The sequence below is a fragment of the Paramormyrops kingsleyae genome, chromosome 16, assembly GCF_048594095.1.
Source record: "Paramormyrops kingsleyae isolate MSU_618 chromosome 16, PKINGS_0.4, whole genome shotgun sequence".
Lineage (NCBI taxonomy): Eukaryota > Metazoa > Chordata > Actinopteri > Osteoglossiformes > Mormyridae > Paramormyrops > Paramormyrops kingsleyae.
This window is the reverse complement of record NC_132812.1, coordinates 24,869,473-25,011,607: the sequence shown is the minus strand read 5'-3', so window position 1 is coordinate 25,011,607 and position 142,135 is coordinate 24,869,473. Positions and strand designations below refer to the sequence as shown.

The window sequence follows — 142,135 nt, the reverse complement described above, 5'->3', positions numbered from 1 at the left end:
GATGATATTCCACTTCCGCACAGGGCAGGTCAGATTAAAAGGACACCCCACTTTGATATTTCACTCTTTTGCTTTTTCACATTGAATCCCAAACTACTTTATACTCATGTATTGTTAGAATAATAGGCTGTTGGCACACAATTCATCCTTTGTAATGTCTAATCACTACGTTACAAAAAACATGCTATGTGTAAACTTCAACAGCTGGAGGACCTTTGCCAGTGCGAGATTGCTGCCACGAAACTGCTAATTAACCAAGTTATATCTGGCAATGTCTCTGCAGTCTTTTGCCAACCAGAGTTTTTCAAAGGTATTGTCTGTGGTTTGTGCACGTCACTGACATTTCACATCCCAGGGCCTGAGGGCATCGCTATGAGTATGGACATATCCCTCCAGATGATGTGGCAGTACTGTGCGTGTCTAAGGGGTTTTCTGGGCCAATTTGTTCTGTGCTAGGGCTGTTCCGATATCAGATTTTCATAACATGATTATCGTGGCTAAAAGAAATCACGATAATATTATCTTGGTATCTATAGGGCGGTGGCAATATAATCGTGATCATATGATGCGCGTGCAATAATCACCAGGGGCTAGCCATTGCGTACGCACAAAACGGTCCTGAAAAAGGCGTATGCAACTTCCCATGCAAACATTGCGATCTATAGAACCAAACCTGACGGTAGAATTTGCGTACCCTTACAGAAACACTGCCACATGCATATGAATATTTATTCTACAATCTGGCTTCAATTCACCATTTCCATCAGGATCACAAATTGTCTCTGAGTGGGATCATTGGGATCCTACCCTCACCTATAGTCATGAGCTATGGGTAGTGACCGAAAGAACGAGATCACGAATACAAGCGGCCGAAATGAGTTTCCTCCGCAGGGTGGCTGCGCTCTCCCTTAGAGAGAGGGTGAGGAGCTCGGTCATTCGGGAGGGACTCAGAGTAGAGCCGCTGCTCCTCCGCATCGAGAGGAGCCAGATGAGGTGGCTCGGGCATCTGCTTAGGATGCCTCCTGGACGCCTCCCTGGTGAGGAGTTCTGGGCATGTCCCACTGGGAGGAGGCCCCGGGAAGACCCAGGGCACGCTGGAGAGTCTATGTCTCTCGGCTGCCTTTGGAACGCCTCGGGATTCCCCCAGAGGAGCTGGATGACGTGGCCGGGGAGAGGGAAGTCTGGGTCTCCCTGCTTAGACTGCTGCCCCTGCGACCCAACCTCGGATAAGCGTTGGAGGATGGATGGATGGATGAATATTTAGGAAATATATCCTGTCCCCAGGTTACGATGGGGTTACATTCCGATAAACCAATCATAAGGCAAAAATGTATGTTAATACAGTACACCTAACAAACATAATAGCCTAGCCTACCTTTAAAAATGCTTTGAACACAATATTTAACAAATCGGACATCTAAGAATGTGTCGCCAAGTTACGATAAACCTATAAGGCAAAAATATTGTAAAAATGCATTTTAATACAATACACCAAACATTATAGCCTTGCCTACCTTACAAACATGCTTTGAACACTTACATTAGCCTACAATTGGGTAAAATAAACAAATCCTATTTTATAAAATGTTGAATGTCATTTAAGTTATCGAATAACATACTGAAAGTGAAAAACATTTACTCATCGTAAAGTCAAAATGACAGACCATCGTGCCACCGGGGAGTATCTAGTGTTGATAAAAACACTAGAAATTGACAACCAGATTGAATACTTGACAGATTCTTTCGATCAGAGGAATCATTAGCACCAGTTCTTGCTAAATGTGACCACTGTAGTTTGCTGTAAATGTAAACAGTATTTATTGTAAGAGGATTTTATTGCACAATTCCCTTATGAATCATTTGAAAGGGAAACACTACAGCACATACACTGAAAAAAATTACTAGACACAAATCAATGTGTAATAGAGTGTCTTTCACTTTGATGTAACAAGTGAAGATAGGAATTGCAGGTACTCAGTTGGTTTGTCCCAAGCTGTAGCACTGGTTTAAAAATTAAGCACTGGTGGAAACCAGTGCCAAGGTTTAATACGCTCACCTACTGTTAATGTGAACCAGTTGCTGATACTGGATGGGTGTTCTGCATTTCATTTATCAGTAGCACTGTATGACCCCCTAGTCCCTACCATTGTTGAAATCAATCCTATAACCTTCTATTCAGAAGAATCACTTCCATGTTACAAAGGTGATGCCAAACCAGGCTGTGGTGCTAGAGATCACCACATTGAAGGGAGGCCATCAGCCACTCCCAGAACAGACTGAGGGAATCAGCATTCACTTCTGACTAGCCTTGTCTGTTGGTTCCCTGATCCCCATACAGGGGGAACCTTCCCTGAAATGGCTTCCTTGGTGAAGGAACCACCAACACCTTCCACCTAAGGGTATGGCTTTCCCACAGGGTCCCTTTCCAGTCATGAAATCCACAGGCAGCAAGCAGTGGGAATTCCTAGGCAGTCCAGAAGTGTACTTGGGAGCCAAGAAATAAAGCAGACAACTGCACCATCTCAAATACTACTAGTGCTTTATTCAGTCACAAGACAGTGCCCTTGGTCTCCAGCACAGCTGCCACAGAGTGAAGCAGCACAGATCACGGCAGGCAAGTTAATTGGCTCCTTCCATCCTGGTACCATGCACAGCGTTGTACATTAGGGCAGTAGGTACCTATCCCTTCAGCATATACAGCTGTCCAGGCTGACTACCCATGGGAGGACCCTGTTGGATAGCAATGGGACCCAGAACACCTGTGCCTTGAGCACCTGCAGGGGCAAGAAGGGTGCCTCAGTCACACCGACACAAGCCACCAGAGCATCTTCTGAGCAGAGCCAAGCATACCTGCTACACCTGCAGGTCCACAGCTGGTGTCACAGCAGCCACACACCTGGTCATTCCCATCCACAGACATCCACCTGCAATGGGGAATAGCAATTGTTTAGCAGCTCAACTCATCCAGCATCATAATGCTGCAGCCACTGACCTGTTAGCAGCAAGAGAGAAGGAACAAGCCTTGTGTTGGGAATCCACAGGCACAGAAGCCACTGTTGCTCTCAGGCTGCAAGTAATGAACATCTAGGGGACAACAAAAGCATGCTAGCTGCCAGTTCATTTAAGCATGGAAATCCTGCATGAGTGCCTGTACTCACTGAGCTCCTGCCATCTTGAGAGAACCTGAAAGCATCCAGCTGAAGCTGCAGCTTGTCATCCTGCTTTCTGGGCAGGAACTGGGAGCGGGATCCTGTCACCTTGGCATCAGTCAGGCACCTGAAGGCCAGGCATGTCAAGCAGCATTGCCCAAGTGGCCTCATACACAACCATACAATGTTACTCACCCAGAGTTCTGCACAAAGGCATAGCTAGGGACAGAGGACACATCAGGGACCAAGGTGGCCACACAGCTGTCCACAAAGACACGCAGGGGCTGACTGTTGCCCACAAGGACAGCGGCTTCGATGTTCAGGACACTTCCCAGGAAGTACACATTGGAGGCCCTCTCATTCTGCCATGCATCTGTACAGAGGGCACATGTACTTGAGGACAAGCCCACAGAGCAAAGCCAGAAATGCTGCATGAATCCCTCACCTACCATCCATCAGCCTCAATGAGAAATTCAGTTGTGCCTCAGCTGCCATTGTGGCATAGTAGGGGATCCAGGTTGGCACCAGGGCATTGCTGCTCACATTCTGTTTCCTAAGGAGCAAGCATGATTTAGAGATCAGTGGTCATTGTTGACAAACTGAAGAAATGCGTCATCTGCATTTAACCCATATGCAACATCGTGACATGCAGGGGCAGCTAATTCCACACCCGGGGAGTAGTGCTTGGGGCAGTACCTTGCTCAGGGTAACTCAGTGGTGCCTTGCTGGTCAGGGACTCAAACCTGCAATCTTTGTTACAAGTGCACTTCCCAAATCATTAAGCCACCACTACCCACTTGGGTCAGTCACTAGAATTAATGGCTCCTATGGCTAGGAAGCACCAAAGCTTATGGGGCATCCTCACCTCAAGTAGTGACACTCAATGCCAACCACAGCACCATTGGTCCTCACAATGGGGAGGCCATTAATACCCCTGGGTGTGTAGATCAATGCAAAGCTGTAGACCAGGGCATCAGCAGTCATCTGGAGAAGAGCAACATGATTAGCACTAGCATAGCTAACACAGTAAACATCAGAAGGAAGCCCTCATACCGTCAGTGTACTTCCACAGGCCTGCAGCGCAGATAGAAACCTCACTGTGCCAGAAGCATCCTGTCCAATGGGTGCACAGCCACCAAAGGTGATGTCTGATGCATTGATCAGCTGGCCAATAGCTAGAAGGTCTTGTTGCACATCCACCATAACTGAATCCTCCCCACACACAACCCTCACACTGTCAGGGTTCACTTGCATTCCAGTCACAGATTTAACCAGAGCAGGAGCCACTTGCTTGCTCAGATAGCCAGTCGCCGCCACCTGGGGAGCCCCTACGCCAACCTGATAGCCGGTCGCAGCCACCTTGGAGGCACCTACGCCAACCTGATAGCCCGTGGCCGCCACCTGGGGAGCCCCTACGCCAACCTGATAGCCGGTCGAAGCCACCTGGGGAGCACCTACGCCAACCTGATAGCCGGTCGCCAACACCTTGGGACTACCTGCGCCAACCTGATAGCCGGTCGAAGCCACCTTGGGACCACCTACGCCAACCTGATAGCCGGTCGAAGCCACCTGTGGAGCACCTACGCCAACCTGATAGCCGGTCGAAGCTACCTGGGGGGCCCCTACGCCAACCTGGAAGCCGGTCGAAGCCACCTTGGGACCACCTGCGCCAACCTGATAGCCGGTCGAAGCCACCTGTGGAGCACCTACGCCAACCTGATAGCCGGTCGAAGCCACCTGTGGAGCACCTACGCCAACCTGATAGCCGGTCGCAGCCACCTTGGAGGCACCTACGCCAACCTGATAGCCGGTGGCCGCCACCTGGGGAGCCCCTACGCCAACCTGATAGCCGGTCGAAGCCACCTGGGGAGCACCTACGCCAACCTGATAGCCGGTCGCCAACACCTTGGAACTACCTGCGCCAACCTGATAGCCGGTCGAAGCCACCTTGGGACTACCTGCGCCAACCTGGAAGCCAGTCGAAGCCACCTGGGGAGCAACTACGCCAACCTGATAGCCGGTCGAAGCCACCTGGGGAGCAACTACGCCAACCTGATAGCCGGTCGAAGCTACCTGGGGGGCCCCTACGCCAACCTGGAAGCCGGTCGAAGCCACCTTGGGACCACCTGCGCCAACCTGATAGCCGGTCGAAGCCACCTGTGGAGCACCTACGCCAACCTGATAGCCGGTCGAAGCCACCTGGGGACCACCTACACCAACCTGGAAGCCGGTCGAAGCCACCTTGGGACCACCTACGCCAACCTGATAGCCGGTCGCCAACACCTTGGGACCACCTGCGCCAACCTGATAGCCGGTCGAAGCCACCTGTGGAGCACCTACGCCAACCTGATAGCCGGTCGCCAACACCTTGGGACTACCTGCGTCAACCTGATAGCCGGTCGAAGCTACCTGGGGAACCCCTACGCCAACCTGGAAGCCGGTCGAAGCCGCCTTGGGACCACCTACGCCAACCTGATAACTGGCTGCCACCACCTGGGGAGCCCCTAATCCATTCTGATAACCTGCTGGCACCTGAGGAGTCTTCACTTGAGCTTTACAGCTGCAATCTAATAAAAGAAGCAATACTATAACCCTTTCATGCACTGCCATTGTTTCAAAGCTGGGAGTAAAGCACACTGTTGTGTCTGGTTTGCTTGCAGACTATTTTATAGTTGCTGAAATCCTCTACACCTGCCAGGCCTGTTCTGATTCGTCAGTATGGAATCCTCACCATTCAGCGTTAATCAAACGCTGCATGGGCTCTAACGACAGAAACACATCTCTCTACCAATAGTTACTTTTTTCCCAGCAGTTATCAGTTTGGTGCTCTCATGCTGTAATCCCCCACAGCACAAATACAGTGAGATTTTAGTGATGTTTTTTGGCTTAAATCATTATGACTTCCTGACACATGACTGCATATGGTTAACATTTGTGTGTGGGACATATAATCGCTGTCTGATGCAAAAAATCTATCTCCCAAAATACATTATTTCAGGAGCAAAAAACACTTTCTCAGAAACAACTTTGCACAACTTCAATGGACGTATCTGGATTGTTGTCACACATCAAGTCGTAGTGTAGTACTTTATTGACCCTAAAAAAATTCCAAAAAGGCTACAGCAGCACACACAAAGGTGAGATCAAACGGTACATAAACCATAGAAAAAGACACTATACTAAAGATGCAATACAAAATTGCAATGTACAGTGTGAAGTATTTAAAAAAATATCACTAGAGGGCTGGTGACTGAGTGAGGTTCGGGGTCATGGGGGACACTTATTGTAGCGTCTGATGGCCGCTGGGAGAAAAGACAGATAGCGCTCGCTGGAACAGCACAGCTGTGTCAGCCTGTTGCAGAACGTACTTCTCTGAGCAGGGTGTGATGGAGAGGGTGTGAGGCATTGTCCAGTACGGAGCAGATCTAATTGTTTTCCTTCGGGTAGTTGTTTCAAAGGAGTCCAGGTGGATTCCCAGACCAGAGACAGCCTTCTTAATGAGTTTATTGAGCTTGAGTCCCTTCTTGTAGCATTGTTGCCCCATCACACCACAGCATAGACCCAATGTTAAGCTGCAGCTGGTTTTTATTGCATCACTCAAAGCCCTTCACCAGGTTCCTATATTCCCCTTATTGACCTTCTCTGATACAATCAACTATGGGTGTCACCAGAACATTTCTGCAAGTGTCAGTCACAGGGTTGTTAAGTCAGCTGTATCAGGGTGAACAGGAAGGGAGACAAGACCGTCCCCGGGGCTCCCCAGTGCTGCTCACAACAATGTTAGAGACAAAGCCAAGGAGTCTCAAACTGCAGTCTGCCCATCATGTTTTCCCACATTCCAGAAGAAAGTGGACATGTCTGTCAGGAACTCTGAAGTATCTGTCAAGAGGGCAAGGCATGGTGCAGACAAGAAAAGTGGATGATCCACTGGTCGCTCCACAGGAACACAGGAGTTTATTAACAGAATAAGAAAAAACTGGGAATACAACAAAACAAACAGACCACAAGGAATCAAAACTAAAAAGGGGTACAAAGTAACTAACAATATCTGCAAAGGTGAGACTGGTTACACAGAAACCAGAAAGTCAACAAGAACACAATCAATGACTCCACAGAGAAGAGGGCAGGATCAGGTACTTTTATACAGAGGGTTAACAAGGAAACACAGGACAGGTGAGAACAACCGGGAGGCTTGAGGGAAACAGCACACAGGTGAATCTAATAAACTTAATCATGAAACAAACTAGGAAACAGCTTGTAACACTTGGGGAATATCAGACAGGTAAAACACAACCATGGGCACAAAGCAAAAAACCTAAACAGGGAAGTATTCCATGAAGCAGGATTAAGGGAAAGTCTAACTTATTTCAACAAGTCTGGCTCATTTAAGTGGGAATTCCGTTCCATCAACATGTCTTAAATGATTCCCTGCTGAGCTTCCATAACTTAGGCAAGTGAACAAGTCTGTTCCGGACCAGGGGCCTCATGTATAAACGGTGCGCACGCATGAAACGGAACCTAAAAGATGCGTACGCCTCTTTCTACGCAAACGTTGTGATCTATAGAAACAAACTTGACGGCAGAATGTGCGCATACTGTATGTACGTGAACTCTGACCCATGCGTGCAAACATTTTCGAGAAAAAAATATGACAGCAGGTGAGCAAAAACGTGAGTGGCATCAATACATAAATAATAATTCCTTGTGCTAGTGAGTCATACACCATACATTTAATTTCACTTATTCAGTCACATATTTATAATAGTGAATAAATATATAAGTAAAATATATCATCGAACTGGATGTGCTGGCATTGTTGAAGATTACACCAATGGCAGAATTAGAAGGGAACGGGTGTTCAGGGACCATGAAGATTTTCGGCCCATGATGATGACTGGCTCATAAGCCAATTTAGGTTACCTAGATGTGTGCTTTTGGAGCTATGTGCTGAACTGGGTCCAATGTTAGAGAGACCAACCCGACGGAACCGCGCAATCCCAGTACAAATACAGGTACTGACAACCCTGGGGTACCTTGCAACTGGCTGTTACTCGAGGGAATTAGCCGACAGACATATGTTATAATTAACAATAAAACTGTGCATTTGTTCTAAAGCTTGTTTAGGAAATACAATAATAATCTAATTGTGTTTAATTGTATTGTAGGTCTGGGATATCACAACCATCACTAAGTTCAATAATACCTGTCGTTTTGGATGGGATTATTAAAATGACTAGTATTACCACCATGCCACTGTACTAAGTATTTAGTCTGTCTGCAATTCATTGCCAAGCCAACTCCCTGCCTGTATTTATGGCCACAGTATTGCCTTTTTAGCGATAACATCTTTGCATTTTTCATACAGCTCCATCAACAGCGTTTGTTCTGCTGCGGAAAAAAAACACCGCTCTCGTTTTACACGCTTTCCGTCTCATTTGGTCGATCTATCGTTCATCCATTCATCTGGGCTTCTAAAGTATCTCGGGTGTGTGCACTAAGTGAGACTAAGCAAGTCTGTCTTGTATGAGCCTTAATTAAAGCTGAACTGCGTTAGTGGAACGACATGGGGCTAAGTTTAGAGATGGTGTGAGTTTGAGTCTGACTTTTTTTGGGAAAGTCTGGTTTTCTTTAGCGACTTTCATGGAATACCCCCCTGAATAAGTCACAAAACTCAGGAACTAGAAAAACTGATACAAATGAAACACTAGGGAAGAAAATCTACAATGTTACATTTATATAATTCCTTGGTAAGACCCCACCTAGAATTTTGTGTGCAGGTTTGGTCATCATACCTTAAGAAGGACATTGCTGCCTTAGGAAAGGTGCAACAGAGGGCTACGAGAATGATTCCTGGTCTTATGAGAGGTTAGCTGAGCTGAATCTGTTTAACCTTGAGCAAAGGAGACTAAGGGGGGATATGATTCAGGTCTGTAAGATTCTAACGGGTCTGGATGCTGTTCAGCCAAATGGCTATTTCAATATTAGTTTAAATACTAGAACTCGTGGCCATAAGTGGAAATTAGCGGGAGAACATTTCAAAACAAATTGGAGGAAGCACTTCTTTACACAGCATGTAGTTAGAGTATGGAATAGTCTTCCTGCTAGTGTAGCGGAAGCTAAAACCCTGGGTTCCTTTAAATCAGAGCTAGATAAGATTAACAACTCTGAGCTATTAGTTAAGTTCTCCCCAAACGAGCTTGATGGGCCGAATGGCCCCTTCTCATTTGTAAATTTTATATTCTTAAGGGAGACTTCATGCTTGCAGCTTGTCAAATAACTCCCATGTCCATGAACATTACTACTGCAATGTAACTTCAAACATTTTCCTCAGCTGCATAGCAAGCATTGAGCTTAACTGAGAAAGACAAAAACTAACCAATAATACTGGCCTGACCCCAACCTAAAAAGTTTTAGTTCTGATATGGAAATGTTAGAAAGGTCCTTACAAACAAATGCTCTTAGTTATATTAATCAAATAAATTATTTCTTTAAAGTAATGCTGGGATTTGAGTATTGTATAATTATTCTTATATTTTGTAATTTAAGTTTAACTGACTAATGGCAGTTACACAGCACGCTCAGCTCATTGAGTCATGCGGCAGTCTGGGGAGCAGGGTAAACCACTACAGACTGACAACAGGGAGGACAGGATGGCCAGTGACATCTGCTGGCCAAACGAGGCAGCAGCATGAAAGGCTGGGACAGATGGGTGCAAACCTGACATGTACATATGCATGAGACAAAGCACTAGTCCTATGCTGTTGAAAGCACTTCAGGAATCAAAACACGATACAGTGATGCCAGTCTTGTCCAGGACGCAATAAACAGTGAATGAATTTATAGTGCATTAATCACATTACATTCTCAAAGCGCTTTGCAGCATCCCCAACCAAAACCCCCAGTGAGTAAGCCATAGGTGACAGGGGCAAGGAAAAACTCCCTAGAAGGAAGAAACCTTGGGAGGGACCAGACTCAAAGGGAGAGACACCACATCCACTCCAATGTGAGGCACTATGCCAATGTCAATCTACAAAGTAATTTCACTTTGAATTTTCAATTAATCATGTCAGTCATCTTACACACTACACTGGTAGAATTAGATATCCATATAATGCAACTGCCAAGTACCAAAAAAATCCCCCCCCCCCCATTAGTAAATTGATCAGATAGAAAATGGGAATCACATTTTAAATCCTATTGTCCCAAGACAAAGTTCAAGAACAGATCTGTCCCTACCAATGGTGAGTACCATGTGTTGGGCCAGGAGGCAGGTCTGGGCCACTTCAGTCTGTACTGATGTTGGAAGGAAACCTACAACCTTGCTGTTGTCCCAGGATAGTTTAGAATTTAAGGTGGTCATACTGAGTTCGGCAAGTGAAAGTGGTAGCCAAGAAATAAGCAGACAACTGCACCATTTCAAATACCACTAGTGCTTTATTCAGTCACAAGACAGTGCCCTTGGTCTCCAGCACAGCTGCAACCAGAGGGAAGCAACACCATAAGTAGCAGAACATGCCAGGCAAGGTGTGGCTCCTCTCAGCCTGGTACCATGCACAGCTTGGTACATTAGGGCAGTAGGTACCTATCCCTTCAGCATATACAGCTGTCCAGGCTGACTACCCATGGGAGGACCCTGTTGGATAGCAATGGGACCCAGAACACCTGTGCCTTGAGCACCTGCAGGGGCAAGAAGGGTGCCTCAGTCACACCGACATAAGCCACCAGAGCATCTTCTGAGCAGAGCCAAGCATACCTGCTACACCTGCAGGTCCACAGCTGGTGTCACAGCAGCCACACACCTGGTCATTCCCATCCACAGACATCCACCTGCAATGGGGAATAGCAATTGTTTAGCAGCTCAACTCAGCCAGCATCATAATGCTGCAGCCACTGACCTGTTAGCAGCAAGAGAGAAGGAACAAGCCTTGTGTTGGGAATCCACAGGCACAGAAGCCACTGTTGCTCTCAGGCTGCAAGTAATGAACATCTAGGGGACAACAAAAGCATGCTAGCTGCCAGTTCATTTAAGCATGGAAATCCTGCATGAGTGCCTGTACTCACCGAGCTCCTGCCATCTTGAGAGAACCTGAAAGCATCCAGCTGAAGCTGCAGCTTGTCATCCTGCTTTCTGGGCAGGAACTGGGAGCGGGATCCTGTCACCTTGGCATCAGTCAGGCACCTGAAGGCCAGGCATGTCAAGCAGCATTGCCCAAGTGGCCTCATACACAACCATACAATGTTACTCACCCAGAGTTCTGCACAAAGGCATAGCTAGGGACAGAGGACACATCAGGGACCAAGGTGGCCACACAGCTGTCCACAAAGACACGCAGGGGCTGACTGTTGCCCACAAGGACAGAGGCTTCAATGTTCAGGACACTTCCCAGGAAGTACACATTGGAGGCCCTCTCATTCTGCCATGCATCTGTACAGAGGGCACATGCACTTGAGGACAAGCCCACAGAGCAAAGCCAAATACTGTATGCTGCATGAATCCCTTGCTTACCATCCATCAGCCTCAGTGAGAAGCTCAGTTGTGCCTCAGCAGCCATTGTGGCATAGTAGGGGATCCAGGTTGGCACCAGGGCATTGCTGCTCACATTCTGTTTCCTAAGGAGCAAGCATGATTTAGAGATCAGTGGTCATTGACACCAAAGAAATGGTCCTCTGCATTTAACCCATATGTATCATGACATGCAGGGGGCAGCTAGTTCAGCACCCAGGGAGTAGTGCCTTCCTGGTCAGGGACTCAAACCTGCAATCAGTTACAAGTGATTTTCCCTAACCATTAAGCCACCACTACCCATTTGGTACAGTCACTAGAATGAATGGCTCCTATGGCTAGGAAGCACCAAAGCATATGGGGCATCCTCACCTCAAATAGTGACACTCAATGCCAACCATAGCACCATTGGTCCTCACAATGGGGAGGCCATTAATACCCCTGGGTGTGTAGACCAATGCAAAACTGTAGACCAGGGCATCAGCAGTCATCTGGAGAAGATGGACATGATTAGCACTAGCATAGCCAACACAGCAACCGGCAGAAGGAAGCCCTCATACCATCAGTGTACTTCCACAGGCCTGCAGTGCAGATTGAAACCTCACTGTGCCAGAAGCATCCTGCCCAATGGGTGCGCAGCCACCGAAGGTGATGTCTGATGCATTGATTGGCTGACCATTACCAAGGAGGATTGGTTGCACAAGCACCACAACAGAATCCTCCCCACATACAACACTCACACTATCAGGGCTCACTTGCATTCCAGTCACAGATTTAACCAGAGCAGGAGCCACTTGCTTGCCCAGATAGCCGGTCGCCGCCACCTGGGGAGCCCCTACGCCAACCTGATAGCCGGTCGCCGCCACCTTGCGACCACCTACGCCAACCTGATAGCCGGTCGCCAACACCTTGGGACCACCTGCGCCAACCTGATAGCCGGTCGAAGCCACCTGGGGACCACCTACACCAACCTGGAAGCCGGTCGAAGCCACCTTGGGACCACCTACGCCAACCTGGAAGCCGGTCGAAGCCACCTTGGGACCACCTATGCCAACCTGATAGCCGGTCGCCGACACCTGTGGAGCACCTACGCCAACCTGATAGCCGGTCGACAACACCTTGGGACTACCTGCGCCAACCTGATAGCCGGTCGAAGCCACCTGGGGACCACCTACGCCAACCTGATAGCCGGTCGAAGCCACCTGGGGACCACCTACGCCAACCTGGAAGCCGGTCGAAGCCACCTGGGGAGCAACTACGCCAACCTGATAGCCGATCGAAGCTACCTGGGGAGCCCCTACGCCAACCTGGAAGCCGGTCGAAGCCACCTTGGGACCACCTACGCCAACCTGATAGCCGGTCGAAGCTACCTGGGGAGCCCCTACGCCAACCTGGAAGCCGGTCAAAGCCACCTTGGGACCACCTACGCCAACCTGATAGCCGGTCGCCGACACCTTGGGACCACCTGCGCCAACCTGATAGCCGGTCGAAGCCACCTGTGGAGCACCTACGCCAACCTGATAGCCGGTCGCCAACACCTTGGGACTACCTGCGCCAACCTGATAGCCGGTCGAAGCCACCTGGGGACCACCTACGCCAACCTGGAAGCCGGTCGAAGCCACCTGGGGAGCAACTACGCCAACCTGATAGCCGGTCGAAGCTACCTGGGGAGCCCCTACGCCAACCTGGAAGCCGGTCGAAGCCACCTTGGGACCACCTACGCCAACCTGATAACTGGCTGCCACCACCTGGGGAGCCCCTAATCCATTCTGATAACCTGCTGGCACCTGAGGGGTCTTCACTTGAAATCCAGGCTTCAGTTGAGCTTTACAGCTACAACCTAATAAAAGAAGCAGTACTATAACCCTCTCATGCACTGCCATTGTTTCAGAGCTGGGAGCAAAGCACACTGATTTGGCTGCTTTGCTTGCAGACTATATTGTAGTTGCTGAAATCCTCTACACCTGCCAGGCCTGTTCTGATTCGTCAGTATGGAATCCTCACCATGCAAGGTTAATCAAACACTGCTTGGGCTCTAACGACTGAAATACATTTTTCTACCAACAGTTACTTTTTTCCCAGCAGTTATAAGTTTGGTGCTCTCATGCTGTAATAGCCCACAGCACACATACACTGAGATTTTAGTGATGTTTTTTGGCTTTAAATCATTATGACTTCCTGACACATGACTGCACATGACCAACAATTATATTTGGTACATATTGTAATGTGGGCATGTCTACAACCCCAGACCCCGCCGCCTTTATTATTATTTTCCATAATCCTATTTCATTCTGACTGGTCAGCAGGGTCGTTGTTAATTGTTAATTCGAGCGTAAGGAGAGGAAAAGCGTCTCTCATCACTTCAGAGGGAGTGCTGAAGTATGAGCCCACCTGCTATGTTAGGAGGTTCCTCTAGGGGCGCTACTGATTACACGTATCTTCCAAACCTCACAACGAAAATGTTCCCTGTAGTCGGTGCATCGATAATGAATGAAGCGATGACTTATTGAGGGTTATGGCGCCGAGTGTTGGGTAGATGATAAAGCGTGTTACATTTAGTGAATATCTACGTACATTTCCGAATGTTGCGTTATGGCGAAGCACCATGGACGCGCGTGAAAGGCCGGTATTCGAGCATTTACGTTTATATTTGAGTGTTTGTTCGTGTTGCCCACTATCTCATAGTGATTGCAAGGTGTTCACAATGTAATTTATCCTTGAAAATGGGATTAGATCTCTGTGATCGGTTCAGTTTAGGGTATATACTGAGTTATATGAGCAAGAAGAGTATACTGTATTCTGCAGTTTCATATTGTTTTCTTTTGTAAATCTTGTGAGCCGCGGGAGTGAATCTACAGCAGCGATGTAAATGATCTACAAGCTAATATAGTAAAACCCATATTGTGTTATTTCCATACATTGCAGACGCTGCATCCTTATTTAAATGAGTTGCACCAGCGTGGACTGACGTGCCGTACTTCTGGTCCATAACAGGATTGTCCCTGTCCTATTAAAATACCTGTCTCCCCAAAATCCATTTTTTCTGGTATGTGACAAAACACATGACTTTATAGATTAAACCTAAAACAAGGAAATGATCGAGCACCCTTTGCATGATATATTGAAATGTATCTTTATACAGCCAGCCGTCAATGAACGGTTTAATGTTTTTAATGGACTTAACGTGGGCTGTTGTCAGTGAAGCAGGTACAGTATATGTTAGTGTCAATAAAACACAGGCTAATCTCACGTTATATTCCCAGTTAGCAATCATGCTACTTAGCTAGTTCTCTAGATATCAACGTTAAGTTGCTAAAATTAGTCAAGTAATCCATGAAAACGACAATCATAAACACAGTTGTTTACTATAACAAACAAATACTAGTTTGTTATAAAAAGTACATGACTTAATAAAAACATGTTTTCATTAGTCAATTAGATGTCATGTGCTATCAGTACACGGAGAATGAGCGTATACCATCTATAATAAAAAGTCTCAATCGTCAAAAAGTGAACATACGCAGTTTTCATCAGACAGCGATGATATTCCACTTCCGCACAGGGCAGGTCAGATTAAAAGGACACCCCACTTTGAAATTTAACTCTTTTGCTTTTTCACATTGAATCCCAAACTACTTTATACTCATGTATTGTTAGAATAATAGGCTGTTGGCACACAATTCATCCTTTGTAATGTCTAATCACTACGTTACAAAAAACATGCTATGTGTAAACTTCAACAGCTGGAGGACCTTTGCCAGTGCGAGATTGCTGCCATGAAACTGCTAATTAACCAAGTTATATCTGGCAATGTCTCTGCAGTCTTTTGCCAACCAGAGTTTTTCAAAGGTATTGTCCGTGGTTTGTGCACGTCACTGACATTTCACATCCCAGGGCCTGAGGGCATCGCTATGAGTATGGACATATCCCTCCACATAATGTGGGAGTACTGTACGTGTTTAAGGGGGATTCTGGGCCAATTTGTTCTGTGCTAGGGCTGTCCCGATATCAGATTTTCATAACATGATTATCGTGGCTAAAAAATCATGATAATATCATCTTGGTATCTATAGGGCGGTGGCAATATAATCGTGATCATATGATGCGCGTGCAATAATCACCAGGGGCTAGCCATTGCGTACGCACAAAACGGTCCTGAAAAAGGCGTATGCAACTTCCCATGCAAACATTGCGATCTATAGAACCAAACCTGACGGTAGAATTTGCGTACCCTTACAGAAACACTGCCCCATACATATGAATATTTTAGAGAAAATTTGTGATCCTGATGGAAATGGTGAATTGAAGCCAGATTGTAGAATAAATGTGAGTGGGATCATTGGGATCCTACCCGCACCTATAGTCATGAGCTATGGGTAGTGACCGAAAGAACGAGATCACGAATACAAGCGGCCGAAATGAGTTTCCTCCGCAGGGTGGCTGCGCTCTCCCTTAGAGAGAGGGTGAGGAGCTCGGTCATTCGGGAGGGACTCAGAGTAGAGCCGCTGCTCCTCCGCATCGAGAGGAGCCAGATGAGGTGGCTCGGGCATCTGCTTAGGATGCCTCCTGGACGCCTCCCTGGTGAGGAGTTCTGGGCATGTCCCACTGGGAGGAGGCCCCGGGAAGACCCAGGGCACGCTGGAGAGTCTATGTCTCTCGGCTGCCTTTGGAACGCCTCGGGATTCCCCCAGAGGAGCTGGATGAAGTGGCCGGGGAGAGGGAAGTCTGGGTCTCCCTGCTTAGACTGCTGCCCCTGCGACCCAACCTCGGATAAGCGTTGGAGGATGGATGGATGGATGGATGAATATTTAGGAAATATATCCTGTCCCCAGGTTACGATGGGGTTACATTCCGATAAACCAATCATAAGGCAAAAATGTATGTTAATACAGTACACCTAACAAACATAATAGCCTAGCCTACCTTTAAAAATGCTTTGAACACAATATTTAACAAATCGGACATCTAAGAATGTGTCGCCAGGTTACGATAAACCTATAAGGCAAAAATATTGTAAAAATGCATTTTAATACAATACACCAAACATTATAGCCTTGCCTACCTTACAAACATGCTTTGAACACTTACATTAGCCTACAATTGGGTAAAATAAACAAATCCTATTTTATAAAATGTTGAATGTCATTTAAGTTATTGAATAACATACTGAAAGTGAAAAACATTTACTCATCGTAAAGTCAAAATAAGACAGACCATCGTGCCACCGGGGAGTATCTGTAGTGTTGATAAAAACACTAAAATTGACAACCAGATTGAATACTTAATGACAGATTCTTTCGATCAGAGGAATCATTAGCACCAGTTCTTGCTAAATGTGACCACTGTAGTTTGCTGTAAATGTAAACAGTATTTATTGTAAGGATTTTATTGCACAATTCCCTTATGAATCATTTGAAAGAGAAACACTACAGCACATACACTGAAAAAAATTACTAGACACAAATCAATGTGTAATAGAGTGTCTTTCACTTTGATGTAAGAAGTGAAGATAGGAATTGCAGGTACTGTACATTTAATTCTTAGTGCATTGTCAGTGCACTCCACTTCATATTCAGTTGGTTTGTTCCAAGCTGTAGCACTGGTTTAAAAATTAAGCACTGGTGGAAACCAGTGATAAGGTTAATACCCTCACCTACTGTTAGTGTGAACCAGTTGCTGATACTGGATGGGTATTCTGCGTTTCATTTATCAGTAGCACTGTATGACCCCTAGTCCCTACCATTGAAATCAATCCTATAACCTTCTATTCAGAAGAAGCACTTGCATGTTACAAAGGTGATGCCAAACCAGGCTGTGGTGCTAGAGATCACCACATTGAAGGGAGGCCATCAGCCACTCCCCAGAACAGACTGAGGGAATCAGCATTCACTTCTGACTAGCCTTGTCTGTTGGTTCCCTGATCCCCATACAGGGGGAACCTTCCCTGAAATGGCTTCCTTGGTGAAGGAACCACCAACACCTTCCACCTAAGGGTATGGCTTTCCCACAGGGTCCCTTTCCAGTCATGAAATCCACAGGCAGCAAGCAGTGGGAATTCCTAGGCAGTCCAGAAGTGTACTTGGGAGCCAAGAAATAAAGCAGACAACTGCACCATTTCAAATACTACTAGTGCTTTATTCAGTCACAAGACAGTGCCCTTGGTCTCCAGCACAGATCACAGCAGGCAAGTTAATTGGCTCCTTCCATCCTGGTACCATGCACAGCTTTGTACATTAGGGCAGTAGGTACCTATCCCTTCAGCATATACAGCTGTCCAGGCTGACTACCCATGGGAGGACCCTGTTGGATAGCAATGGGACCCAGAACACCTGTGCCTTGAGCACCTGCAGGGGCAAGAAGGGTGCCTCAGTCACACCAACACAAGCCACCAGAGCATCTTCAGGGCAGAGCCAAGCATACCTGCTACACCTGCAGGTCCACAGCTGGTGTCACAGCAGCCACACACCTGGTCATTCCCATCCACAGACATCCACCTGCAATGGGGAATAGCAATTGTTTAGCAGCTCAACTCATCCAGCATCATAATGCTGCAGCCACTGACCTGTTAGCAGCAAGAGAGAAGGAACAAGCCTTGTGTTGGGAATCCACAGGCACAGAAGCCACTGTTGCTCTCAGGCTGCAAGTAATGAACATCTAGGGGACAACAAAAGCATGCTAGCTGCCAGTTCATTTAAGCATGGAAATCCTGCATGAGTGCCTGTACTCACTGAGCTCCTGCCATCTTGAGAGAACCTAAAAGCATCCAGCTGAAGCTGCAGCTTGTCATCCTGCTTTCTGGGCAGGAACTGGGAGCGGGATCCTGTCACCTTGGCATCAGTCAGGCACCTGAAGGCCAGGCATGTCAAGCAGCATTGCCCAAGTGGCCTCATACACAACCATACAATGTTACTCACCCAGAGTTCTGCACAAAGGCATAGCTAGGGACAGAGGACACATCAGGGACCAAGGTGGCCACACAGCTGTCCACAAAGACACGCAGGGGCTGACTGTTGCCCACAAGGACAGAGGCTTCAATGTTCAGGACATTTCCCAGGAAGTACACATTGGAGGCCCTCTCATTCTGCCATGCATCTGTACAGAGGGCACAAGCACTTGAGGACAAGCCCACAGAGCAAAGCCAAATACTGTATGCTGCATGAATCCATTGCCTACCATCCATCAGCCTCAGTGAGAAGCTCAGTTGTGCCTCAGCAGCCATTGTGGCATAGTAGGGGATCCAGGTTGGCACCAGGGCATTGCTGCTCACATTTTGTTTCCTAAGGAGCAAGCATGATTTAGAGATCAGTGGTTATTGACACCAAAGAAATGGTCCTCTGCATTTAACCCATATGTATCATGACATGCAGGGGGCAGCTAGTTCAGCACCCAGGGAGTAGTGCCTTCCTGGTCAGGGACTCAAACCTGCAATCAGTTACAAGTGATTTTCCCTAACCATTAAGCCACCACTACCCATTTGGTACAGTCACTAGAATGAATGGCTCCTATGGCTAGGAAGCACCAAAGCATATGGGGCATCCTCACCTCAAATAGTGACACTCAATGCCAACCATAGCACCATTGGTCCTCACAATGGGGAGGCCATTAATACCCCTGGGTGTGTAGACCAATGCAAAGCTGTAGACCAGGGCATCAGCAGTCATCTGGAGAAGAGCAACATGATTAGCACTAGCATAGCCAACACAGCAACCATCAGAAGGAAGCCCTCATACCGTCAGTGTACTTCCACAGGCCTGCAGTGCAGATTGAAACCTCACTGTGCCAGAAGCATCCTGCCCAATGGGTGCACAGCCACCAAAGGTGATGTCTGATGCATTGATTGGCTGATCATTACCAAGGAGGATTGGTTGCACAAGCACCACAACAGAATCCTCCCCACATACAACACTCACACCATCAGGGTTCACTTGCATTCCAGTCACAGATTTAACCAGAGCAGGAGCAACTTGCCTAGTCAGAATGAGCCCGCTCTGGAAGCCCGCCGACTGCGGAGCCCCTAGTCCGCTCTGGAAGCCCGCCGACTGCGGAGCCCCGAGCCCGCTCTGGAAGCCCGCCGACTGCGGAGCCCCGAGCCCGCTCTGGAAGCCCGCCGACTGCGGAGCCCCTAGTCCGCTCTGGAAGCCCGCCGACTGCGGAGCCCCTAGTCCGCTCTGGAAGCCCGCCGACTGCGGAGCCCCTAGTCCGCTCTGGAAGCCCGCCGACTGCGGAGCCTCTAGTTCGCTCTGGAAGCCCGCCGACTGCGGAGCCCCGAGCCCGCTCTGGAAGCCCGCCGACTGCGGAGCCCCGAGCCCGCTCTGGAAGCCAGCCACCTGCGGAGCCCCGAGCCCGCTCTGGAAGCCAGCCACCTGCGGAGCCCCTTGCTTAGCCAGATAGCCAGCTAGTAGCTGGGCAGTCTTCGCCGGAAACCCTATCTTCTGTTGAGCTTCACAGCTGCAACCTAATAAAAGAAGCAGCACTAACACACCCCCATGCACTGCCATTGTCCTGAAGCTGGTAGCAAAGCACACCATACTGACTGTGCAGCTAGGAGACTGTTTTATATCATGCTGACATCATCTGCACCCCCCAGGCCTGTTTTGATTCGTCAGTATGGAATCCTCACCATGCAGGGTTAATCAAACACTGCTTGGGCTCTAACGATTGAAACTCATCTCTCTACAGTTACTTTTCTAACTGCAGTCATCAGTTTGTTGCTCTCATGCTGTAATTCCCCAGAGGACACATACAGAGACATTTTAGTGGTGTTTTTTGGCTTAAATCATTTTGACTTCCTGACACGACAGCATGTGGCTAATATGTGGGACCTATCGTCACACGATGCAAAATACCTATCTCCCCAAATCCATTATTTCAGTAGCGTGAAAAAACACTTTTTCTTAGAAACAACATTGCACAACTTCAAACCTGAAAAAACTTATTGACACCGTAAGTAAATCTCTCGACGAGGTTAACATCCTCACGACGGACAGACACACTACTGATGACTGTGCCTAGAAAGTCATTAAAGGCCGAGATCTTGGTATTTATCCAGGACACCCGCAATCCCAGACACTCAGACTCCTCGCTCAGTCTCTTGAGAACCCTGATCAGAGCCTCCATTGACACTGCAAAGATCACAGCATCGTCGGCACAGTCAAGATCGGTAAATCTTTCTTTACCAACAGATGCCCCACAACTGCTGGACCCCACGACCCTGAGTAGGAGCAGGAACACACCCCTGGGGAACCACAGAATCAACTGGGAAGAACGCAGAGGTTCTCCCTTCACTCTGCACAGCACTCACAGTATCATTGTTCAGGCCGACCATGACGTCCAGCAAAGTCTCAGGATGTCCCACAGGGCAACTTGATCAACTGAATCAAAATGACAAAGGTGGCAAGGAACCTTTGCCGATATTCACGCTTGTGCTCGATGAGAACCCTCAGTGCCAGGATGTGGTCGATGGTAGACTTCTTAGGCATAAAACCTGACTGCCCCGGTCGCTGCCTGGCAAGCATTTGATCATGGATCCTTTTAAGGATGACCCTGGCAAGGACCTTACCCAGCACTGACAGCAGTGTTATTCCTCTGTAATTTCCACAATCCAGGTGATCAGCCTTTCCTTTGCAGATAGGGACTACAAGTCCCATTTTTCAGTCGGCTGAGATGCCTGACTCCTAAATGGAAGCAAAGATTGGCTGCAATGCCAGGAGGACAGCCTTACCAGCCTGGAGAAGTTCGCCCTGCATAGCACAGATCCCTGTGGCCTTCCCTAACCCCCAGCTGATTCACCACACGTGCAATCTCAGTGAGATTGGGTGGTTCACAGTTGATTGGAGGATCAGCTTTGAGAACCGTGGACCCAGAAATGTCCAACGTCCTAGGTGGAGGATCAACCACTCAAAGTAGCCATCCCAGCGGGTCACAACTGCAGTGTCATCCGTAAGGACCATTCCATCACCTGCCCTGATTAGTGTGGACGAAGCCTAAACAAGAAATTAGAGTGAGTTAATTTAAAAAAATAAAAAAAAACTGTAAAATGTACAGAAGCCCTGAAGGGCAAAACAAACCAATAAATATGAAAACACGCCAGCAAATACAAAAATCTTACAGTAAATTTGAAAGCACACCGCCAAAAACAAAATCACAACAGCAAATATGAAAACATGGCAGCAAATACAATAACACTACAGCAAATATGGAAACACACCAGCAAATACAAAATCACGACAGCAAATACTAAAACATGTCAGCAAATGCGAAAACACACCAGCAAATATGAAAACACTACATCATTAGTGACACTGAAAATGGAAAAGGTATGTACCAATTGATCATCACGTGCTTGTTAATGATTGGACAGCCAACCTGTCAATTGGCTGACAATCATAACTATAGTTAATCCAAAGATACATCTGTAGGTACCATATGCAAGCAAAAGATACAAAGAGAAAACTAATATCATTAGATGTGACTATGCGCACTGAAATTGAAAGAGTTTGATGGATGTGAGCCTGCCGCTCTGTGTCCCAGCATGCCCAACGTGTAATTGCATATATAGTCCTTGTTGTGTTGTATAGCTGTAGCTATGATTTAGCTGCATTGCCTATTGTCACACATTTGTTACCCGTGTCTTATGTTCATCTTGTACAACCCTTGAATGTCCTTAGGTGTGTATAACTCTCCCACTGTGTGTGTACCTTACAGTTCGGCATCTGACTTCCTTGTGTTTCTGCTATGGTGTTAGATGATTCGGTGCTTGTTGAGTGCCTGTTGTAGTCCTGTTACGGACTGCAAATAAAGAACGTGTTCAATCCTGGCAAGAAAGTCTCCTTGTCCTTTGTTACTCATGAGATGCCTCAGTGCCCCCAGTGTTACAGTATTATCATTATCTTAATTAATACTTTGTTCTGGGTTGTAACGTTAACGTTTATAGGTAAATTGCAGATCAATTTATTTGGTTCAATGTTGATTAATTTGCTGTTGTGTTCTCATAATAGCTCACTAGGTCAACCACTGCCATGTCTGTTACTCCCGGTAGAACCCGTTTCCTTGCCAAGAAAGATGGGGAAGTTCAAACTTTTGGGTGTAGCCTACTGTTTGCACATTTGTTTGCACTTTTATCAATGGTCTTTGCACTTTGCCTAACCTGCACATACTTAAGTGTGCTGGATATTGAGTATTGTTCCACTCCCCACATCACACTGTCCCATCTCTTATTGCACTGTTTATACTGTTTTGTCTTGTTGCCCCCCATGCACCTGTTCCCTCCCCTGTAACTGTGGCACAAGAATTTAACTTTCACAAAGTTCTATGATGCATGTAAATAAAGTGATTGCGATTTAAGAGATTTCTCATTGACTCATATTTAAAGGCACAGTATGGAACGAACCTCCAACTGTCACTAGGAATGAAGGTTTGGTTTGTCAGTACACGCGGCTTTATTTCAAGTTCCAGAAAATTCTCACTTAAATAGAACAACAGACTGACATTTAAGGTATGGCATATTCTCGCTATTTTGTTAACTGGAATTTCTTTCTCTCCATTTTCTATGTTTAACATTTCCAAGGGTATAGTATTGTAGCACCGGTGAATAATGGAGCCCAGTAAGCACAATTGTTATTAGTGTATTTTTGTATTTGCGTTGTGTTTTTGTATTTGCTGGTGTGTTTTGCCCTTCAGGACTTCTAAAAAAAATCATCATCAGAGCATTGCATAAAGAAATGTTTTCAAAATTGTATTTTGTTTCTTAATGCTGGCAATCCAAGTAATACTTGGAGGGCATTAAGGTCAAATACATCTGCCCCTCCTAACAGAACAACTGGCTCCAGTCTGCCCCCCCAGTTACAATGGTCTAGAACTGTCACTGAGTCTCTCGTTCTCGTTCTGGACGAGGGACCCTCGGTCATGGCTGAAGTACACCATCTACTGGTGTAATATATGGCCTACATGTGCAGTGACTTTAAATATGCTGCAGCTGGATTTTTGGACTTGGTATCTCACTATGTGATGAACTGTTACATTTGCGTTTTTAACAAACAAGAATAACTAAGGTACATTGTTGAAGCAATGTGCTGTTTTTGACATAATGGAACATAAATGTTTCAGATCTATTTCACTCAAACAGTGCCACTGAAGTTGGCGTTGAGTTGGGGAAGAAATATTTTAGGTGAACTAAATCCCCAAAAAGAGTAATTTCTCCCACCCTTAAATTTAAATGCCATTTTTTAAAAAAAATTTGCTTAGCAAATTTTATATAAAATTTAAAGAACAGCATAAATATACAACCAGATGTGTTACATAATCAGAAACTAACAGCACATGCACCAAGATAACAGTATACAAAAGGAGCATTTTTATTACAAGGGAGGTAAAACAGCATGACATAAGAATACAGTTCTATTTGGTTTTAATTAAATTTAAATACCTTTCGCGATTTTTAAAGGATTCGTAACGTCTAGATCACGTGATCGTCACGTTTCACCTGTCGCATGCTGACATATACACTCACCTAAAGGATTATTAGGAACACCTGTTCAATTTCTCATTAATGCAATTATCTAATCAACCAATCACATGGCAGTTGCTTCAATGCATTTAGGGGTGTGGTCCTGGTCAAGACAATCTCCTGAACTCCAAACTGAATGTCAGAATGGGAAAGAAAGGTGATTTAAGCAATTTTGAGCGTGGCATGGTTGTTGGTGCCAGACGGGCCGGTCTGAGTATTTCACAATCTGCTCAGTTACTGGGATTTTCACGCACAACCATTTCTAGGGTTTACAAAGAATGGTGTGCAAAGGGAAAAACATCCAGCATGCGGCAGTCCTGTGGGTGAAAATGCCTTGTTGATGCTAGAGGTCAGAGGAGAATGGGCCGACTGATTCAAGCTGATAGAAGAGCAACTTTGACTGAAATAACCACTCATTACAACCGAGGTATGCAGCAAAGCATTTGTGAAGCCACAACACGCACAACCTTGAGGCGGATGGGCTACAACAGCAGAAGACCCCACCGGGTACCACTCATCTCCACTACAAATAGGAAAAAGAGGCTACAATTTGCACGAGCTCACCAAAATTGGACAGTTGAAGACTGGAAAAATGTTGCCTGGTCTGATGAGTCTCGATTTCTGTTGAGACATTCAAATGGTAGAGTCAGAATTTGGCGTAAACAGAATGAGAACATGGATCCATCATGCCTTGTTACCACTGTGCAGGCTGGTGGTGGTGTAATGGTGTGGGGGATGTTTTCTTGGCACACTTTAGGCCCCTTAGTGCCAATTGGGCATCGTTTAAATGCCACGGCCTACCTGAGCATTGTTTCTGACCATGTCCATCCCTTTATGACCACCATGTACCCATCCTCAGATGGCTACTTCCAGCAGGATAATGCACCATGTCACAAAGCTCGAATCATTTCAAATTGGTTTCTTGAACATGACAATGAGTTCACTGTACTAAAATGGCCCCCACAGTCACCAGATCTCAACCCAATAGAGCATCTTTGGGATGTGGTGGAACGGGAGCTTCGTGCCCTGGATGTGCATCCCACAGATCTCCATCAACTGCAAGATGCTATCCTATCAATATGGGCCAACATTTCTAAAGAATGCTTTCAGCACCTTGTTGAATCAATGCCACGTAGAATTAAGGCAGTTCTGAAGGCGAAAGGGGGTCAAACACCGTTTTAGTATGGTGTTCCTAATAATCCTTTAGGTGAGTGTATATGGTCATGGAAAAAAAATTAAGAGACCACTCTATATTTTAAAACAAATTTGCATTTTAAATCCTGGCTTAATCGTGGTCCTGCTGGCAGAAGGATACCTGCTTCCAGGTTCAGAATTTCTAAGACAGCAGTACACAAGAATAAGGTGAAGCTGGAGACACTGGGAATGACCAAAAACCAGCCAGGTAGAACTAGAAGGCGGAAGAAATTTTCTAATGCCAGAGATGACCATTAACTTGTGCAACAGTCTCTCATGAAACGGAGAATGATATCAAGTGACTTTCAAAAGGAATGGGACACATTAAGTGCAGGTGTGAAGTGCACTGCTAGGATACAGTCAACAAAACAGCCTTCCTGCAACGAGGCATAACTGAACCCACCCGGGGAGCGAATTTTCGTTTTAGGGTGGTTTGGGAAAACTCATTTATATTCATAAGAGAAGCTATCTTATTGGCCGGTGGACGTGCTCCCGTCGACCTGTGCTACCTTAATGTTCCTATAAAGCTACAGTACCTGATTGGCCAGTAAACTCAGTTTAAAGCATTCATTGGCCAATCAGATAGCGTTTATCTTGTGAATATTAATAAGCTTTCCCGACCAACCCTGTAAAAGAGAATGTCGCCGGAGAGGGGAGCCATGTTCGCCTTGTACTGTGTGTTACACCGGGTCATAATGCATAGTTACTTATACAAGCGCCATTAAATAACATTTAGTATGAATGCGTTCGTGCGTCTTTTATTACGGTGAGGCAGTGGATAATTGCTGGGAATTATTCTTAAACAGTGACTATCATTATTTCATAAAGATAGCATGACGACGTATTTACGGTAGCGAAGTCATAGCGCAAAACGGAAAAGATTTCGCCACCTTTAAGGTATTTCCGTGGTATCTGTTTTGGGATGCGCGAGTCTCGCTGGTATTTGGCGATACGGAACCTATGGAGTTAATTTAGTGCCAAAAGTATCAATCAAAATTTTGAAAACCGCAAGCAAATCATTAAGTATCAGAATGAAAATTTGTATTCCAAATATCAAAAAAGTCAAATAAAATAATTTTATCCTTCTTCTTCTCTAATTTGTTTTGCTTTTGGAATGTTTTTCTTTGCTTTTGGAATTTTTTTTTTTTGCTTTTGGAATATTTTTCTTTGCTTTTGGATTTTTTTTTTGCTTTTGACTTTTGGCACTGTTTTAACGGGTGGGCGGGCCTTAGCAGCTTACACGTCTATTGGTCAGCTGGAATTTGGAGTGAACACGCCTTTAACCATCTGAGCACGCCCACTCCATGACGCATCAGAACATCGCAACATAGCGGGAAGCTCCGGAACCAGTTTACAGCATGGAATTGCGTCTTTGTAGTTGTATAATAGTGTACTTTTATTAGGTATTGGTGTATGCAACACATATTTCGCGTTCATAAAATGTCACCAACCCATCCAATTCAGTAACTTTCGCTATTCCACCAACGCGCTGACCAGGGAAGTTTCTAGCTAAAGCTTCTAGCTTCCAGCTGAAGTTTGCCTTGATCAGGGGAACCTGGGGGACAATGCACACCCCTTACATTTTCAGAATAACTTTCTCTCTAACAGGTATTAATTAGTGCGCTGTATCCATATTACATGTCATTGAGGCAACACACTAAAGCTTAATGCTAATGTATTAAATGTGACGAAACACATAATCAAGCAATTCAGCTGCGGTACATTTGCTTTGTCCCACGGTGCACTGCCTTAATCACACTTTACAACTTATTTATTGATTAATATGTGTTATCTCTATTATATACATGGGCGTCAGAAGCATTTTGAATGTGAGGGGGGGAGGGGGACGCACTGGCATAAAACTAATATTTTATGTTAAATGGGGGGGGGGGGGGGGGGGTCCAAACGAATAATTATGGAATGTGAGGGGGACACGTCCCCTTCAGATTTAATGGCGGCGACGCCCATGATTATATCGGGTATCGACCATATATAATATGGATATAGCGTACTAATTAATAACTTAGAAAGTTATTCTGAAAATGCAAGAGGTGTGCATTGTCCTCCAGAGTCCACTGATCAAGGCACACTTCATAGGACATGGCTGTCCCATTTTAAAATTGTTTCAGAGCTGTTAACCCCTTATAGTGTGTTGCTCCATTGCACTTTAAATGGATGCAATATAATAATTAGTAACTATTACAGACAAAAATAATCTGAAAATCCAAGGGGTGTGCATTGTTCCCTGTAGTCCACTGATCAAAGCACACTTCACTAGATGTGTGCCTGTCTTATCTAGTTTTAAAGTTATTAACCCATTCATGTATTATCCCATTGCACATTATACGGATACCTTCGAACATTCAAAAATTAATTAAAAATCGTATGTAAAGCAATCTGGGAAAGAAAGGGGTGTGCAACAGTCACCATGAGCCCAAAATGCTAAACCACCATGTCATTATAGCTGACAGGGCCTATTATCACACACATTATTAACACGATTTTGCACAAATCACGAAATGGTTTGAAGCGCAAAAATAATCGGTGTGCATCGTTGTCTGTGTACTGGACATCAAGATTCTGACATTAAAAACGCCCCACCTTACTTCCGTTAAATGTTATTAAAGCCTGAAAACTGAATATCGAATATGAAGCTAACTTAACTGCGGTGCCCCAGGTAAACTTGACTTAAACTCTCATCTTTTCAATAGCTAGAAACTTCCCTGGTCAGCGCGTTGGTGGAATAGCGAAAGTTACTGAATTGGATGGGTTGGTGACATTTTATGAACGCGAAATATGTGTTGCATACACCGATTCCTAATAAAAGTACACTATTATACAACTACAAAGATGCAATTCCATGCTGTAAACTGGCTCCGGAGCTTCCCGCTATGTTGCGATGTTCTGATGCGTCATGGAGTGGGCGTGCTCAGATGGTTAAAGGCGTGTTCACTCCAAATTCCAGCTGACCAATAGACGTGTAAGCTGCTAAGGCCCGCCCACCCGTTAAAACAGTGCCAAAAGTCAAAAGCAAAAATAAAATCCAAAAGCAAAAAAAAAATCCAAAAGCAAAGAAAAATATTCCAAAAGCAAAAAAAAAATTCCAAAAGCAAAGAAAAACATTCCAAAAGCAAAACAAATTAGAGAAGAAGAAGGGTAAATTATTTTATTTGACTTTTTTGATATTTGGAATACAAATTTTCATTCTGATACTTAATGATTTGCTTGCGGTTTTCAAAATTTTGATTGATACTTTTGGCACTAAATTAACTCCATAGGAACCATCCTGTGATTTTTAATATTTTTGTTCATTTAGTCTTAACCTTTAGGTTCTCGCTTCTGAATCAGTAAAACTAAAAGGACGTAGTCTCGTAGTTAAGTTGCCTTAGCTAATGAGGTTTCATGGGCAGTTAACCAAGTATACGATGCACGCCTAAGTTACGGGATAGAAATTCGGTCACTGGTGTTTGCAATTAAGTAGTCAGATGTGTTACTTTTAATTTGATTTGGCTCGTTTGTCCCATGTCGAGCGCTGCTTTCTCTAATCGAGATTAATCAGCCAGTCGGGCGTTTAATCAGGAGCCCTGGACGTATGGGAGCCAAGTAATTAGCCCAAATAATTACGTTATAGCACCGCATTATGATTCTGAGGGACAGATATTTCATCTTCATATTTTAAAATATTCTGGAGAAAGTGTTCTCGTGGTTATATTGTCATACGCAAGTACACCCTCCAGTCCTGCAGGGGGTGTTCTACCTGCGCAGCTCTGCAGGCCGTGCCTGTCATACATTTGTACTTGCTGTTAAGTGTTCCTTACACAACAACCTGAATCTTCCACTTATGAATGACTGCAGTTCTCTGCAGTGCCACCAAAATGGACCGAGTCAGCAGATCTACTATCCTGCTATAAATAGGACCTACTCTGCATGGGCTTCTAGGGCAGTGACAGGCGTGCTGGCCGTGAATGAGCCCAGCTGGTGAGGGCTGACTAATTATTAAGGAATTTGTGCTAGGTATTTCTCTAGAGAGCCTTATCTTGTGGTCTGTCCACAGAATAACCATTCATCAGCCAGTATCTCTTGCTTTTAAGGTTTGATGTTTTTTAAGCCACTAAAACTGCTGTTTTAGCCTCCGGTGCTTTGGAATGAACACAGCATCCTTACTGGGGAGCTTTGAACTGCTGCCTAGCCCAGCCATGACCTAACATCCATCAGTATTTAATTATTGAATGATCACCACCACTCCCCCTCACATGGCCTGAAACTAAATTGAAATTATGCTTTATTTGCTGTTCGTACAAGTATGCTGGGATGGTTCTTTTCACATCCCATATTGCTCTCCTTTGAGATTCACACATACAAACAAATGCATGCTTTTCTGGGGGTTAGGGGTCTTGCTCAAGGGCCCAATGGAGATGTGACGATGGGACTTGAATCAGTGACCTTCCAATCACAGACCCGGAAGCTTAAACCACTGAGCCATAAGCCACCCCCCATAGATGTCTCCAGAGGATAAATTAGCAAGCAGACAGTGCCTGTTAAGTGGAAGGGTATACATGGGAGAAATGAGGGTTTAAGCCCCATGGTGGGTGGGTTTACTGAGGTGTCAGTCAGCACCTAGGTCTGGCTGCCCCACCCCCCCAGAGCTTAGCCTCAGCCCTTATTTAACACACCTGATACAGATAATCAGGACCTAAAGTAATGTCTTAGTATTAGAGTCAGCTATGTTGAAGCTAATGTGGCTCTAATACTGAGATATTACTGAAGGGCCTGATTATCTGTATCAGGTGTGTTAGTTTAGGGCTGCACCTAAGCTCTGCAGGGGGGTAGATCCTCAGGAGCAGGGCTGGGAACTCCTGGCCTTGGTTAACACAGGGGGGGGGACTTCATGCATCAGCCAGGGGCAGCATGTGGCTTTGTGGGCTAAGCCTGAGTGCCTGTAATCAGAAGGTCACCGGTTTGAGCCTTGGCAGGTCTGTGGGTCCCTGAGCAAGGTCCTTAACCCAAGGCTCCCTGGGTACCCCAACAGGTGGCAGCCCTTCACAGCCAGCTAAATCTACAAAGAGCAAGTTGGGGGAGGTGTAAATACAATTTCCCCATGGGGATCAATAAAGTATCTATTATTATTATCATTCGCCCAGTGTGTGTGTTCTCTAGAGCAGACTTATACTTTCAATCCATCCATCCATTAATCCTATTCAGGGTTGCGGGGGGTCTGGAGCCTATCCTGGAGGTTACAGGAGCAAGGCAGGGAACAGCCCAGAATGGGGTGGCAACCCATCGCAGAGGCAACAAACCAATCACACATGCACACCTATGGGCAATTTGGTTACTCAATGTTTTTGGACTGGGGGGGGGGTGAATTTAATCTGCTTTCAGTTGAAGTAGAGTGAAGTACCATTGTTGTGGTGATTATTATTTGAGATTATACAGGTTCTTTGAGGTGTAGAGGGTTTGTCACGCATGTGTTTGGCATGTTCCCGGTGACACCTTCCTGCAGGACAGGAGAAAGGCAAAACCTGACCTGTGAGGGAGTGAGCTTTGGTTTATGTTCTAGACTGGGATCGAAATGTGGTGCCACACTCTGACCGCATGGTTACTGCCACTTCTGTGTGATCCCCAAGCTGGCTCTCAACTGCAATTGTGTCTCATGGAGAACAAGATGGGGCAAAGTGAAAAGAGAAGCTCCCCATGGGGAGTTAATAAAGTTTCTCTGCTCTGCTCTGCTCTCTCCATGCCTGTGTAGCTCTCTGTTAACTGGATGCACTGATATGTAGAACATATTTCCTCCTTTAACATTTTTGCATGTTCTTGGATGCTGTGTGAGTCGTACACAGATCTCCCATATATGCTGGGATCTTTTGCTTTTTATTTTTTTTGCATGCTAATATATTCAGTTTATTTTTATATAGCGCCTTTCACAACAAAGTTCTCACAAAGCGCTTTTTAGGGTTGCGTTGTGATACATACAACATAAGTAGAGGGAGATACAGAACGGGGGAAAAAAGGAAAGATAGAAAGTGAATATACACATTCTATGTTGGGTGGATAGTGATGTGACCCCCATCAAGAGGGGGTGGGTTTTTCAGAAGAGGAGTCTTAAATTGGAGTGACTTCTGCAGAGTGGCTCATAATATGACACGGGGCTGACGGAAACACTCTACTTGCTGATAAGGGACTGAAAATACCACGGTGAATGACTGATAAACTTGGTTAGTATCGACACAAGTCAAATTTTGCTTCTCTGTGAATAGCACAATTTTTTTGCCACACTGTGTGCATTTTGAAAGAGGAGGAGGGGGGAAAAAGGGGGGCTAGTCATGAAACTTTCAAGACTATAACTGTCATCCTGGAACACTCCCTCCCTCCCCCGTCCTCTTTGTAAACCCGAACAGGTTGTAATTACGGAGAATGCAAGGCCTATTCAGTGTGCTGCTATGTAAAGTGACTGAGTGGGCTGTGGTGTGTGTCCCTGAGCGCCTGCGTTAGGGACCCAGCCTGTAAGGGGTCTGATTAACAGAACAGAAGCCTTGTTAAATGATTTTTTGAATATAAAATGAAACATCTCGATTCTTGTTAAAGAAGCCATGTTTGTCATTATTTGAATTGTAACCAAGAAACCTGTTTATATAAATAATATACGTTTATGGATTATAAATTCAATTTTTTGTTGTTTTATAAGGATTTTTGGCACGGTAATTTATGAGAAATTGACATCGTTGATAGCGACGCCACATCTTTTATCCCTCTGCACACCCCGAGGAAGGATTTTTATATGCTCAAGAAACTGTGTGGGATAACTTGCACTTTTCAGAATGTTAATACCTTACAAAAACAACAAAGATAATAATAAATTATGTATTTCACTTGTGTTTGTGTCTCTGTTCTTATGAGTAATGAAGAATGTCCACCTATCTGATCCTCAACAACATACAGAGTCTAAATCTCTAATGAAGAGCATGTGTGTTCCTCCAGTGTTTGTGGGGGATTTTTTCCCACAGCCCAGAAACATGCGATTAGTTGAATAGTGTCCCTAAATTGCCCATAGCTGGTGTTCATGCATGTGCGTGTCTGCCCGGGCACTCCATATAAAGTTTCTCAGTGTTTTTCTTTTTTCCTGTGATGGGCTCCAGGCTCACCGCAATTACAGAGGAATGTATGTAATTATATAAGAATATTGAAACCGGAGACCTGGCAACCCGTCGTGTTACAATAATAAACTTTCACTGTGAAATTCCTGTGACTTTTGCGGAATGACGGCGGGTTTAAAAGTTCATAGCTAGTGGTGATACGGGAAGACACTTGTGCCGTTTACGCTCATTGAAGATTGAAGTTCAAAGGCTCAATGCGCAAAACTGCTTAGCGAGGATAGCGAGGTATCCGGGAGCCCTGGGTGACGGAAGCGTATACGCTTATTCCCTCACACCGTTATCTTACTGCCGCAGGGCTGCCACCTCAGTACTATGCGTGAAAATGTAGTATCTACAGCTCATTATTTGAACCTTGAAAACACTGTTTTTGCCTGCTCTTTGTAGATTATTGTGGTAAACAAAACCTCAGCCGTCCAAAGTATATTAACACTACTGATGAGATAATATGAGGACAAAACTACTGTTCTACAATGAAAAAAGAAATTCTTAATGACCCCTGATAGCCATTCTAATATACATCATAGACAGAGCAACATTGTACAAAATGCCGCTGCACCAGTGATACAGGAGTCTGTGTTTGTATTTCTGTAGTAGAGATCTAGAATATAGATATTTGGATCCGCCAGACAACACTCAATATATCTGGAAATTAATTTTCTTGTATGTTCAAAAGTTTTATCTGGACAATTTAAGATACTATTGTAACAGTAGTTTTTTAAGTACTAGAAATAAGTTATGAAATGACTACTATTTTTATTGTTTTTTCACAATTAATTCGAAGCAACACAGTTCTAATCCTCGAAAACTAGTGTTGAGTAAATAATGCTTGTTCCATTGGTCCAAAATGTGTTTTGTAAGCAGACCGGTGTCTCTAATTTTCCACTGGGTTAATGTGCATTGTGGCCTGGCATCCATCACGAAATGAAGCGCACTGATGCCTGTAGAGGTGTCTGCCTGTTCAGATCTGGTACATCAGGGCGTACCTGCAGGCATTACAGGTATTATGGCTGAGAATCAACAATGGGGTGCTTTGCTTTGATCAGAATCACATCCAAAGTCAGAGCCTCCCTTAGGTTTTCATCCTTGAACTCCCCTTACAAGCCTAGAAAAGAGCCCCTCTACACCCCCCCCTTATTATTTACATTCCATTTTATCCATCCATCCATTTTCTGTATTCAGGGTTGCAGGGGGGGTCCAGAGCCTATCCTGTAGGCTACAGGCACAAGGCAGGGAACAACCCAGGATGAGGTGCCAACCCATTGTAGGGGACACTCACACACTCATGCACAACTATAGCAATTTGGCAGCTCCAATTAACCTCAGCATGTTTTTGGACTGGGGTGGGGGGGGGGTGCTGGAGTACCTGGAGAAAACCCCATGATGACATGGGGAGAACATGCAAACTGCACACATGTGGAGCCATGGTGGAGGCTTGAACTCTGGTGCTAACGACTGTGTCACCATGCCATTCCCTTTATCAATGCCATCGTTGACTAATCCTGGGGTTTACGCCCTACTCTTCCTACAACGGTGATCTAGGGGGATAACGCCTGGGTCCGTCACCACTGATGACTGAACACACTGATCTTATGAGACTGAGTCCAGTTTTATTTACTTGCACTGACACTATCCTGGGATTGTGATTCCCTGTCAGTCCTCAATGGGTTTGCATCTTTGCTACTCCCACCTATTCTTATTATTATCGATGTGCTTTTGTTACAAAAACAGCAGGATCACCATTACAATAGCAGTGTAAGAGCTGAGTGTGTCTGCAGCAAGTGCCCGATAGACAAGCGAGCTGTCATCTGGGCAATGGTGGAGCAGGACTCTCCGGGGTTTGCCAGAAAAGCCCATGTTTTAGCAGCAGCATGGATTCACTCAGAACTTGCTTAAGATTGCTGCGACTGCAACGTTCCTCCCAAGGCCCGTAATGAGGCTCATGCGGAGCACAGCGGCATCAGAAAATGGAGACTGTGACTTTGTCCCATTCAACACACTTAAGGGCAAGCGCACTGAGATGCCACACACTTTGGTGATGTATGATGATGTAAGACGCAAAGTGCGCGAGTGTATGTGAAGAGCCCAAGTGCACAGGGATTTCTTGGAACCAATGGGGCACACTTGATATCTGAAGAGGTAAACAAGAGAAGCTTTGCTAGGGATGGTAAGATTTACTGATTCGCATTGGTGCATAAAAGTTCATGATGTGATTGACCCGATTGCAAAAGTGCACACCGGATACAACACCTTTGCATTGGTAAAATTCAATGTGTTAATATATCATTATTAGTAGAGGCCCTATGCCTTTATTATTCAGAAACGTGACTAATAATATTTAACCAATAGTTTTATATTTAGATTGATTACCTGACTGTAAACTGTTTCTGTAACTGTACCACATTGACTTGCATAGCATCATATTCTTCTGCATCACATCGCATTGTGTCACATCACCTTTTGTTTAATCAAATCACGTAAAATCGCATTGCATCACAATAGTGGTGAATCATATTTACCACATTAGTACTTGCTTCATATGTAATGTATTGGATCTTTGGCGATACATTTAGACGTGATCTCAGTGAAGGACATGCACACCCCCAACAGACTTTACAAATATGCTGTCATTTGTCTTGGTTGTGTTTGGGATTGTCCTTCACTCTACCCTAGGCTATGTAAACATTCGTTACGCAACTTTGCACACTTGCACTGGAACTTCTTTGGAGACATGATAAGACATGTTGAAAAACATTGAAAAATTATGTTTTATAATAAATAATTTTTTGAAAGTGCAATATGCGGACACTGCAAACTCACAGTCCAGCCTTGAACCCATGACCTTGGTATCCCTAATCCAGTTCTACCCACTGCTCTGCCATGTTTTTTTTTTTTCTGTTTATATATTATTAGTCAAAGTTATAGTAGTGGGATGACATTAAGGGAACATCAGGAAAACAGGACACTTCGAACGTTTCCATAACTTAATCGCGCATTGTGTTTGCGGTTCAAGAATAGACTTGACACAGTTGGCCTATACGGTGCTACGACTAGGTGCAAAGACTTACAATTCTTTCAGTTTAATGCAATTTTCGTTTTACTCCCGAACTCAAAGCAGTTTTCTACTATAAATTGCTCAGCAGGTCTTCAATTTCTGTTCATGACCTTATACTAAACGTGGACTGTATGCAAGCAAACTCGCCGCTGTGTTATATTCCGCGCGTATGTGTGTGTGTGTGTGGCTGATCCCGGCATAGTCTCGCGCCTGTCCTCCTTTTTCCCGGATTTTACCCGCATCCCTCTCCACAGCACGCGCTCTTCCGGAGGATGGTACGCTCCATATGAACGAGGTTTCCGCGCTTTGGGCGATTGGTCCAAATCAGACTAAACGGACAACCCCTGGATTAGGAATCTGAGGCGAGGCGGAGTCTGTGATCGAGAATATTGCAGTTTTAAAACAAACATTAAAAATGCAACGAGTAGCCATATTCGTTAATTTTTAAGATCCGATGCCTTGTCTTTTTCTTATTAATGGTTAATAGAACATAAGTTCCTGCATACGAATTGTGGTTGCCTTTGTTTCAAGCTCAGCTTCTGGAGCTTGTGGAGGCGATCGGGTGCATTGTGCCAAACGGATCACTGACGGCGCTGCAGGATGGTGAGCGGGTATTGCTGATAGATATGAGGCAATTATATTCAACGGTACGGTTCGGACGCTGGATGACTGAAGCGCGTTATGGACAGTGGGACTGCTTAGATGCTGAGTCCTAGGAAAGGTAAGTAATGGTTCCTCTTTGTTGTCACTGAGCATACACGGTGACATTCATGCGAAGTCTTCTGGGTCAGCGCGAGTGCCGTGAGCATCTAAGGTTATACATTCTGGATGTGCAGAAGAAGCCGGCACATACAGGAAACAATAATTTGCTTTTTAATTTGTTACGCCAAGGCAACCGCGAGTCAATGTTTATGCATGTCGTCAGTAAAGTGTTGATATAACTTGTATTGTGATAGATAGGCTTGTAGTTAGGGTCATATGATCTATTGTTTTTACTCCCTGTCGTTTTGACATCTCACTTGGAGTGGGTTAACGTGCACCCGCAGTGGTTTGGCTCTGACTTTTTTTGAGGCTGTACTTCTTTTTGGACGTGTGCGCTTCCACGAATGAAAATGTAAACAAGGCGAGCGGGATGCATGTCATACACAGCCTCGTGCCCGCACACATGCGTGCCATGTCACACACGAGCTCGTGCCTGTGAACTGGTCACGTGTGAGGGCGACTGTCCGCCGGCGTGTCTATACGCCCCCCCCCCCTGCTCACGTTTTACATGCGCTGCGTTTCAAAATCATTATAACCCCCAATACATTTATGTAGTCTTTGTTTAGTTACGTGTCTAGCCCGGTGGGTATTGCTGGGTTAATGGGTCTGCAAAGTGCCCCAAACACCGCCCAGGGGCATTAACACTTAAACCCTTATCTTCCGGTGGCGTGGGCATGCATGTCCCCGCGTTTCCCTTAATTTCTATTCCCTTTCAGCTCCGTGTAAACTCTTCCTTCCTTACTTCCGCGGCATTACAATACACAAAAGTCCCTACACGCGCTGTGCTCCTGGAATGAGAGCCTAAACAAATACACGGCTTGCAAGGGATGGGTCGGCTCAGGTCTCCCCAAGAGGTACTCGATATCATCTTATTTCACACAAAAAGGTTTACTGACGGCTTTATGCCGCTCCCGGGCACTAATCATAAGACAAAAAACACGCAGTCAGTACAGCATCACAGCACTGCCTCAGGCCCGTAAAATATCATATTCATGTCGTGCATGCAGGATGTTGTGTTTACTGCTGAATAGCCTGTCTGAAAACTGCAAAGAGCAACATTTATTTCAAGCATCCGCGGAAGGTTTACTTGCACCTTGCAGTAAAGGCTCACTGTCAGCCTGTGTAGGTATGTGACTTAAGCGCAGTGCTAGCAGTTACATGCAGGCAGACCTACACAGATCCTATACGGTTCTGGTACCGGTTCCTCGGTAATATTGACCGTGTGTGACTTCCAGAGAGGAGTTGCCTTTGTGCTCATTTCCGGCACATGGATTCCGACATGAATGCGGCGGGGGTGCGGGATTTGGGAGCTGAAAGGGAGCGCGCACGGGATCCGAGCCAGCTGGGGAGAGCTGCCGTGGTGGGGGGAGCTGGCGCTGTCCTCAAAGTCCTTAGCGTTCCGATGTAAACCTATAAAATTGCACATTTGGGTCCAAATTCAATCGTACCTGTTAAAGTTTGTCAAAAATTTAGCCGCTAACTTCTTATTCTAATGCTGGCTCAGGTCTGCTGTCCATTTTAACAACAAAGGACGAATTTTTGCGGTGCGTTGGCCATTGCAGAATTTGTGACTATTAGTAACCCAGGGCTTTTGAAAGAATAAGGGGAAGATGATGAAGTTGTTAGGGAAACTTAATTTACCGTGCAGCATGAACTGGGTTTGCTGGGAAATGGCATAGATACCGCTCTGAGCTTCCTAAAAAAAGATTTTGTGAACCCGGAGGCATAAAAAAAAAAAAATGTGTCACTGTGGCAAAAGGTATGACAGAATAAACAAAAAGTGCATATTCAGCATTTTGGTCCCGGAAAATCGATCCTCGACAAGGGACGCTGCTATCTGGCTCCGCTTCCGTGCGCAGTGAGGTCTGTAGCCTAGATTTTAAAATCCCCAGCAGCCGCTCTGTATTTAAAGGGGAACTCCACCCAAAAATAACATTAAGATCGTTTAGGAAATTATGTATTATGCACCTCAAGCAAGTTATTAGCTCACCCTCACATCAACATTTATATTCTGGTTTTCGCTGAATGTCTATGAAGACTTGTTTAGATTCTGATGTTTGATTTTGATATTAAAAGCCAGAGATTTTTCAACTGATTTCCTCTTTTCTTTTCCAGGTTTACCATGAATCTTTGGTAGAGTATCATGTTTAAAGGTGGAGACTAAGATTAGGCCTAACATTTTCATTTAGGATGTGTCGCCAGAGAGATAAAGGCAGGAAGAGGCAGAGAGAGACGGTGGGAGAAAGTCAATGCTAATCTCATCGATCCCCTGCATTACTGTCCATACTACCAGTTATGGGGCCTCTGATGTGGGTAGAGTAATGTTTCCCAGCATGCTTTTGCTCCCTCCGAGCCCTCTACCAGACAGTCCACATTTTTGCTCCCTCCCAGTTCCATACTGAGAGCTGGAGGGGAAGCAAAAATGAGGACTGTCTATGGGTCCCCAAGGACCAGATTGGGATACACTGGGCTTGAGCCTGAAGCAGAATTCAGAAGCCATCTCAGTGCCCTTCTTACATGCCCTGATTCCTTCTCGCTGGGGATGATGATTATTGACCATGGGATCCATATGCAGCCTCAGCAAAGCTTTAAAAACAGCATAATAGAACAGCCCCAAAGCAGTGATCCCTTTTAGTTTAAGTCTTGTTTTCCTCCAGAGCAAAACTGACATGCAGGTGTAAGTGGAGCGGTCTGTCTGAAAAACCCCAGCAGCTCTATGAGGCGTGATTGGCTCTCCACTCGAAGGCGGCCATTTCCAGGCATAAGAAACAAATCAAGCTCTAATCTATATGGCCCAGGGTGACATCACCTCCTGCAGAAGCTCCCGCACGCGCACACACTCAAGCGGAGTTGAGACTGCTGTGGTTTTTCGCTCCAGCAGACGTAACCCCCACGGTCGAGAATGCTCTGTGTTTGTGACTCTATCCGAGCTGATCTATGATGAAACTTGACCCTTATCGTACATATATAACATGACAGATAGGAGACACGGTGACATCACAGTGAGTACGAGAGAGATGGAGGTTCGGGGCTCGGACCTTCTGTGAATTTGTGCTCGCCAGTGAGGGGGACGATGGCAACTGTAGCAGACCTTGGAGGTCGTGTATTATTATTACCCAGCTTCTTAACACGATTGGTCACCCTCATCCTCCTCCTTATTACACATAATCTGTTATGCTATTTGCCATTTGCTGCTTTCCTGTAGCACTACATCTCCTTTAATGGCAAATTTTTCGCTTCTGCTTTTAATCCTTTGTATAAAAAACGACTGTAAATCACTGTGAAGTGCTTTTTGACAACTTACTTGTGAAAACACACACACAAAAAAAAAATCAAATCTGATTGATCGCTTAATAAGTACGCCCCATTAAGGACGGAGGTGCTGCTCAGTGCTTAATCACCGGGCCCGCATTTCCGGGACGATTCCGCCCGCGAGGCGCCGTCGTGTCCCTCTGCGGTTTGTCTGAACCAGATGTCTCTGCTCTCAGCCAGAACGTTTGATTTCCTGGAAAATGCTGAACTTAAATAATTGTGGGCGATAAGTAGGTAACGGTTAACGGAGGTGGCTGCTTTCAGAGTGCTTTAACGCTGGGACACCTGTAGAGTCCTTTTGTCTGAGCTCATTATCCATTGGCTAGGTTAATTAGTGCATATAATGAGCAGTAATGAATGACATGCTTGTTGCCGGGGTCTCCCGGTCCAATGGGTTCGAGCTGTTACCACGGGAAAACCCGGCCTGCTTCCGCTGTCTGGTGGGCTTTGTTTAAATGCCCCCTCCCCTCCGCTGTCTGATCCCGAGTTGACAGAAGGTCGCCAAATGTCCGCCCGCACCGTCCCGGATATCTCTGCCCCTACCATGCCAGGCAAGCACCGGGGCGCCGAGCGAGGGTGTGAATGTGCTGTCTGTCGCTCCCCGTCGGAAGCCCGCTGTCTCCGGCCCCCCCTGCCGTCGCCCCAGTTGGACGCGATCTCCAGGACCTGCCGGACATTCCAGGGATTCCCAGCTCGTAGCGGATGGTGGTGCGTTGCTTCCTTGTTTTCGCTCGTCGCCACGCGGATAGGTGTCTGCGCTTCAGATATGGACACGTGTCCTCGTTGTAGCCCCACCCCTTTGGCCTGTCCCTAGCCGGCATGGGGGAGGGGTCTGCTCGTCGCTACCATTCTCAGGGCGTGGGGGGGAGAGGTTCCCATTTGCTTCCCGTTTTGTGAATGCAGCACAGCTGGTTCACATTGGCCCAGGAGCGGAACAGTAGGGCCAGCTTGGCTGTGGGTGGGAGAATAGGGCCACTTAGAGAGAGCGTGTGACTGATTTGTTGTCCTTTTGTCCTATTTTGAAGTGCCATGGAGTAAACAAGCCGGCCGGTTAGGAGCAGTGCCCCCGCGAGCACGGTGTTTACAGGCAGTGCCCTGCCCCGGCTGTCTGCCTTTTCATTGGCTCATCACCCTTCTCGACGCCCCGCCTCTCATCGAGCGCCATGTTCCAGTCAATGTCACATCTCTGCAGCAGCCCTGGCCCCAGGGGCTCTAGCCATTGATCTGCTTGCGATGGAGGGATGGATGGATGGATGGATGGATAGATGGATGGATTTCTACTGCTATAATTAAAATGATGTTTTATTCTCTTCCAAATAGTGGTCTTAGCCCACTTAGTGGTTTAATCTCGTAAGACGGGAGTAAGCCACACCCACTCTCTTTGTCTCACTCCCTTTCTCCTGGCCCGTGTTCGGTGTTTGGCGACACGTCGCACCAAGCAGCTCCTCGCCCCACCCTCACTCTCTGCCGCCTTCGCTTACCGATCCTGCCCCTTACCCGCTGCTGGCATTGATGAGAGGGTCCCCAGAGCGGCTGAAGGATCCAGGAAGGGCAGTAAACAGCTCCAGACTGTCACTTTTGCAGGGACTCAGTAGGCAGAAAACGCTGCGGATGTATCCTTATTATTTTTTATTTTCCCAAGTGAACTGGGTCTTCTCATTATATGCCCAAAATAAGTCTAAAAAGCCATATTTAGAGTCCAAAGAAATCAACAGACTCATTGCGGGTAACCTCAGCCGCTGTCAGCATCTGCAGGGAATATTAAAGAAATAGCACAGCCGTTTGTGGTAGGTGTGAACGGCGTTTGTGGTAGGTGTGAACGGCGTTTGTGGTAGGTGTGAACGGCGTTTGTTGTAGGTGTGAATGGCGTTTGTGGTAGGTGTGAACGGCGTTTGTGGTAGGTGTGAACGGCGTTTGTGGTAGGTGTGAACAGCATTTGTGGTAGGTGTGAACGGTGAACAGTACATTCATTCGCATTAGAAATGTAGAAAGTTGTAAAGAGAGCGAATCCTGTGGCGGTGATAGAGGGGGAGCCAGAGTAGTGGGAAAGGAGGATAAAAGAAACGAATGAATGAAAAGAAAAAGAATGAATGTAATGAAAGAGCAAAGAGCTGGCATGAGTACCAGGATAATACTGCGTTTCTGCAGCCGTAGTTACGGTGCTATTTTATAAACAAGGACGTTCTGTTTTGGGATAATAGTCCATTGTCATAGGACAATATGTTATGTTGTATTGGTGATCTGTGCTTGCTGTCTAAATATCTGTAATAAGTATTTTTACGTATGTTTGCTCTCGGGGGGTGGGGGGGGGGGGTGGCAGGCATCTTCCGGTTCTTTAAGATTGTTTTTCCACAACCGGTGGGCTAGTCCACAAAGGGGCAGTCAGTGTTCTCAGATACCTGAGGGCCTGAGATGGATGCTGACTGTTGTGTTGGCGCGGTTGTGCTTGATGTAGCTGATGCAGTCGGTCCTGTGGAGGGCAGCGCCCATCGACCACATGGTCATGGAACACCAACGTGACCTCGGGGTCGACGGCCGTCTCCCTCCACGGGATCACAGGGGGCACGGCATCCGCTACGTCAAGATCATCTTCTTTCACTGTGTGGTCGATGGCCACCTCTCCCCATGGAACCCACCGGGAGCGCATCATCTAAGTCACGCTCCTTGATGACAAACCGTCACCACACCCGGAGGACCGGTGAGAGGCGTGACCGAGCCCCCGGCCAAGCAACGGGTGGCACGATCCCGTCGTGGCTCATTCCCACCCACGCCTGCCCCAACCCCCCCCCCCCACCCCGGCGGCCGCACATTGACGTGTCCCAAACAGACCGTCCTCATGCATACGGATGGATGTAACAGATTGTCGGGTGGGGGGGTGGGGGAGGGCAGCATGACTCTGCGTGTTCTGTGCTCTCCACGTCGGTCACGATGGTGGCGCTGCTTTCCGGTACGGCCTGTCGTGCTAGACGTGGGCCACGCTGACGGAGGAAAGACGTCAGCAACACCCCCCCCCCCCCCCACCTCTCCAGGCCAGAGGAACTTGCTGTAATGGGGCTGCGGGACTCTCAGCGCTCAGCGCTTCCCATTACACATGTAGTGACTGAAACAGCATGTATTCACGCTTGTGTGTGCGTGTTCGACATACGATTATTCGACAGAATAGCGTGTCTCGGGCCCGTTGATCTATTTGTGTCTTCTTTTGTCTGTTCGTGTGGTTGCTTCTGTGCTCTTTTTCATGTGATGGATTTAGAGCGAGAGAGAGAGAGAGAGAGAGTGTCTAAAAATGAACTGATAATGATGTTCCCGGACGGCTGAAAAGGCTATGTGTCAGTGACTCAGACACACCCCTGGGACCTGACAGTACGGCCTGTTTGTGCCCCGCCTGCGGAGGCTGAGCGACATAGGTGCGCCTTTAACAGCATCTCCCCCCCCGCCCCCCACACACACACACGACAGTGATGTCATGTCATGTCTCCCTGCTTCCGGGGTCCGCAGAGCGCCGCGGTAACATTCATAGCACAGACCTCCCACCGCCGTGTCCCTACCCCCCCACACCATGTGGTCTTGTGGCATTTTAAGCCAGGGCCACAAATCCAGGATAATCAGCAAACCTGCAATCCACTCCAGAGTCTGCATGTCGACCTGAATCTGGGAATATGGGCCAATTACGGGATGCGGACTCTGTCCAGCCCTGCTGCTAAGTGGAGAGATTTCACTGCTTCCTTCATTAGATATTTTAGCCAGTATTTTAGGTCTGCAAAGCCTCATGTCTTTGCGGGAAAAACAATTTCAGCGAATTACAGTTCCTGTTCAATACCCTGCAGGGGTATGAGGCCTAATGGTTTAATTTCTTGGTTGTGGTTTTATTTCTGGGAATATTGTTGCGTGTGTGAACACTACGCCCCAGCCCTCAGCAAGCAGAGTCTATCATTGCCAAACATAATTTTTTTTGAAGATTTAAAGTGGAATGATTGAGCTGAAGATGAAAGATTGAAAGCATTTACAGTTATACAGAGTTAAATTAGCCTATTTCTAGGAAGGTAATACAAATGCAAATGAACACTATTTGTTTTTACTTGGGTGTCCTTTAGATGTTTGACAGACGACCTTCTCCTGCTCCGTGTTTATTTGGGGGGGGGGGGCTGCAGGTGCTGGGTCATCCTGTCACTGTCTATTCTGCTCTCCCTGCGAATGGAGTTAGCCTCTGCTGACCTCTGACCTCCAGGCCCTCAGATTAAGTCTTCTGCTGGAACCTGTGAGGGGATTTTCGAATCCACAGTGGGTCATGGAGACCCTGAGGAACTGGACCTGCAACCAGAAGAAAATAGATCTGAACCTCACTGTCTAAACCCATAATATTGTAAGTGGCAGAAGATCTCATTTTACATAATTGTCCCCTGGAAAAAAAGATCCTTTCTCTGTGGTGCGACCTCCTGCTGATCTCGCTAAAATATTCATGCCGGAGATTCCCCTTCAACAACCGCTGCTCACTCACTCCCTGGCAGCAGGGGGCAGTGTTCCAGCCACGTTTCCATGGCAAAAGGGTAACCATAACCTAAGGAGGCTATGATTCAGAAAAATATGGGCAGGTGTGCATGGCGTGATGCCCAAAGGGCAGCGTGGGTCCGGCGTAGGTGGGGGCAGCAGGGATTTTCATGCTTGTCTGGGTCGTAGCAGGCGAACGCTGGTGTCTGCTAAAGCTGTGTATGTAATGTGCTCTGGCGCCGTGCGGGAGAGTGTCTGGACTCTCCGTCGGCTTAGGAGGTTCCCTCCAGTTATCTGTGCTACCTGATCGATAAGCCTGCACTCAGGCCCGACAGAGGCACAGCGAAAGATGGAGTGAGTGCCTCTCTAATCCCATTCCACACCTCCTCCCTGTCCGTTTCCCCTTCTGCCCTCCGCTCAGCCGCATCGCCGCCGATCTGAGTGCTAATTTCTTAGCTCTGTGCTCATGCTCACGCTCGCATTATTTTTTGTTTGTTTGTTTCTTTGAGGGATTTTCTGTTCAGGGTCAGACAGGCAAAGCCAGCCCTCGGTCGGGATTTTGTCCTCCAGGGAGGGGTTGTCCCGTGATTTATTGTTTTGCATTTTATTCAAATTTTTTTTTTTCTAAAGGGGAAATCGAGCCAGCTGCCATGGAGAGATAGAAAGCGAGAAGACCCGAGCAAAACACTGATTGGCTCTCAGCTTGTTGCTAGGGACTTCAGGCTGCTCTTTCATTGGCCCACATGACTGGGAGCTACCCAGAATCCACCATCCTTTAGTTGTTATGATGAGGTTCATGAAGTGAGAGGATGGAATAGCAGTATAACGAGTCTGTCCACTATTATTTTATAATGTTGTTCTTTGTTTTCGCACAACAGGTTAATATGATACCCTGATTCTATGTCAGTTCTGCTGTATTTCATACTATATTTACACATTCATTGATAAAAGTATTTAATAATTTTTATTACAACCACAAAATCAGGAATGAAAAGTAAGTTAATCTTTGCTTTAAAAATGATATACATTTTTGCACAAGTACGATGGTGATACTGTTGGTGTAAAGTTCTGGAGAAGGAGAAGGTACCACCTGGCCATGGGTGTTTCTGGTTCTGGTTCAGGTGTTTCTGGTTCTGGTTCAGGTCCGGGATAGGTTAGGGACGATGGGAATTGGGGTGTGGAAGAGGGCGTTTGGCATTACCCGCCCCCACAGTCCACCGGATCGTGCGCCGGCTGTGGACGTGCAGCGCTCGTGAATCCCTGTAGGGCCCTGGGGGCTGGAGCTGAGCATGTAGTGTCCTGCAAAGCCTCCTCAAGGTGCTGGGTTTACTCTGAGAGCTCTGGCTTATGGGTTATGGCACGTGTAAAGGGATGCAGTCTGTGTGTGGCTGCGGACTGATGCCCTTTAGCTGTAGTGTGTCATGTGACATGCCCCGGGTAACAGCCGGCTGGCTTGTCATTGGGGATGTCTCAGGAGCCCCCCCTCCCCCCCAGCCACGCATGAGAAACCCTAAGTCAGTGGTGTTCAGCAGCTTTGGAACTGCTTTGGGCATCTGGCCCTGAGCAGAGCGCTACCCCCCCCCCCCCCATTCCTGGGTCACATTACCCCTCACCGTCCGTCCCCTGTACCATTAAACAGCAGGACAAACACACCTTGTCTTCGCTGACACTGTCACTCCACATGGTGTCAACAGCTGTTGTTCCCTCTCAATTGCAGAACTAAAACCTGGAATGTGTGATGTGACAATAGCCCAGCCCGAACCAGATCCACCACCCCGGTGTAATGGAAGTGCGTGTGTGTGCATGTGTGTGTGTCTGTGTGTGTATCTGTGTCTGTGTGTCTCTGTGTCTGTGTCTGTATGTGTGTCTGTGTCTGTGTGTGTCTGTGCCTGTGTCTGTATGATTGTCTGGTCTAGAAGCCACTGACTTGTGTCAGTGGCTCAGAAGGGCTCTGAACGAAAGACGCAGCACTGATCTGTGAGGTTGGGCTCCCGGCTGATAATCAGCTGAGGGTCAGCTGGGCGGAGGAGTTTGACAGGGAACTGGGAGGCTGGAGTAGAGGGAGAAGGTGACGGAGCATGTTCGTAAAACTGCGGATCGAGGGATACGGAAAGAGAAAGGGAGAGAGGGCAGTGGGCAGAGTAGGAGAGCAAGAATGGCTCAGTCCACGGACCCCAAGAGATCAATTTTCTCCCCAGATGGCCAAATTCATCTTACCCTTCCCTCTCAGCTTTAACACAAGAGCAGCTCATTCCTGCCTGCCGCTGTGTGATTCTCGCCATCGTGGCTCGTCGTTTGTTCCGTTTGGATAAAATGTGGTTGCTGAGTGTCTGATGTTCTAGTGAAGTCACATTCTAAAGGCAGTGGTATAAGAACAAGCTGATCTGTTCTGGAAGCTTGGCCGGATACGTAGAGCTGTGAGTGGTGAGTCGTGTAGCTGGTGGGCTGTTGCACATTTTCTGTAGGGCCATAAAAACAAATAAGGAATGATGCATCCGCATGGGCGGGTCCTCTGGCTGGCCGCCAGCGCTGGCTTTCAGGAAGACGCCTCATTTCACGGTGATCAGTGAATTTCTCATTGCATGCAGTGACTTTACCGTCCTCTGACGAGTTCCTCTAGTCCTCAGTGCACGGCACTGCTAGCTTAGCTAGTTCTTCCTATTCCTGCAAGCAGAATGAGGTTGAGGCGTCGATGGGGGACATCGGTGAATTGGCTAAGGGAGTCAGTTGCAACCCAGAAGGTTACAGGTTTGAGACCCAGTTCAGCAAGCACAGCTGTGCAGAAAAATCAGAGTGTCTTCCAAGGTAGAGACTCTCTACAGTAATTGACATGGCACAAGGAACAGAGAGGGTCCACAACAATTGACATAAGGCAGGGAGGCTTTGTGGCAACTGATACAGGGTAGGGAGGCTCCACAGCGACTGATACAGGGCAGGGAGGCTCCACAGCGACTGATACAGGGCAGGGAGGCTCCACAGCGACTGATACAGGGCAGGGAGGCTCCACAGAGACTGATACAGGGCAGGGAGGCTCCACAGCGACTGATACAGGGCAGGGAGGCTCCACAGCGACTGATACAGGGCAGAGAAGCTACACAATGACTGATACAGGGCAGGGAGGCTCCACAGCGACTGATACAGGGCAGGGAGGCTCCACAGAGACTGATACAGGGCAGGGAGGCTCCACAGCGACTGATACAGGGCAGGGAGGCTCCACAGAGACTGATACAGGGCAGGGAGGCTCCACAGCGACTGATACAGGGCAGGGAGGCTCCACAGAGACTGATACAGGGCAGGGAGGCTCCACAGCGACTGATACAGGGCAGGGAGGCTCCACAGCGACTGATACAGGGCAGGGAGGCTCCACAGCGACTGATACAGGGCAGGGAGGCTCCACAGCGACTGATACAGGGCAGGGAGGCTCCACAGCGACTGATACAGGGCAGGGAGGCTCCACAGAGACTGATACAGGGCAGGGAGGCTCCACGGAGACTGATACAGGGCAGGGAGGCTCCACACATAGAAACACACCCATTACACATAGAAAACACACCCATTATGTACTGACACAATACAAACTGACCAGTGACAGACATCCAAAACACAAGATCCACTCAACTGAAACTGACTGTAGACTTTGCGATGTTTTGATCTGAATAGACTTTATGATGTTTTGATCTGATTTAAAAAATCTGGATATAAATTTGGAAAAAAAAAAAAACGCTAAAATTTGAAATGTGTGCATTGAAATAAATAGCAGTTCCAAGTGTTGATTAGTCAGTAACATTGTACTGTTTTGTTTAGGTCCACCCCTGTGGATGGGTCAGCTGGTGCCCCGACTGGTGTGCGCGGCTTGCTAAGTTGGCCCCCGCCGCCGTCATGGAGTCTACCATAACCCTAGCCTTCAAGCTGGCCCCCCCCGCCCGCGATGGCAGCCCCGAGCACCACAGCTGTGAGGAGAGGATGGAGCGCCGCTATGAGATCGTCCCCTCCGTTGTCTGCTCTATGTGCTGCCTCTTTGGCATCATCTACTGCTTTTTTGGTAACAGCTCCGGCCCCCGTTTGACCCCATTTATCGAGTCCTCTCAGGTCACTAGGGCCGGCGGCTGCCAATCCGGTGGCCGGCATTCAAATCCCGTAGCGTGGCTCGCACCTCGGATGCGCAGCGGGCTGAAGTGTGAGCGGGTTGACATGAGATTGCTGCTCTTGGTCCTGTGCCGCAATGTGACTAGTCGTTGCTTAGTAACTGCTGAGGTGGCCTTGGTGTATACAGTGCGCGGCTTCCACTGCACAATCACATCACCTACTGCTACCCAGGGTGGCTCTAGCAGGACAGAAATTTGAGCCAATGACTTACAGGGAAGATGGCATCCTATGATGGTGTCACGGTGAACGACACTGAGAACGACACATTCTCCTGCCAATAGTTGTGTATCTAGTAGTGATGGACAAAATGATGCTTCATGAACCATTTGCTATATTTTTGACCCCACTAGATGGTGCTCTTTGGTTACTTTGGGGCATGCTTTGTGCCCTTTTTGAATAGAGAGCATCTAGTGGCGTCAAAAAATAGTTCATGAAGTGTCATTTTGTTCATTACTACTAAGCACACAGCCACTTAAAAGTCAGTCTGATTATCCTATTCTGCCATACGCCCATTTCGGCGTGTCTGTTGGAATGGAACCCAGTTGGGGACTGGCTGTAATATATATAACTGATTGTCCCAGCGGACAGCACCACAGTACTTGACAGACTATTGACTGGCTGTGAACAGTCTGAACACTCTTCTAGACTGAGTTATTCGGGGGGTGGGATCACTAGACTGCCCCCCCCCCCCTCAATGAAAACCCTTTATTGCCTTTAGTGTGGCTGAGGCCTTGTCTCTGAGCCCATGGTTAACAATAAGCAGGGATTGACAAAACTGGTATGCAAGTACTCATTCGCTGTAAGGTTAAAAGGCGTGATAATTTCTCATCACAACAGTGCAAATGTGCATAAAATAAGTACGCATTTACACTGTTATGACCAGAAATGATTCTGCATTTTAACCTTTATACTGCAAATGTTATACTTGCGTACCAGTTATTTCAGTGCCTGATAATAAACTTCAGATGACTGCCAGTTACCCCCATAATGTGCGGTTGTCCATCTTTCCTAGGCGGACAAGATCGTCCATGTCAGGAAGGACACTATGAGCTGCTTCACTGACCAATCAACACAGAGCAAGAACTTTGTGCTGAAATGAAATCCAGGTCCTTTTAATCAAAATGGTAGTTTCCAAATCCTGTTCTAGCTCAAAGCGTCCTCCCTGACATGGATTATCTGGTCACCCTAATCTCTCTGTAAAGCTAAAAAAAATAAAAGTCAAACTTAGAACGAGGTTCTGTGTTGAGTACTGCCGTGTTGAGGGTCCTGCCTGAAGCCCTCGCCTTCGTCCACAGGCTACCGCTGTTTCAAGGCGGTGATGTTCCTCACGGGCCTGATGTTCGGCTCCATCGTCATCTTCATGCTGTGCTACAAGGAGCGGGTGCTGGACACGCAGCTGAGCGCGGAGGCCAGCGCGGGCATCGGCCTGGGCATCGGCGTGCTCTGCGGCCTGGTCACCATGCTGGTGCGCAGCGTCGGCCTCTTCATGGTGGGCCTGCTGCTGGGGCTGCTGGCGGCGGTGGCCGCGCTGCTGGCCATGGAGGAGTTCTACCACCCGCGCACCGTCTGGGTGCCGCTGGCCGTGCTCCTGGGCTCCGGCATGCTCTTCGCCGTGCTGACCCTGCAGTGGCAGCGCTGCTTCACCACGCTCTCCACGGCGGTGTTCGGCGCCGCCGTCATCACCGTCACCGTCGACTACTTTGCCGAGCTGTTCGTGCTGGTGCGCCACGTCTACGAGCGCATCAAGGTGGCGCCGCCGCGGCCCGTGTGCTGGTTCACCTGGGCGGTGCTGGGCGTGTGGCCTGTGCTCACTGTGCTGGGGGTGCTGGTCCAGTGGAAGGTCACGGCTGAGGGTTACTCTCACACTGAGGGTGAGTCTGCAGGGGCAGAATGGGAATTCTGGGAGGGGCTCGTCCCCAGTGACCTGTACTACGAAGCGGGGTTACTGGCTTATCGGGGTAACTTGTCGGATTTAGTGTGTGTACTAAAGTGTGTACTCTGTGCATTCCTGACTGTGTCCCTGTGTGTACCTGTGCATTCCTGACTGTGTCCCTGTGTGTACCTGTGCATTCCTGACTGTGTCCCTGTGTGTACCTGTACATTCCTGACTGTGTCCCTGTGTGTACCTGTACATTCCAGACTGTGTTCCTGACTGTGTCCCTGTGTGTACCTGTGCATTCATGACTGTGACCTTGTGTGTACTTGTACATTTGTGACTGTGTCCCTGTGTGTACTTGTACATTCCTGACTGTCCCCATGTGTACCTGTGCATTCCTGACTGTGACCTTGTGTGTACCTGTGCATTCCTGACTGTGTCCCTGTGTGTACCTGTGCATTCCTGACTGTCCCCATGTGTACCTGTGCATTCCTGACTGTGTCCTTGTGTGTACCTGTGCATTCCTGACTGTGTCCCTGTGTGTATCTGTGCATTCCTGACTGTGTCCCTGTGTGTACCTGTGCATTCCTGACTGTGTCCCCGTGTGTACCTGTGCATTCCTGACTGTGACCTTGTGTGTACCTGTGCATTCCTGACTGTGTCCCTGTGTGTACCTGTGCATTCCTGACTGTCCCCATGTGTACCTGTGCATTCCTGACTGTGACCTTGTGTGTACCTGTGCATACCTGACTGTGTCCCTGTGTGTACCTGTGCATTCCTGACTGTCCCCATGTGTACCTGTGCATTCCTGACTGTGACCTTGTGTGTACCTGTGCATTCCTGACTGTGACCTTGTGTGTACCTGTGCATTCATGACTGTGATCTTGTGTGTACTCTGTGCATTCCTGACTGTGTCCCTGTGTGTACCTGTGCATTCCTGACTGTGTCCCTGTGTGTACCTGTGCATTCCTGACTGTGTCCCTGTGTGTACCTGTGCATTCCTGACTGTGTCCCTGTGCCCCTCAGTGATTATCAGCCGCCAGCAGCGCCGCGTCCAGCTGATGCGGATCCGCCAGAAGGAGGAACGCAGGGAGGGCAGGAAGAAGAAGAAGAAGAAACAGGCGCAGCACTCGCAGCACGCACACCCGTCCAAGCCTCTGTACCCCGAGCCCCCCTACCGCAGGAAGCCCAACCCCATCCGCCGCTTCGACGGGGACGTCCTCTCTCCGGTCAGGCCTCACCTCACCTCCTCCCCCTCCTGCACAGTTCATTTAAAGAGACCCACAGAAATGCGGCTGCTTCTGTTTTGCACGATAAGCACTTGCACTCAGTGGGCAGGTTATTAGGCATCGTTCAAGATCCGCTCTGAGATCCGCTCTGAGATCCGCTCTGAGAGTAGATGCATTCAGAGGAGCCCTTCTGCGCCTCGCTGCTGTACTGAGCTGTTATTTTTGCGCGTGTGGCCTTCCTGTTAGCTTTAACGAGTCGGGCCACACTCCCCTGACCTCTTTCATTAACGGGGTGCTTTTGCTACCGCTGACTGGCTGTTTTTTGTTTTATTGCACCATCCTCTGTAAAATCGAGCCACTGTACTGTGTGAAAATGCCAGAATCGCTTAGCTCAGCTGTCTTGGCCTCTATTGCTCAGTTGTACACCGAGTCGCCCTCTTGACCCAGATCTAACCCATGCTGTGTGTGTTCAGTTACAGCCGCTCGAATAGCTGCTTGGTGCCTCAGGCAGTTTGTGTTAATGAGCTGATATACCTAACAAACAGCCCACTGAGTGTATTTGTTCTTTTTATTTATTGTAGTGAAATGATAATAAAGGCCTTCTCTTTCTTCCTCTCTCCCAATCTCTTCTTCTTTTTCCCCCCCATTCCTATTTCTCTCGCTCTCATCTACTTCTTTTATCTCTCCCTCCCTCTCTCACTTCCTCTCTCCATCTCTCTCTATCATGCTGTCTCCATCTCACTCCCTCTCTCCTCCTCTCGCTTTCTCTCCCACTCGTTCTCCCTCCCTTTCTTCCCCTCTCTTCCCCACTCTCTCTGCATCTCCATCTCTCCCTCTCGTTTCCTTTCTCCCCCCTTCCCCTCTCTTTCTCCCTCTCTCTCTTCCCCTCTCGCTTTCTCTCCCCATCTCTCTCCCTCCCTTTCTTCCCCTCTATTTGTCGTTTCCTCCCTCTCTTCCCCGCTCCCTTTCTCTCTGTCTTCATCTTTCTGTCTCTCTCTCCCTCTCTCCTTCTCCCACTCCATTATACACTCGCTCTTGGTGCCTGGACCCTCTCTCAGAGCTACATCCAGAGTTTCCGGGACAGGCAAGTAGACATACGGGAATATCCTCAAGGCAGACTGATCAGCGGGGCTCACACAAGCGTGGACATAGACTACGAGTGCGGCTCCACCGTGCCCCTCACTGCTGCGGCCGGGCCCTCCATGAGGGTGTAACATCGCCCTCTGCTGGAAAGGACTGGTCTCGTCTCATGGCTGTCACTGTCCCAACAGAATAGCTGAAGTGAAGACCACTGCAGAGTGCCCTGTTTCCCAGTCAGTCACCCAGGCTCCCCCAGTGTACAGCATCCTCCATGCTGATTGGCCGGCAGAGCCCTGCCTAAGAAGGATTCATATTGGTTTGTTACAACTTATTACATCACATTTTAGCATTTTTCTGGACCCCTCGTCCTTGTACTGGGTGCCTGGTTGATCACATTGAAAGGGGTTGGGCATTCGGGAATCGCTTGGCTGCCTTCAGCTGCAGAAATACTTGCGATGATCCCTGTATTTCTCAGATTAAGGTGCCACGCCCCCCTGTGGCCACTAGGTGGTGTAAACTGAAGACGAATCACTCGCAGCCCTGAACTTTGGCCTTCGCCATCACTGGGCATGCTCAGTTTCCACTGCGCAGCCTGGGTGCTTCCTGAGATGTAAACCAGGGACTGAACACCCCTGCGCTTATTTTCTCAGGATTCGCCTTAATGCAAGACACTTTACACACGATGTTCTAATGGCTTGCCATGCTCACAGGTTTCTCCATTCGTAACGGCCACTGGGACCGTCCAGAAGTGCCACACCTGTCTTCAGGTGAGCTCCAGTTAATCACATTAAAAAAAAAAAAAATGTCCTCATTTTCATTTGCCGAAATGGCTCGACGCACAAAACCATAACCTTAAAGTGCGTCCTTGTTTAGCGTCTCGGGACAGTGAAGTGATGGGAAAAGGGGATTATTCTGGGAATCTCCCAGAAGGAAATTATTTTGAGAATCTCCCCAGAAGGGAATCATGAATTATTTTGGCAGTCTCTCCAGAAGGGGATCATTTTGGGGAATCTCTTCAGAAGAGAATTATTTTTGGAATCTCTCTGCTGGGTGCTTGACCTCATCTGCAGTTAGTCTCAGGAATTTGTTCTGTAGTGGCCTGCCCACTTTTGGTGGGGACCAGGGGAGCGGGGGGGGGGGGGGGGGGGGGGGGAGGGGGGGTGTTGAGGCAGATGATGAAAAGCTGGAGTTTGATTCCCTTATCACTAGCCTGCGATTAAGGGAGGGAATTTACAAGAAAAAAAGTGCCATTGTCATCACAGGTTATTTTGGTGATGGGTGCTTGGGGGGGTGACTCCTTCCTTAAAATGGGAGGCAGTGAACATTTTCCTGTCAAAAAGGAGGGTGGAGGGAAGCAGAAGGTGGGGGCACCCCTGACCCCGGCTCCACAGACCTGAGCGAAAGATGCAGTCTTGCTTAGGATTTCTGCTTTACCAAGCCGTACTGCATGAGTGTGTCGTAGTCGTGTCTCCTGTCCATGTTTCGTGTGACAAAACGCCGGAGGGGTGCTTTGGGTGCTTTAAGCTGGGACTCTCTCACCCTCTGTATATTTTGTAAAGCAGCCCTGAGTTATTCATGAACACTGTTTCATTCTCTCCTGTAACTCTGTCCTCCAGTTGATTGACCTGCACTAATTTATTGACCAATTTGTCTGTCTGCACTTTTGTGATGATCTCTGAATGGTTGTTTTTCTCCATACTACTGAATTAATGTATTATTTATTTCCTTGAATAATTATGTGCATTTTCATTTGCGTTTCCTATTCCTAAGTTCTAATTTCCCGGCTTCCTGGGATCTGTGTGGTACAGGGGGGGGGGGGGGGGGCCTGGGCCTCTTCTCCCCCAAAGTACAGTGTTTGAAGCCTGTTGTGTTTGTCAGCTCCATGATGGGGGGGGCAGGAGTGTCTCTTTGGGGTCGGTGCCCCACTTTCTATTAAAGGGCAATTCAGGGTGGCTGATTGGGATGTTACCAACTGCTCTCGACAATCTGGATCTTATCATTGTGTCATTACTATTGTTATGATTATTGCTATTATTAGTAATATTATTTAGATGCCCTTCTCAAGGGCCATTCACATTTTGCAGTTTTTTAAATATCGGGTTTACAGTTCAGGTTTACTTTTTCTTAGTCATGATAAATAGGTGGACAGTTGGGATTGAAATCTACATCCTTCCGGTACCTCCTTAAACAGTCTACACTTCTGCCCTCTTTATTATTATTATTATTATTATTATTATTATTACTAGCATGTCTTGGTATGGACCTGAATGTGATAACAATGAGATTCAAACCCATCTTTAGTTCTGCGCTCTCGAATACTTGCTGGTTGCTAGTGGAGCACGTGTGGCTGTATGTCTGTGTGTATGGCTGCACGTGCGTGTGCATCAATGAATGTGTGCATTCGTACACAAGGGCTTGTGGATCTGTAAATAAATATATGCATTTGACAGCACACTGGCCCCCAGCTGGCATTTCCGTCGCCCCAGGAGTGTGGCGAATGCGTGTATGAATGTATGTCAATCTGATTTACTCCATTACCGTCTGTCACTCCCATGATGCCGTGCTTAAACACCATGTTTCAAAATGTACCACTAATATGTTTTCAATAAATAAATTGCTGACAAGGAGGTGGGATTTATTTACTTTTTTTGGGCAGAGTTCACTGCTGATTTATGTCGACCTTTAACATGTTTTGGACTAGAATCTCCGGCACTATCAGTCCACCTCAGAGACCAGAGCGACCTCACCGGCCCTCAAACACATACATTCAAGGACAGATAAATTTGGCTGCAGTGGTAATGAAATGCAAAAATCCCCTATTTAGACCTATTTCATAAACTGAGGTGTGACCTCATTATTTAGAGGAAATAAACAGGAGTATTTTGTCATCATTTTTCCAGTGTATCCTTGGCAACATTTGTGTCAGGTCCTTTAAATTTAGATTTCTTACCTGAAATGTTCTGTGATTATGGTGTTTATTGTTTGTCTTCGCACAGTCTGCTCCGCTGCTCCGCTGCTGCCCCTTTATTCTACAGATTGTTCATTTTTATGTGTCTGGCTTCATCCCATGACCTGCTCTGTGTCACTCAGCCTCCCCAAAGTAATTAGCCAGACCCCTGTGGGGCTGCACAAGCCCTCGGATGATTCTCTGATAGAACCCTTTAAAAACTGTGCCATTAATACGAGAAATGAACATCTCGGCATCTCACTGTGAAAAGAAGCCTTTGCGTTTCCATGGTAGCAGACGCACGACTGAGACGTTTCCTTAGGAACCACGTGTACCCAGCCGGAACGTGGCGGTTCATTTCCTGTTACATTCAGATTCTTAGCGATTGTTTTTATCCAATGTGACTGACAGTTTTAAGTTTTGGTCGAAGGAGATCTAGTTTTGGTCACAGCTTGGAGATGGGCTGTGACGTTCAGGCCAGCTGAGCGAGTGATTTGCTGTTACTATGCAGCCCTGTTGTCCTATCAGAGTGCCTGTAGCGAACCTCTCAGTTTCACATTGGGAGCAATGGAACAGTTTTAAGTCGTCCAATTGAAATGTCACATGATTCACATGGAGATCACGGTTCATGACGTGTGCCCGTGATGAAATGTTATTTCTGACTAAGCAGCCAAAGGGTTTTCAGAAATCGTTTTTTTATAATGGTGTACACACTCCCCCCAACCCTGACAAAAACCGTGTTGTGAAAAGGACATGGACGTGGACATCAGGAGATATCCAAATGGTCAGGGACAGAGATCCAGATAAAGGGAATCAAACGTTAATAGTGTCAGTCCTGGGGTGTTTTCTTACAAATCGAGAGGCAGACTTTAAAAAGGCGGAGCCAACCAAGGCACCAAAACCAGCCCTGGGCCTGGATTCTGCAGGACGAGGAGTCGTAGTGTCACAGTAAGAGAGAAGGGCTATGACGAAAATACTTTAATTGTAGTTTTCTCATTTATTTTTCACATCATTTTAGAAGAATATATTTGCACCTAACGAGAGCCCAGATACAAGATAGATGATAAGCATGTCTAATGACTGTTTGTTTACTGCTGATTTTACGTACAAATGATAAAATACGAGCAGGATTCCCTGCAGAGCACTAGCTGTAACATTCTAGGATACTTCCAGACAGTTTCCATATTGAGTTTTCCCATCATCTCCTCCTCTTTCACGTTTTTCATCCATATTGCCTACGTGACATGCTAATTCCACAAGTGACATTTTTTTTTCTATAACTTGGCAGTATGTCTGTCCATCAAAAAAGCTGAGACCGGCTTGGTGCATTGGAGTCCCTCTTGTCTGTCTTGGGTCTCGTTCCCCGGGGACTTACATGATGTCCTGCTGGTGCTGTGTGGATTCGCTGACCACCTGTGCAGAAGGGGAACACTAGTTAACCCAGGTGTGCAGAATGGACAAGCCAGGGAGTGGGTGGGTTAAGGTCAGCATGTTTATGTGTGGCTTTCCAACCTGTAATATAAGCTATCTTACCATTTTACAGTCATTTTTAGTAAAAGTTAATAATACCGCTAATAAAGCAAGCAGACGAAGTATCGGGAGTCCTGTGCACTGCCAGCAGAATTAAGTAGATTTCGCATATCAAGTGTTGCTATCTGAAACTAGTCTTGATGAAAATAATCCTGTGTGGGGCAGATGGATATGCCATGTGGTCGTTGATAGGGCACCATTAGCACGCTCTCTCTGCCACTCGTTATTCAGTCTGCCGCATTTATTCCCCCCATCGGCCGCTTATCTTGCAGATAGACGTGCTATTATTAGCGCACTCGCGGTACATGCAGGTATAAAATGAAACGCCTATAGACAGGCCGTCCTGGATTATCCACCAAGGATGACTTTTCCGGCGAGACGTTGCCGGATCGTTTCTGCCGCTAACGACTCAGATCTGCCCGTGAGACGCTCACCTCCCCATCACGGGTCTCAATGGTCTTGATTAGCACCGTCTTCTTGGAGTGGACCTCGGACCCTCTCGAATGCACTTCTGGGTTAGTCTCTGCAAGGACAGGTTTCCACACGGATCATGAGATGCACGCGAAATACACCTGCTTGGAGATTCCAGAAGCCAACAGACTTTAAAAAAAAAACACAAAATGGAACAATAATCTCCCCCTAGTGGTAAAGTAATGATAATCTCGGCAGAAAATAGCATTTTGTTTATTCTGAATAAAATAGTAATTCAATAAATGTAGGGTTAAATTTGGTATTGTGATGTGTGTTAGGCAGTTTATTTGAACAGGATTTATTTAAAATCTTAAATTTTTGGTTGCAATTTAGAGTGGCTTTGGGACACTTGAGCTGCTGGGGCCCCACAGATGCTCCACAGAAGCTCCACAGATGCTCCACAGATGCTCACCTCGGTAGTTCAGGGCGGAGTATGTCTGGACTGGAAGCGTGATCCTGAAGAACACAAAATGAACTTCTGTGAATCACAAGTCCGAACAGTGTATGTTCTGTTAGTATGTCGTTTGTGATACTTTGCACGAGCTGCTCACTTCCCATGTCACGTACCTGCTCTCCTCTCCTTCCAGCAGCTTCCTGTATGTGGCGATCTCCACATCCAAAGCCATCTTAACATTGAGCAGGTCCTGGTACTCCCGCAGGTGCCTGGCCATGTCGTCCTTCATGTTGGCGATCTCAGCTTCAAGGCGAGTAATGGTGTCCTGGTACCCGCCGGCCTCCATCCCCAGGCGATCCTCCATCTCCTTCATCTGCCTCATGAGGGACTCGTTCTACGGAGGCCACGAGGCACCAGTAAATGGAAGGGCGTACAGACCGAGGAAGCGCAGCAGAAGGGATGCTAGAGGAGTACAGCAACTCACGGTGCCCTTCAGGGAGTCGATCTCGCACACGTAGGACTGGATCTGGTGCCGGAACTGCATGGTCTCCTGTTTGGACTGCCTCAGAGCTTCGTTATTTTTGTTGACAGCCTGGTTCAGATCTGTCACCTGGAGTGGGGTGGGACACAGAGACGGAGGTGAGCTGTCCTCGCCACCTCCAGAGATTCAAGGAGGAGATGGGTAACCAGTATCAGGATGGACATGTATTGAATTTCGTCCTTCCTTCGAAGCTCATCTCTCTTCTGAGTTTTAGCCCCTTTAACTGGGGCTGGTGATGTATGTTCTCCGCACCTTGGATTTATACCATTCCTCGGCCTCTGCGATGTTCTTCGCTGCGATGCCCTCGTATTGGGCCCGGATGTCCCTCAGTGCTGCCGTCAGGTCCGGTTTGGACGTGTCCATCTGCACCTGCACCTGGGTCTCCTGCATCTGGGACTGCAGCTCTCGGATCTCCTGCAGGGTGTCGGATCATACCTCTTTAGCCCTTTCGCACTGCCCCCCCCCACCCCCCAAAAAAAAAATCAAGGAATGTCAGCCATGAACATGAAGCCAATGATTACTATGTTTAATCTAGCTGGACGTGGACAAATCCAGTCAGTAATTAAAAGTGCATTGTATTCCTGTCCATTAATGGGGTTCACACCCAAAAATTCTCGTGTCCCCATTTTTTTTTTTTACACTAAAATACCGGTTCCAATCTTAATTAGATCATATGACTGAAGTTATTCCAGGCTGTTCTGTAATTAGAACCTGGACATTTCAAATTCAGCTGCCCTCTCTTCCAGGACGCGTGTCTTGCGGATTTAGCATCAAACAATTTGAGAAACAGGCAAATAATGCATAGCATCTGCTTCCCGGGGAGTCACAATAATGTGGTCTCTGTCATTTGGGTGGGGGCATTCTGAAAGCGGGGGTCGGGGGCTTTGGCTGCTGGCCAGGGGTCGCTGCCCCAGCTCTCAGCGTTTAAATATAGCAGTTCTACATCTGTTCTGTAACATCACGCCTGCCAGTCTGTCACAGACCACAGCTGACATCAGGCACAGTATTGTGTCACTTCCCCCTAAGGCCAAAGATCGTAAATTGAATAGAGCACGCCAGGCGGAACAGCGCGTCACTGTGCCGTTACTGGTGGACCTGTGTGTGTATGTACAGGTGTTGCTTTCTTAAGACAAATTTTGAGAAATTGTCCATACAAAGACAATATTAACTGAAACACTTGTTTTACAGATTCAGCTTTTTTAAGAGACTAAATTGCTTTGAGTTAGAATCAGTTTGCAGCCCCACACTGACTCAGATGTGTTTGTGTGCCTATGTATGTCTGCGCCGGTCTTGTGTTTGCCATCGTAAAATCCCCTTGCTCTTCACTGTGGTTTACTTGGTGAGGTAACAGCCAGCTGGAGACACGGGAGGACTGGCACAGAGAGCCTACAGACCTCCTCGTGGATCTTCTTGAGGAAGACGATCTCCTCCTGCAGGGTCTCAATGCGCCTTTCCAGGTCCAGCCTGGCAAGAGTCGCGGCATCCACATCCTGGAGGGGGAGGAAGATGAGGAACATGAATGGGGAACATGAGTGGGAACATGAGTGCTGTGGGGGGGGGGGGGGTAATGAATGGGGTGCCCAGACTCACAACTCTGAAGGCAGACAGGTTGTTTTCAGCTTCCTCCTTCAGGTGGATTTCTTCCTGCAGTCTGGAGAGATGGAAAAATGGAGAAATGATGGTATCTGCAGTCTGGAGAGGAACATGGCCATCAGCACTCTGTGTCCTGTGATGTCTGACTCGCACTCAGGTGAGAGCAGAGCATGTCAAAGCATTATCTGCTTTGGCAAATTGTTTGTCACTAATACCTCTAAAAAAAAAAAACTCATCTCTTTGCTATGACCACCTCTACCCACGCCAGCCTCTATGTTCCTTCCAAGTCAAACTTTATTCAGACCCACGTCAATGTAAAAATAGCAATTAAACAAGGCATAAAACCCTATTGGACAGGGCTAGATGTTTAGTCTTGTATAGTTGTATAGTTTAACTGACTTCACTAATACTCCTACAAATATATATAACATATACTCACACGTAAACATAAAGCCACCCTCCAGGGTGTACCCCCCTCCCCGAATGGGAGGAGTGCCTAGGTTTCTCATTTATACTGGCTTGCGATATGAATCGTGGGAATACGAAATACAGAGCGGTACTCTGCAAGGTAGTAAGCAGCTTATGTTAATGACGCTGCTGTTTTACGTCTCTGGACTCAGAATGAGTTCCCTGATGGCCAGATTTACACTATCAGCCCTTGGAATTTCCAGAAGGGAGAACAGAAGAGGTGATAGCTCAGCAAACACTGAGGAAGTGATACCGTCGACGCTGCGACTTAGGGCCGTTAAGCCTTGAGCAGAACTCTTAGCAACACCGGGCATAATCACTCTTAATTTATTCTTCTTGAACCTTGAATTATTCTTTATTTTACATGCTTCCACTGCAGATCCTAGAGACTGGGCTAACAACTGTTAGGATCAGGCTAAGCGTGGTTAGTGTGGTAATCTCACAAGTTCAAAATTCTGAATTCGATTTTCACTGGTTCTGTGTGTGCATGTTCTCCCTGTGTCTGGCTGGGTCTCTTACAGCTGCCCTGGATTCTTCCCACATGTTTTGTGAATTAGTGCCGCTATATTGCCCATAGTGCATGCTAATTTGTGTAGTTGTGTGCCCTGGGATGGACTGGCGTCCCATTCAGAGTGTCCCCTGTCCTTTGCTTAGTGTCTCCTGGAATGAGCTTACTGCACCTCTACACTGGAGAAGTAATTATGGGAAATCGATGTCTGGCCAATAGTCAGAGATTAGGTGAGCATTTCAGAAGCAAAGCATCATAGATCATAGAGAGGGCAGCTGCTACTCTCTTTTGGTCGGGGTCTATAACGGGAATGTGAGCTGGAGTACAGCTGCTAAGGGGGCAGATGTCTCACCATCTGACCAGGCTGGGACTCAGCCTTCCTGGGACCCTGCCCTCATGACAGGTGTATGCCCACGCCCTTCCTCAAGTCCCGCCACCCGAGGAACGGCAAACGACATTCCCCGCATCCAACATTACAAACACCCGGCAACTCATGACTAATCTGTTGACGCTAATAATGGTGCTGATAATTGGTTAGAAGAGACTGAAGGTTTTGAAGACTCCCACACACGTGTGGAGATACATACGTAGGTCTATTTCTGAAAGCTGAGGATTTGCTATAAGGAGGTGAGAGTAGCAGGCAATGGGATGAGAATAGCTCTCTAATCTGCAGAATTATTTATTACCCCCATTTCTCCCCGGATCGCTCACAGTAGGGAGGGTGAGTAGGAATCTGGGACAGGTGGTTTAACCGGAAGTGATGAGATTAGCGAAGTTCCCCATCTGAATATTCTTCTTTTTGACCACTTTTGAACAATCGGGGGTCTTTCTCAAAGCCTGTCTGATTAATGCCAGGCTTCTCACAACACTGATTTTGGGATTGAGCAGGGTCTTGAGCTAAGGATCATCAGTGATCTCCTACAAGAATTTTGGGATGAAACCAAAAAGCAACACTGGACCTCAGTGCTCTGAAACGGAGGGTAAACTCATATGGGCTAAAGGTGCATTCTGGAGAACAGCAGGGACTTCACCCTGCCGAGTACCACCATCGATCACCAGGATGCCTGTAATTTGAGGAATTTTGGCTGAGGTGCATGATGGGGAGCCTTACCTGAGTTTGAGTTTCTGTAGGTCATCTGCCAGGTTGTCTCGCTCCACTTCCACACGTGATCTCTGATTGGTCAGCGTCTCGATCTGCCGGCGCAACTCACGCATCTCCTCCTCGTACATCTCGGCGACGCGCGTGGGCTCGCGGCCGCGCAGTCGCTCGATCTCCACCACCAGGGCCTGGTTCTGCTGCTCCAGGAAGCGCACCTTCTCGATGTAGCTGGCAAAGCGGTCATTCAGGTGCTGCAGCTCGGCCTTCTCATTGGTGCGCGTGTGCAGGAACTCCTGGTTCATGGCATCCGCCAGGCCAAAGTCGAGCGGCTCGACCAGGGAGCGTACGGAGGAGCTGCCGATGCCGGACGAGGAGCTGCGGAAGCTGGAGTGGCTGGGCAGCGAGGCGCTCTTGGTCACCTCGTAGACGCGAGAGCTCAGCTGAGAGGAGCCTGAGGTTCCCCGGCCGGTGAAGGAGGAGCGGGACATGGTCGGCAAAGTGCCAAAGCCAGAACCGAAGGTCCGGCGGTAGGAGGAGGACGTCTGAGAAGAGGAGTATGACTTGCTCATGGTGGAACTCAGTTGGGTCAGTGGGTTGAGAAAATAGATTGAGGGACTGCTGTCCAGGTCTCCTGGTATTTGTAGCTGGCCCACCCCCCACATCTATCCCCCTCCCACTTACTCATGCTTTCTTTCTGGTCCCTCCCCTGGCCTCTCTCTCTCTCTCTCTCTTACTCTCAACCCCATTCCAGTTGTCAGCTGTCATGAATCCGGATGTCCCGTGATCCAGTGATATCCACGCCTGGAACCAACATTTGGTGGGAAGCGGTGAGGCAGAGCAAGTTATTGGCTGCCCCATCTTTCAGGGATGTAGACTGTCATGTATTCTGCTTCTAAAGGTCCATTATCTTTAAGACAGCAAAGTGGCACAACGCCAGTGCGTTCACCCATCTTAATCTTCTTCCATGTCACCTTTATTGAATCTGCAATCCTCATATACAGGTGCTGGTCATATAATTAGAATATCTTCAAAAAGTTGATTTATTTCACTAATTCAATTCAAGAAGTGAAACTTGTATAATGTGTACATTCATTCCACACAGACTGATATATTTCAAGTGTTTATTTCTTTTAATTTTGATGATTATAACTGACAACTAATGAAAACCCCAATTCAGTATCTCAGAAAATTAGAATATTGTGAAAAGGTTCAGTACTGAAGACACCTGGTGCCACACTCGAATCAGCTAATTAACTCAAAACACCTGCAAAGGCCTTTAAATGATCTCTCAGTCTAGTTCTGTAGGCTATACAATCCTGGGGTAGACTGCTGATTTGACAATTGTCCAAAAGGCGACCATTGACAGCTTGCACAAGGAGGGCAAGACACAAAAGGTCATTGCAAAAGATGGTGGCTGTTCACAGAACTCTGAGTCCAAGCACATTAATCAAGAGGCGAGGGGAAGGAAAAGATGTGGTAGAAAAAAGTGTACAAGCAATAGGGATAACCGCACCCTGGGGAGAACTGTGAAACAAAACCCATTCAAAAATGTGGGGGAGATTCACAAAGAGTGGACTGCAGCTGGAGTCAGTGCTTCAAGAACCATGACGCACAGACGTACGCAAGACATGGGACATCGACTCCATGCCACGCCGCATTGCTGCAGTGATTCAGGCAAAAGGAGCCCCAACTAAGTATTGAGTGCTGTACATGCTCATACTTCTCATGTTCATACGTTTCAGTTGGCCAAGATTTCTAAAAATCCTTTCTTTGTATTGGTCTTAAGTAATATTCTAACTTTCTGAGATACGGAATTGGGGTTTTCATTAGTTGTCAGTTATAATCATCAAAATTAAAAGAAATAAACACTTGAAATATATCAGTCTGTGTGGAATGAATGTGTACATTATACAAGTTTCACTTCTTGAATGGAATTAGTGAAATAAATAAAATTTTTGAAAGATATTCTAATTATGTGACCAGCTCCTGTACATCCTACTTCAAGCATTTAGAATCAGGTACTTTTAAATCGGATATGGAGTCAGATCACATTATGAGATGGTGAGGACCAGTGTGGTTTATTTTGATGATTCAGCAGCCCGTGCTGCCACGGCAACCATCAGCACAGAGGAACAACAGGAGGGCCTCTGGCACCGCTGCCATACACGAACATTACGTGAAGCAGGAGTGACAGATTTGCCCGGCCTCCCCCTCACCTTTGTATAATGGTTTGGCCCTAAACGCTGGCTCTTCCTGATGAAACAGTGGTGCAATCTGAACCAGCTAAAACCACTCCAGAACCATGTGTCTAGATCCTACCTAAGAGAGTGAAGCAGAGAGGCTCATTACACCAGACCTGTAATCTTGAAGGAATTTTCAAAAATCCATAAATAGCTTGGGCACGCTCAGAGTGTGCCCAGGATAGTGCGGTGCTCAGGAGATAGGACTTGGGTGACACATTCTCTAATTACAAGAAAGGACAAAAACAGATCACTTTCAGACAGCTGGGGATGCATGAAGCCGTTCTGCTGATTCTCTGTGTAAAAGTGCAATTTCAATTATTCGAAACCAGAGGGAGTGAACACTCATCATCTTAGGAACTTCCCCATCAGGGTTAATTCACAGATTCATAACTTGAGCGGTGCTGAATCTAGCCTCGCTGGAGGGCCCTGCTATAGAGCCCTTGAATAAGAATGTAATTGGGTTTACATACAACTTCCTTGTGATGAAGTCATCATCAGCTATCTGAAAGGGTGGTTAGACTGAAGTACTATGCAATACTCCTCCAAAAGAGTGGAATGAATCAAACAAGAAGCCTCATAGATGATGATGTAGCATAGATTTAAGACCCAAATTTCAGGGGGGTATGTAGAAATAAACTTTGGATTCCACAGGGGGACGATTCAAAATATAATCTGGAATAAACAATCTTTGTTTAGTGATTTAGAGTTAAATTTGTTGTATGGCAGATTGGGGATTCTTCCAGAAATCATTTTTTTATGGCATCATTGTCTTTTTTTAGTCCACCCAGAGCTGTGAGACAGTATTGACGTCATCATGAGTCTGAACCGAGAATGGAACCTAAGACTCTGTCAATGAGGGCAGTTGTCATACTGAATCTCTGTGGCTTCTGGGCCCACCACTATTTAAGGACCTCAAGAGGTTCTTCAGAAAGCGAGAGTCGCCCAGAAGCCCCGTCTCTGGCTTTACTACTGCTTTTTACAGAAGTCAGATGAAAACAGTTTTGGTGGCTCATGGGAAACTCTGCTTCCAAAAACGGAACCTGAAAAGAAGCTCCGTGCATCTGAAGAAAAATATGGATATCAAGATTATGAGTAATAAAAATGATGTGGTGGTTATGGGTGATTTTAATTTACCTGGGATACAGTGGGACACAGTCTCTGGCTCTTCTGTAAATGATGGTGGAATTAGTACAGGATTGGTTTTTTTTTACTCAGTTTGTTCATACCCCTAACAGGGGAGAAGCCTTTCTTGATCTTGTTTTGTCTAACAACCAGGATAGGATTAGAAAATTAGAGGTTTTAGAACCACTGGACGGTAGTGGTCACAACATGATTAAATTTGAGGTTAATTTTAGTGTCCGAAGAGCAAAGTCCAAAACAAAAATATACAATGTGAGGAAGGCTAACTTTATTGGAATGAGACTGAAACTAGAAACTGTAAAGTGGATGGAGTTAAACAGAAAAACTGTTGAAGAGGCATGGGAATTTTTTAAAAGTACGTTGTTGCAAGTGCAGGAGGACTTCATACCTGTTTCCAGCAAAACTAAATCTAGGAAACTGCAGCCAAGGTGGTTTACTATGGAAATTAAGAATAGAGTCAGGAGGGAAAGGGCTCTGTTCTACAAATGGAAATTAACTGACGATTTCAAAATAAAGCAGGAGTATCTAAGTCTACAGGTTGAGTTAAAAAATAACATTAGACTCACTAAGAGGAATGTAGAAAGGAAGATTACATTGGAGGCTAAGGATGACATTAAAAGTTTCTTCCAACATTTTAACTCCAAAATCACTAATCTGCAGGATAGTAGGGGTCTTATAATTGAAAATGATATTGATATAGTAAATGAGTTTAATGATTATTTTACACGGGTAGAGAACACAAGAAATCCTTATCTACTGGTGTGGTACCTTCTGCTTGGAAGCATGCTAATGTAACACCCATATTCAAAAAAGGAGATAGAACTAATCCAGCAAACTGTAGGCCAATCAGTTTAACTTGCATAACTGGAAAGGTAATGGAAGCTATAATTCAAGTGAAAATGGTAGATTACCTGGATTCAAATAACATTCTGAGGGATAGCCAACATGGATTTAGGAGAGGTAGGTCCCGTTTAACTAATCTACTTGAGTTCTTTGAGGAAGTTACAAGAGAAATTGATCACAAAAAGGCCTACGATGTGATCTACTTACATTTCCAGAAGGCCTTTGATGTTGTCCCCCACAAACAGCAGGGTTCAGTTTTAGGACCATTTTTGTTCCCAATTTACATGAATGATATTGACACCAATATATACAGTAGTCTGGTTAAATTTGCAGACGACACCAAGGTGGGTGGTGTAGCAGATACTAAATTAGCAGCACAGAGGCTACAATGGGATCTTGATTTAATTAGCGACTGGGCTGATACTTGGCAGATGAAATTTAACATAGATAAATGTAAAGTAATCCATACAGGGAGCAGAAATTTTAAGTACAGATATTTTATGGGTTCCACTGAAATAAAGGAAGCTGATTATGAGAAGGACCTTGGTGTGTATGTTGATGCTTCCATGTCCCACTCTCGCCAGTGTGGGGAAGCAATAAAAAAGGTCAATAGAATGTTGGGTTACATCTCTAGGTGTGTGGAGTTTAAGTCAAGGGAGGTGATGCTACGATTATATAATTCCTTGGTAAGGCCCCACCTAGAATACTGTGTGCAGGTTTGGTCACCATACCTTAAAAAGAAACAGTAGGGCCACAAGAATGATTCCTGGTCTTAGAGGAATGTCTTATGAGGAGAGGTTAGCTGAGCTGAATCTGTTCAGCCTTGCGCAAAGGAGATTAAGGGGGGACATGATCCAGGTATATAAGATTCTAACAGGTCTGGATGCTGTTCAGCCAAATGGCTACTTTAATATTAGTTTAGATACTAGAACTCGTGGCCACAGGTGGAAATTAGCAGGAGAACGTCTTAAACTGAATTTGAGAAAACACTACTTTAGACAGCGTGTAGTTAGAGTATGGAATAGTCTTCCTGCTAGTATAGTGCAAGCTAACCCTGGGTTCCTTTAAATCAGAGCTAGATAAGATTTTAACAACTCTGACCTATTAGTTAAGTTCTCCCCATACGAGCTTGATGGGCCGAATGGCCTCCTCTTGTTTGTAAATTTCTTATGTTCTTATGATAACATTTAAGCAGGGGCACCGTAAAGGGAGGAACATTTAGGACGATTCTAAGGGCCCCTGATCAACAGGGCCCCAAAAAATTTGGAACATAATTGGCTTGTTAGAGCCCAATATGGTATGCTTTCATGGGATCCAACATCTCTAGAGGTACCCCTGCATTTTACATGGCTTTTAGGTGATCTTCGTTCTGGGAATTTCAAAACTGCTTTTTTGAGTTTCAGTCCTTATTATCCGGGTAGGAAAGCACTGTGTAGCCACTCTTAATAAAAGCTCAAAGTCTTCAATGAATCATCACACACACACACACACACACACACACATATATACAGATTCCCTAATATATATAGCCTTATGTTGAGTTATGCCTGATCAAATCACGTCTGATTGCATTTACATCCAAGGTCCACAGTAAATAACATACGCTGGTGGTTAGACGCCTGATAACGGATGATAGCGGATACTTCGCTTAGTGTAACAGGTGCAGGAGAATGAGCAGCGCCGTCAGCCGTATAATGACCCACTGTCCATATCCAACTTGTAATACGGTATGTGTACAGTAATGTATATGTGATGCACAGCCGAAGCACCAAGATACGCCCAAATTGACTTGCATCCAGTGGTCTGGGTCCCAAATGCAAACGCAAGTCAACGCAAGACTGTAAACATGTATTAGATTCCTGCTGGGAGCCTGACTGGTTACCATATATCAGCTATTAGCCGGGCAGCACTGAATGCACCAGTGTCTCCTGCCATGTTTAAGCGGTAACTAGTTTGGAAACTAGTTTCCTTCACACTGCAGTGATAGAATATTTAATAAGTCAGTATGATGTTCTTGGTGTTTCCAGTGTCTGGAGAACGATGCACTTGGGTGACTCATGTACGGCTCCCACAGGGTCCCCACCTACGTCGTAAACCAAAAATAGAGGCTGAAGGCAGATTCCCAACAGATGTTCCAGAGTTGTTTCAGGAAAGTGTTCAGCTTCTGATCCGGTGGCATGAGGTATAAAAAAAGAACTTTCTAAATTATGAGAAATCACTGGCCCCCTCCTCAGCTCTGTTGCACCACAAACAAGATGGGGGGGGGGAGACGACAAGTTGTTAAGGCCCTTAATCATTCGGTTGACCGGGTCTCATCATGAATGTTTCCCGTGAGCCATAAATCCTGCCAGCCCCCCCCCCACTGGAACACAGCTGACATGGCTCGCCTCACGCCTTCGCCTAGCAAAGCCCTGACTCAGGAAATACGTCTCACTGGCACTGAGAGATGCATCTGCAGGTCTGCTAGTGTTAACTCTGCTCCTGGTGCACAAAAGACGACATCGACAACACGGAAAGCCTGTGCCGGCTGAACGGGCCCCTGCCGTCAAACACAAAGGCCCCCTGCTTACCCAACATGATGGGCCAGCTGTACAATCATCTTGTTTTTGAGACAGATTCCCTAATAGACAGAGGCTACCTAAGAAGGGCTGGGACACGAGGTAGCTTAGCGGAGAGGAACCACAGTGGCAGTGACCCTCAACTCTCTGCTTTTACAAACAGGAAAAGACTTATAACAACAACAATAATTATTATTATTATTTAGTTAACTAGTTTCTGTCACAACTGTGGGTTAAATGTGTCTGCATAAAAGGTCTTATGAATCTTTATACAGCGACTCAAAGACTTTTTTTGGACCACCTGCTTTTCTAGAAGGTTCTTGCACAATGAGAAATCGATTCACCCGCTGGTAAGCAATTGGCCACCTTCGAAAAACAGACACATCTCAATTTAGCGTTGCTCGAAAGTACTGGGGGGATGTGATTCCCGCCACCCCCTGCTTATGAGCGATGTTGCCAGGAAACGCCAAACAGAGGGGGTACCGCCTTGTGACCCGTTTCGGGCAGGCCGGAATTAGCATGGGCTCAGCATCGGACCGTGGCGTGACTGTGTCTGGGTCACGCAATTTCAGGACCTTGAAATATTTTAAAATCTGAATCATGTGCTCATTTACTTAAAATATGTACTGTAAATATACCTCTTTGTAATATACAGTGCACCCAGCATGTTTTGGGAAGCTTGCTTTATTCAGTACAAACACTACAAATTTACTGGTTTTATAGCAAAAATCATTACTTTATTCATTTATTTCAAAAAGATTCACATCACATTACAAACAACTAGTAGCTTAAAGTAAAACATTAATTTCAAGTAGTTGTAAATTGAAACCCAAATTATAATTCTAAGAGCTGTTCTGAGTTAAAAAGTTAACTGATACACAGTCTCATTGGCTGCTTATTAATTAGTAACACCTTTGCAATAACATAAAACACCAAACATTTGTGTTTAGTATCCCTTTGGGAGACAGTGGCTACAACTGCAATTAATAGCAAAATGGCAAGAAGACAACTGAATGAGTCAGTCAAAAAAATATGACATTTAATAAAAAGAAAATGTCTGTGCATAAGATATGTGCTGATATGTTAAACATTGCTTGTCAATGTATTTCTGTTATGAAACCAATAAATTTGCAATATTTTAACAGAATTAAGCCTGCATCCCAAGACTTTCTGTGAGCACTGGACATAAAAGTGAACATATACTGCTGTCAATTGATTGTGTATGGATTTAATACACACAGCCAAACACTGTTTTAAGTGCATTGTTCTGTAATATCAGGTCTTGCCTGTGCTTTGCAGGATGTGGAATGTGGGAGGTATGAGAGGATGGGGGCGTTTGGAGGGGGGGGGGGGGTCAAGAGTGGGTAATGTGGAATGGGGGTTGTGGTGCATCATGGGACTGATACTGGAGAAGCTTGTGACCGTGCCGCCAGCTGCAGTGGGTGAATAGTGTGTGTTTCAGTGCGGGGGCGTTGGTGTGGAGTGTCTTGCTGTCTCCAGGTTTAAATGCCACAACGTGCTGCATGGGAGGGGCGGGGCTGCGGCGGAGACGGCAGCGTCGCTGAAGCCGGCTGGCCGAGGCGGGGAGGTCATTTTTCTAAACATAACGCTGCTCCCAGGCAACAGCTGCAAACACACAGATGCAGATTCCTAAGCGGAAAGGTGCCACGTGGGGGAGCGAGGCAGTGGGTGGCCGCAGGAGCGGGCTGGGGGGGGCGTGAATGTAGTGTGCGAGGCCCATGAGCATTTCTGGGAAGGCTAACCTTTCTCGGAGCCCAGAAATAGATCGTCCATGACTCTATTAATGAGCCATTGCCTGAACACAGATTTTCAACATGAATTCAATGCAGAGTGAATGGAAACCCATCCAGATACATACAAAAAACAAAACAGGAAATTAATAGTTAATAGCCACCTTCTGAAAAGCCAGTACATGACTGATCTCCCAGTGAAAGCGGCTCTTTGTTCATTTTCAGACTTGTGGTTCCTGGGACCAGCAGATCCTCTCTACACCATCTCCTTCTTCAGGAAGAATCACTTGGACCCACATGCTTGAGGTCCTGGTAGCAGGACAAAGCGTGGAAGCGGCAACAAGAAGCCTCTTCATGGGACACTGTGTGGCATCTTCTTCACTGTGATGTTGCAAGGACACCACAGACATCTTCTTGATTGGGAAATCCCCACCAAGAGAACTATTCCAGACCGTCCCATAAGAAACGTGATAACTTCCCATGTTACATTTAGCTGCTCCCTTTATGAATTTATCCAAAGTCCCTTAATTTAATTCCTATTTCTATTGTTAAATGTAATACTGATACAGTTGTTGTTAAATATCTTTCCCAAGAGTATAAGACCAGGCTCCAACTAGGACTCAAGTCTGTGTCTTTATTTGAGGGTCATGTTTGTGTCTGTTCCGCTCTTTAAACATACAGGCATTTACTGTCTGAATCTAAATCAAACTTATCTAGTTATATACCCTCAAGGGCTGGTGTGTGCTATCAAATAAAGCCAGGGAAAGGGGCCCAGATTTAGTCCTCAAGGACACATTTTAATTAGTCTCTGACAGGTACCTGGACTTACCATCCAAATAATTACTTTCCCAAAGAGATGAAAGCAGGCACAGAACGTGCCGCCCAGCGCCTGAAGGAGAGAGGGGCGGCTGTCGGTTGATGTTCGGCTCCGCCGCGTGGCTGAAGGTCAGGACGTGAAATAAAAGGACAGTCAGAAACCACAGATGGCCTCTGGGTGTCACTGTAGCACAATATATCACGTCAATCTCGCTAAATTGCCTAAGGCAATATCGTGATGGTTTCTCAAGTTTCTATGCCTTTGGTGCAGGATATTAAAAAGAAAGAAATAACGTTTGAGGAGCTGTAAGGGCCAGAACATCCCGTGTACAGCTTTTCCTAAAAAGGCAGTGTTCAGCCATTTTCCCACATATCATTCTTTTCCCTGCTCCAGGCAACCAAGTTCAGAGATAAAGGGAGTGAAGGAGCGACATGATGAGATGATGGGAATAAGAGGAGCAACAGCTCACCAAGAGAGAGTGAGTGACAGAAGGAAAAGAGAGAGAAAATGCTGCCTGCCTTCCCAGGATATACTGTATCTGTACCTAAATGCACTGGTTATTCAAAAGGCTCCCAGTTACACCTCTATCCTGTCATTGGTTTACATGTACAGGCACCAGCAAACATGTGATCACTGCAAGCTGGAACCAGGATATAGTCAAACATTGTCCTGTTCAGGGCCATGTGGGTCTGGAGCCCATCGCAGAAGCTACGGGCGCAAGGCGGGGAACAACCCAGAATGGGGTCCAAACTCATTGCAGGGCACAGTCACACACCAGTCACGCCTATAGACAATCTGGTAACCCCAATTAACCTCGTGTTTTTGGACTGTGGGGGGAATCCGGGGTACATAGAGGAAACCCCATGACAACATGGGGAGAACATGCAAACTCCACACATATGGAGCCAGGGTGGAGACTCGAGCCCTGGTCCCAGAGGTGTGAGGGAACAGTGCTGACCACAGCGCCACCATACTGCCCTGCAAAACACTGCACAAGTATCTGGAGTCCTGCTGGAGGGCAGGGAGCAGTGGTGGCTCTAGACAATTTCAACTGGAGGGTCAGACTGGGGCCAGTTGTTCTGTTAGGGGGGTCAGATGCATTTGACCTTATTGCCCTCCCAGTATTATTTACAATAGATTACCAGCATTTAGAATCAAAAGACAATTTCGTAAAATGATAAGTTATTTATGCAGTGCTTTGCAGTTACATTTTACAGTTTTTACAAATATGAAACTCACTCTGTTTTCCTGTTTAGTTTGTCTTCCTTCCGCGGGCTTGATTTTTTTTTCCGTCGTTAACCTCGCTTTTCACCATCTGAAGCGGCTCCACCACCCGGCGCAGCCGCATTAAGAGTCTGTAAAGAAAATGTGCTTACATTTGCATTTTGCCTGTTCCCAGCGCACTAAATTTTAGCCTTCGTATATACATGTAAATAATAATAATATAATATTTGTAATACATTTATCTGCGACGGGTTGGCGCCCCATCCTGGGTTGTTCCCTGCCTTGTTCCTGAACCCCCCCCCCCCCCCACCCTGAATAGGACACACGGTTACAGAAAATGAAGGGATGGATAATAAATTAATTTCAGACCCAAATAGCATACATATTTAGGGGGGGCACATCCAAGTTGTCATGCCCCCCCCCAGAACCACCGCCAGCAGGGAGACTATTCCATGTTAAAGGCTGCCTTTCTGGTCAGCAACCAATCGAACCCTTTGAATGGGATGCGTCACTCCATTCAGGACAGAATAGCTTCGACAAACAATGAATCCATCACTCAGAAAGACTTTGTACTGTACTTGTCTTACATTTTATTTCAACATCTATACATTTTCGGTGTAATAAGAGTTTGTGCTCTGCAGCTTGGTCAAAGTACGCCTCCCTGTGCAGGACTTCGGTCACGTCCAAGGAGCCGACTGAACTGCCGCCAGCTGACTTACCTTCCACATAACTGCGCACTGGATAAGTGACTGGGAGATAGATGGGTGATTTGGCTGCATGCCTATTTTGCTTTGCATCTTGAGCCAATGCATGGACATCAGTTCTGAAGTTTTTGGATCCTCAGTTGGCCCTAGTTACTGCTGTCTGTCCCTCAGTGTCAACATCAGTTTTCCGCAGTCAAACAGTCTTCAGTTTATACCCAACAGATTTGGGTATAAACATTATGAACATGTCCCTACCAATATTGCGGGAGTCCCGTGTGCTTAGGGGGCCTGTTGAAACCATCCCTTCGCCCTTGATGGTATGAATGCCTAGAGAATCACCTCTCTGAAAATCACAGAGATCTTCCAGCAATGACAGTCAATATAAATGGTAGCTAAGACTGCATGGTATTTGTTATTGTAATTTGTTATTACATACATGTTGGAAAGTCCATCCATCCATCCATCCTTCCATCTTGTAAGTTTCCTAGTTCACCAAAATTCATTGTTGGGGGATCCTGTCCCTGTTCCGCAAAAGATACCATGATCCCATTGGCCAATTTTTAATCCCAGTACAGCTCTGCTCATAGCTATGGGATTAATGAGTTTGTTTGCTTTTTACAGCAGGTGGAGTAGTAATGTCATACGGCACAAGGCATCGCAGCGGGCAAACAGCACCGACCAGAGACGGCTGACGCCTGCCTGTCCTGTTCTGCATTGCAGCCAGACAACCTGTTGATGCCAGCTGCATCTGTGAATCATGCAGCAGACGTCAGTCTAAACGACAAAACGCTATATTTATTGCCTGCGTGTATTAACAATCGTCTTCATGCAGACAAACACGGTGTCTCTTGTCAGTTCCCGGTCTATGAAAAGGCCTGTCGCGGTCGGGAATCGCCCATGTGTTTGTTAGGACTCCTTGCATAAGATTACCGTCAGCTGCACCTGGCGATGCACACCACTTAGATTTTAATTATGTCAATATCCAGTCCCGGTTGGCGCGGTTCCTCGCCAGCGTGGCTGCACACATTCACGCGAATTTGTTTGATTGATGGAAGCTTTGCGAAAGATCAACGCAACGAACCGACAGCTTCCGTCCGGCTTATTTGTTAATCATGCATTATTTTCCGCCTATTGTTAGGCTACTGATTTGTTTTACTACAGAAACAATGGAAACATTTGTTTCCTGGTCTTGTCGCTGTGACGTCAATGTGGGTCTCCGCCACACGGCGTCGGTGACAGAAACGCCGAAACGGTGCGATACTTCAGCTCCCGATCCGTATCTGCGATCACCGTGTGCCGGGTTTTGCGCGTCTCTCTGTGCGTTTTACGCCCATTCTGCCAAACACACACACACACACACACACACACCGATAGCGCAGTTTTGCCGAGGCTATACAGATCCATGCCAACATGCAGTAGTATACTCCTCTGCGGCCAATAAAATATTATGAAGGTTTAATAATAATACAAACCAAGGCGTCTCCTGGCCCTGGCATTCTGGGTTATACCATGAGGCGCCCGCGGCTGTGGACCCTTCTGTGTTTGATGACCATCTGCTACCAGCTTGGGATGTCAAGCAGATACGGTAAGAGAAGAAGCAGCTACGGTCGGGGAAACGCCGAAGGATTATACCGCAGAATTAGAATAATGAGGTGGCATCAAAGACGAGAAAGTGAGCTGCCTTAGCTATTTATTGGGGAAAATGCTACTTAACACACATGAAAGAAATATTAAGATCAATATACTGACTAGAGGTTTACGCTGGACGTTGCATAACTAATTAACATAAATGAACGGAGAAGTAAAGTAAGAAAGACGTTCACATAGTTTCACAACGGGCGTTTGATTTCATATTAGTTTGAAGACGGTGAATACGCTGGGAATACGTTTTGCGCTTTGCATATTTTTGCATAAATTACTCAACTTCTGAGTCCTGGAGCTATGCAAATGGACATGATCACAGTACTTGCGGTTTATATCAAATATTACTGACGTTTGGTATTACGGTGTAAACATGCAATGTGTTACGCCGTGTAATTTATTCATACATGGCGTGATGAAAGCTATGGATGGTGGTTAGTGGGATCTAGGTTTTGGGAAATTCGCAAAATTATGACTACTAAACTTTTGAATACAGTACAATTTAGCCATTATTAAATATTGACTGGGAAAGTGCAAACCATTACTGAAAGGAATGAACCCAAATTGTATGTGCTATTATAGCTTTCTTAAAAAAGAGGTATATGGATGTTTCCCGTGGGCATAGTACTGGAGTATGCCTGTCAATAATTATGGCTACACATACATGTGAGTTTAGTGGCGGAAAAACAAAGTGACTAATTATACTTCACAGTGCGAAAGGATAGCAGTACACACTTTACCTTACACCGGTCGGCATGTCCGTGTGTGCGTGTGTTTTAAGTGTGCTTTCAAGGTTGCGAGTCACAGGTAAATGTTTGATTTCTTAGCTGATGAAGGTTACCATGGCTACCAAGTACAATAATCGGCTCGCGAGCCTGACGTGCATTTGTGATTTCACCATAAGCTCACTCTCTTCTTGAACTTTACTCAATTTGGCTGGTCTTCGCCATGACATAAATCAAAACGACATGGACGTTAATCAACGTTTGAAAGGGGGTAGTATAATTATAAATATCTATAGGTCTTGCCCTTGAAATACGGAAAATAATGGTGCATTTTCCCCGTGTTTAGGCGCTCTCACTGCAAATGGCTCTCCGCTGTCCCTGTGCAGTACACAATGCAGTAATTGATTTAATTTAATATTATTGCAACTCTCCAGAAGTCGCCAGTGCTTTGTGGTGAAATAGTGGCGACAGCAGGATTAGCAGCCCTATTACTGCGTTATTGACAGTAATGAGGACGCAAGATGCAGCTGTTTTCATTCACTTGCCTTTACATGAGGCACGACGTACGCTCCGGTTTCTCGGCCTGCCGGTTATTAGGGAGCCGCGGCTCCGGCAGACTTTCCCTATAGCGTGCACACGTATTCCGAAATTGTATTTAATGATCGTTCTAAGTGGAGCATTTTACGGCAGTTTGCCACTATGTAAATGTCGAGGCTGTTGACAAATCGTTGTGTCGTTTGCTATAAGTGCCTCGGCGTACTTAAAAAGTATCTAAAAGAGCTGCCCGTTATGTGTTTCAGAACCACGGAGAGCGACCTCCGATGCTCCGAAATCTCTACCACGCCGGGATTTCTCCTCACTTTTCCAATTCGGAGAACCCAAGTGTCGGTACATTTTTATTGTGTAGCTCAGCCCTAACACCTTATTACTCGAGTAGCGGTTTTATCCGGTGCCCTTGCCGAGGTTTATAAAGAGCTCTTTAAAAAGCCCTTTCGTTCTCCAGAGCTGGGGCTGAAAAAATACCTCTACGTGTCCCTCTCTGCTGCTTTGACAGACAGTACAGACCAACCCCGATGCTGCAGAGTGCCTCCTGCAGGACGAGAACCGCGTAGAGCTTCACCAACTTCTCTCTGAATTCTGATAGGAATCCTCTTGCTGTCCAAAGAAATGCAGTTAGCCTAAATTTTCCAAACCGTGTGTGGTGTATTTGATGAGCTGCCTGGGATAGACCACAGGCGCCCCCATGAAACATAAGTGTTTGGAAGACCATATATTCATAATAGTTTTGCTCTGCTTAATTGATGCTTTGATCGAGGGTACAGTGTTTATATTTTTTTTTATTTAGCAGACAATAGACAAGTGAGAAAACAGGGTCAGTTCCAGTCCCTGAAATATTCAGAGTAAAGGGCCCAATAGTGGAGTCACCAGCCGCAGGGTTTGAACCGGCAACCTTCCGATCACAGGCACAGAGTCCTGCCCTACAGAGTCGCACACCTGCCTGTCGAGTCGACATCCTCCATGTCGCAGGCCCTTCTGGTGCCCTAGAGACAGAATGCTTGACCTTTTCCTGGAAGGGTGCTTCTGCTGATTAATAATTATTAAAGGCTCAAATCAAGCTAAAGCGTATGTGACAGTCTGTAAAAACTCTGGATGCTGGTGACAACACACAGCACAAGCAATGGGGGAGGGACGACTTGCAAAAAGCGATTTTTCTTCATGCTTTGATCCGCGGCTGTAGAAATGTGAGGAGCGGGTGGCGGGGGCCGTCGGTCATGCGCTGCGTCCTGCTTTTATGCTCAGACTGAAAATAAACCTGAGAAAGAGCTTCAGCTGATGTTACCGGTCGAGTGGCTGTAATTCCTGCACGAGGCTGAAGGGCACGTCTGGAAATAATGTTAGCAACGTTTATAGCATGACTCCATGTGTTTAACAGATGCAGGTACATAACTGGGTCTGTTTAAATAATACGGAACACATGAAAAGTTATCTTTGCCTTTAAAGGCAAAATTGCATGTACATAAGCATATTCATATTTGAATATCCTCCTGAGACCCCACCCATTCATTTATGTCCATTGTAGTGGACATTTTGTTTTTGCATCTATCTTTTCACTGATGTAAGGAAACATATTTATTCCTGTTGCACACTAAAGAGGACATGCTATGAAATTAAAAATAAAAATTAATTTGAAAAAATCTAAATTGTAAGATGTCTTATTTCCTCCAAAGACAAATAACCTACAATTGAAGGACAGTTTTTTTCCTTGGGTCTCAGGAGGTTAAATAATGTATAAACATACATTTCATATGTGTACATTTATGTGTAAAACATGGGACAACACAAAGTCTGCACTTCCTGCCTTATGCGCCCTGGAATGGAATACAGCCCCTTACTGCACCCCCACGACCATGATCCAGGTTACTGGATGGATGGATGGATGGATGTTGGCTGTATCATGCTTTCTAAACTTTTGGCTGCAAATTGCCTGTTGTTGCCTTTTTGTTAGCCCGCAAACAGTATCAAATGCCACCCCCCTTTTCTTATATTAGCAAAGACTCACACCCACTTATGCTTGAAGAGAATAACTTGGTTTTAATCCTGCTTTTGCTTCATATGTGTAAAATTATTCCTAATCTGGGAACAGGAATGTAAGTGCCCTGCTGTAGATATGGAGTCACCACATGGATCACCTGTTTACACAAACTCCCCAAGCCCACCTGTGTGAGAAATTCATGAGCATAAATGCCCCCCCCCCACCCCCCCCCCCCCCCGACTCAGGAGATGCCTGAGTCACTGCTGACGTCCCTGTCACACATCTGCTAGCTGCCGCTTCTGGGGGTCTGGAAGTCGACGGGTCCTGCGACTTTGGGGGGCCGCCAGAGCAGGGGGTGGGTGTTCCGGGGGAGCGTCGATTTCCTGGTGCAGTGGCATTTTCATGGCATGTGGGTAGGTGTGCAAATAAAAGCACGAAATATATAAATATTTTCACATCTGCTTGTATCTTGTCTGGGGTGTGACCCTGTTTCACGCCCTGGAATGGGCTGTGTCTCACCCTATACTTCCTGGGACTGGCTGTCCACTGCTCTTTACTTCCTGGGACTGGCTGTCCACTGCTCTTTACTTCCTGGGATAGGCTGTCTGCTGCTCTGTACTTCCTGTGAAAGGCTGTCTGTTGCTCTGTACTTCCTGTGAAAGGCTGTCTGTTGCTCTGTACTTCGTGGGACTGGCTGTCTCACACCCTACACTTCCTGGGATAGGCTGTCCACTGCTCTTTACTTCCTGGGATAGGCTGTCCACTGCTCTTTACTTCCTGGGACAGGTTGTCTGCTGCTCTGTACTTCCTGTGAAAGGCTGTCTGCTGCTCTGTACTTCCTGGGATAGGCTGTCTGCTGCTCTGTACTTCCTGGGACTGGCTGTCTCACACCCTACACTTCCTGGGACAGGCTGTCGGCTGCTCTTTACTTCCTGGGATAGGCTGTCCACTGCTCTTTACTTCCTGGGATAGGCTGTCCACTGCTCTTTACTCCCTGGGATAGGCTGTCCACTGCTCTTTACTTCCTGGGATAGGCTGTCCACTGCTCTTTACGTCCTGGGACAGGCTGTCTGCTGCTCTGTACTTCCTGGGACAGGTTGTCGGCTGCTCTGTACTTCCTGGGACTGGCTGTCTCATGCCCTGCACTTCCTGCAATAATCTCCCAGGTATATGCTATACTGGATAAGACAATATAGAAGATGGCTGGATGGATGGATGGAAGGTGACAGTTTTATGCGGGATATGTTTTGTTCCTCCTCCCCCACCTTCCATGCATCAGCGGCTACTCATGGCTACTTTCTGGTTAAATATCCTGAATTCAGGTTCGCGTTTCTGCTCTAATAAGCAGCACACAGCTTGAGTCCACAGTGTGAGTGTCCTGGGTCCCCAGTGGTCACAGCTCCAGCCCCCAGCTGTGGTGCACGAGGGCCCTAGAACATGCTGGCTTTCCCCCCCGCCTCCACCCTCAGTTACCTGGATGGTGAATCCCCCCTCCTGGTCTTTCAGGTGTTAATCAGGTGCTAAAGAAAGTCTCTCCTGCCAAACCTGCAGTCTGCCTGTGAAGGACACCCCCCCCCCCCCCCCCACCCAGCAGTGCTGGAACAAGCTCCGGGGGCCTCCGGGGTTCCCTGATGTTCCCCTTCCCAGTATATGTAATGCATAGACAAATATGTTCATCAAATAAATAACTGTGAATATGACCAGTTAGTAACGCAACCCTACACCTGCATGGTTGTGCATTTGAATCGCAGGGGTTCTTCCTGTGTTTAAATGATCCTGCATGATCTTCCTCCATTGTGGGAACCAACCTCCTCTCTGGTGTGTTCTGAGCCACGACTAGACAATCAGTTATAGGGACGGGTGGATGAACACGAGGATAATCTGAACTGATGGGTGTGGAGAAGCAGGTTCGGGGTGATTGGTGAACGCGTGGGCCTGGATTTTCAGAAGCTCTCAGCATGATCCTGTGGTGCTCCCCGGGTTCTCCATCCATCTCGTACCTCTGTGCAAGCCTTAGATCTGTGTCTTTAGACGCTGTACACCCGGAGCGGCCCGGAGGCCTGGATTCACGTCGGGGGTGCTTGTGACAGTGTGCAGGAAGCTGGTAAGCGCTAGAGCCCCCCCCCCCCCCAGGCAGGCTCCTCCAGATGCTCCAGATGAGTCACCCGCAGCCGGTTGCTAGGTAGCCTGTGATTGTCTGTCTCCGCCGTTCTAAGTGCAGTTAAGGTGACTGCGCGGGCAGCCAGTCAGCCCAGCAGGACCCGAATGCCCAGGCCTTTAGAACCTGAGCGCCAGGGTGTGCAGGCAGAAAAAGACCACAGAAACTGAGCTGCAGTCGCGATTAACACCCCGTCAGCTTTCATTACAGCTGCCGAGATTGGAGATCATCTTCTGTCCCTCGCGGGGCTGAAGAACATTCTGAATATGAAACCTCCTCATTAGTCTGCCATTAAACGCCCTGATGGGGGCACAAGCCCAAAGCCACTGGTCATGTTCTTTTCAGCTGAAAAAGATTTTTTTATTTTATCTGTGACTCACCAGTGCTGCTGAGTTTTCTGTGAGCCTGTGGTCGGCAATCAGTGAAGTAGATCTCCATCGTTTGTGAATTAAACACAACCGCCTGTAGCTTCAACTGGCAACTGTGTGTTTTTTTTTTTTGTTTTAATCACATCTGTGTTTGCTCTCCTGGGCTCCACCGACAGGCGGGCTTGGGTGGGGCGGGGCTGGTGTTTCCCCCCCGCACCGTGACAGTGACGTGGGCCAGACTTGCCTGACCTTCTGTGTTTGAGCAGCTGTGTGGGAACCAGGATGCAACCCCCCCCCCTCCCCCCCCGTCTGGCTTTGAACTGGACCAAAAAACACCAAAACTTGCCATCATCTCACTTTCGGTAAAACGTCTCACGATGGGTTGGGGGTAAAAGTCAACTTTAGCCTGGTGGAGAGGGTGGGCTTTCCATGCATCTTTATCAGTCTGGAAGAGCAACATGGGTGTAAAGAAAGATCCTGAAAAATGATGTCAAATTGTCAAGTTGAGCTCCGAGAGCACATGTTCCAGTCTAACCAGTGGCAGGTGTTCTGGCTGGAGTTTTACCATAAGAGAGATGGACACACGCCTTTCTTCAGGAGAGCAGACCATTTACCCGCGGTGAAGCACATAGTCCTTTCTGACAGACACCAGCACCTCCCAGAAGGCCGTGCAGTGGGCGGTGCAGAGCTGTGCTGTGTTTACCGATACCACACTGCCAGGCTGATCCTTCCCCTCCGTGTAATTCCCTCTCTCTCTCTCTCTCTCCGCCTGTCTCTCTCTCTCCCTCTGTCTCCCAACCTCAGGTTGTCTGTTTGAGAGGAAGTTGTGTCCCAGAGGTCAGCGGTGTCTGGATGGTAAGTGCGTGTTTAGCCAAGGCTGCCGTCACGCTGTGATCTTGTCAAAGACCTCCCGCTCGCAGACATGCGTGCCCCCCCCCCTCGCCCTCTTTGGCATCATGTGACACCCCCCTGCCCCCCCCCCACACCCGACATATGATTAGTAGTCAGCTTCCGTTCACATTATTCTCAGTCAATCTCCTTTCATCATGATTCTTAATTCATGCCTGGTCCCCAAAGGCACTCAGCGTTAGGTTATTATTTAAGCTTTTAATGAATATTCAAATGAGATTTTCTGACACTTTAACTGATCCTGCAAGCTAAGTCCAAATGCATAGATATCCCATAAACCTTTGCGGCTTTACGCAGGCTATCCGTGCCATGCCATCTCCACCCCATCTCTACATCCAAGAAGAAGCCCCTGTAACCCCTTAAAGTTCTAAGAAAGTCTGTCTATCAAAGGAATGCAGTGTTTATGGTGCTGTCCTGGAGCAGACCAGGGTTTGCTGTTATGGTATGACTGTCTGTCCCATATACTCGCCTCCCCTCACGTGAACAGTGCTGCTATAGCCAGACCACATCTGCATGAGTGGTACCAGCACCAACACGCAGGCTAGTGCATTGGCATAGGAGAGAATTTGATATTAGGGGCCACGATTACGTAATATAAATGTAAATCCGCCAGACGGCCCCAGTTCCTACGCCCCTGGGCCAGTGTGTAAATGAAAATCTGTGGTGAAATTTCAGCCAGTTTGATCTGACAGCCCTTGGTAACATCTAAAAAAATCCAGTCAGGTGATATTTTAAACTGGAGGAATCTGGCAGCAGGTTTTAAAATGCTTCGGCAGAAACACAGGAAGAGTCTCAAATTAATGCCCATCACGCATCATCAGCCTGTGTGCTCATACCCTCCTTCTGGGGAGTGTAAACACAAAACAATGCCTTTCCATGTCACCTGCCACTCTCCTGTAGGCCAATCACAGCGCTTCCCCTGCTGTCTCCCTGGCAACGCTTGCATCATTAGGCAGACAGCGAGCGAAGACACACACTCCCTCACAGCCACTCAGCCCAGAGAGATGACTCACTACCACACAACTCTCTCCCTTTCGGTCTCTCTTCTCTTTCTGCTTCTCTCTTGCACACGCAAACACGGGCCACACATGAGTGTACACGAATGACACGCACATGCGGCCACTTTTGAACAAGCTCCTGCGTTGCTGGTTCTGAAATGCACGTTAGCCAGGATGTGCAGTGAGTTGCTTCCTTAGCTGTAACGCTTCGTATTGTGGGGCGTGGCCGGCAGGGTCGGGGGGGGGGGGGGGGGGGGTCACCTCTGACTGGGTCAATTTTGGGTAACAGAGAACAGTGTCGCAGTCTGCTTCTCTAACACCTTTCCCCATTGAAAGAAAGCCCCACGAGGACATTCAGAACAGACCAGTAGCCAGAAATAAAACTCAGTGGGGCCCTGGCAGCCCCCTGGGTACATTTTCGGAGCAGACCGTGTGGGTTCACTTCTGCCCCGCAGTAGATTTTGCTGACCAGGGGAGGGAATTAATTTTGGGGCAGGGGGATCAACTAAAATGATACTACCTGGCTCCATGCCTTGTTGGGAGCAGACACATTTTCATGGGGCGGGGGTCAAACCCCCCAGGCCTCAGATCTCCATAGCCTGCCAGTCTGTGTAAGCATGACACCGTATGGGGGTTAGTGTGATTGTGACCTTTTGGGGGCCTATGGGATGTTACCATGTTGCCGCTGTCTTCCCAAAAGTCCACGCAGCACTAAAACACTGCGAGCGCGTTAAAGGTGTGTGATCTCAGCAGCTCCCCAGCTCTGTGTGTGTGTGTTTCCGCGCCATGTGTTGCAGATGCACTCTTCGGCCAGTGCCAGGACTCCCAACAGCAGCGGGTCCAGTACCAGGTGTCGGTGCCGGTTCTCCAGAAGCTGCAGGAGGTTCTGAAGCAGCTGATGATGCAGGGTGAGCTGCGATGTCGGAAAGTGATGCACCACTTGTACATAACTGTGACCTGGCACTTCTTGTCTAAAGAAGATGAAGCTGCGTTCTTGCTTCTATGTGTGGAGACCAAATGAATTATATGCAAGCTGACTAATCTGATGGTACAGGGAGGACTGACTCCATACAGGCCTCTCCTGTGTGTGTTCTCAGAGCACTTTGTCCATTACATTTCATATTATATTTTTTACATATTCAGCAGACACGTTTGTCTAAAGAAACAAGTGAGGAAAATAGCACATTACAAATATACCCGCTGCCAGGGACTCGACTAGGCATGAGTGCAGCTAGACTGAGCTTCCAGTGAAGGCCCAGTTACCAGTGTAAGCAGTGCTGGAGCAGAAGCTGCACAACTTATAACGAAGCAAGGACCTAATAAGACTATTCAAGCACCAGAAGTGCAATTAAGAACATTCAGGGAATGTAAAGAGGCATCCGGATAGTAGAGAAATTCGAGGAACAGATGGGTCTCGAGGAGTTTGTTGAAACATCTGGGGTGACCCTTCTCACAAGGTGGGGGAGCACCAAGTGGCGTTGGTCTGCTTACCGGATCGGGCGAGAAGGTACGTGGGTCTCGAGGAGCCTTTTGAAGGAGATGAGTACCTGTCCATTGATGGACCCTAAAGTCAGCACCAAGGACTTAAACTTACTGCAAGCACCAAAAGGAAGCCACCCAAGGGAGATACGGAGGGGCGTGATATGACAGCGATTAGGCTGGATGAATATAAGACGTGCTGCCATCCATGCAGACCTCTCCTGTGTGTGTGTATCCATACAGACCTCTCCTGTGTGTGTGCATACATACCTCTCCTATGTCTGGTTGTCCACACAGACCTCTCCTGTGTGTGTGTGTGTGTGTGTGTGTGCATACAGACCTCTCCTATGACTGTTTGTCCACATAGACCTCTCCTGTGTGTGTGTGTGTGTGTGTGTGTGTGTGCATACAGACCTCTCCTATGTCTGTTTGTCCACACAGACCTCTCCTGTGTGTGTGTACATACAAACCTCTCCTATGTCTGGTTGTCCACACAGACCTCTCTTGTGTGTGTATGTGTGTGTATGCATACAGTCCTCTCCTATGTCTGTTTGTCTACACAGACCTCTCCTGTGTGTGTATCCATACAGACCTCTCCAGTGTGTGTGTGTGTGCATACAGACCTCTCCTATGTCTGTTTGTCTACACAGACCTCTCCAGTGTGTGTGCGTGTGTGTACATACATACCTCTCCTGTGTGCGTCCATTCAGACCTCTCCAGTGTGTGTGTGTGTGTCCGTGTCCGTTCCTACAGACCTCTCCCGTGTGTGTGTGTCCATACAGACCACTCCAGTGTGTTTGTGTGTCCATACAGACCTCTCCAGTGTACATACACTGACAGCTGTCTGCATGCAGGTCTTTCCTGGCAGGATGACATAGTCCAGTACGTCATCTCTAAGGAGCTGAGCCGCGTCCCTCAGTCCCGCACCCCCGCCACTCCCTGGGACGGCCCACCTCCCCAGTAAGGATTTCCTGTCTATTCACTGTGGTACCAGCACCTTCCTCTGCCTCCTGTCACCACAATGATGCTTAACATTTATCACGCTGTAGTTTTAACTGCAGTCTTTACAACAACATTCCTTCACATCAGCTCGTAATGCTGCTGAATCTCTGTTAAGTGCTTCAGAGTAGGAAAGACTTGCTATGTGACGGTAACTGCCTGGATTCTTCCAGGCCCTACCAGCCCTTGGACAAGTCGTCTTCTAAGCCTCTGCCAGATATGAGTCAGCTGAATCCAGCCACGGCACAGCGCTATCTGGACCCCGTGGCTGCACCGGGCCGACCCCAGGCCTCCCTCCGCATGCAGGCGCCGGTGCCGGACCCATACACCTACCGGCAGGTGAGCCGGCATGTGCTCACGCCTGAGTGCACACCGTGGTCGATGAATTCTGATTCCCCGGCGGCGTTCCCATTCCTGCCTGACAGTGCCCCCCTCCTTGTTTCTGCATCATCCCTGCAGTTTGGGTATCCGGATGAAGAAGAGCGCTCCCTCAACTCTCTGGACGGAGCAGAGTTTGCCCGGCCTTCCACCTCGCACAGTCGGGCCGGCTTGCCAAGGGCTGAAGAACGAGGCCGGCAGCTGCTGGAGGATGTCCTCTCCCTCTATCTGTCCCCTGGACAGCCTTCCTCCCGCCACCAGGCAGGGGTCTCCTCCCGGCCCATCTACAAGGCTTTGGATTTGCCTTTAGACTACTCGGAGAACCTGGTTCTGCAGGAGGAGGAGGAGGAGGAAGTCGGCAGCCAGCCACAGCAAAAGAAGGCACCCCAGAACTACGGCACTCTCTCTAGGCTGGATGGTCAGTACTTTGCCTGTTTCCCCTCAGGGGGGCGGTACCTGTCTCCCACAAGCTGACCTCTCACCTTTCCCCCCAGTACAGAAGCGACTCTGAACCAGCTGGTTGGTGTGTTGAAGCGGTACGGAGTCAGTGTGAAGGACCTCTCCCCGCAGCAGCTGGAAACCCTGATGAGTGCCCTGCGGCCTCATCCCATCGAAAGCCTGAAGGCTCCAGGTATGCTAATGTAGCCACATGCTAAAGGGAACCTCCCAGGCATGCTAATGTAGCCACATGTTAAAGACTAATTCCTGGGGTATGCTAAGGTAGCCACATGCTAAAGGGAACCTCCCAGGCATGCTAATGTAGCCACATGTTAAAGGCTAATTCCTGGGGTATGCTAAGGTAGCCACATGCTAAAGGGAACCTCCCAGGCATGCTAATGTAGCCACATGTTAAAGGCTAATTCCTGGGGTATGCTAAGGTAGCCACACGCAAAAGGGAACCTCCCAGGTATGCTAAGGTAGCCAAATGCTAAAAGGTACTTCGCAGGCGCTAAGAATGAATGTTGCATTTATATGGCACTTTCTCAAGACACCCAAAGCACTTTACAGAACCAATGAGGAGCCACTTCATCCCCCACTACTGTGTAGCCCCCACCTGGATGATGCAATGGCAGCCATTCTGCACCAGTACACTGGCCACACAGTAGCTAAGGTGGTGAAGGAGCAGGAGAGAATTCACCAGTTAGATACAGCGGATGATTAGGAGGTCAGATTTAAAAGGGCCACAGTGGGCAGCTTCAGCCAGGGCATTGGGGTACCACCCCTACTCTTTTGAATGATGCCCATGGATCTTTTATGACATCAGAGCATCAGGACCTCTTATGCATCTCATATGAAGGATGGTACCCTTTTTACAGCACAGTGTTCTTGTCACTGTACTGCGATCCACAAAGACCCCAGGATGGGCCAACACCTCTTCCAGCAGCAACCCAGCTTTCCTAGCAGGTCTCCCATTCAATTACTGGCCAGGGCCAAACCTGCTTAGCTTTATATGGATTACCCAGTCTGATCTGCAGGTGGGACAGCTATGGTGGCCAAATAGTAACGGGTACCTCCCATGTATACAGAAGATATTATCAAAAGATTGATAGGAAATGTGGCATCCATGTGGCTAGGTGTGCACCCAGCCTTGTGCTCTTTGCTGCCAGGGACAGGCTGCAGGTCGCACTGTGACACTGGCCAGAAAGAGGATGGACATAATACTTTTCCGGTTGTTTATTATTGTGTGAATGCTCTGATGTACTATTTTTCTTGTCCAGATCGGCTCCAAAAGGCTGAAGCCACAGGGAAAAAGGTAAAGGGAGGTCTGGAGGTGACCCTGCCCTGCGTGGGTTAGCAGGCTGGGGGTTAGCAGGCTGGGGCAGGCCCTTCTGCTGGGGCCACAAGGTGGCCGCATATGTCAAACGACATCCGGGTAAAACAAAACCGAACAGTCCGTCACGTGCATAAAACGATGCCACCAGCTTGTTTGGTGCCACGCCATAATCAGAGAGGGCACAGGATGGTTTTGATACAGCAGACACACATGCAGAGCGCAAATAAAGGTTCTGTGGCAGATGCGTGAGTCGTTTTAATAAAGGAACAGGCAGCTCTATTAAAGAGGAAGCTTCTCTCCTTCTTTACAGCCATTTTTGGTTTAATACCAGCATCGACACGGACAGGGAAGCCAACAATCAACACGACACTCATGGCTAATGAAACACAGACATTCCACAGCAAACATTACGCCGTTAAGACATGCAATATTAATAAAGAAATATGACTGCACTCATTAATTTACAGTTTGCACAGATACATGCAGTGTGGTGTAAAGTATACGGGTAACTGCATAATTAGTCTTGCTGACCCACTCTGTCGGGTCACATTATGTCAGCCAATCATGGACAGTGGGCGGGACCAGAACAAACGAAAAAAATCACTTCTGGGACCTTACACAGGCGATGTGCTCGTATGACATCCTATTGGTGAAACGACGTCGATTCTGTTGATTCTGTTTGAAACATACGGCCACCTTTACCCAGATATGATGTGATGTAACGCAGGTACAAGCTGCCTGAATATTACTGCAATAATTACACACCTTTGCACAAAAACAAGACTAACATTGACTTTTGAACTCAGTGGTTGGCGATAAACCTAATGATTGTAAAAGATATTAGAAAATGTAAACATTTTTACAACTGGCACTGGATGTGGATAAGCTATGCAACCATTGCAGTGTCCTTGTATTCATTCAGTTAGCTGTAGATAGCATTTTAACATCTCTTTTATATGTTTGGATATTAGGTATCCAAACAACATAGGCAGAATGACCTCATGCTTGTAATATTTCATTTTCTTATCATCTGTTGTTATTTCATCTACTGGCCATAAGAGGGCAGTGTGTATTCATAGAGACATTGTTTGGGGTAAATATTTATGACAGCTCATCAATAAACCAAAGTAGATGATTATAGTAACTAAAAATGGGACAATGGCAGTCCGAATCTGCTCCTGCAGGCGCTGCTGACAGAAGGTGTGATGATGCACGAAGGTGACAGGGACCCCTTGCCTGCCCCCTCGGTGGACCTGCTCCCTCTCCAGCAGCCCCCCCCTAAAGGGGCCCCACCAATACAGGCAGTCACGGTGGGGGGTGCTGCATCAGGGTCGAAGGCCATGCTGTCTGCTGAAAACACAGGGGGGAGGACAGTATCAAAGGCCTCCAGTGCAGCCCTCGGAGGAGTGGACAGCTCGTTGGCCCAGGAGGAGTATGGATACATAGTCACCAACCGCGGGTACGTCTCACCCACGCAGAACATTCCGATCCTGATGGGAGTTTATGGGTCACATTGGTGAGGCATGATTGCTGAGGCATGATGGGAGTTTATGGGTCACGTTGCTGAGGCATGATGGGAGTTTATGGGTCACGTTGCTGAGGCATGATGGGAGTTTTTAGGGGTTACGTTGCTGAGGCATGATGAGAGTTTTTAGGGGTTACGTTGCTGAGGCATGATGGGAGTTTGTGGGACATAATGAGGCATGATGGGAGTTTATGGGTCACGTTGGTAAGGCGTGATTGCTGAGGCATGATGGGAGTTTATGGGTCACATTGCTGAGGCATGATGGGAGTTTATGGGTCACATTGTTAAGACGTGTTGGGAGTTTTTAGGGGTTATGTTGCTGAGGCATGATGGGAGTTTGTATGACACGATTAGGCATGATGGGAGTTTGTGGATCATGTTGCTGAGGCATGATGGGAGTTTGTCGTTCACATGGTGTGGTATGACGGCTGGCGGTAGGTCACACTGGTTTGACATTAGGGTTGTTATGGTGCTCTCTGGTAAAATAAAAGACCTGTTTTTGCATAATTTTGCAGAGGTATAACATTTGTGCACCCCTGGTCCCTGCAGACGACTCAGCCTCTATGATGGGGTGCGTCTTTTGGAGACCTTCGCTGACAGGATCCACCTACCCGCCAGCACATTCATCAACATCAGGTGAGGCCCCCGGCTGGCTCCCACATCTGTCAGTCCTCAGCAGCTGCTACACCCACAATCTTCCCCTGCTTGTCATTCCAGTGTGGTGGGTCCAGCCCTGATGTTCAGAGTCCGACAGAACCACCAGAATCTCAGTGCCAACGACGTGGCTGATAAGGCCGGTGAGTGACCGACCGTCGCGGTGAGGCAGAATCCCATCCTTCACCGACTGCTATGGGTGCTCTCTGCCCCCCCTACCCCCACCCAAAACCATTTACTTCATTATGTCTGTGAGTTCCGGAAAATTCTAAGAGAGCAGCAGAGACAAAGGTAAAGACAGACAGTGGCTGATAAAGACTTTGGCTGACGGCAGTTATCCTCTGGGAGTCTAAGGCTATTCAGCGAGAGCAAGACAAAGATGTTTTAGCTCTTTCATCATCCACTGGCAGATAAGTGGAAATTAAAACATATCTGTAACAACATTTTAATTTCCTTTAGACAGCATGTGATGAGTGTTGTCTCGGACACGTCCAGTTTGTAGTGGATTCTAATATGTTGTGCTCTGTAGCAATATGCTGACCTACAAAGAGCTATGTAGACCAGAGCTGTACTATCGATCTCTGCAGGTATTTTGATGCATGTAACATCACTGTGATACTGTAGCATTTAAGATGGCAGCCAGCGTGACATCAAAACCTTTCCTCTGGTATCGGCAGTAAGCTTGACAACCCGTTTAAGGTCCGGTTCTCTTGGTGGAGACTACAGTGTCTTTTACTTATTACTGAACCTTAACATGGATCATTCTGGAATCTGGCAGTAGCAATGCAAAGGCACTGGAAAGTTTCTACCACTTTGACGCCGTCGATTCTTCTCAGGTGTCGGTAGATCTCGGGAATTGCAGCTCGTGTATTTTTTAAGAAGGCTTTTTGATTGGTCCCACAGTGGCAGAGAAGACCTTCCTGGAGTCTGAGACGGGCCTGAAGATCCTCCAGACAGGAGTGGGAGAGGTGGGTCAGAACCTTCCGAATCGCCTGCCCCCTTTTTGGACAAACCCGCTTACCTCCGGGACATACAGACACGTGCTCGGTGAGCTGTTAAGCAGCAGTTTCCAGGCTTTTCCATGAACGCTAGATGTTCCCTGATCGTGCCTGGATTTGGGGTGAACGGCCCCCGCCCCATCCCACTCTTTCCCTCTCACCACACTCCCTGTGCCCCCCTTATCATCTGCTGTCTCTTTTCCCATAGTGCCCTGTCCCTCGTCATTCTCTGCCTGTCACTCTTTTTGTTACCTCTGTCTCTGCCCACCCCCCAGCTCAGGGCCCCCACTTTCCTCTGCTCCTCTTTGTTCTCTCTATCAGAGCATATTCAGCACCCCCCCCCCATTGCCCCTGCCGCCTCGCTCGAATACAGCTGTTGTGGACCTTTGAGTCCGTGATAATGTCCTTTGTTGCCGGCCTGCTGTTCATATTTTTAATTATCCCGCCGGCGTCTGTGTGGAGGGCCGCGCAGCGCTCGCCTCTCTGCCTGGCGTGCGGGCGGCTGCGTGGGGGTCTGTGTGCCGCCACTCTGGTCCTTTCTCCCCTCTCCGCCTCGGTAATGAGACCTAGTTGCACCTGCCTCTTTTTAAAGTCACTCTATTATAGAGAATAAATCCGGCTGACCCCTCTCTGCCCCCGTCGCTCACCGCTGATGAATTCGCGCATTTGTTATTTGCCGTTGCTGTGTCACGGCTCTCCGTTCCATAGAGAACATTGGTGGGTGGGGGGTGAGAGTGGGAGGGGCTGCCAGACCCCTACTGTGATTATCCTGCAATTTTGTTAATTGTGATCGCTTCTTCGTACAGTGAGGGGTGTACACGTGTGCACTCTTTCTCTCTCTATCTCTCTCTCTCTCACACACACACACACATTCATATCTTTGTGGGGAATCTATTCATTTCTATGGACAAAACCCTAATCCAGACAATGACAACCTGAACTCCTACCCAGCCTCAATCTTAACCATAAGTAACCAAAGGAAACACAAGACTTTTGGTGTCTTAAGTTTTTTGATTGCAGTCACAGGTTTTTATGAAATTGTGTTTCTCCTTGTGGGGACCGAATGAAAAGACGTTTTACCTTTTTGATTGCATTAACAGATCTTTGTAGGGACCTGAAAAACGTCAAAATAACCTAATCCACACACACACGCACACACACACACGCGCGCACAATGCCATCCTGAGAAAGTCTACGTCACTGGAGAGAGAGAGGGCTTTCTGAGGAAGGTCTGCGTGGCAGGACTCCGGACCCCTTTGATAAAACGATACTCCCTTTTCTGTGTATGAGGCAAAGAATCCAAACTAAAAATGTGGTTTGGGGAAAAAAAGTAACCCCTCCCCCTAATGAACCCCTCCTGCCTGCCTTTCTGCTGTCTTCAGTCTTACACGCAAACTGCCTGTCAGACCTCACGCTGTGTGATGCTGCTCCGTGTGAGAGTGTTTACCGGGGCCTGTAAGCATCAGACGACGTCCGCTGCTGACCGCTGTGGCATGGTTGTGTTTTACAGGTGCCTTGTCATCATGTACTGGGTCGCAGGCTGGGATTTCCACCCATCACGCCGCATGCGGCGTTTCTTCCCACGGTCCAGAAGTGCAGTTAGGTGAATCGGTGTCTCTAAATTGCCCTTAGTGTGTGTGTGCCCTGCGCTGGGCTGGCATCCTACCTAGAATTCTCCTCTCCTTCATGCCGGATAAATCCTCAGAAGATGGATGAATTATTCTAACATTGCTTATAAAGCCGTCCGTGATTGGTGGTGGGCGTTGTCCTGAAGCGCAGGAGCGCCCCGTAATCTGACAGACACGCGTTTAAAAAATGAATCATTACACAGCAGCCGTGAGTTAGAAGCGGAGACGGCGCGTCAGTCCCAGCAGTCATTGGACATTTCGGTCGGATTATCCAGAAGCTGACGGGTCGACGGCCGTTTTGCTTGTGCGCGGGGGGGGGTGGGGGGGGCTCATGCAAAATAACGAGGGGCAATTAAGCTGCCACCCTAGACGGTGCATTTAAACTGCAGACACATATGGAGTATGAGTCACATGACGTTCAAAAACCAATGAAATGCAAATAGAAGAACGACCTGCAATTAAAGTTATTAAAGTAGTAATACTTTTAAATGCTATTATAGTTCAGTACATTAATACTATAATAGCACTAAAGTGTTCAGAACAGTGTAGTCTACTGCATGATACAAGTGTATTAAAACTTAATAAACCAGTGTGGTGAAATTGAAGGTGTCTAATGGTAAGATTATGCCCGTGTAATGTCAGGTTTTGGCTGGCACCCCGATAGACGTTTACCTCCTGATTACTGAGCCACGCTTTGATGCGCCGCAGTCTTGCTGCTTGTTTTTGGCTTTTGGCTGGATGTGCTTCTCCTGTGCTGCTGGCCCCTATTATAATTAATCAGATTTTCCATACGTTTGCATGTATCTGCCTCATCGGCGCGCCCAGTAGCGCCCCGTTACGCAAATGGCCGAGGGCCGTCGGCACCAGCGGGTAATCGGCGACTCTCACCTTGAACCGCTGCTGCTCCGCTGGGATGCTAAAGCTCTCCCTGCACATGTGAAAATACAGCCTCTGCATGGAGACTGCAGTCTATTCAACAGCCAAGAGTTAACTATGGACAGACAAAACTCAAACGTTAGCCAGGATAGATGGGATTTTAGTGCATTAGCAGAGAGCATGAATTTTGTCTGCATGCAGATGTAAGAGCATAAACCCAGACCCGGGGGTGCAAGGGTACTGTGACATGGTTACAGGGATCGTGCCCCCTCACTAATTTCAGATGCATGCTCAGGTATTTTGTTCTAGACACTGTGATGAACATTATCCTAATTATGGTTCACTCTGATGAGTCCGATCTGAGCAGACTCCTTATTTAATCTCGTATCTTTGATCCAGTTCCTTTCTATTGATATGTGGGCATGCAGGTTTACAGTTCCATGACGGCGTACCCTGTCAGAAGGCACCGGAGCCTGCTGCAAGGCGCGTGAATAACGAGTGCATTTCAGGCGATCACATGATCGATGACAGCGAGCACGTCAGCCAGCAGGCTTGACGGGGGAAGTCCTACATCACTTTGGATTAGAGTGTGACCTAAGCGGCTGAATGTGGATGTTCTTCAGACCTCCAGTCAGCAGAGGCTCTTGTTGGCTGGGTGTCCTGCTTGGGGAGGTCGGGAGGTCAAAGTTAGCCTCCCTGATTTGTGTAAGCTGTATACTTCTGAAGATAACATTCAGCACCATCTGTATGCATGATCTGCACGTGACCCTGAGCTCTGTTCATAGTGCCTTCAGTTCGTCATGTTAGAAAAATCCTGAACTTCATCCTAACTAATTAAGAGCTTAAGGAGGGGAGTTCATATTTATTTATTAATTGAGGGGTCTGAGCTGGGATATCCCGTGTCTTTGTGCATGAAAGGCTTCAGATTGTGAAACTGACTTTAAATCGTGTCTCGAAGGTACATCCTGCACTGAGTGATAGTAACCCCAAAAGACTTTTATCAATTACTTTATAATATTACATTACGGGTATTAAATTATTTATAATTCATCCATATGAGATGGGGGCCCTCCCTCCATCTGGCTACCTCCCTTTGCGCACTCGCCCTTTCACTCCCCCCCCCCCCCCTCGGTGGATGGCCTATCCAGAACATCACCCCCTTAACCCTCACCGCCCCACCCGGGCACCATCAGCAACATGTGGAGCTGTCACCAAGGCAACGCCTTTTGATGTGTCAAGTGGCGGCGCTGGGTGAATGGGGTAGCGGCTTAAGCGCGGGATGGGCCGGGGAGGCGAGGCCCGGGGACGCGCATTTACATTCCTCCTCTTCCCCCTTCGCCAGCCTTACGCGGCAGCTTTACACTAATTCGTCTTTTATTTCTGCCGATCTTTTTCTTCTCATTTTGCCCTGTACGCTAGAGGCTCCTCCCGGTTTTCCCCTCATTTCAGCTTGTCTTCATCAGTGTAATTCTATTAGTGTTTAAATGTAGACCGTTTCAGTTCAACGTATCGTATTTCTTGGGTATAATCAGGCAGATAAAGGGAAAAAAACCTAACGGCACTATAGCGAAAGTCGCTCAGTCCTCGTCCCTCGCCTCGTCCGTCATCCATGGCCGCTTTTCGCTCCGCATCCCGGGCAGCCGTCGCACCAGGTGGCGGTGAGATCCCTACGCCGGTTGATTTCGGGTGAGTTTCCATTCATTTGTTTTACAACTACTTTAAAACCACACCGAATAAGAAAAAGATCGTTTCTTAACTTTCACTGATTTCACTTATATACAATTAACTGCAGTTCTGCCACGTTTACGTGCTCCTTTCCATTTCAGATTATAGCATTTTCCCCGTTTTTTAGTAAAGAAGTGATGTGTGAAGAATGATGCGTTTCAATGGCCCAGTTGAACACAGTTTAAAAATCCGTTAATCCGAAAAAAATATATATTTTTATAGGCCTATTATGTATACAATATATTGGCGTATTTTGCTGAGAAAAATACATCAATTATTATCTCCGTAGTTAAATTTTGCTTTTGGTACATTTTTAGACTTTTCGTTATTAATTTAAATATTGTTTGCATAAAATATAAAAAACTAAATATATTGTAATTGATAGCATAATATTTGAAGAATTGCTGTAGCATATTATATCCTACTCCGTTTTTTTTTTTACAATTCGTGAAAGTCCCGTTACAAAATTCCCATATTTTCACAAGATTTGTTCAATTCATCCAATATAAACTGTTCTGAAATATCACTCTTGTGAAGTCTGTATTTACACAGACGCCGTGCGAAACGGTTAAATTTTGTACGTTTTAAATCCGTTCGCTATTTAATTTAATCGCATATTAGGTTAGCTGGGAGCGCAGCCGTCCACGCTGTTCCGAAAATAAAAACGGAGCAGAAAAAGTATTAATCCTCTATCAAACAGTCATGTCACTCTGGTTTGTGAGTTAGTGAAATATTAAGGATGCACACGCAGGCAATAAAACTGCATTAATGACTATCTTTGCACCTCCTGTCAGTTTTCACTTTGTAATGGACAGTTTTGGTGAAAACACGACACAGATGTGGTGCAGCTTGACATTTTATACCACGATAATAGCAATAATATTTACCAGATGTAAAAATCTGAAAAAAGCATATTATTTATATTATTGTTTATATTTTAACCTGCATATTATTATCAGTGGGCTGTTATCCGTTGCTTAATTCACTTTAGATTTTCAATAGCTTTAACAACTGAGGGAACTGAACCATAAAAAGTGATTAAAATTATATAACGCACATTTATATTTTTAACGTTATTTTCCTTACACTCACAGGATATACGGAAAATTAACATGAGGTTATTAGACGGAAGGAAAACATATTGGCCTCAGTTTTTAAGCACAAACTTTAAGATGAACCGGTTCGCGCAATTACTTTACAAATAGTTACCCTGTCGATACTTAACTGATTAGAATATATGTTTACAATACATATAACGCCTAAATACCAAATGAATGCTGACGCACTGTCTTAATTTTATTTATCCATGGAAGCTTTGCTGTATCGCATTTGTGCTCAGTGGTTTTTAATAGCTTATTTTGTTGGATTAGTATTGAAAAAGATTAAAAACAACCGTAAACTGTCACGTAGAATCTAAAGCAGCATCCATTTTATTGAAGACCATTCTAGATAAATCATTATTAGTGTGGTACTGCTATAATGAATTGCGTATGCTGCGTGAATGGGCTCTAGGTATGTTGTGAAAAGTATAATGTCCAGGTCATATTAATTATCCGAACATATGTTTATAATAATGTTTAATGGTCCTTGTGTTAATACTTGCCCTTTCGCACAGAACCTCTTTTAGCTGGAAGTTGGGGAAGAGATTTGCGGAAAGGGCTTGGTGCCGCACGCGCATAAATCTCACCTGTGGGGATGCAGGTTACTGGATAAAAGGTCCGGATGCGGGGCTGGACCGGGCGGTCGGGCAGAGCTGTCCGCGCTGATAATACGGTACATTATGTTATGAGTCCGCACGACCCTGAATAGGATAAGCGGTTACAGAAAATGGATGGATGGATGCATGGATGGATATATTAGGAGTAAGATGCACTCTCGTCATATAAAAAAGAAGGTCGAAAATAATTTTCTGAGTTAATGCAGGAATATAATTCTTCTGGGCCACTATATTATCCTACACAACCTGACGCTGCAGAATTTGTTGGTAACCTCTTTGCAAAGACCCGGGCAGTCTCTGTGTGAACAACCGTCCCGAGTTTGACGGGGAACACCGCTGTGCCCTTTGCTGGTGTCCCGCCTTTCGGCAAGGCCTGTGTCTCGATTCGTTCGTGTTTTAAATAGCATGGATCCGCTTGAGGGAAGCTGTCCGGTACCCTGAAGGAGCCTGGATTTAGGGCAGGCACCTCCATGGACAGACATGCTCTAGGAAAGAGGCTGTAATGGGAATTCAGACAGTGTGTGTGTGTGTGTGTGTGTGTGTGTGTGTGTGTGTGTGCGCATCCACTCCTGTCTGAAGCAGCAGGTCACACTGTTGCTCTGTGCCTCAGACTGTGATGTCAGGTGGAGGCGGTTGCTGTGGTTACGCGGGGTCAGTGTGGCGCACGCCACTGCAGTGATGTAATGTGTCTGCCGTTGGCCGTGTGCACCACGATGCACTCAGAGCCTCGGACCTCCTCCTAACCCCCCCCCCCCCCCCCCCGCTGCAGTACCAGTGTAGGATCCTGTGTTAGGCAGTGTGGTGGGTAACGTAGGCTGCTGATACGAGCCCTATGGCTGTAATACCAGAAGTATCACAGGTTATTCCTGCCTGTCTAGTCCTCCATTTGGTGGGTGTGAAAACAGCATAATAAAACTGATGTGGTGCACTCTCTTTCCCCCTCCAGCAGGAGGCAGCGCCGAGAGCCCGAGCACATGGCGGCTTCGCTGGTTGACACCTCGCAGGCTGCAGTTTTGTCCGTGCCGGCGTTCCTGACACGCGGTGGCGTGTTCTCCTGAATGGCTGATGAGTGTCAGCGGCAGGAGGCCAGAGGTAGCTTTGGCTGTCGGCAGGCGGTGGGGGGTTGGATCAGATCTGCAGAAGGGGGGGGGGCGGGGACCTGGTAGGAAGGACAGGCAAATAAGGATGGCAGATTAGTGCCTACTTTATGCCCTCAGATTCATGCATCCCAAACACGCAGACAGAAGTTCAAATACACATACAGCAGATATGTTTATACATGGGGAGTGGGGGCAGGGTGTACTGGATGAGCTGCGCTGACGTGCTGGGAAAGCTTGGGGGGGGGGGTGGGGGGGCAAGGTTCCTGAGGGGAGCCTGATTGTGTGGCTGAGCAGGGAGGTCAGTAGGGGTCAGGAAGGGGACAGGGGGGAGATACTAGGACTGGGACCCTTATTTTCCCAGCATGGCTGAACGGGGTGTTATTGTCCTAGTCTGCTTTGCGGGGGGGGGGGGGGAGCTGGGGGTGTTAGAACCAGAAGGCACATTTTTTCCTCTCTATTGTTATGAGGCAGAGATGGGGCGTCGGTGAGTCAGGCTGTTCCCTCCTCGGGTTCGTCATTCCGCCTGGGGGTTAGCGGCCTCCCCAGCAGTGACCTGAAAGTCAGTTTCACCCATGTCCAGTTTGCCCTGGTCTGCGCTTCTCCAAGCTGCCCTCACCTTCCTGCATTTGCAATTAGCCACTGGAGCAGCGTTCTGGTTCCTGGGTGGGGGGGGGGGTCCTGACCTCATACATCCCTCTTTGTTCATCTAGGTGCCCCCATGCCTGTGCCAGTCTGCTTATGTGTGTGTGTGTGTGTGTGTATGCGTGTGTGTGTGTGTGAGTGTGTATGCGTGTGTGTCTGTGTGTGTGTGTGTGTGAGAGAGAGAGACAGGCATCAAGCCCCACTGACCCACCCCCTCCTGCCAGCCCCCGCCTTTGCTCTCCTCCCCCTTTCTGTTTCTTGTCTCCCCCCAGGCCAGAACCCCCCCCCCCCCCCCCAGCAGAAGGCCCCTTGCCTTTTTGCCCCCATTGCCCTACCCTCTTCACCCCTCTGTGTGGATCTCCTGACCCCCCCACTCTCATGGCCTCTGGGAGTCTTTGTGCTCCCGTCCAAAATCAGCTCATTCCCCCCCCCCTGCACACCGCAGTCCCATCCAATGGGCTGTCACTCACCCTGCCAGGGGCCCCGACGGGTAGCAGGTGAATCCCACAGTCAGTACAAGCGTCCCGGGGGCTCGGGGCGAGGCGGCCACCTTCCTCAGCCTCTGCGGAGTTTCCGCCCAGCTGGCAGTAATCCTGTGTTTCTCAGGATGCCCAGCAGGCGGCGCCACCTCCCATGCGGCTCCTGAGGGCGACATGCTGCCGCTCACCTGTTGCTGCCTGGTCGCCATCTGCAGATGTTCCTCCTTTTCCTCCTGGTCGCTGCCCAGTAACGGACTCTGCTTCAGTTAGCAGAAGGACATCAGACAACCAGAGAAGAAAAGGGAAAGGGTGCATTATAGAAAGTGTTTTTTTCCTCTCTCTGAAAAGGGTAGTATCGCCCCTTGTCTCCCCCCGACAGAAGGGGTGTGGGGGGGGGGGGGTTGAATGGAGCATTTTGTGGTTACCATGGCAGCAGTAGGGCCCGTTCTTCCAAGGCTTGGCTCAGACTTTCAGTTGCCAAGGCAACATCAACAGCCCAGGCTTGGGGGCTTAGTTGGGGTGGAGGGGGTGTGTGTGACATCATTCCCTCCCTCTACCCCAACCCCCCTTGTCCAGCCTCCCTCTGCCTGCCCATTGGCCAGCGCGGCGCACTCAGTGCTGATTGACAACGGGAGGGGACTGCCCCTCCCATTCCCCCCAGCTCCGTTCGATTAACTCGGCGACGGGCGAAGAGCTTGTTAAATGCCAGCGGTAATTAAGAAACACAAGCTGAGGAGCGTGTGTGTCTGTGTGTGTGTGTGCTCGCGCGTGTGGCTTTCACAAATTATACGCGGGCGGCACGTGTCGGTTTGTGGGCTTTAGCTGGGTAATTAGCCTCTGACGGCGCCATGAATGCCCGGCTCATCTCCGCGCGGAGGGGCCGGAGGGGGGCTCAGACGACCAGTTGCTGACCGTCCCACGCCGAGGGGGTCAGAGCGTGACTTTGGGGCAGGCTGGCTGCTTGCCGATCAGCTGCTTCGTACGGAAGTTCGCGACGAGGCTTCGATTCCGTGGTGGCCGAGGCTCCGATGTCGTCTTTCTGTGGTCAGAAAGCATCACACTGCTGCACGGCTGCACCCACGGTGCTGCTCTCCCTCTCTCCACAGAGGAGTGACGGCCGGGGGTTGCCCCAGGCAACGCGGGTGCAGGACGGCTCGCGGCTGGTGATCCTCACGCTGGTGGGCGTGGCCTGTGTTGGCGGGATCCTTGCGGCCTCACTGACGGTCGCCTGCCTGCGACACCATGCCCGTCAGCTGGCCTCCAGAAAGCTTGGCCTGGGGCCAGAGGGGGGCCATGAGACGCATTTTGAGTATCAGGTACGGAGTGCCAGAAGGGTCAAAACCCGCACGCAGGTTACGGAGCCACAAGAGCTGCTATCAGTAAATAGCTCACTAGGGGGTGAACATATGGGTCATTCTGGATAAAGCACCAAGAGGCTGGAGCTGTTATATATGTACCACATAACTAATGAGATAATTAACCCTGAATAGCTGCGGTAAAACAGCAGTAATGTAGCAGTTCGGAGATGTGGCAGGATCTCATGAAAGTGGCAGAATAGGGGCAGCTTCCTTTGGCTCCGAGCCTGTGGGTGGGGGGTCACAGCTGTGGGGGAGGGGGGGGGGGGGCGTGATTCCTGCCTGTAATGGTTCCTGTTATTTCTTCCAATGCCCTGGGCAGGTATGACGATCTGAGGAGTTTGAAAAGCTCATCACTGCTGAAACGCCATTGATAATACTACTACTACTACTATAATAATAAAAATAATAATAATAATAATAGTGATGATAATGAGTGACCCCCCGTCTCTCCCCCAGGAGTTATGCCGCCAGCACATGGCCACCAAGTCGTCGTCGCGGCAGGACGCGGGCTGTGGGGGGGGCGGCGGCACGGACACGTCTCGCGTCAGCAGTGTGTCGTCTCAGTTCAGCGACGCAGCGCAGCCCAGCCCCAGCTCGCACAGCAGCACCCCCTCCTGGTGTGAGGAGCCGGCGCAGTCCAACATGGACATCTCCACCGGTCACATGATACTGGTCAGTGCGCGGCCGCCTCACGCCAGCCCCGTGTAGCGGGAATGAACAGAGCCAGTAAAAGCTTGAAAAAGTAAAAGTAATTAGTACCAAGCGGTTTAACGGAGGGGGGCTGTGGGTGGAGTTTCAGCCTGGAACTTCAACTTTGTGAAGCTCACAACCTCCAGTTTTTGTTGCAATACATAAATACATACATATATACAAAATATCCATGTATACATAAATACATACATATATACAAAAGTACATATACAAGTGATACAGTACATATACATTGATTGGTTCCCCAATGACCTCTGTCTCTCTCCCTCTTTCTATCCCCTTCTCCTCTCTCCGTCCTCCTCTCCTCTCTGTCCCCCTCTCCTTTCTCTATCCCTCTCTCTCTTTGCCCCTTCACTCTTTCTCTCTGTCCCTCCTCTCCTCTCTATCTCTCTCTTTCTGTCCCCTCTCCTCTTTCTGTTTTTAATTTTCTCTGTCCTCACCTCCTCTCTCTCTACCCCCCCTCTCTTTCTCTATCCCCCCTCACCCCTCTCTCTCTCTATCCCCCTCTCCTCTCTTTCTTTCTCTCTCTGTGTCCCCCTCTCCTCTCTCTCTTTCTCTCTCCGTGTCTCCCCTCCCGTCTCTTCCCCTATTGCCCTCTGTCCCCCTATCTTCTCTCCCCCCCTCTTTCTTTGGCCAGGCCTACATGGAAGACCATCTGAAAAACAGGGACAGGCTGCTGAGAGAGTGGGAGGCTCTGCGCGCCTACCAGGCCGAGCCCAGCTCCGCGTCCGTCGCCCAGAGCGACAGTAACCACAAAAAGAACCGCAACCCTGACTTTGTGCCCTGTGAGTGCCCCGGCTCTTCCACGATCTTCCACTCCGCCCCCCAGCCCCCACCCCAGTGTAAATCATCCCGCGTGGCTCTGTTACAGACGACCACTCCCGGGTGAAGCTGAAGGCTGAGATCAATCCCTCGCGGGCCGACTACATCAATGCCAGCACCATCGTGAGTATTGGCACCATTGGCATGGCGATTGCCGTGAGCGGGCCTGGTGCATAGTGGGAGGCTGAGCCAAACGTTTTTTGTGGTGAAATTCATCATTAAAGCGAAGCGGAGCACTGTGATCAAGCTGAACTGCTTTTAAATACATTAGCATTTACATGCCAGTTGGGGGCAGGGGGTGGGGATGGCAGTCTGCCCGTATGTAATGAGAACGAGCACTTTTCGCTTTGATGGATTAATCCCCAGAAAAAACCTGAATGACAGCTTGCCGTCTGGCAGCCTACACCTTTCCATCTTTTAGTTATAACAAGTCCTGTAATCTTACAAAACATCCAACAGTGGCAAAGACTGTTTCAAAGTCTGCCGGTGCCCTTGTTGAACTCGTGGGAGTTTTAAATACACAAAAATGTTCTGAGGGCAGTGGGAAAAATGATTGGTTCAGAGAGATAACAAATCAGATTGTAGAGGAGGAGGGTCCAAGCAACTAGAGAAGGTGGAACCAAGACATCTGATTGATTGGCCCCACTTCCTCTAGTTGCTTAGACCCACCTCCTGGTTATCTTTTTGGACCAATAATTTTTCCTTCTGCCGTCAGAACATTTTTGTAAAACTTCCATGAGCGCTTGTTGCTTTGGATGGTCTGTCAGCGTGAACACTTTGGCCCTGTTTCAGTCCTGCGGTCATAATAATGTTTTAACAACTGTGCCAGGTGGAAATTGTCCTCAAACAAGGCCAAGCCAACCACATACAGAGCAGAAAGTGTGGGACTGTCTCCTTTTTCCAGAAGACCAGTCTCATTTAGATATAAACGTCCTTCATATGGGTGCTGATGAAGATGATCATTGATATTTATGACCTTCAAACCTGTTAGAGTTGCTTCACAATCACCCATAGGAGACATACAGCAGATTAAACCAGTCCCACCCGTACGCTGAAAGCCATAATGAAAAATGTTATAAAACTGGAAAATTTCATTTTTTCTTCTCTCTTCAGCTGTGTTCAGATCGATCGTCTGACATGGTCACCAGACTAATCCTGCACACTCTTACACATCAAAAAACACGGCGCTATTCAAACCTTCTGCCAGCCGACCAATGAGATATCGTCATTATTAGGGGCTGATTACTATGGTAATTTTTATCAGCTGGACCCATCTGGACCTAATGCCAAAGTGTATATATGTTTCTGATGAAATGTATTGTGCTGGCTAATCCCAAGGTTCTTGGGAGCTGGATTGTAACGATTTAGCACAGTTACAAAGAATCAGCGTTTTTCTCATTCTGTTGTTTGCCTGGCATCTCTGTGTCTGTACGTCTAGATCGAGCACGACCCCCGAATGGCGGCTTACATCGCCACCCAGGGGCCCCTGCCACACACCATCTCGGACTTCTGGCAGGTCTGTGTTGCACGCGCGCTGCACATCCGTGTGTAAGTGTGTCGTGTGATTCTGTGCACTTGTGCGTGTTTCTCAAGTGTTTCATTGTGTGTGTTGGAAGTGAAGCTGGATGTGTGTTATATGAGGCAGTCCTGGATGATATAATATGAGGCAGGTTGTATACGTATATTACCTGATAACATTACAGTTTTTTTCAATCGCTAACAAGCGCTTACCCATACTTCAGATACTTTTTCTAAACTCTTAACACAGACTCACACCTACAAAACACAATTGGCCAAATGGATAATTTTCTTCTCAAAAATACATTTTGTTAAATATATACTAACTCTTCATTTCAAAATAGAACACATCTTTCTCTGCACACACTAACTTTACAAAAACACTATAAATCTGACTCAAAATGAAATTATTCTGTCAAAGAATAACACTTGTTTTCACTTCACAAGGTACATGCAGTCAATCAAAGTACACCAGGTTTCAAAATACTGGCAATTATTGACATTACAAAAACTGCATAGACTTTTATGTTTCAGTTTTACAGGTATTTGCAGGCAAGACATGCAATCCACCATTTTGACACCAGAAATGTCTTGGTTGGTAACTGTATGTCCACATGTACAGTAATGTTCACATTCAAAAGCATTACAGTAAAAAGCAAACAAGTTTTTTTTTCTTTACTGTTTACTACAGGAGGTACAGTAGAAACACGGTATGATAGAACAGAAAAAGTTTTACAGTATTGCTTACAGTGAACAAAATATCCATGAAACACACAAGAGCATTCTGAACAAAAAAACAACAGCAAAAAGCCAAGATAAAAAGGGGGGGAGGGGGAGGGGGGCTAAAAAAAGGCAAAAAATTAGCATCTAATCTCTGCGATCTTCAGGGTTAGGCCACATGTTTCCAAAAACATCACTACTCAAGGTCTTGCCTTATAAACCCCACTGAGTCTAAGCCAGAATGGAATAAGCTGTGGTTGGCCCAATTTACCCAACATAAATCAGCTGTGTGTCAATTATTCAATTGTTTGTTTATTATCAGCTGAGATATATTTTTGATATTGATATTGTTTTTGAACTGATATTGCAGAAGCAGAGGTTTTTATACTGTATCTAAGGTTTGGAATATTGTTTTTGCTATTGTGGGATGTTGTGTGTTAACATTCGTAAATACTACAAAAACAGTCCATAATTTTGTTGGGAGGTATAGCTTGTCTGTTAAGAAAATGTAAGCATTGTGGAAATGTGTTCACTGACTGCATATTGGGTGAAAACGACATGAAATGTGTGAATGGTATGGCCACAAAAGACCGATGCTGTGCTAATTGTGTTTAGAGTTTTGAAAATGTGACAACTGTTTGGACAAACGCTTGTTAGCGACTGAAAAAAACTGTAATAGAAATCAGTGACTGAAATCAAAAAACTAAAAGTGGCAAAATTCTTATAATTTGTTTGGTTAAACAAGGTTAAGGTTAGGGCTGAATAGGGGTAAAGGTTGTCCGTGCTGGGATTAGGGTTTTTCCCATAGAAATACAGATGCTGTGTAACACAGGGTGTTATACTGTAGTTAGTGCGTGACAGTGTGAGTTACATTATAGATGCTGTGTAACAGAGGGTGTTATACTGTAGTTAGTGCGTGACAGTGTGAGTTACATTGTAGATGCTGTGTAACAGAGTGTGTTATACTGTAGTTAGTGCATGACAGTGTGAGTTACATTATAGATTCTGTGTAACAGAGTGTGTTATACTGTAGTTAGTGTGTGACAGTATGAGTTACATTATAGATGCTGTGTAACAGAGGGCGTTATACTGTAGTTAATGCGTGACAGTGTGAGTTACATTATAGATTCTGTGTAACAGAGTGTGTTATACTGTAGTTAGTATATGACAGTATGAGTTACATTATAGATGCTGTGTAACAGAGGGTGTTATACTGTAGTTAGTGCGTGACAGTGTGAGTTACATTGTAGATGCTGTGTAACAGAGTGTGTTATACTGTAGTTAGTGCATGACAGTGTGAGTTACATTATAGATTCTGTGTAACAGAGTGTGTTATACTGTAGTTACTGTGTGACAGTATGAGTTACATTATAGATGCTGTGTAACAGAGGATGTTATACTGTAGTTAGTGTGTGACAGTGTGAGTTACATTATAGATGCTGTGTAACAGAGGGCGTTATACTGTAGTTAGTGCGTGACAGTGTGAGTTACATTATAGATTATGTGTAACAGAGTGTGTTATACTGTAGTTACTGTGTGACAGTATGAGTTACATTATAGATGCTGTGTAACAGAGGATGTTATACTGTAGTTAGTGTGTGACAGTGTGAGTTACATTATAGATGCTGTGTAACAGAGGGTGTTATACTGTAGTTAGTATATGACAGTATGAGTTAAATTATAGATGCTGTGTAACAGAGGGTGTTATACTGTAGTTAGTGCGTGACAGTGTGAGTTACATTGTAGATGCTGTGTAACAGAGGGTGTTATACTGTAGTTAGTGTGTGACAGTGTGAGTTACATTATAGATGCTGTGTAACATAGTTGGTGTTGCTGTAGATGGTGTGGGAGAGTGGTTGTACGGTCATCGTCATGATGACGGCTCTGGTTGAGGATGGAGAGAAGCAGTGTGATCGTTACTGGCCTGACGAGGGCTCGTCTCTCTACCACATCTACGAGGTTGGTGTCCGCCGAACTGCACATGTATGTATGCGTGCGTGAGCGTGTGCGTGTACCGTCAACCCTGACTGCGTACTGCCCGGCTCCCAGGTCAACCTGGTCTCAGAGCACATCTGGTGTAACGACTTCCTGGTGCGCAGCTTCTACCTGAAGAATGTGCAGACGCAGGAGACACGCACGCTGACCCAGTTCCACTTCCTCAGCTGGCCCGCCCAGGGCATCCCCAACTCCACACGCCCCCTGCTGGACTTCCGCAGGTACTACCATTCTGCTGGCCCGAGCACTCCGGCACTGGAGCTGTCACAGTGTGCCTCTTGCATTCCCTTCAGGATCTATTCCACTCTGACTTTTACAGCTGTGTAATTTTAAGCATTACACCAGCCTGTGATGCTATTTGCGTTAAATCTTTGCTAAATTCTTTGGAGCAGCTGTGTTAAGAAGGGTGCTATATAGAGCTAAATCAAAGAGAATAGATTCAAGCATCCAGCCTCTATAATTCCCTCACCGCCCCTGTGCGTGCACAGGCTAATTACACGCACGTGCACCTGGGCGTTTGAAAACAGCGGCACGTGGTCAGCAATGCGGTCGACTACAGCCGGCGCTTGTCCTGAATCCCCGGTTGGAGCTCGGTCCAGTTGGCCGATTTAATCCTCACTGTCATCTGCTCTGACTGCTAACCAGGCTTCAGGGTGCCGACTGGCATCGCAACAGCCTAATTCTTTCCAGTTTGTCTTCCAGCTCCTCGGTCTTTCGTGTGTAACCCCCACCCCACACACTCAGCCTTCTGCAGTGTCACCCTGCTCCCCCCCCCAAAGGGCCATCGGTTTACACTCCTGCCAGTGTCATTTTTGTGATTTGCAGCTTGTAATCTAGGTCCAGTTGCATAGTCACAAAAATGATCATTGGCAGGTGTGACTGCAGCAGGATCAATGTTATAGTGGGATAATCCACTGCATGCCCCCCTGCCATTACCTCCCCTCCTCAGGTGTCCTCACCAGCCAGTCACCTGCTGGTCCTTCAGATTTTCTGTCAGGCCCCAGGGCACCTCAAGCCCCCTCCCAGCCTGCGAAACCCCAGGCACCTTCAAGATAAACCTTAAATGTTAGCTTAGCCACATGCTACTGAGTGAATTCTCATTATTGTTGTCATCACTGTTGGCTAACAGCACCCTGACCTGCTTGTCCTTTCTCTTCTCTCGCCTTCTTCTCTATAACGCTGCTCAGGAAGGTAAACAAGTGCTACAGAGGGCGATCCTGCCCAATCATCGTGCACTGCAGGTAAACTGAAAGGTGCAATGCCGACATCCTCCACCAGATGGCATAAGGTTCCCAGATTTAGCTGTTTTGTTACGTTTCATAATTATCTGATGGCTTTCTCGGTCCCACGCAGTGATGGCACAGGTAGGACGGGCACCTACATCCTGATCGACATGGTTCTCAATCGCATGGCCAAAGGTGAGTAGCTCCCCTCTTGTGTAGGACCTGCATGCTTGACTGTCTCCTATTTCTATGGCCCCACTGGAGTTTCTCACTCAGGAAAGCAGGAGATGATGAGCATAAGCATGTTCTCACTGTGTTTCAGTGTTTTTATGTCCTATGGAAAGTGTGTGTGTGTGTGTGTGTGCGCGCGAGTGGATTTACCTATCCTTATGGGGACATAATGTCATAATGACATAATGTCCCCATAACGTGATAAATATCCGTTTTTTTTTCCCTTATGGGGACCGGTTTCCTGGTCCCCATAAGGGAAAACTCTATTTTATAAAAATCGGTGACTGCTATGAAAAAACTAAAAATGCAAAAACTCTTGTATTATGGTTAGGGCAGGGTAGGGGTTAAGGTTGTCATAGTTAGCATTTGCATTTTTCCCATAGAAATAAATGAGTGGTCCCCAAAAAGATATGTTTACCCAACATGCTTGTGTGTGTGTGTGTGTGCATGTGTGTGTCTGCATGCGTGTGTGTGCATGCATGTGAGTGTGTGTGTGCATGCGTGTGTGTGCATGCGTGTGAGTGTGTGTGTGCATGCGTGTGTGTGTGTGAAGGGTTTGCACTCAGCCCCACATTCCCACCTCCTGTGTGCGTGTGTGTGCATGCGTGCATACGTGCATGTATGCGTGTGTGTGTGTGTGCGTGTGTGCGAGCGGGTTTGTGTGTGTGTGTGAAGGGTTTGCACTCAGCCCCACATTCCCACCTCCTCAGGCGTGAAGGAGATTGACATCGCTGCCACTCTGGAGCACGTCCGTGACCAGAGGCCTGGGATGGTGCACACCAAGGTAGGTCGTGGCTGCTGCCCTTCTACACATCTCATGCCCCCGTCTCCTTAACCCCACCCCCCTCACCCCCACCTCTCTTTCCGCAGGACCAGTTTGAGTTTGCCCTGACGGCTGTGGCAGAGGAGGTCAACGCCATCCTGAAAGCGCTGCCCCAGTGATCCATAACCCCCCCAGTCACTCTCCTGTGGCCCCCTTCCTTTACATTCAATCACACACTGCCTCCCCCCCCCAAGGAATCCATATGAGGGAAACATTTACACCCAGTATTGACCCCCATTAAACAAAAGACAAAGTGGCTCCTCTCAGCCTTCGCCCCCCTCCCCTTCTGAGTGACGTACTGAATGCCTTACCGAACACCCTGACCCCCACCTCCATGACAGCAGACAGGTGCAAACAGACAGGCAGGGCCCAGCTCTCTCAGCGTCACATTTTCTGGGTCACGTGACGCACAGCAGATCCGGTCCAAACAGACCCACCTAGTATAGCACTCTACACTAACGCTGCAAATCTCTCAACACCAAACTGAAAATTCGGTTCCTGTGAAGTGCTCAACCCAATGTGGTTATAGGTCCGAACACATAACAGAGAAAAAGAAATCAATTAAGAATCACACTGCAAACATATAACAGCAGCTGATGTTACACTGTTAAAAGTCAGAGTGGAGAAGACAGAGCTGGTAGATGTACGGCCAATACAGTCTCTCCCCGGTTGCCATGGGGTTACCTTCCGATAAACCTTCCGATAAACCTTCCGATAAACCTATCGTAAGGCGAAAATATTGTAAGGTGAAAATGCATTTTAATAGAGTACACCTAACCTAAGAAACATCACGGCCCGGTCAGACACACTCAGACTCCAGGGCGGCCCGGTCGGATAGACTCAGACTCCAGGGCGGCCCGGTCGGGCACACTCAGACTCCAGGGCGGCCCGGTCGGGCACACTCAGACTCCAGGGCGGCCCGGTCGGACACACTCAGACTCCAGGGCGGCCCGGTCGGACAGACTCGGAGTCCAGGGCGGCCCGGTCGGATAGACTCAGACTCTAGGGCGGCCCGGTCGGATAGACTCAGACTCCAGGGCGGCCCGGTCGGACACACTCAGACTCCAGGGCGGCCCGGTCCGACACACTCGGACTCCAGGGCGGCCCGGTCAGACACACTCAGACTCCAGGGCGGCCCGGTCGGATAGACTCAGACTCCAGGGCGGCCCGGTCGGGCACACTCAGACTCCAGGGCGGCCCGGTCGGGCACACTCAGAGTCCAGGGCGGCCCAGTCGGACAGACTCGGAGTCCAGGGCGGCCCGGTCGGGTAGACTCAGACTCTAGGGCGGCCTGGTCGGATAGACTCAGACTCCAGGGCGGCCCGGTCGGACACACTCAGACTCCAGGATACACTCAGCACGTTTTGTTGGTTTGTTGGTGCCCTCAGACAATGAATTTATAAAATATGCACTAATTTCTATATTACTGAACAATAATAGGGTTAAAGTGTTGAGTAGTAAGGACTGGGTCTGTGATTTCCGCTACAGGGATAATAAAGATGGCCTTAATATTGAAGGATTAAATGCAGGACACATGGAGGATTTTTTTGTGCCCCAGCTAAACACGCTGAACTGTTGATATTCGGTCCGTTTGCTGTTCTCGGGGCCTGGCTGTCACCTGGAGGCTCCTGATTGGAGGTTTGGGTTTCGGAGGTTACCATGGAGATGTTCCTGTGCTCCTCTGTTCCACAGTTAGACCAGTTTCAAGAAACCCCTCTCCACTTACCCTCTGCCTTCATCTGGTTTCAGCTGCTTCAGCTAAATCTACCCTGACCTTGCTAAAACTTCTCCTTGTATCACTGTATTTTATGTAGCAAATAAACAGAAAATAAGAAAAAAAGAAAATATACTATTTTGTAACTTCCTGTGATTAATAAAGTTTGTGATGTCGTGCAACGCAGAGAGCGTGTGACTGGCCTTCTTTTTCTCGGCCTTGGCTCTGTGGGTGGGGGTGGAGCCAGATGACACGGCTATTCATTGGCTGGAAGCATCTCTCACTATCCAGTTATTGGCTGGATGCTTCTCTTGCATTTGTCTCTGTCAAAAATCTGTTAGCGGTTTAGCGGCTAGAGCAGCCGTGGAGCAAAAGGACACAGATTGTCCCTGGGAGCCCCTCCCACAGTCCTGTGTGCCCCCACAAGACAGATGACTGCAGGAGCACAGGACAGCCAGGTTAGCCATGGACTTAGGGCTGTGGATAGGTCTCTATTCACAGCCAACATAAAACACATACTCCCCCCACACACAGAACTACAGTACATGAGAAATTATTAAGTAATTTAAAACATGCCCATTTTTGGCTGTACAGTGAAACATTATCCAGTGAAGAGCTGATCCCCTCAATGAGTTCCCAATACATTTCAAGGGCAGTTGTATAAATTGGGCAACAGGAATGTAGACAGTATATGTTAGAAGGATTGGGGGGTGGGTGATTTTGAGACCATTCAAACCAGCTGCTTCCCAGCATTCCACACATTCAGGAGCGACTCCGTCAGACTGCAAGCCTGTTTCTAAGAGCCACATGCCCAGAGTGGACACTGCAAGTCTAAAAAAGGAGCGTGAAGTGAATCCCAGTGAACCTTGGGCCACGGTGCCAGGCCATTTCCACAGGGCACTTAGTGCTGCAGCTCCAGGTTAGTGTTCAGACTGATGTGAGAGTGAGCAGGAAGTACCCGGCCTCCATCGTTGTGCCCTTCTACGACAAACTTCCCCACAAAGCCCCGCCTTGTATTTCTCCAATCCGTCCAATGGAGTTGAAGAACAGGAGAGAGGTCACCTGGGAGGTCGTGCTCGGTTTATCCTGGACTTGACAAATCAGAGACTGCTCATCAAAAACACACATTTTCTTTTTATATAAGAACATAAGAACATAAGAACATAAGAACTATACAAACGAGAGGAGGCCATTCGGCCCATCGAGCTCGCTTGGGGAGAACTTAACTAATAGCTCAGAGTTGTTAAAATCTTATCTAGCTCTGATTTAAAGGAACCCAAGGATTCAGCTTGCACTACGTTATCAGGAAGACTATTCCATACTCTGACTACACGCTGTGTAAAGAAGTGCTTCCTTAAATCCAGTTTGAAATGTTCTCCCGCTAATTTCCACCTATGGCCACGAGTTCTTGTATTTGAACTAATGCTGAAGTAACTATTCGGTTGAACAGCATCCAAACCTGTTAGAATCTTATAGACCTGGATCATGTCCCCCCTCAGTCTCCTTTGCTTGAGGCTGAACAGATTTAGCTCAAATAACCTTTCCTCGTATGACATTCCTCTAAGACCAGGAATCATTCTTGTGGCCCTACGCTGCACCTTTTCTAAGGCCGCTATGTCCTTTTTAAGATATGGTGACCAAACCTGTACACAATATTCTAGGTGAGGTCTCACCAAGGAATTGTATAATCTTAGCATTACCTCCCTTGACTTAAACTCCACACACCTGGAGATGTACCCCAACATCCTATTGGCCTTTTTTATTGCTTCCCCACACTGGCGAGAATGAGACATGGAAGCATCAACATACACACCAAGGTCTTTCTCATAATCAGCTACCTTTATTTCAGTAGGTCCCATAAAATACCTGTACTTTATATTTCTGCTCCCTACATGGAGTACCTTACATTTGTCTATGTTAAATTTCATCTGCCAGGTGTCAGCCCAGTCACTAATTAAATTAAGATCCCGCTGTAGCTGCTGAGCCGCTAGTTCAGTATCTGCTACACCACCCACCTTGGTGTCATCTGCAAATTTCACCAGTTTACTGTATATATTGGTGTCTATATCATTTATGTAAATTAGGAACAAAAGTGGTCCTAAAATTGAACCCTGCGGTACCCCACTATGAACGCAGGCCCACTGTGACATCGAGCCTCTTATAACTACTCGCTGCTTCCTATCCGTTAACCAGTTATCAATCCAAGTCGCTACAGTTCCTAAAATACCTGTCGCTTTGAGTTTAAGTGAGAGCCTCTTGTGGGGAACAACATCAAAAGCCTTTTGGAAATCTAAATAGATGACATCATAGGCCTTCTTATCATCAACTTCCTGAGTAGCTTCCTCAAAAAACTCCAACAGATTTGTTAAACAGGATCTACCTCTCCTAAATCCATGCTGGCTATCCCTCAAAATGTTATTTGAGTCCAGGTAATCTACCATTTTCTCTTTGATTATAGCCTCCATAACTTTACCAGTTATACAAGTTAGACTGATTGGCCTATAGTTTGACAAATTACTTCTATCCCCTTTTTTGAAAATGGGCGTTATGTTGGCATGCTTCCAATCAGAAGGTACCACAGAAGGTAACTTTATAACTTTTATTTTCTCCAGGTGCAACAGAATCACCCTTAATCACAAGACATAGATATATGACTGTCACTGAATCAAAAACTGTGTTTTGTTTCCGTTACCCATCTAGCCCTGCTTTGTTCCTGCTCAGTAAAGCTCCACGCCGGTATCACTACGAGAAACTGGCTTTGGGTGTTTAGCAGAAATGACAATGATACTGTTAATGAAGTGTGGATGACAGCTATTCGAAGCATTCCCTGTCAATCATGGGGCATTATAACTTTGTGTTTATACAACAGTCTCCTCTGTTTCAAGGGAATTCCATCGCAAAGCATCATCAGTCCATCCGCTGAACCTGGGTCCATCCGCTGAGCCTTAGAGTCTCAGTGAGAAAAGTCATGCAAAAGGAAGGCCTCTCTTTTTACAGACTGAAGACCAATGTGCTTTCGATCAATACAGATGCTGTAAATACAAAAATTACTGACAAAAACGTTCTGCCAAAACCACAATACGAAAGCCTAGCGCACTTCATATAAGTTCCCATCCAAACTGAGGCAATAATTGCCATCTTCCTCACCATGTTCTTTATCACACATAAAGGCACTGAATGACAGAAAAAATGTGAAAAAGTAAGCTTAATTTTAGCATTATTAACGGATGTGAGTAACACTGTTGCAGAATTCGGTGGCAATGCACATGCAGAATTCACGTGAACACTTCAGTATGGCCCGGGCATTTCCGCAGCACCCGATTTAGCATATATGTAAAGAAAGGTGTCAATATTCTGGAAAAAAAGTCCTATAGACATTTATGGATGAATTAGTTTCCCAGCTGATGTAAGAATCCTCTGACATTTAGTAGATTAAAGTAATTTAATATTACTGTCAGATTCGAGCTTCCTTTAAACCAACGAAACTAATGTAAAAAAAAACAAAATCTGTGTTACACTTCCTTTCCCATTTTTATAAGTATTATTTCATATTTCTACAGGAGCCTAGAAAAATAATACATTTCCACAGGCTCAACACAGGGCCATTTCACAGGCATCTGTGAAGACGACTAAAACAAGGAGCAGCTTAGTCCGCACAGGCAGGGGGCCTCTGAGAGGGGCGGGAAGGCAATACAGAGAACATGAAGCAAATTCACTGCGGCTGAAGGAGAGCAAGGTGTCAGCGTGGGGCTGGGGGTGACATCAGCATCAAATGTCTATTTACTGTAACTTCATGCGGTCCACCTCAAAACACATTAGGAAGGCGTGTCCCATGAGATGGTGAAGGCGGGTGGGTCACAGACAAGATACTTTCAGTCAAGGCACTGGACTATTGAGAACATGGGCTTAACATGGAAGTGAGGTACACGCTTGGAAGATGGCCGCCACTACTCCACTCTTGCTGCTTGGTTCTCCATGCACATGTCAACAAACCACGCAGTTGCACTTTCGTTTCTTCTTGACATTATTCTGGGGCCGGTTGCTCTCTTCATCCTCTCGGGGTCTGCTGGGACCCTGGCTGGCCCCATAAACACCACGGCTGATCACAGGATCTGTGGGATCTCTTCGCGAGGGGGGGGTGTTGTCCTTCTCTGACCGCATCCTCTCATTCGCGGCTCTGGGCTGGTCCCTGACCACCTTGCCCTTCTTGTTCCCAGTCCCACGCCCACCAGGACTGCCATCTCGCAACTCTGACAGGCTGCAGGCCATTGCCACCTGCAGCTGCTCATCCTCTTCTATAACTCTGCTTTTTCGGGAGCGGGGGCTGGATCTGTGGGCGGGGCTGTGCTTCTGCCGGGGGGAGGCCTTTGGCTTGCTGTTAGATGAATCCTGGATGGACTTCTTTTGCTGGGCCAACTTTCTAGGTGAGTCCCTAAGGCTCAGCTCGATACCCAGGGCCATTTCGTCCTCCACACCTGCACGAGACAATGCAAAAGTGATTATGGGGAAAGAAAAGGGAGGGCACAGAGAGAGTATCACAAAGCTGAAATGAGCACCTTTACCGTTGATGAGAACCTTCTTCAGGACCCCGTCCTCCTCGATCTCCGTTCTCTCCTGCCCGTTCTCTACGATTCTATCAGGCAAGAATGCATCACAAAGTTAAGCACAAGCGGAAACGTCACTGGCAGAGACTGGAAAGGCGGGAAGAGGGCATGACCAGGGGCAGATTAACGCACAGGCTAGATATGGCTTAAGCCTAGGGGCCCCACGTGTGCCAGCCTGCAAGGGGGCCCCCATTGGCGCGGAGGGGGGCGGGGTTGGGGGGCCCACAGACTACTGTAGCCTAGGGGCCTCTGTGCACCTTAATCCACCCCTGGGCATGACCACTGCAGCACTGCGCCGCTGATGGAAACTGACTTTCTGGTGGTGGTGCACTTTCCGTTAACGATGCGCGTGGAGGTGGAGACGGATTTGAAGTGGCCCATCCCACCGCCTACGAACTCCCTTCTGGCCATCCCTCCCATGGGGGGGAAAGAGGTGAATTCCACTGGAGGAGAGAGAGGGTGGAGCCAGTGAGCTTACACTGCAGGCACTGGCGTAGCCAGGAATTTTTGACAGTAGCTGCATACCGTGTCTATCCAACCTTTCAACACCTAGTTCCCAGTGCCCCCAACTGTGGCACCACCCAACCTATATTCACGTTTCTTAAGAACAGGTTTTTAACAGTAAACTGTATATACTATATTTTAAATCATTGTGCATAGCCGCAGACATTTTAGCTAATTCATTGTGATTACAGTGATTTTATTTTTAACTGCTGTAAACCGAACTTCAAAATCATGTTGAAACTGCGATTTATATTGCTTACAGTACATGTGAACAATGTGCGCAAAACAGCAAGGAACCATTATTCGCTGTCTCAGGATGTGGTTTAAGGACTCTCGGGATTTCACAATGATAGGGAACACAGGTCCTAAACATAATTTTTCTGAATTTCACATGCAAAAAATGTAAAATTTTCATGACAGGGGGTGTGTACACACCTCACACACCGTGTATGGTACACCACTGACTGCGGGTGAAAAATGCACACCTGCTAGCATCTGCCTGTTCGTACAGGACCTGTCTGTCCTTCAGGGTGACAGCACAGACTCACTTTGGGGTGCGGGAAAGAAGAGCCGACTGGGGGAGTGGAACGGGGGCTCGGGATACCCAAAGAACCCACTGTGCCGGCCGCCATTCGTCATCCCTCCGTGCATGCCCCCGAAGGGAAAGTCATCTGCAGGGGGACACGAGGGACAGCTGAGATGTGATGACGCTCTGGGCTGGTGGCTAGATCAGAAAGGCAGAGCTGGAGATGCCCAGGTCCACAGTATGTCCTGAATTTCACTTTCAGCTGCCTGACTGTAATGCTTGAGTTTTAAATATTGCAGGTGCTTCATGAGGAGAATGTCTGAAAACAGACTTAAGGGCGTCCACAAGCTAAAGTAAGGCCCACACGCAACAATAACAAAAGCATCACAGAACAGAACAACTTCATGTGATGCTGCCAACCTGTATGAACTAAATACTGCATATTAGTTCTAGAAAAGAAAATAATGCCTGACTGCTATTAGAGATGCAAAATTCTGGGAATTTTCTGTTAATTCCCATATATTCCTGGTAATTCTCATGGAAAGTTTCTAACTGAATATTTACAAAATTTCCCAGCTTAACTTCCCATGGAATGGAATGTTTCAGGAAATTTACTGCCCCTTTGAGACCCTAACTGCTATTACAACTAAAGTAAATAATGAACAAATGAACAATGACTTTCTTGAATTAATTGCTTCACCAAATGAATGTTGATATGCTTTCCAATGTGCTGGAGTAACATCCTGTGGTTTTTCCATTCAATTCGATTAAAATAACCTTATTTATTGAAGGGCAATTTTTAAGACCCATAACTCATTTCCATTCTGATGCCGTCATCTGCACAAATACACAAAGCACCCATTGTGGAGATGTTTCTCCCCACGTTCTCAGGCGCTCACCAAAAAAGCTGGCGAAAGGATCCTGGCCACCAAAGAACTCCCGAAATACTTCCTCTGGGCTGCGGAATGTGAATGTAAATCCGGGGAATTCTCCTGGGCTGGAGGGTCCACTCGAGCCTGTGGGAGATCACGGACACATGACATGAAACAATGAGGCACTGTGGGTTGTTGGGGAAGTCCAAGCTTAGTAATCACTGCCATCAAAACACAGATTATGCTACGAGATATCGCTCAACCTTGGACATAAGTGCAGCTCACCTGAACTGCATGTGCTCTCTTTGCCATAATTATCATATGCTTCCCGCTTCCTGCCTGAGAGAGAGAAAACGCTTATCCTTACATCAGAGCTTCACACAGGGCGCCAGGACCAATGGGATGTTAGCCCACTGAGTAAAACATAAGTAGATTGTGAACTGATATTAAGATCCACTAAACCACGAGTTGGGCCCAGTTCTTACCATCAGACAGAACCTCATACGCTTCTGCGATCTCCTTGAATTTCTTTTCTGCTTCCTCTTTATTGTTGGGATTCTTGTCTGGGTGCCATCGCAGAGCCTGTTTTCTGTACCTTGAGACACACAAGCACACATTTGGCCGCCTGGTGAAGCACAAACAGCACTGTATTTTTACAAACTATCACATTCTCAAAGCTGTTTTGCACTGCATCACCTCGGGTTAGTAATAAGGAGAATATTTAACTAAATATGAACAGCTAAATTTGCTGCCAAGGATTAAATACTCACTCAGTGTTCTGTGTCAGCACAAAAGGTGTCTGTGAGCTATGTAGTTCTCTTTTTGTTGACACAAGCGCAATTTAATAACGAATGTGCAGGCTAACAAAAATTAAGCAGATATACACTAGCTTCTGCCAAAATTAATATTTTATATTCTCATTCCAGACAAGGCATGCGAAACGCGGTCCTGAAGCTGTGGCAACGAACACGTTTTGACATTATTTAAAGTTGACGAAACCGTCATATGATCAATAGCTTCTTTTGGCAACTGATTCAACATCATCATGTTTAGGAACATGAGCCAAAATTAGGCACAGGCGTCCGACAGCTGTCCCCAAACCACAGCGCATTTTATTCCATGTTGAGCGGACTTGTGGGCAGACAGACGTGGGGCCCTTTCACTGGGTATGATGGCAAAACGTGCTGTTCAATCCAGTTACAAGAAACGGCAATATCTGCGCCTTACTTACGCCCGTCTGATATCTTCTGGAGAGGCATTCCGTGACACCCCCAAAATGTCATAGTAATCCACCATGTCTCACCCCGCCTTTTATTAACCTGCAAAATTAGACGGATTAGATGAAACCGCTACCTGGCCTGCTTTCTTACTGTAGGATACATACCGCCGAAATTACCTTATTTATACCTTATTATTAATGCCCGTATAAACGATTCATAAATGCTAAAGTACAAAACCGGTCACTTGTTAATGCCTGCAGATTTGTTACCCTACCTCACCACACGAGCGTCCTAAAATAGTAAATTATAAAGACAGACCCACCACAGGCTATAACCGATCTACAATATCGGGAATGGGCGTGCCGGGGGGATTACTGGTAACACCACGTGCAATCGTTTTTATTTTTATTAGACTGGGAAGAAACGGTCATAGTCCAGGCCCAATAGATAACAGCCGACCATCGACAGTGCGTTTCACGCCAAGCCCAGCATTGTGTATACGGTACACACAAACCCCGACCCCTCTGGAAAGCGAAAACAATGCACGGTTATTTCCAACTCCGCATTACTTTGGTCATTATGGCTCCTGACAGCTGCAGCTTCTCGGCGAAAAGAGACGCGACTTGCTTACGATCTCCACAGAAATGCGGAATGTAAACTCATGACAAAGATCATATTCCCAGATCAAGTACGAAAGCTGTTTTGAACCATCAGGACACTGGGAAGGCTGTACAAGAGATACGGAATTACAGACAGATTAGGAACGTTTCAGTGTCTGAAATGTATTTTGACTGAGAAAAAAACGTTCGTTACATCGTGTATTATTATTGGATCCATAAAATACTGACACATTACCTTGATATAATCCGATTAATAGACCATATGGCGTGTCTCCGTCTTCTCCAATGGCCGAGAAATAAGACCGATTCCGTGACTGGCACTCCTAACTAGATCAGTCACTACGGAGGATGCAGTAGCCCATCAAAGCTCGGCCCGATCGTGCGTTTTCCCTGTTCCTGAAGCCCTGTATTCCTAGCGCTCTTATATACGCCAAAAACCGAAAGTGGTGTCAAAAAAAAAAAAAAACGGCCCGACGATCATGTAACCCGCAGCACTGCGCCGTCTGCAGGGGATCGAACTCGCACCCTTACGTCACATTAGCTAAGCAAAGCGTCCAGGAGAAATTAATATAACATTCAGGTCAGAGATGCCGTGTGTCCGCGTTTTAATTATGCACCAATATTACATCGGTGACAGCTAGGAAAACCCCAACCAAATACCCCTACCTCTAATCAGAGTGTCTATGGATGCCGAAAACATCTAGTCATGCTCTTTATTTTACCTGTAGGCTATATTTGATCTAAACTCATCACAACTTTTACTTTTGTTTTAGTTTGAGTATTGGTGTAGAGTCCAGATTATGGAGGATAAAGTATTTGTTCGTCTATACTTTATTAGTCGCATTTTTATATGTTTATATAGCAATCTTATTCGGGTAACTAATACTTCCCACCGAATGGTAAAGGGAAAAAAGAGTTAAAATATATGCTATATGGTAGATTTGTTTAATTAACGTTTGACCTATCATCCAACAAAATATTAACAAATATAGCTGATGGTGTCGTAAAACATGCACACTAGATGATCATTGGGCCTAATGTGTTTCATTTAGAAAATTAACCCAAATTTCGGCATCACACATGTTTTTATCGTTTAGGTCTCCTTGACAAAAGAAATTGAGCGAACATGATTACGATTGGGGTTTTGAATCAGGCTGCGACGCCATCTATCGACGATTACTAATTATAACTGACTGAAAGATGGACTAAATCTAAGAACGAATGCTGTCCTCGAGGAAACTAAGAAAAAATAGCGTGCAATGTGTGGACTTGGCCCCATTTGGAACAATTTCAGAACCTGGAAGAATACAAAAAAATAACACTGCATTAAATAGGCGTCGTTAGGCCCTACTTCATAATGCAAATTATTATAAGTCATTTTCGCTGTGTAAACAAAGAACGACGGCAAAAGTCTCCTAAGAGCTGCACGTATTAGCATTTACTGTAGTAATTGATTTACAGTTAAGTAAAGTTTTTGTTATTAAACCAGACAGCGTTGGACAGACGGAATTTGGTAGGAAGTAAAACATTTTATATTCATTCTCAAACTTCCTATACAACATTTATGGGATTTCTTCTTCTTATATTGTTATTTGATTATTGTGAGGGGAAATCAAAAAGTTTTTTTCTATTCTTCACAGCACTGCGAGACTTTTCATGCGTTTCCGCATCCTGTCAGCAGGAGGCAGACCCACCTTAAATTATGTGAATCGTGTTTGGTAGTCAGGATTATTATATTTATTGGCTTATTTACCCTATTCCGCCTGGAACCATTAGCAGATTTGACAAAATACTAATATATGGCAGGTCAATAAAAAATAAATGCCTGGCTACTACAAAATATAGGAACTGTGTAAATAAAATATAATTCCTTACTATAATATAATAGAATATTATATTAACCCTAAATAGCCTTGTGAATAGTTAAGCATATTTGCTTTGCTGTGAATGTTTTATGAGGCAAATGGTGTGATTAATAGATGGCAAGACTCCTCAAGGCAAACAGTCTTTGCTGTGAGCTGGGCTATGTGTTCCCTTTTCGTCTTTTCAAAAATTGCAGAAATGATTCCAATCACTTCCCGTATAAATGCTGATTTTTGGGTTTCTGCTCATCCCAGTCTGTTCCTCGGTCGTTTAAAAATACAGACGCATTATTTCGTTTGATGGTCTCCTCCTAAGAATGAATAATGGCCAGGTCACACTTCCAAACTTATATTGAAAAATAGGTGGTTCTAGATCCGATTTGGGGGAGGGGCTTCAGACACCCAATTTTTTCTTAGTGACCTAAGAAACCTTTTTTCTTAGGGACCTCATGGAGATAAATTTGATCAAGATCAGCTCAGGAAAGGAAGGCCTTACAAAGGGCTGCAATGTCAGCCGAGACCATTGTAAATGAGCTTCCATCCATCAACCGGATACACATTTATCTACCGCTGACTTAAAGCAAAATATATTTCAGCAGCCATCTAACCCTAGCCTCAATCTCTCCTCAACCCAGAGTCTAGTAGGAAACTTTGCAGGATAGGAATCTTATCCTGCAAGCTGTACACATAATAGCCAAATACGGACCACTGTAATATTAATCACACCTACACTTTATGTGGATAATATCTAAATGTAACCTGTTTTCACTGCACTGTTGCAGATCCATTTATTATTCACTTGTACACTGTCGGTTGTTCTGTGTGCTGTGCATGACTGAAGAAACAAATGTTCCTCTACATTTGTAGCACAAAGCCAATGGAACAAATGGAATCTACAACTCCCAAACTTTGCATATTTTGGGTGTTTTTGCAAACCCTTGGGTGTGTAAGAGTCACACCAGCTTCTAGTCAACACTCCTTGCAGCCACATCCCAACAGACCACACCCTACTTAAGCAGACTGAGACACACCTGGAACATATGAAGTGGTTAGACTACGGGTAGTATAAGGAACTCTTAAGTAAAACATTTTTGACAGCGTTTCCTCAACCTGGTCTTCAAGGGCACCCAGATAATCCATATTTTTGCTCCCTCCCAGGTCCCATGGAGTGTCTGGGGTCCCCAAGGACTGGGATGTGAAACATTGTGTCATATGGTCTCATTGCTGACTAGGCAGATTACAGTGTGTCTGACTGACTTCTATTGATGTATAAGCAATTTTGTTTGCTAAATGTGATTGTGACTGGATTCATATTGTTCTGGATTCATTCTTTTTACATTTGGGTGCAGGTCATTCCGTGTTGGGAATCAATAAACCTGCTTGAACTTTCATTAAGGTAATCGCTGTAAGTTACGCTTCTCTCATAACCACCAAATAAATACAGGTTTTTGGAAGTCTTTTTTAAAATTGCATTTATTTCAAACATAGACCCATAACAGCATTGTTGGAGTGCTCTGTTGATGTAGGTTCATGGAATGCTCATTGACATTATGGAATGATTTATTGTCCATAAGTAACTAATTAAAGTCGGGAGTTTTGGAATGCAGGGTCAGCACAGATGGGTGGTTCTTCCTCCTTAGTATTCCTCTCCTTCCTCATCTTCCTCACCAACACTGTCTGTGCCCACCTCTTCGTAGTCTTTCTCCAGGGCAGCCATGTCTTCACGAGCCTCAGAGAACTCTCCTTCTTCCATCCCCTCTCCCACATACCAGTGGACGAAGGCACGTTTGGCATACATCAGGTCAAACTTGTGGTCCAGGCGGGCCCAGGCCTCAGCAATGGCAGTGGTGTTGCTCAGCATGCACACAGCCCTCTGAACCTTGGCTAGGTCTCCCCCGGGCACCACAGTAGGTGGCTGGTAGTTGATACCAACTTTGAAGCCAGTAGGACACCAGTCCACAAACTGGATGGTGCGCTTGGTCTTGATGGTGGCAATAGCAGAGTTCACATCTTTGGGCACCACATCTCCTCGGTACAGCAGGCAGCAGGCCATGTACTTGCCGTGGCGGGGGTCACACTTCACCATCTGATTGGCTGGCTCAAAGCAGGCATTTGTTATGTCAGCCACTGACAGCTGCTCATGGTAAGCCTTCTCAGCAGAGATCACTGGGGCGTAGGTGGCCAAGGGGAAGTGGATACGAGGGTAGGGCACCAAGTTGGTCTGGAACTCAGTCAGGTCCACATTCAGGGCTCCGTCAAAGCGCAGGGAGGCGGTGATGGAGGAAACAATCTGACCGATAAGCCTGTTGAGGTTGGTGTACGTGGGGCGTTCGATGTCCAAGTTCCTGCGGCAGATGTCGTAGATGGCCTCGTTGTCCACCATGAAGGCGCAATCGGAGTGCTCCAGGGTGGTGTGTGTGGTCAGGATGGAATTGTAAGGCTCCACCACAGCAGTGGACACCTGGGGTGCTGGGTAGACGGCGAACTCCAACTTGGACTTTTTTCCATAGTCGACAGAGAGGCGTTCCATCAGCAAGGATGTGAACCCGGAGCCAGTACCACCGCCGAAGCTGTGGAAGATGAGGAACCCTTGGAGCCCAGTGCACTGGTCAGCCTAAAAGTAATAAATATGAGAAGGAAAAAATAAAAAAACGTCAACCGTAAGTAACCAAGCAAAATACAACATTTTTAGTTAAGTCATTTTATAAAACAGACTTTCCCCCCCCTTTTGTGGACCAAAAAAAAAGTGAACCAACATAAAAACAGGTTTTCAATCACACTGTCCCCACAATGTAATATATACCTGAACCCCCTCCCTTCACATAATGCTTTCTCTATTGTAAAGTTCTAAATATTGCTAACCAGTTTGCGTGTCCTGTCCAGAACCAGGTCAATGATCTCCTTGCCGATGGTGTAGTGCCCACGGGCATAGTTGTTGGCAGCGTCCTCCTTGCCAGTTATGAGCTGCTCTGGGTGGAACAGGTGACGGTAGGTCCCTGTGCGCACCTCATCTGAGGAAAGATCGAGACCCCAGTCCTTAGCCTTCCAAGTATAGCAGTGAAAATCAGACATCAAGAAGCACTGTTGTACTATAGCAGAGATGAGGAGCGAGTTCAGTACCAATGACAGTGGGTTCCAGGTCCACAAACACAGCCCTGGGGACGTGTTTTCCAGCACCAGTCTCGCTGAAAAAGGTGTTAAAGGAGTCGTCTCCTCCACCAATGGTCTTGTCACTGGGCATCTGGCCATCCGGCTGGATGCCATGCTCCAGGCAGTACAGCTCCCAGCATGCATTGCCCATCTGGGCTCCGGCCTGGCCGACGTGCATTGAGATACATTCACGCTGGAAGGGGAAAAAAAGAACAGTCAAGCTTTTGTTTATCTGGTAGTTACAGTACTGGGCTCTCTTATCCAATAGTGAATGGATAAACGTTCAGGCCGAAGGCAATGTCACTGCCTATATAAAAGCCAACCAATATTTAACCGTTGCTGCATCCTGAAGAAACCTGTTCTGTAAACTGACAGCAAGCCACAGTAACAGTGCTGAGCAAATCCTGACTGTAGGATATTTGGGAATTAGCCAGCAGCAAACAAAAGCACTATAGTATTTCCCCTGGGATCCCTTCATTTTGTCGACAATCTTCCTCTTATACCACTTCTGTTTCCCCATCGTTTTTAGCAGACCTGCCAAAACATATTTGAAAGGGGAGCTGTAATTAAATGCCCCTACGAAGATACATTTGTTCAAATTCTTTTTTTAAATGTGCAAAGTTCATCTGCATGTACGAAAGTTTTAAACAAGGAACAGAACTGACTTGTGCGAAACTGCCACATCCGTATGGTGAACATCAGCTAATGGCAAAAGGAGGGGCAGCCACCCACTTCTTGTCCCGTGAACCAATCAAATAGCAAGACTCACTCTTTGTTCTCCTGAACCAATCAAAGAGGGAAAAAACCCATCCCCTCACCCACGTGTGAGCAGCACACTGCACACACATCTTCACCTTGCTGCCTTCACTTCAGCATAACTGAATGCAAGATAACCAAGCTGAAAAGCTTCACAGGGTTCTGCGTGGTTTTGATAGACCATGACCAAACATACCAGAACATTCCTCAGACAAGCACTGCATTTGGAGAATAAAGCTGATTTTCATCTGACATTAAAAAAAATTTCAATATAAAAATATGGTCACATTTTAGATGTGCACACTAATGTAGGGAGCCTTTCTTTCATTAATGCAGCATAAAAATAGCATTATACATACTATATTAAATATGCAAAGCTAGTTATAAACTAAAAGTATCACAAACCCACAGTTATGAATACATCATAACTGTTTCAAACACTAAAAACAAATATTGGTAACTATTTACTTGAAGGACACAGTGTAGTAAACTCACTTTATTAATTAACTAGAAACTAAGCATTACTTATGCACTCATCCAATGTTTCTTCATTAACTGTATGTACCTCACGCAACGACAATATTTATTCTTGATATGCACTTCAGTATAAATCGAGTTTTGTGCCGTCAAGTAAAGTGTTACCAAAACGTTAATCCGTTATGCATGTAGTCTGGAGAGAAGCACTTTAATGTTACCTTATAACTTAACGTGTGCATTGTACAGATGTCAACAATATAGTTTAGCATAATATAACTATAATCCAGCCTCTTCATGCCGGTCTTTGTAGTAACGGTGAGCACAGAGCTGACCGAATTGCGCGTGAGCCTCGCATCAATGGTCCCAGCGGCGCGCGGAACAGAGGTCGCACCCGATCTCCCCTGGAAACGGGCGGTCACGCGCCAGAGAGGGGGGGGGGACCCCCGGGCCGGACCGCCCCTCCCCCCAGCAGTCAGCACGCCCTGCTTTGTGTAACAGACGCAGAGATCTGACTGCGCCTTTTCAGAGAAGCGGGCCGGATTGCTTTTATCCCGCCGCCAGTCCGCTACGCCGCAGGATGCGGCCTGGTCCCCCCACCCTACAAACGGTTTATTTCATTTCTAAAGCAATATAAAACGTTATAGCAAGATGGCATGCTGTCCCTTTCTAGCACTACAGATAAAACAGACATGAAGGTTGGCTCGATGTGGCTTTCCTGCACGGTATGCCCCCCCGCCTCACCGCAGCTAGCTCGCTGCCCAACCCCCCGGTCAGTCTCCTGCCTGTTCCAGTTCTTCAAGGGACACAGTAAGTCCACGTAGCCCTTACTAGACCCACACCCACATACCGTAAGTCAGCATCCTCTTTTTAATTTTTCCTTATTTTATTTTAAATCTTGCTTCTTAAACTGCAGCAAAAACGTACATAAGCGCCGGTTCAGAACCGTGACTCCATCTGCGCAAGCACTCACCATTTTGTCCTTTTTTTTCTCTACCTTCTGGCCGACGTTGAGGGTTCGGAAGGGCAGCAGTGCGGACTGGAGCCCGGGGTGGGGCTTTTATATCGAAGACGGAGCTGGGGAGAGAGGGGCGGGCGGTAGCAGGAAGCTGCTTTGACTGTTGGCGGGAGCGGCGGTTAGTGGGGGGGAGGGAGAGAAAATGGGGGCCGTCCTTTACAGCCTACCCAGAATGCACTGGGGTGGTGCACGGTGGAGCCAGGGGGCATTTATTTACAAATAAAAGGCTCGCATCTTAATCAATAGCAAATAAAGGGAAGTTTTTTTCACCTTGGTCCCTATGAATAAGAAGGAAGTCTGAAGTCTGCAAAAGGAACAATAGCTAAGGGTTTGCCCCACCTTAGAAGGAAAAGAATAACCTAATTTGAAATGGTAATTTAACAGATCCAGGTACTAAGCTAAAAGTCCGTACCTGAGAAGTACGCAGTTAACAAGAAACAGCGCTACCTAACGATCGTACGTCTATGTCAAAACAAGAGACTGAGTTTATACCTAGATTCACTTTTTTGAGATCCGCTAAGCTGGCGGCAGCTACAAAAATAACTGCAAACAGTTCTTCAGTTTGTTAGGAAAAGAAATTAACAGAGCGACATGCATTCTTTAGTCCATACTAATACTATTTTGACATTAATTTACACGTTTCCCCTTTAAATTATTGTTCAATTGACGGCAAGTATACTGACATACATATTACGTATTAACTACGACTAACACCAAACTCAAATGTGATGTGTGGTCTTTCTAGGAGAAAAGATCTTTCTTGTGAGAATGTATTTTTTTTTCTCCAGCATCTGAAGAAAGAACATCAAATCTGTAAACGAAATGCTGCACTGCTAACATACTTCTGTTTGCGTTGAGCTGCTGTTAATGAAGTTGGGCTTTCTGTGAGGAAGTGGTTAGTCTTGTGTCCATGACAACAAGTTTATTTTGGCCTCTATCAGTCAGGAAATACTGTCATGAAGCATTAAATTTGTAACTAATAAATATAGCCTGAAGGTGCCTTCCCGATGATGGTCATTAAAGCTAAACACGAAATCACTTTGCATTTCCTGAATATATTTGTCTCTAAATAAGGCTTTGTTAATGCAGGTTGATGAAGTACACCATTTTCTTCCTGCAAAAACAGAAGGGAATATAATAACAAACGCAATACGTGGTAATAATAGAACAGAACAGTGAGTTTCAACAGCAGGACCTTCTGTCTGGGCTGTTTATGGACACGATTGGGTGGGGCTTCCTGAAATAAACAAATCATTCAAATAGTTATACAAAGAGCGAAGACCAAATGTTGTTTTTTTCACGTACATTGACCATAGCGGAATGATTTGAATTTCCTTTTTAGTTCATTTATTTATTTTATTACGGTAATTCTGAGTCATGAGCAGGCGAGAATGCCGAAGTGAAATAAAACTAAAAACGATCAGTGTTCATTGTATTCAGACTGCAGCACAGAAATTCTCTCTGCCACCTTCTGCTGGGTTAGGAAACTGATGAATGGACATCATACCAGCATAAGAGAGTTGGTAATCAAATTGTAAAGTGCCAAAGTCAGTTTTCCCATATTTCATTAACGTTCGGTAACAATGATTTTTTTATGTTTATTTAATTTACTACATTCTGTGCCACCAGATGGCAACATTTAAAATAAAAAAATCACAAGGGATGGTTTAAAATTATGCAATTTTAAATTCAATATATATAGTAATGTAACCCTGGTTTCTTGATGAGTGGGTAGCGTGTGCCAGTCTCCCTCTCGGGCTGTGGGTAGTAAGCGGGCTACAGTTTCTCTAACGATTACGTTTAATAATCACCAACACGGCAGCACAACACCTTCCAACTTCTTTCCCCAGCCGCTCTTCACCGTTCCCCTCTAAACCCGTCCCCCTGTGTACCAGGGCAGATAGGAACTAATAAAAAGGATAACCAAGGGAACATACTGAACCTAAATATAACACATGTAAATATAACCGAAATAATAAAGTGCTGTAACTGATTATAAATAAAATAAAATAATATTAAATCTGATCATTCAACATAACATTGTAATGTAAAATATATATACATTAACCTCAATAAAATTACTGCAAAGCATAATAATAATAATAATAATATAACATAAATCAGTGACATACACTTAATTAAAATAATCCAAAAAAATAATGTGCACAGTAAATACGGTTACAGTAATAATGAATAATACATACTACTTCCACATGTTTGAGTTGTCAGTCGATTTGGTTTTAAAAAGCACTGACAATGTTGGTCTTAGTGAAACTTTTCATCAACTGGCCTTTACAATCAATGAAACCATTCTGTAATGTCGACAATACGTCATTACAGTTGGATCTTTGGAGGCGTCACCAACTGAACGCTGATCACCGCGACAGCCACTGAAAAACCGCAAAACAGAAATGAACGGTAAAGAGCTTGCAGTAGCAACTTCAGTGAGAGGTGAGAATGGACCATTCGGGCAGATGTAAGAAGTTTTTACTGCTTGTAAAGACGATGAAACCCGGTTTAGTCCTAAAAAGGTGACTGAATCTGCTCACAGACAAACGGAATTTGGAAGTGCGCGAAAAATGTTACTTTTTTAACGTAACTTTTTTAATGTAATTTTTTTAAAAATCTAGCCACAAATATGTAACGCCTTTTGAGCATATATCAGATATTACCCTGCAGCCGCTAGGCAGACCAGCGGGAAAGGCGCCTGGACGCAGGTACGAGGTGCGCTTGCGCGAGTCACTGAACCCAACGACCAATCTCTGGTCACCAGTGTTTGTCCCGCCCACGCACTGCTTCGGCTTTACGTTTGAATGCTTTTTTCTGTATTTACCGACAGTAAAACGACGGCCATCTGCTGTTTTCCATCACGTGTGTTTTCTAAACCACTGCCTCGTCTTACCTAGGTTCCCTGCACTCTTGATAAATATAAATTTATTTGCTGTACTTAGCCTACATACAGCACTATTTTTTCAACACTGCTTGTCTCACTAGCTCGACACATTCCAAAGTTTAGTCATAAAAGGACGGGTTATATTGCAAGTCAAACCATAGATTTTGGATATCTTGAAAATAATATAAACATTATTGTCTTATTCATATAACACGTTCTAATATGCAATAATTACACCGACGTAATGATGAAACAAATTAGTATTATCCGTGATTTAGCAACTTGTTTTTTAGGGTGAGTCAGCTACTTCTCTTTGGAAGAAGTTGGCAACACTACGTGTGACTGCTAGACTGGACAGACTGAAGAGATTCCTTTCCGTACACACCCTATTCAGAGTCCTGTAAAATGTTCAGACGACCTAAAATTGTTTAGAACCGGTCAAATCACAAGATCTATGGGCGTCACACTCTTTAACCTCGGGTATTGTATATTGTTACACTGCTTTCTGTTTAAGACTAAAAACTAGTTTAATGCTTTACGCTGCTCTTGAAACGGGAGAAGTCCTTTTCCATTACGTGCATAAAGCTCGCTGCAGGCAAAGTCACAGCGCACGAGCTGCTGCTTTATAGAGGATCTGTTTCAGGATCAAAAAGGCCTTCAGTAATCAGAGGGATAATCAGGGATGCCGGGTTGTTGTCTTGCTTTCTAACTTTGGGTTTGGTTCTATTTAATTCGCTTTCACCACAAACAAACAATTCCTGAACAATCCCTGCATGTAAATAATTAACCACCAATCCTTCATATATTTAGTGTTGGGAAAGAAGGGGGTATTGACGCTGACCCAGCTCTGGGTTATTCAGTTTTCTTTAAGTATCTAGTGACTCGCATGATTATGACAAGCAAAGGACAAACTCCGCAAGATCCAATGAATAAATACCGACAGAAATCAATATACAAACACACAAAGATAACTTCGAAAGTCTCCCCAGAGAGAGAGAGAGAGAGAGAGAGAGAAGGAATAATAAGCCAATCTTCCAGAACTACCTACGAAGTAGCAATACCATCATTTAAATGCTGAAAATAAATCGATTTAAAACTGCTTAGGAAGTTAGGAGTTGCACCTAAAGAATTTGCAGCTTACTGACGTCATCGCGTCCAGAGTGAAAGCTTGAGATCCCGGAGTCACTTTTCGTAGCACTAACGCTCCACAACAACTTAATGGTTTTACGCAGTTAAAATGCATTAAATATGACTCTCATTTGGCTCCCACCACATAAAAACTAGTAAATCAGTAATGACGGGGTTGCAGTCTTCATATGCGAGTTCTCTAAATAAACCCAGACGATAAATAAGTTTGACTAATGACACAATTGAATACCTTAGATTAGCTAAAGCATATATGTATAATATCATTGCAGACTTATGTTAAAACTGTAAGACTGAATTTTTACTCAGTTGCACTTCTATTTTCATGTGCAGCACACAGAAACACCTCGATCTACAGCCGCTACTGAAAGGAGCGCTTTTTCGTAACCAGCTGCGTATGATTTGAGTAGGAGCGGCTCCAGCGCCCCTCCTCTTCCGTGAGCCCAGCACTTGGTATATAACGTGACAGCTGTCAAAACCTGGTGCGACTTCACTCACGGAAACCACATTGAAGGCACCCCGTGAGGAGTTAGATTCTTACATTATTTTTTTTTGTCCAGCGATACTGACCAATACAGACTAAAATGGTGAGTTATATTTTCTACGATAAAAACATTATTTATAGTCACGTTACACATCGGCGTATAACATTATTTCCACAGATGACTAAGGTTTTATGTGCGCATTTTCTGAGATTCGGAACGATCCTTTCAGAATAATCAGAATATCTCACTTTGCAACTGATATAGTCTACACCCGATACAGTCTACACATTATTTTGATCATTTGTTATTTCTGTTAAAACATTGAATTTAAAGATAAAACGTACACACGAAACAGTGCAGTGCATTGTTTGATCTATTTTGGTCCTGTCGGTTTTATTTAATTCTCCTTGGCTGTGATTCGGTGCAATGCAGCATTACTTGATTGTTATCCTTATAAGTTGTACCCCATATTCTAGCGCACCGTTTGGACGTACCAAGTTGTTTTTTTTTTCTCCTCATATTTACAGCTTTCCTGACCCAGAATAGCGGGTCTGTGCGTTGTTTGAAAATGCATGGAAGAGGGCAAAGGCAAAGTGACTTTGCATTTGGTGACCGGAAGCTTTAATAATCGCTAGAGCTCAACACGATGTACTGCAGGCGTATAGGCTATTCAACTTGTCGATCGCTAAATAAAATACCGAACGAAAAAACATGGTAGGGAATTATTTTTTCAGTGTATAAAAAAGCCGGGCATTAAATGTGAATGTAAAGGAGATGTTTTCTTAAAGTATGTGGGTTGTGAGTTTCAAGCTGATGTTATCCTAGTGACTTCTTACGGAGCTTTAAGACTACGGTTACCGCAGTGTCCCTATATTAAGTTCGAATGGGAAACTACCCGTAGTCTGAGCTCTATTTCCGCCGAAACGAACTCTAGAACTTACAGGGAGCTCATGTCAATATAACCGTTTAACTCCTATCTCTGTTAATAATTACTTAGTATTTGACACCATACTATATAAAGCAAATTCCAGCCACCCCTCCCCCCTTTTCGCGGATCATTTTGCAGCTTGCAGTTCCTCAGTTTTTTTTTTTTTTCTTTTTGCCCCTGGATGTAAGAAATGGTTTTACCCGTAGCATGAATTCACTACAGATTCAGAGAACATAGCGTGTTTAATTCGTTCAGATTAGAGGAGCCCAGGAATACCTGGAATAGTGGTCTGCTGACCTGGTCATCAGGCCAAAATTAGGAAATTTCAGGCACCCTCTGCTCCCCCTGATCCCGTGTTCCATTCAGGCTGAGTGCTATCTGTAAAAATAGAGCCCTCGTTCCCGTGAGGGAGGGATTAACAAAAAAAACACCCCTACTTAGGGACACATATGCAAGATTTTGGGTCACAGTCACCCACGTAGGCTGAACTGGAGCAATTCCCACGTGATGGGGGGGCTATTTCCAGCACAGGTTACAGCAGGAGATCCACCCCCCCCCCCCCCCCCCCCGCCACTCCAACTCATCAGGGCATTGCAAGAAAACAGGTGTGGGGGAGTCTGTCTGAGATTTCACTGCTCATTCACACCATATGTAACCCATGTAATTTTAAGCTTCCAAGGATCATCAAAACGGCAACAGGATTTTTTTTAGGTATGTCGATGACCTGGTCGGCAGTGTCTTAAACAGCCCTAACCTGTATAGGAGTCAGACTTTTGAATGCGGGAGCAGACCGAAGGTTTGTTTGCTATCTTTCCTTTTCAAACTTATCTCCTCGTGCCTGAAATATTCCGTTAGGGTGTGTCAAAGCACACACCTCCCAAAAAACTTGTTGAGGCCCCCTCATGGAATTTTTCTTTTTGTTACCTGTCGCTTACTCCAGTCAAGGGCAGTAAGGCACATTGCAAGTAAAGTTACATCATAGATTACTGGAGATAAAATATAAAGAAAACAATTCAAAGAGGGGCAGTGTGTAATTGTCTCAGGTTAAGCTCTGTGGGTGTATTTTAGAGTCAAGCTCTTTTGTTTATTTTCATTTATATATAAAAGGTCCTTAGTCTTTACACCGAAAATAAAAAACAAAAACAATTTAACTTAAGCAGGTTGTGTCATTCAGCTACTGACTAAAACACCGGTTCATGTGTCACGTCTTTAAACTCATTGACGGCTGCATTTCTCTCTGCCCTGTCATCTTACCCGCTCACTGTTGACCCCCACACCACGTGTTGTTTCACCCCTGTGTTTTCGTCTGAATTGGTCAGTTCTAGCGTCGCTCACCTCTACTGTTGACTAGTGCTGCCATCTTCTGGGGAGAAAGCAGAACTTCAGTTAGATGCAAATGTTATAACTCCTCTTGATTAAAATGCATATTACTGTAGCACATCATGGCATTTGCAAAAGAAGTAAAATTCCCCTGTTTATTCCCCTTAGCACTGGAGGATTATGGTAATGATGATAACGATGATGAATATTATTGTTATTATTATTATTTATAATAGTAGTAATTTTATGTCTCTCTCTCTTCACAGCGTGAGTGTATTTCTGTCCATGTTGGCCAAGCAGGCGTCCAGATGGGCAATACCTGCTGGGAATTGTACTGTCTGGAGCACGGGATTCAGCCCGATGGCCAGATGCCCAGCCAAAAGCCAGCCGGGGTCCATGATGACTCCTTCACCACATTCTTTAGTGAGACCGGTGCCGGGAAATATGTGCCCCGGGCCATATTTGTTGACCTGGAGCCCACTGTCATTGGTAAGTCTACGAGAAAAGCCTTGTTTCCTTCTTAAATTCCTCTGGGAATCATGTGGCCAGGACTCTCTGGGCATAACAGAGATTTATAAATATTCAGTGTCTCAACTCTGATTGGCTGACAATTACCCAATCAAAATTGTCATTGATTGTTAAAGTAACAAGCTGAGAATTTAGGACACCAATAAATAACAGTGACCATATTTCACATCTTTTCAGTGTTATTTTTTTCCCATCAGCAACTCAGTGTAAATCAAGGAATTTTTTGACCAGAGCTGGCTCTTTAACAATCCATTTCAAAAAAGTTTTAAATTGTGCCATTAAATATAATTACTGCGCTTTCAGATGAGGTGCGCACAGGCAACTACAGGCAACTCTTCCACCCGGAGCAGCTCATTTCAGGCAAGGAGGACGCTGCCAACAACTATGCCCGTGGGCACTACACCATTGGCAAGGAGATCATTGATTCCGTCCTGGACAGAATCCGTAAACTGGTATGAAAACGCTGCCTCTGCCTAATCACACTACCGGAAACATGACCCTATTATTACCAATCAGAACAACATAATTAGAAGGAGTGATCTATGTCCTGTATCTTCTTCTATTTTAAATAATAGAATGATACTTCATTGATCCCTATGGGGAAATCCTTATTTCACCGCCCCTCCCCCCCCGCTCTCCATGAGACACACACAGATGAGACCACACTCGGGGGGCCACAGTGAAGGCCAGCCTGCGGGAGCAGTGGGTTAGGGGCCTCGCTCAGGGGCCCACAGACATGTGACTATTTTATTGAGGATGCTGGAACCAGTGACCTTGTGATCACAGGCCCAGAGGCTTAGCCTGCTGACCCATACATCTGTTATTAAATTAAATTCAAAATTCATAATTCAAAAATAGCTTTTACCCTACGGCTATACGCATTCTGAATTCTGTCTAGTCATTGTTAACACATACTATGCTAAATGAAGGTAGTGTTGTGCTGCACTTTAAGTCTATGTACAGTATAAATTTTAGTGTAATTTTATTGTGTTATTGTGCTGAATTTTATTTCTGTATTTAAACACTTATTTATGCCGAATTTGTGCTGAAGGGACTGCATCCAATTTCATCGTACTTCGTATGATGACAATAAAGATTCATTCATTCATTCATTCAAATGAGAAGATACTTGTATGGATGGTCCCAGTGTGTAATGTTTTAAGCAATTAGTGGAATTTCACACATGTGCTTTTCTAACTAAGACGTCCTCTGTTTGTCCTAAGGCTGACCAGTGCACTGGGCTTCAAGGTTTCCTGGTGTTCCACAGCTTCGGTGGTGGTACCGGCTCCGGGTTCACCTCCCTGCTGATGGAACGTCTCTCTGTGGACTTTGGAAAAAAGTCCAAGCTGGAGTTTGCAATTTACCCAGCACCCCAGGTGTCCACTGCTGTGGTGGAGCCTTACAATTCCATCCTGACCACACACACCACCCTGGAGCACTCCGATTGCGCCTTCATGGTGGACAACGAGGCCATCTACGACATCTGCCGCAGGAACTTGGACATCGAGCGTCCGTCCTACACCAACCTCAACAGGCTTATCAGTCAGATTGTTTCCTCCATCACCGCCTCCCTGCGCTTTGACGGAGCCCTGAATGTGGACCTGACTGAGTTCCAGACCAACTTGGTGCCCTACCCTCGTATCCACTTCCCCTTGGCCACCTACGCCCCAGTGATCTCTGCTGAGAAGGCTTACCATGAGCAGCTGTCAGTGGCTGAGATCACCAATGCCTGCTTTGAGCCAGCCAATCAGATGGTGAAGTGTGACCCCCGCCACGGCAAGTACATGGCCTGCTGCCTGCTGTACCGTGGAGATGTGGTGCCCAAAGATGTCAATGTTGCGATTGCTGCTATCAAGACCAAGAGGAGTATCCAGTTTGTGGACTGGTGTCCTACTGGCTTCAAAGTTGGTATCAACTACCAGCCACCTACTGTGGTGCCCGGGGGAGACCTAGCCAAGGTTCAGAGGGCTGTGTGCATGCTGAGCAACACCACTGCCATTGCTGAGGCCTGGGCCCGCCTGGACCACAAGTTTGACCTGATGTATGCCAAGCGTGCCTTCGTCCACTGGTATGTGGGAGAGGGGATGGAAGAAGGAGAGTTCTCTGAGGCTCGTGAAGACATGGCTGCCCTGGAGAAAGACTACGAAGAGGTGGGCATTGACTCTTTTGAGGAGGAAGAAGGTGAAGAATATTAGGCGACCACTGTTAATGAAGCCAAAGGTTTGTGAAGTCTTCAAGAAACCAGAATAACAACATAACATTAAACTATTCAGCAGGACTCATAGGGAACATATTTGTTTTTTTTGTTTTTTTGTAGCCCATTTTGTCTTCAAATTCTGCAGCATTAAAGAAACATGAATGTGTTAGAGTTCTCTTGCAATTCCCATTGTAAAAGGTTTGTTACAGCCATATGCTATTGCCAAACAAATAAAACAATTCATCCTACCTGATCTGTTTGTTTTACTGAAGGTGCTTCTTACTCTAAGGTGCAATCACAGGCCATCTCTCTAAATGATTAACTAAGATTATTGGATTTATTTGTTAGTAGGTCTTTGTTTCCAACTAGAATAGTACTTGTTAGCTAACCACCTTTATCCTTCGAATAACGTCCTTCTCTAAAGATGATGCTATCTTTAAGAGCTATATCAGCAAATTTGAATTTTTATTTGGTGTGAATTAGCAAACCAATCACCAAGAAGCTTGACCCAGCCATATATAAATAATTAAAAACTGGAAGAAAGCTAAATTGTACATGTTACCCATCAAAATATTTAAAATCATAATAATGTTAGAGGAAATTGTGATAATTTTCTAAGTAAATAACGACTTCCATCCATGGTAGGTGTCAAGGCATAAGAGGTGAATTCAAAATGTAATGAATTTAAGCTTTTAGAGATGCAACACGAGCAGCAAAGCTTAAGAACAAAGTAATTCTAAGAAAAGTTCATCTTCTTCGTTAATTCAAAATGTGGCCAGTAGAGGACAGTACCACACCGTATTCATCCATCCTGTTTCCATAATTCTCTTCACTGTTATGACAATCCAAAGTTTACCTGCATCAGGTACAAAAAATCAGTGTGTATAGTATGTAACTATCTGCCAAATAATATAAACTATGCCCCTTCAGTTACTTTTTAATTTCAGACATAAAGGAAATATATAAAAAGAAATTGAACCAAACTGAAAACAGTTAACATGTCTGTCAAGGGGTACTAGCTTAGCCATTTCAAAACCTCTCTGTTTGGCTAATCAATACCTCACAAAGTAATTAAGTGAGCTGGTGGTGAAAGTTGAATTGGCAGAGCAAAAGCACAGCTGTGCATCAAATATTGCAATCCACACAACATAATGGGCGATGTGTCAGAGTTCAAAAGAAAACAAATTGTTGGCGCACGTCTCACTGGTGCATCTGCGACCAGGACTGCAAGCCACTGTGGTGTCTCAAGAGCCGCAGTATCCAGGGTAATATCGGTATACCACCATGAAGGACGGACCACATCCAAAAGGGGTAACTGCGGACGCAAGAGGAAGCTGTCTGAAAGGGATGTCTGGGTACTAACCAGAATCCAAAAAACATACAACAGCTGCCCAAGTCACTGCAGAATTAAATGCCCACCTCAGCTCTCCTGTTTCCACCTAAACTATTTGTTGAGAACTCCACAGGGTCAATATTCATGGTCGACCTACTATTGCCAAGCCTCTGGTCACCCGTGCCAATGCCAAACATTGGTTTCAACGGTGCCAGTGCAATCTTGGGCTGTAGACAATGTGAAACATGTATTGTTCTCTGATGAGTCCACCTTCACTGTCTCTACCACATCCAGGAGAGTAACAGTGTGGAGAAGCTTACCTCCTGGATTGTTGGGTCCCCAGAGTGCAGCACAGGGGTGGATTGGTGATGGTTTGGCCTGCAATATCATGACATTCCCTAGGCCCACTACTTGTTCTAGATGGGCATCTCACTGCCAAGGACTACTGAACCATTCTGGAGGACCATATTCACCCAGCTGTTCAAACATTGTACCCTGAAGGTGGTGCCGTGTATCAGGATGATAATGTACCACTGCACACAGCAAGAGCGGTGACAAGAGTGGTTTGATGAACATGAAAGTGAAGCTGATCATCTCCCATGGCCTGCACAGTCACCAGGTCTTAAAATTATTGAGCCACTTTGAGGTGTTTTGGAGGAGCGAAACATGATGAAACGTTTTCCTCCACCAGCATCACATAGTGAGTGCCCACTGTTCTGCAAGAAGAATGACTCAAGAATGACTGTTTCTGTTATTCCTAAGATGAACTGATGCTGTATTGCAGGGGTTCCCAATGCGTCAATGGCGATCTACTGGTCGATCACAAAGGTACTCTGGGTAGATCATATGGCATAAAAAAAAATAGCTGGCGCGTTCAACCGCGTCAGCTGCTGCAAAGCAAGATCAACACAATGCTGATAGGCATTTCGCTGTGAAGTTGCCCCAAACTGCACAGGTGTTGGATATTTCTTGCTGGCCATTAAGTTGAGCCATCTGAGTGTGGAGGCTTTGATGGCTTCACTGGCTGTTAGTTTATTCCCGCTGTGTCATTTTGACGTAATGCCACAAGAACATAAAGCATCTTTACGGTTTATTGATTTAGCGGTGAATTTGTTGTTAATTATGTAATTAGATAGATTTTACAGGTCAGGGCTGGCTGGCTTTGGCGTTTATAGGTCCGTTTCAATTAGCAGCTCCTTTCACAGAAGCTTTTATACCATGCTGATTATAGAGCTGATATCAATTCACTTTACCCACTGGGAAAAGGGCATCATTTAAAGGAAGGACATGAAATGGGTAGCTCATTCTAGGCAATAACAGAGGCTCTTTCAGGGGGTGGAAATTTTACAGTCACAAGCACAGGTGTTTAAACATCCACCCATGCCTCTTTTAACTTAAAACCCACTGTTGTGGTTCAAGCTAGTTAACAACTGTATTCATATTCTTCATAGGGATTTATATCACTAATTCTACCAATTTAACATGATAACTAGAACATAACTTGATAGCAAGCTAACTAACATGATTGTTAATTTTGATAATTATGGAAGATTAGTTTGTATATTGTTCACAGGCATATGTGCCTCACATATGTGTGACAACAATCCATGTAAATCCATTTAAAACATTAAACTGCTTGCTGAGAGCAAAGGGTGTTTCATTGAGTTGTTTTAGGTTTGGAGTTGTGCAAAGTTGTTTCTGAGAAAAAGTGTTTTTTCACGCTCCTGAAATAATGAATTTGGGGAGATTTTGCATCGTGTGGCGATATGTCCCACATGTTAGCCACATGCTGTCTTGTCAGGAAGTCAAAATGATTTAAACCAAACAACACCATTAAAATGTCTCTGTATATGTGCTCTGGGGAATTACAGCATGAGTGCAACAAACTGATGACAGTGGCCTGTACTACAAAGCGGGGTTACTGGCTTATCGGGGTAACTGTCAGATTTAAGGTACTCTGGGCAAAATGTAAGTGAACGGATATGAAGTCCATTTAAACTGTATACCTTAAATCTGACAAGTTACCCCGATAAGCCAGTAACCCTGCTTCGTAGTACAGGCCACTGCTGGTAGAAAAGTAACTGTTGGTACTAAAATGTATTTCAGTCGTTAGAGCCCAAGCAGTGACTGATTAAAGCTGCATGGTGAGGATTCCATACTGACGAATCAGAACAGGCCAGGGGGGTGCAGATGATGTCAGCATGATATAAAACAGTCTCCTAGCTGCACAGTCAGTATGGTGTACTTTGCTACCAGCTTCAGGACAATGGCAGTGCATGGGGGTGTGTTAGTGCTGCTTCTTTTACTAGGTTGCAGCTGTGAAGCTCAACAGAAGATGGGGTTTTCGGCGAAGACTACCCAGCTACTAGCTGGCTATCTGGCTAAGCAAGGGGCTTCGCAGTCAGCGGGCTTCCAGAGTGGACTAGGGGCTCCGCAGGCGGTGGGCTTCCAGAGCGGGCTAGGGGCTCCGCAGTCGGCGGGCTTCCAGAGCGGACTAGGGGCTCCGCAGTCGGCGGGCTTCCAGAGCAGGCTCATTCTGACTAAGCAAGTTGCTCCTTCTCTGGTTAAATCTGTGACTGGAATGCAAGTGAGCCCTGATAGTGTGAGTGTTGTATGTGGGGAGGATTCTGTTGTGGTGCTTGTGCAGCCAATCCTCCTTGGTAATGGTCAGCCAATCAATGCATCAGACATCACCTTTGGTGGCTGTGCACCCATTGGACAGGATGCTTCTGGCACAGTGAGGTTTCAATCTGTGCTGCAGGCCTGTGGAAGTACAGTGATGGTATGAGGGCTTCCTTCTGATGGTTGCTGTGTTGGCTATGCTAGTGCTAATCATGTTGCTCTTCTCCAGATGACTGCTGATGCCCTGGTCTACAGCTTTGCATTGATCTACATGCCCAGAGGTATTAATGGCCTCCCCATCGTGAGGACCAATGGTGCTATGGTTGGCAGTGAGTGTCACTATTTGAGGTGAGGATGCCCCATAAGCTTTGGTGCTCCCTGGCCATAGGAGCAATTCTAGTGACTGACCCAAAAGGATGCTTGCTTCGTAGAAACAGAATGTGAGCAGCAATGCCCTGGTGCCAACCTGGATCCCCTACTATGCCACAATGGCTGTTGAGGCACAACTGAGCTTCTCACTGAGGCTGATGGATGGTAGGCAAGGGATTCATGCAGCATATCAGGCTTTGCTCTGTAGGCTTGTCCTCAAGTGCATGTGCCCTCTGTACAGATGCATGGCAGAATGAGGGCCTCCAATGTGTACTTCCTGGGAAATGTCCTGAACATTGAAGCCTCTGTCCTTGTGGGCAACAGTCAGCCCCTGCGTGTCTTTGTGGACAGCTGTGTGGCCACCTTGGTCCCTGATGTGTCCTCTGTCCCTAGCTATGCCTTTGTGCAGAACTCTGGGTGAGTAACATTGTATGGTTGTGTATGAGGCCACTTGGGCAATGCTGCTTGACATGCCTGGCCTTCAGGTGCCTGGCTGATGCCAAGGTGACAGGATCCTGCTCCCAGTTCCTGCCCAGAGAGCAGGATGACAAGCTGCAGCTTCAAGATGGCAGGAGCTCAGTGAGTACAGGCACTCATGCAGGATTTCCATGCTTAAATGAACTGGCAGCTAGCATGCTTTTGTTGTCCCCTAGATGTTCATTACTTGCAGCCTGAGAGCAACAGTGGCTTCTGTTCCTGTGGATTCCCAACACAAGGCTTGTTCCTTCTCTCTTGCTGCTAACAGGTCAGTGGCTGCAGCATTATGATGCTGGATGAGTTGAGCTGCTAAACAATTGCTATTCCCCATTGCAGGTGCATGTCTGTGGATGGGAATGACCAGGTGTGTGGCTGCTGTGACACCAGCTGTGGGCTTGCAGGTGTAGCAGGTATGCTTGGCTTGGCCCAGAAGATGCTTTGGTGGCTTGTGTCGGTGTGACTGAGGCACCCTTCTTGCCCCTGCAGGTGCTCAAGGCACAGGTGTTCTGGGTCCCATTGCTATCCAACAGGGTCCTCCCATGGGTAGTCAGCCTGGACAGCTGTACAGTATATGCTGAAGGTATAGGTACCTACTGCCCTAATGTGCCAAGCTGTGCATGGTACCAGGATGGAAGGAGCCAATTAACTTGCCTGCTTTGTTCTGTGCTGCTTCCCTCTGTGGCAGCTGTGCTGGAGACCAAGGGAACAGTCTTGTGACTGAATAAAGCACTAGTAGTATTTGAAATGGTGCAGTTGTCTGTCTTGGCTCCCAAGTACACTTCTGGACTGCCTAGAATTCTCCAGCCACATCACACTGCTTTCTGCCTGTGGATTTCATGTCTGGAATGGGACCCTGGGGGGAAGTCTTCCCCTTAGATGGAAGGTATTAGTGTGGTTGCATATTATGGTGTTTCCTTCACCAAGGAAGCCATATCAGGGAAGGTACTCTCTGTATGGGGATCAGGGCCTGGTACCAACAGACAAGGCTAGTCAGAAGTGAATGCCGATTCCCACCCTCATTCAGTCCCTCTGGTCTGGGGTGGCTGACAGCAGCCTCCTTTCAGTGTGGATCTCAAGCACCACAGCCTGGTGTGACATCACCTTCGTAACATGCAAGTGGTCATACTGAATAGGAGTCCTTGCTCATCAGGCACTTCAGGGTGTAGGATTGATTTCAATAATGGTAGGGATTAGGCAGTCATGATATCCCTACTGATAAAGGGAAATGCAGCGTACACATCCAGTCTCGGGAACGTCTAACAGTCGGCGATGGTATTACCCCTTAATACTGGTTTGCAGTAGTGCTTAATTTTGAAACTGGTGCTGGAGCTTAAAACAGAGACCACCTCAGTATCTGAGGTGAAGTGCACACAATGCACTGCGAATGAAATGCGTATGTAAGCGCCATTAATGCAGAATGGTGTGGTTTTTGTTTAAATGGTTGGAATATGTTTTAAACCTGCCATAAGTTGAAATTTATGTAGCATATTACATGAAAGTGCTTCTCCGGTTAGTTTTGGTTTGCAACTGCCGGAAGGAATGTGTCGGAGCAATAAAGTTTTTGTTTTGAATATGCAAATAAAGAAGTGGACGTTGGGAGCCACCATTTTAACGCGTAAAGCAGTCTACCAATGTTCGTTTCACAGAAGTGGTCAAATTTTTAGATTGTGACAAAAAGAATAACATTCCCAAACGAAGTCGACCACTACAGCGTACCTGCAATATTTGTTGCATCAAAGACACTCCCTATTGGATGCATAATGGTCAGGGGCGGATTAAGGTGCACAGAGGCCCCTAGGCTACAGTAGTCTGTGGGCCCCCCAACCCCGCCCCCCTCCGCGCCAATGGGGGCCCCCTTGCAGGCAGGCACACGTGGGGCCCCTAGGCTTAAGCCATATCTAGCCTGTGCGTTAATCCGCCCCTGATAATGGTCCATAGTCATCTCATCTGTGGCCAAGTGTTTTTTGTGTGTTCATTTGGTGCAGTGTTTTTAAATCAGATAAGGGGAAACATGCAATAAAATCCAGTAAAAAATGCTGTTTACGTTTACAGCAAACTAGTGGTCACTTTAGCAAGAACCAATGCTAATGATTTCGCTGATTTAAAGAAAAAATGAGTTTGTCATTTTAAGTATTCAATCTGATCATACTTTTCTAGTACTTGGATCAACACTATAGTCACCAACCATGGTACGATGGTCCATCTTACGATATTTTGACTTTACGATGGGTAAATGGTTTCACTTTCAGTACATTATTCAATAAATCAAATGAGACATTTTTATAAAATTGGCCTTGTGTTATTTTACCCGCTATATAATGTAAGTGTTCAAAGCATGTTTGTAAGGTAGGCTAGCTAGGCAAGGCTATAGCTAATGTTTGTTAGGTGTTGTATTAAAATGCATTTTCTTTTTACGATATTTTTGCCTTATAGGTTTATCGTAACCCGGCGACACATTTAGATGTCCGATTTGTTAAATATTGCGTTCAGTTTTCATCAGTTTAAATAGATGCAATATAGGGATATTGGATT

The 142,135-nt window shown here is 46.5% G+C and overlaps 9 protein-coding genes across 53 annotated transcripts in view; 3 read left to right on the top strand and 6 right to left on the bottom strand.

The window, feature by feature from the left end:
- Positions 1-13,079, bottom strand: part of LOC140578802 (zona pellucida sperm-binding protein 3-like) — a 16,693-nt gene extending 3,614 nt beyond the window's left edge. The window contains exon 1 of the mRNA XM_072700765.1: positions 13,023-13,079. The gene's annotated coding sequence lies outside the window, so the exon portion shown is untranslated. The remainder of the gene's footprint in view (positions 1-13,022) is intronic.
- Positions 1-13,583, bottom strand: part of LOC140578800 (uncharacterized) — a 66,972-nt gene extending 53,389 nt beyond the window's left edge. For 31 of the 42 annotated variants that reach the window (XM_072700744.1, XM_072700723.1, XM_072700727.1 and 28 more), the window contains exon 1: positions 4,698-5,815. In XM_072700744.1, the coding sequence (XP_072556845.1) occupies positions 4,698-5,759 (1,062 nt within the window). In that variant the 5' untranslated portion in view covers positions 5,760-5,815. Of the gene's footprint in view, positions 1-4,697; positions 5,817-12,560; positions 12,624-12,791; positions 12,897-13,064 lie in introns of those variants that run through there. The other 11 variants (XM_072700742.1, XM_072700746.1, XM_072700748.1 and 8 more) reach the window with 9 other exon arrangements.
- Positions 13,584-18,180: 4,597 nt separating this feature from the next.
- LOC140578821 (zona pellucida sperm-binding protein 3-like) lies at positions 18,181-20,267 on the bottom strand. Its single transcript, XM_072700801.1, has 6 exons — positions 19,386-20,267; positions 19,198-19,316; positions 18,829-18,932; positions 18,570-18,747; positions 18,384-18,501; positions 18,181-18,309 (listed from the first exon to the last, which is right to left on the bottom strand). Exons 1-6 carry the CDS (start codon positions 20,181-20,183, stop codon positions 18,196-18,198), a joined length of 1,431 nt encoding a protein of 476 aa, XP_072556902.1. The 5' UTR covers positions 20,184-20,267; the 3' UTR covers positions 18,181-18,195.
- Positions 20,268-35,712: 15,445 nt separating this feature from the next.
- LOC111852236 (transmembrane protein 198-like) lies at positions 35,713-53,564 on the top strand. The gene is made up of 5 exons (XM_023827893.2): positions 35,713-36,278; positions 47,921-48,158; positions 49,558-50,133; positions 51,165-51,367; positions 52,426-53,564. The coding sequence occupies exons 2-5, from the start codon at positions 47,996-47,998 to the stop codon at positions 52,579-52,581; spliced, it is 1,098 nt and encodes a 365-aa protein (XP_023683661.2). The 5' UTR covers positions 35,713-36,278; positions 47,921-47,995; the 3' UTR covers positions 52,582-53,564.
- Positions 53,565-56,371: 2,807 nt separating this feature from the next.
- Positions 56,372-62,624, bottom strand: LOC111852232 (desmin-like). The gene is made up of 9 exons (XM_023827887.2): positions 62,011-62,624; positions 59,921-59,981; positions 59,725-59,820; positions 58,583-58,744; positions 58,274-58,399; positions 57,963-58,183; positions 57,808-57,851; positions 57,359-57,447; positions 56,372-56,807 (listed from the first exon to the last, which is right to left on the bottom strand). Exons 1-9 carry the CDS (start codon positions 62,565-62,567, stop codon positions 56,766-56,768), a joined length of 1,398 nt encoding a protein of 465 aa, XP_023683655.1. The 5' UTR covers positions 62,568-62,624; the 3' UTR covers positions 56,372-56,765.
- Positions 62,625-74,555: 11,931 nt separating this feature from the next.
- LOC111852230 (receptor-type tyrosine-protein phosphatase-like N) lies at positions 74,556-109,887 on the top strand. Of its 2 annotated transcripts, XM_072700210.1 has the most exons (24): positions 74,556-74,863; positions 76,445-76,528; positions 81,508-81,558; positions 83,408-83,518; positions 84,944-85,049; positions 85,262-85,427; positions 85,548-85,884; positions 85,966-86,097; positions 87,185-87,219; positions 88,425-88,699; positions 89,315-89,401; positions 89,483-89,562; positions 90,323-90,387; positions 99,691-99,900; positions 100,399-100,614; positions 101,291-101,438; positions 101,525-101,598; positions 102,914-102,991; positions 105,553-105,672; positions 105,763-105,929; positions 106,896-106,949; positions 107,062-107,126; positions 107,873-107,946; positions 108,033-109,887. In XM_072700210.1, the coding sequence occupies exons 1-24, from the start codon at positions 74,788-74,790 to the stop codon at positions 108,102-108,104; spliced, it is 2,883 nt and encodes a 960-aa protein (XP_072556311.1). In that variant the 5' UTR covers positions 74,556-74,787; the 3' UTR covers positions 108,105-109,887. The 2 variants fall into 2 exon arrangements, with proteins under 2 accessions (XP_072556311.1, XP_023683650.2); XM_023827882.2 differs by lacking the exon at positions 76,445-76,528 and having other exon boundaries at positions 74,557-74,863.
- Positions 109,888-112,283: 2,396 nt separating this feature from the next.
- Positions 112,284-118,665, bottom strand: LOC111852235 (dnaJ homolog subfamily B member 6-like). 3 transcript variants are annotated; one of them, XM_023827890.2, is made up of 9 exons: positions 118,281-118,665; positions 117,437-117,524; positions 116,691-116,800; positions 116,491-116,544; positions 116,233-116,349; positions 115,356-115,478; positions 114,617-114,746; positions 114,256-114,332; positions 112,284-114,174 (listed from the first exon to the last, which is right to left on the bottom strand). In XM_023827890.2, exons 2-9 carry the CDS (start codon positions 117,499-117,501, stop codon positions 113,684-113,686), a joined length of 1,167 nt encoding a protein of 388 aa, XP_023683658.2. In that variant the 5' UTR covers positions 117,502-117,524; positions 118,281-118,665; the 3' UTR covers positions 112,284-113,683. The 3 variants fall into 3 exon arrangements, with proteins under 3 accessions (XP_023683658.2, XP_023683660.2, XP_023683659.2); XM_023827892.2 differs by having other exon boundaries at positions 114,262-114,332; positions 118,281-118,657; XM_023827891.2 differs by lacking the exon at positions 118,281-118,665 and adding an exon at positions 117,700-118,240.
- A 2,697-nt stretch (positions 118,666-121,362) lies between these two features.
- On the bottom strand, positions 121,363-125,410 carry LOC111852233 (tubulin alpha chain). Its single transcript, XM_023827888.2, has 4 exons — positions 125,261-125,410; positions 123,028-123,250; positions 122,770-122,918; positions 121,363-122,521 (listed from the first exon to the last, which is right to left on the bottom strand). The coding sequence occupies exons 1-4, from the start codon at positions 125,261-125,263 to the stop codon at positions 121,544-121,546; spliced, it is 1,353 nt and encodes a 450-aa protein (XP_023683656.2). The 5' UTR covers positions 125,264-125,410; the 3' UTR covers positions 121,363-121,543.
- Positions 125,411-129,777: 4,367 nt separating this feature from the next.
- LOC111852234 (tubulin alpha chain-like) lies at positions 129,778-135,055 on the top strand. The gene is made up of 4 exons (XM_023827889.2): positions 129,778-129,931; positions 132,344-132,566; positions 132,909-133,057; positions 133,829-135,055. The coding sequence occupies exons 1-4, from the start codon at positions 129,929-129,931 to the stop codon at positions 134,798-134,800; spliced, it is 1,347 nt and encodes a 448-aa protein (XP_023683657.1). The 5' UTR covers positions 129,778-129,928; the 3' UTR covers positions 134,801-135,055.
- The last annotated feature ends 7,080 nt before the right edge of the window (positions 135,056-142,135 follow it).

Coding starts and splice junctions, on each gene's coding strand:
- LOC140578821 (XM_072700801.1), bottom strand. CDS start 20,183: ATGGTGTGCTTTGCTACCAGCTTCAGGACAATGGCAGTGCATGGGGGT. Junction 19,317..19,385: donor CCTGTGGAAGTACACTGACG/GTATGAGGGCTT, acceptor GCTCTTCTCCAG/ATGACTGCTGATGCCCTGGT. Junction 18,502..18,569: donor GCCTTTGTGCAGAACTCTGG/GTGAGTAACATT, acceptor CCTGGCCTTCAG/GTGCCTGACTGATGCCAAGG.
- LOC111852236 (XM_023827893.2), top strand. CDS start 47,996: ATGGAGTCTACCATAACCCTAGCCTTCAAGCTGGCCCCCCCCGCCCGC. Junction 48,159..49,557: donor CATCATCTACTGCTTTTTTG/GTAACAGCTCCG, acceptor CTTCGTCCACAG/GCTACCGCTGTTTCAAGGCG. Junction 51,368..52,425: donor ACGGGGACGTCCTCTCTCCG/GTCAGGCCTCAC, acceptor ACCCTCTCTCAG/AGCTACATCCAGAGTTTCCG.
- LOC111852232 (XM_023827887.2), bottom strand. CDS start 62,567: ATGAGCAAGTCATACTCCTCTTCTCAGACGTCCTCCTCCTACCGCCGG. Junction 59,821..59,920: donor ACCTGTCTGCCTTCAGAGTT/GTGAGTCTGGGC, acceptor CTCCCCCTCCAG/GATGTGGATGCCGCGACTCT. Junction 57,852..57,962: donor CTGGAAGGAGAGGAGAGCAG/GTACGTGACATG, acceptor TGTGTTCTTCAG/GATCACGCTTCCAGTCCAGA.
- LOC111852230 (XM_072700210.1), top strand. CDS start 74,788: ATGAGGCGCCCGCGGCTGTGGACCCTTCTGTGTTTGATGACCATCTGC. Junction 81,559..83,407: donor AGGTCAGCGGTGTCTGGATG/GTAAGTGCGTGT, acceptor CATGTGTTGCAG/ATGCACTCTTCGGCCAGTGC. Junction 105,930..106,895: donor CCCCTGCTGGACTTCCGCAG/GTACTACCATTC, acceptor AACGCTGCTCAG/GAAGGTAAACAAGTGCTACA.
- LOC111852235 (XM_023827890.2), bottom strand. CDS start 117,501: ATGGTGGATTACTATGACATTTTGGGGGTGTCACGGAATGCCTCTCCA. Junction 116,801..117,436: donor CCAGAAGATATCAGACGGGC/GTAAGTAAGGCG, acceptor GTGTGTCTCAAG/GTACAGAAAACAGGCTCTGC. Junction 116,350..116,490: donor AGAGAGCACATGCAGTTCAG/GTGAGCTGCACT, acceptor GATCTCCCACAG/GCTCGAGTGGACCCTCCAGC.
- LOC111852233 (XM_023827888.2), bottom strand. Junction 122,919..123,027: donor CCTGGAACCCACTGTCATTG/GTACTGAACTCG, acceptor ATCTTTCCTCAG/ATGAGGTGCGCACAGGGACC. Junction 122,522..122,769: donor TGGACAGGACACGCAAACTG/GTTAGCAATATT, acceptor TATTACTTTTAG/GCTGACCAGTGCACTGGGCT.
- LOC111852234 (XM_023827889.2), top strand. Junction 132,567..132,908: donor CCTGGAGCCCACTGTCATTG/GTAAGTCTACGA, acceptor CTGCGCTTTCAG/ATGAGGTGCGCACAGGCAAC. Junction 133,058..133,828: donor TGGACAGAATCCGTAAACTG/GTATGAAAACGC, acceptor GTTTGTCCTAAG/GCTGACCAGTGCACTGGGCT.